We start from the raw sequence: 138,271 nt of genomic DNA, 5'->3' as shown, positions 1-138,271 counted from the left end.
CCCAGACGCAACCCAGACGCAACCCAGACGCAACCCAGACGCAACCCAGACGCAACCCAGACGCAACCCAGACGCAACCCAGACGCAACCCAGACGCAACCCAGACGCAACCCAGACGCAACCCAGACGCAAGCCAGACGCAACCCAGACGCAACCCAGACGCAACCCAGACGCAACCCAGACGCAACCCAGACGCAACCCAGACGCAACCCAGACGCAACCCAGACGCAACCCAGACGCAACCCAGACGCAACCCAGACGCAACCCAGACGCAACCCAGACGCAACCCAGACGCAACCCAGACGCAACCCAGACGCAACCCAGACGCAACCCAGACGCAACCCAGACGCAACCCAGACGCAACCCAGACGCAACCCAGACGCAACCCAGACGCAACCCAGACGCAACCCAGACGCAACCCAGACGCAACCCAGACGCAACCCAGACGCAACCCAGACGCAACCCAGACGCAACCCAGACGCAACCCAGACGCAACCCAGACGCAACCCAGACGCAACCCAGACGCAACCCAGACGCAACCCAGACGCAACCCAGACGCAACCCAGACGCAACCCAGACGCAACCCAGACGCAACCCAGACGCAACCCAGACGCAACCCAGACGCAACCCAGACGCAACCCAGACGCAACCCAGACGCAACCCAGACGCAACCCAGACGCAACCCAGACGCAACCCAGACGCAACCCAGACGCAACCCAGACGCAACCCAGACGCAACCCAGACGCAACCCAGACGCAACCCAGACGCAACCCAGACGCAACCCAGACGCAACCCAGACGCAACCCAGACGCAACCCAGACGCAACCCAGACGCAACCCAGACGCAACCCAGACGCAACCCAGACGCAACCCAGACGCAACCCAGACGCAACCCAGACGCAACCCAGACGCAACCCAGACGCAACCCAGACGCAACCCAGACGCAACCCAGACGCAACCCCGACGCAACCCAGACGCAACCCAGACGCAACCCAGACGCAACCCAGACGCAACCCAGACGCAACCCAGACGCAACCCAGACGCAACCCAGACGCAACCCAGACGCAACCCAGACGCAACCCAGACGCAACCCAGACGCAACCCAGACGCAACCCAGACGCAACCCAGACGCAACCCAGACGCAACCCAGACGCAACCCAGACGCAACCCAGACGCAACCCAGACGCAACCCAGACGCAACCCAGACGCAACCCAGACGCAACCCAGACGCAACCCAGACGCAACCCAGACGCAACCCAGACGCAACCCAGACGCAACCCAGACGCAACCCAGACGCAACCCAGACGCAACCCAGACGCAACCCAGACGCAACCCAGACGCAACCCAGACGCAACCCAGACGCAACCCAGACGCAACCCAGACGCAACCCAGACGCAACCCAGACGCAACCCAGACGCAACCCAGACGCAACCCAGACGCAACCCAGACGCAACCCAGACGCAACCCAGACGCAACCCAGACGCAACCCAGACGCAACCCAGACGCAACCCAGACGCAACCCAGACGCAACCCAGACGCAACCCAGACGCAACCCAGACGCAACCCAGACGCAACCCAGACGCAACCCAGACGCAACCCAGACGCAACCCAGACGCAACCCAGACGCAACCCAGACGCAACCCAGACGCAACCCAGACGCAACCCAGACGCAACCCAGACGCAACCCAGACGCAACCCAGACGCAACCCAGACGCAACCCAGACGCAACCCAGACGCAACCCAGACGCAACCCAGACGCAACCCAGACGCAACCCAGACGCAACCCAGACGCAACCCAGACGCAACCCAGACGCAACCCAGACGCAACCCAGACGCAACCCAGACGCAACCCAGACGCAACCCAGACGCAACCCAGACGCAACCCAGACGCAACCCAGACGCAACCCAGACGCAACCCAGACGCAACCCAGACGCAACCCAGACGCAACCCAGACGCAACCCAGACGCAACCCAGACGCAACCCAGACGCAACCCAGACGCAACCCAGACGCAACCCAGACGCAACCCAGACGCAACCCAGACGCAACCCAGACGCAACCCAGACGCAACCCAGACGCAACCCAGACGCAACCCAGACGCAACCCAGACGCAACCCAGACGCAACCCAGACGCAACCCAGACGCAACCCAGACGCAACCCAGACGCAACCCAGACGCAACCCAGACGCAACCCAGACGCAACCCAGACGCAACCCAGACGCAACCCAGACGCAACCCAGACGCAACCCAGACGCAACCCAGACGCAACCCAGACGCAACCCAGACGCAACCCAGACGCAACCCAGACGCAACCCAGACGCAACCCAGACGCAACCCAGACGCAACCCAGACGCAACCCAGACGCAACCCAGACGCAACCCAGACGCAACCCAGACGCAACCCAGACGCAACCCAGACGCAACCCAGACGCAACCCAGACGCAACCCAGACGCAACCCAGACGCAACCCAGACGCAACCCAGACGCAACCCAGACGCAACCCAGACGCAACCCAGACGCAACCCAGACGCAACCCAGACGCAACCCAGACGCAACCCAGACGCAACCCAGACGCAACCCAGACGCAACCCAGACGCAACCCAGACGCAACCCAGACGCAACCCAGACGCAACCCAGACGCAACCCAGACGCAACCCAGACGCAACCCAGACGCAACCCAGACGCAACCCAGACGCAACCCAGACGCAACCCAGACGCAACCCAGACGCAACCCAGACGCAACCCAGACGCAACCCAGACGCAACCCAGACGCAACCCAGACGCAACCCAGACGCAACCCAGACGCAACCCAGACGCAACCCAGACGCAACCCAGACGCAACCCAGACGCAACCCAGACGCAACCCAGACGCAACCCAGACGCAACCCAGACGCAACCCAGACGCAACCCAGACGCAACCCAGACGCAACCCAGACGCAACCCAGACGCAACCCAGACGCAACCCAGACGCAACCCAGACGCAACCCAGACGCAACCCAGACGCAACCCAGACGCAACCCAGACGCAACCCAGACGCAACCCAGACGCAACCCAGACGCAACCCAGACGCAACCCAGACGCAACCCAGACGCAACCCAGACGCAACCCAGACGCAACCCAGACGCAACCCAGACGCAACCCAGACGCAACCCAGACGCAACCCAGACGCAACCCAGACGCAACCCAGACGCAACCCAGACGCAACCCAGACGCAACCCAGACGCAACCCAGACGCAACCCAGACGCAACCCAGACGCAACCCAGACGCAACCCAGACGCAACCCAGACGCAACCCAGACGCAACCCAGACGCAACCCAGACGCAACCCAGACGCAACCCAGACGCAACCCAGACGCAACCCAGACGCAACCCAGACGCAACCCAGACGCAACCCAGACGCAACCCAGACGCAACCCAGACGCAACCCAGACGCAACCCAGACGCAACCCAGACGCAACCCAGACGCAACCCAGACGCAACCCAGACGCAACCCAGACGCAACCCAGACGCAACCCAGACGCAACCCAGACGCAACCCAGACGCAACCCAGACGCAACCCAGACGCAACCCAGACGCAACCCAGACGCAACCCAGACGCAACCCAGACGCAACCCAGACGCAACCCAGACGCAACCCAGACGCAACCCAGACGCAACCCAGACGCAACCCAGACGCAACCCAGACGCAACCCAGACGCAACCCAGACGCAACCCAGACGCAACCCAGACGCAACCCAGACGCAACCCAGACGCAACCCAGACGCAACCCAGACGCAACCCAGACGCAACCCAGACGCAACCCAGACGCAACCCAGACGCAACCCAGACGCAACCCAGACGCAACCCAGACGCAACCCAGACGCAACCCAGACGCAACCCAGACGCAACCCAGACGCAACCCAGACGCAACCCAGACGCAACCCAGACGCAACCCAGACGCAACCCAGACGCAACCCAGACGCAACCCAGACGCAACCCAGACGCAACCCAGACGCAACCCAGACGCAACCCAGACGCAACCCAGACGCAACCCAGACGCAACCCAGACGCAACCCAGACGCAACCCAGACGCAACCCAGACGCAACCCAGACGCAACCCAGACGCAACCCAGACGCAACCCAGACGCAACCCAGACGCAACCCAGACGCAACCCAGACGCAACCCAGACGCAACCCAGACGCAACCCAGACGCAACCCAGACGCAACCCAGACGCAACCCAGACGCAACCCAGACGCAACCCAGACGCAACCCAGACGCAACCCAGACGCAACCCAGACGCAACCCAGACGCAACCCAGACGCAACCCAGACGCAACCCAGACGCAACCCAGACGCAACCCAGACGCAACCCAGACGCAACCCAGACGCAACCCAGACGCAACCCAGACGCAACCCAGACGCAACCCAGACGCAACCCAGACGCAACCCAGACGCAACCCAGACGCAACCCAGACGCAACCCAGACGCAACCCAGACGCAACCCAGACGCAACCCAGACGCAACCCAGACGCAACCCAGACGCAACCCAGACGCAACCCAGACGCAACCCAGACGCAACCCAGACGCAACCCAGACGCAACCCAGACGCAACCCAGACGCAACCCAGACGCAACCCAGACGCAACCCAGACGCAACCCAGACGCAACCCAGACGCAACCCAGACGCAACCCAGACGCAACCCAGACGCAACCCAGACGCAACCCAGACGCAACCCAGACGCAACCCAGACGCAACCCAGACGCAACCCAGACGCAACCCAGACGCAACCCAGACGCAACCCAGACGCAACCCAGACGCAACCCAGACGCAACCCAGACGCAACCCAGACGCAACCCAGACGCAACCCAGACGCAACCCAGACGCAACCCAGACGCAACCCAGACGCAACCCAGACGCAACCCAGACGCAACCCAGACGCAACCCAGACGCAACCCAGACGCAACCCAGACGCAACCCAGACGCAACCCAGACGCAACCCAGACGCAACCCAGACGCAACCCAGACGCAACCCAGACGCAACCCAGACGCAACCCAGACGCAACCCAGACGCAACCCAGACGCAACCCAGACGCAACCCAGACGCAACCCAGACGCAACCCAGACGCAACCCAGACGCAACCCAGACGCAACCCAGACGCAACCCAGACGCAACCCAGACGCAACCCAGACGCAACCCAGACGCAACCCAGACGCAACCCAGACGCAACCCAGACGCAACCCAGACGCAACCCAGACGCAACCCAGACGCAACCCAGACGCAACCCAGACGCAACCCAGACGCAACCCAGACGCAACCCAGACGCAACCCAGACGCAACCCAGACGCAACCCAGACGCAACCCAGACGCAACCCAGACGCAACCCAGACGCAACCCAGACGCAACCCAGACGCAACCCAGACGCAACCCAGACGCAACCCAGACGCAACCCAGACGCAACCCAGACGCAACCCAGACGCAACCCAGACGCAACCCAGACGCAACCCAGACGCAACCCAGACGCAACCCAGACGCAACCCAGACGCAACCCAGACGCAACCCAGACGCAACCCAGACGCAACCCAGACGCAACCCAGACGCAACCCAGACGCAACCCAGACGCAACCCAGACGCAACCCAGACGCAACCCAGACGCAACCCAGACGCAACCCAGACGCAACCCAGACGCAACCCAGACGCAACCCAGACGCAACCCAGACGCACCCCAGACGCAACCCAGACGCAACCCAGACGCAACCCAGACGCAACCCAGACGCAACCCAGACGCAACCCAGACGCAACCCAGACGCAACCCAGACGCAACCCAGACGCAACCCAGACGCAACCCAGACGCAACCCAGACGCAACCCAGACGCAACCCAGACGCAACCCAGACGCAACCCAGACGCAACCCAGACGCAACCCAGACGCAACCCAGACGCAACCCAGACGCAACCCAGACGCAACCCAGACGCAACCCAGACGCAACCCAGACGCAACCCAGACGCAACCCAGACGCAACCCAGACGCAACCCAGACGCAACCCAGACGCAACCCAGACGCAACCCAGACGCAACCCAGACGCAACCCAGACGCAACCCAGACGCAACCCAGACGCAACCCAGACGCAACCCAGACGCAACCCAGACGCAACCCAGACGCAACCCAGACGCAACCCAGACGCAACCCAGACGCAACCCAGACGCAACCCAGACGCAACCCAGACGCAACCCAGACGCAACCCAGACGCAACCCAGACGCAACCCAGACGCAACCCAGACGCAACCCAGACGCAACCCAGACGCAACCCAGACGCAACCCAGACGCAACCCAGACGCAACCCAGACGCAACCCAGACGCAACCCAGACGCAACCCAGACGCAACCCAGACGCAACCCAGACGCAACCCAGACGCAACCCAGACGCAACCCAGACGCAACCCAGACGCAACCCAGACGCAACCCAGACGCAACCCAGACGCAACCCAGACGCAACCCAGACGCAACCCAGACGCAACCCAGACGCAACCCAGACGCAACCCAGACGCAACCCAGACGCAACCCAGACGCAACCCAGACGCAACCCAGACGCAACCCAGACGCAACCCAGACGCAACCCAGACGCAACCCAGACGCAACCCAGACGCAACCCAGACGCAACCCAGACGCAACCCAGACGCAACCCAGACGCAACCCAGACGCAACCCAGACGCAACCCAGACGCAACCCAGACGCAACCCAGACGCAACCCAGACGCAACCCAGACGCAACCCAGACGCAACCCAGACGCAACCCAGACGCAACCCAGACGCAACCCAGACGCAACCCAGACGCAACCCAGACGCAACCCAGACGCAACCCAGACGCAACCCAGACGCAACCCAGACGCAACCCAGACGCAACCCAGACGCAACCCAGACGCAACCCAGACGCAACCCAGACGCAACCCAGACGCAACCCAGACGCAACCCAGACGCAACCCAGACGCAACCCAGACGCAACCCAGACGCAACCCAGACGCAACCCAGACGCAACCCAGACGCAACCCAGACGCAACCCAGACGCAACCCAGACGCAACCCAGACGCAACCCAGACGCAACCCAGACGCAACCCAGACGCAACCCAGACGCAACCCAGACGCAACCCAGACGCAACCCAGACGCAACCCAGACGCAACCCAGACGCAACCCAGACGCAACCCAGACGCAACCCAGACGCAACCCAGACGCAACCCAGACGCAACCCAGACGCAACCCAGACGCAACCCAGACGCAACCCAGACGCAACCCAGACGCAACCCAGACGCAACCCAGACGCAACCCAGACGCAACCCAGACGCAACCCAGACGCAACCCAGACGCAACCCAGACGCAACCCAGACGCAACCCAGACGCAACCCAGACGCAACCCAGACGCAACCCAGACGCAACCCAGACGCAACCCAGACGCAACCCAGACGCAACCCAGACGCAACCCAGACGCAACCCAGACGCAACCCAGACGCAACCCAGACGCAACCCAGACGCAACCCAGACGCAACCCAGACGCAACCCAGACGCAACCCAGACGCAACCCAGACGCAACCCAGACGCAACCCAGACGCAACCCAGACGCAACCCAGACGCAACCCAGACGCAACCCAGACGCAACCCAGACGCAACCCAGACGCAACCCAGACGCAACCCAGACGCAACCCAGACGCAACCCAGACGCAACCCAGACGCAACCCAGACGCAACCCAGACGCAACCCAGACGCAACCCAGACGCAACCCAGACGCAACCCAGACGCAACCCAGACGCAACCCAGACGCAACCCAGACGCAACCCAGACGCAACCCAGACGCAACCCAGACGCAACCCAGACGCAACCCAGACGCAACCCAGACGCAACCCAGACGCAACCCAGACGCAACCCAGACGCAACCCAGACGCAACCCAGACGCAACCCAGACGCAACCCAGACGCAACCCAGACGCAACCCAGACGCAACCCAGACGCAACCCAGACGCAACCCAGACGCAACCCAGACGCAACCCAGACGCAACCCAGACGCAACCCAGACGCAACCCAGACGCAACCCAGACGCAACCCAGACGCAACCCAGACGCAACCCAGACGCAACCCAGACGCAACCCAGACGCAACCCAGACGCAACCCAGACGCAACCCAGACGCAACCCAGACGCAACCCAGACGCAACCCAGACGCAACCCAGACGCAACCCAGACGCAACCCAGACGCAACCCAGACGCAACCCAGACGCAACCCAGACGCAACCCAGACGCAACCCAGACGCAACCCAGACGCAACCCAGACGCAACCCAGACGCAACCCAGACGCAACCCAGACGCAACCCAGACGCAACCCAGACGCAACCCAGACGCAACCCAGACGCAACCCAGACGCAACCCAGACGCAACCCAGACGCAACCCAGACGCAACCCAGACGCAACCCAGACGCAACCCAGACGCAACCCAGACGCAACCCAGACGCAACCCAGACGCAACCCAGACGCAACCCAGACGCAACCCAGACGCAACCCAGACGCAACCCAGACGCAACCCAGACGCAACCCAGACGCAACCCAGACGCAACCCAGACGCAACCCAGACGCAACCCAGACGCAACCCAGACGCAACCCAGACGCAACCCAGACGCAACCCAGACGCAACCCAGACGCAACCCAGACGCAACCCAGACGCAACCCAGACGCAACCCAGACGCAACCCAGACGCAACCCAGACGCAACCCAGACGCAACCCAGACGCAACCCAGACGCAACCCAGACGCAACCCAGACGCAACCCAGACGCAACCCAGACGCAACCCAGACGCAACCCAGACGCAACCCAGACGCAACCCAGACGCAACCCAGACGCAACCCAGACGCAACCCAGACGCAACCCAGACGCAACCCAGACGCAACCCAGACGCAACCCAGACGCAACCCAGACGCAACCCAGACGCAACCCAGACGCAACCCAGACGCAACCCAGACGCAACCCAGACGCAACCCAGACGCAACCCAGACGCAACCCAGACGCAACCCAGACGCAACCCAGACGCAACCCAGACGCAACCCAGACGCAACCCAGACGCAACCCAGACGCAACCCAGACGCAACCCAGACGCAACCCAGACGCAACCCAGACGCAACCCAGACGCAACCCAGACGCAACCCAGACGCAACCCAGACGCAACCCAGACGCAACCCAGACGCAACCCAGACGCAACCCAGACGCAACCCAGACGCAACCCAGACGCAACCCAGACGCAACCCAGACGCAACCCAGACGCAACCCAGACGCAACCCAGACGCAACCCAGACGCAACCCAGACGCAACCCAGACGCAACCCAGACGCAACCCAGACGCAACCCAGACGCAACCCAGACGCAACCCAGACGCAACCCAGACGCAACCCAGACGCAACCCAGACGCAACCCAGACGCAACCCAGACGCAACCCAGACGCAACCCAGACGCAACCCAGACGCAACCCAGACGCAACCCAGACGCAACCCAGACGCAACCCAGACGCAACCCAGACGCAACCCAGACGCAACCCAGACGCAACCCAGACGCAACCCAGACGCAACCCAGACGCAACCCAGACGCAACCCAGACGCAACCCAGACGCAACCCAGACGCAACCCAGACGCAACCCAGACGCAACCCAGACGCAACCCAGACGCAACCCAGACGCAACCCAGACGCAACCCAGACGCAACCCAGACGCAACCCAGACGCAACCCAGACGCAACCCAGACGCAACCCAGACGCAACCCAGACGCAACCCAGACGCAACCCAGACGCAACCCAGACGCAACCCAGACGCAACCCAGACGCAACCCAGACGCAACCCAGACGCAACCCAGACGCAACCCAGACGCAACCCAGACGCAACCCAGACGCAACCCAGACGCAACCCAGACGCAACCCAGACGCAACCCAGACGCAACCCAGACGCAACCCAGACGCAACCCAGACGCAAACCAGACGCAACCCAGACGCAACCCAGACGCAACCCAGACGCAACCCAGACGCAACCCAGACGCAACCCAGACGCAACCCAGACGCAACCCAGACGCAACCCAGACGCAACCCAGACGCAACCCAGACGCAACCCAGACGCAACCCAGACGCAACCCAGACGCAACCCAGACGCAACCCAGACGCAACCCAGACGCAACCCAGACGCAACCCAGACGCAACCCAGACGCAACCCAGACGCAACCCAGACGCAACCCAGACGCAACCCAGACGCAACCCAGACGCAACCCAGACGCAACCCAGACGCAACCCAGACGCAACCCAGACGCAACCCAGACGCAACCCAGACGCAACCCAGACGCAACCCAGACGCAACCCAGACGCAACCCAGACGCAACCCAGACGCAACCCAGACGCAACCCAGACGCAACCCAGACGCAACCCAGACGCAACCCAGACGCAACCCAGACGCAACCCAGACGCAACCCAGACGCAACCCAGACGCAACCCAGACGCAACCCAGACGCAACCCAGACGCAACCCAGACGCAACCCAGACGCAACCCAGACGCAACCCAGACGCAACCCAGACGCAACCCAGACGCAACCCAGACGCAACCCAGACGCAACCCAGACGCAACCCAGACGCAACCCAGACGCAACCCAGACGCAACCCAGACGCAACCCAGACGCAACCCAGACGCAACCCAGACGCAACCCAGACGCAACCCAGACGCAACCCAGACGCAACCCAGACGCAACCCAGACGCAACCCAGACGCAACCCAGACGCAACCCAGACGCAACCCAGACGCAACCCAGACGCAACCCAGACGCAACCCAGACGCAACCCAGACGCAACCCAGACGCAACCCAGACGCAACCCAGACGCAACCCAGACGCAACCCAGACGCAACCCAGACGCAACCCAGACGCAACCCAGACGCAACCCAGACGCAACCCAGACGCAACCCAGACGCAACCCAGACGCAACCCAGACGCAACCCAGACGCAACCCAGACGCAACCCAGACGCAACCCAGACGCAACCCAGACGCAACCCAGACGCAACCCAGACGCAACCCAGACGCAACCCAGACGCAACCCAGACGCAACCCAGACGCAACCCAGACGCAACCCAGACGCAACCCAGACGCAACCCAGACGCAACCCAGACGCAACCCAGACGCAACCCAGACGCAACCCAGACGCAACCCAGACGCAACCCAGACGCAACCCAGACGCAACCCAGACGCAACCCAGACGCAACCCAGACGCAACCCAGACGCAACCCAGACGCAACCCAGACGCAACCCAGACGCAACCCAGACGCAACCCAGACGCAACCCAGACGCAACCCAGACGCAACCCAGACGCAACCCAGACGCAACCCAGACGCAACCCAGACGCAACCCAGACGCAACCCAGACGCAACCCAGACGCAACCCAGACGCAACCCAGACGCAACCCAGACGCAACCCAGACGCAACCCAGACGCAACCCAGACGCAACCCAGACGCAACCCAGACGCAACCCAGACGCAACCCAGACGCAACCCAGACGCAACCCAGACGCAACCCAGACGCAACCCAGACGCAACCCAGACGCAACCCAGACGCAACCCAGACGCAACCCAGACGCAACCCAGACGCAACCCAGACGCAACCCAGACGCAACCCAGACGCAACCCAGACGCAACCCAGACGCAACCCAGACGCAACCCAGACGCAACCCAGACGCAACCCAGACGCAACCCAGACGCAACCCAGACGCAACCCAGACGCAACCCAGACGCAACCCAGACGCAACCCAGACGCAACCCAGACGCAACCCAGACGCAACCCAGACGCAACCCAGACGCAACCCAGACGCAACCCAGACGCAACCCAGACGCAACCCAGACGCAACCCAGACGCAACCCAGACGCAACCCAGACGCAACCCAGACGCAACCCAGACGCAACCCAGACGCAACCCAGACGCAACCCAGACGCAACCCAGACGCAACCCAGACGCAACCCAGACGCAACCCAGACGCAACCCAGACGCAACCCAGACGCAACCCAGACGCAACCCAGACGCAACCCAGACGCAACCCAGACGCAACCCAGACGCAACCCAGACGCAACCCAGACGCAACCCAGACGCAACCCAGACGCAACCCAGACGCAACCCAGACGCAACCCAGACGCAACCCAGACGCAACCCAGACGCAACCCAGACGCAACCCAGACGCAACCCAGACGCAACCCAGACGCAACCCAGACGCAACCCAGACGCAACCCAGACGCAACCCAGACGCAACCCAGACGCAACCCAGACGCAACCCAGACGCAACCCAGACGCAACCCAGACGCAACCCAGACGCAACCCAGACGCAACCCAGACGCAACCCAGACGCAACCCAGACGCAACCCAGACGCAACCCAGACGCAACCCAGACGCAACCCAGACGCAACCCAGACGCAACCCAGACGCAACCCAGACGCAACCCAGACGCAACCCAGACGCAACCCAGACGCAACCCAGACGCAACCCAGACGCAACCCAGACGCAACCCAGACGCAACCCAGACGCAACCCAGACGCAACCCAGACGCAACCCAGACGCAACCCAGACGCAACCCAGACGCAACCCAGACGCAACCCAGACGCAACCCAGACGCAACCCAGACGCAACCCAGACGCAACCCAGACGCAACCCAGACGCAACCCAGACGCAACCCAGACGCAACCCAGACGCAACCCAGACGCAACCCAGACGCAACCCAGACGCAACCCAGACGCAACCCAGACGCAACCCAGACGCAACCCAGACGCAACCCAGACGCAACCCAGACGCAACCCAGACGCAACCCAGACGCAACCCAGACGCAACCCAGACGCAACCCAGACGCAACCCAGACGCAACCCAGACGCAACCCAGACGCAACCCAGACGCAACCCAGACGCAACCCAGACGCAACCCAGACGCAACCCAGACGCAACCCAGACGCAACCCAGACGCAACCCAGACGCAACCCAGACGCAACCCAGACGCAACCCAGACGCAACCCAGACGCAACCCAGACGCAACCCAGACGCAACCCAGACGCAACCCAGACGCAACCCAGACGCAACCCAGACGCAACCCAGACGCAACCCAGACGCAACCCAGACGCAACCCAGACGCAACCCAGACGCAACCCAGACGCAACCCAGACGCAACCCAGACGCAACCCAGACGCAACCCAGACGCAACCCAGACGCAACCCAGACGCAACCCAGACGCAACCCAGACGCAACCCAGACGCAACCCAGACGCAACCCAGACGCAACCCAGACGCAACCCAGACGCAACCCAGACGCAACCCAGACGCAACCCAGACGCAACCCAGACGCAACCCAGACGCAACCCAGACGCAACCCAGACGCAACCCAGACGCAACCCAGACGCAACCCAGACGCAACCCAGACGCAACCCAGACGCAACCCAGACGCAACCCAGACGCAACCCAGACGCAACCCAGACGCAACCCAGACGCAACCCAGACGCAACCCAGACGCAACCCAGACGCAACCCAGACGCAACCCAGACGCAACCCAGACGCAACCCAGACGCAACCCAGACGCAACCCAGACGCAACCCAGACGCAACCCAGACGCAACCCAGACGCAACCTCGGACACAACCTCGGACACAACCTTCAGACACAACCTCGGACACAACCTTCAGACACAACCTCGGACACAACCTCGGACACAACCTTCAGACACAACCTCGGACACAACCTCGGACACAACCTTCAGACACAACCTCGGACACAACCTCGGACACAACCTTCAGACACAACCTCGGACACAACCTCGGACACAACCTTCAGACACAACCTCGGACACAACCTCGGACACAACCTTCAGACACAACCTCGGACACAACCTCGGACACAACCTCGGACACAACCTTCAGACACAACCTCGGACACAACCTCGGACACAACCTTCAGACACAACCTCGGACACAACCTCGGACACAACCTTCAGACACAACCTTCAGACACAACCTCGGACACAACCTCGGACACAACCTTCAGACACAACCTCGGACACAACCTTCAGACACAACCTCGGACACAACCTCGGACACAACCTTCAGACACAACCTCGGACACAACCTTCAGACACAACCTCGGACACAACCTCGGACACAACCTTCAGACACAACCTCGGACACAACCTCGGACACAACCTTCAGACACAACCTCGGACACAACCTTCAGACACAACCTTCTGACAAAACCTCGGACACAACCTTCGGACTAAACTTTTTCTACAACTTCTACAGAATTTTCTCACAAGTTGTACGTATCATTCACATAAGTCTCGCACAACTTTTACACACATATTGGACTTCTTTCAAGCAACGTTTTCACAAACTCTCATACAGTTCTTACACGTCTCTCTTACAATCTTTCCGCAGCTTATGACGCATAATTTGACATGAAACAGAAGAATGTCTGGTAGAGTACTGATCGCAAATCAGACGTAACGCAACTGGAATGTCGTTGCTACTCAGTCGCTTCTCTTATACAATAAAGATACAGGTTTGACGTAACCTTTTTCTCTTTAGGCGATTATTCGAAGGTGTCGTATAAATGATCAATCACAAGCATTCCTATTCTGATGTCTATTTATAGCTTCTCCTGTGTTGAATATTATATAATAAGATCAGACAAAGATCATGCAAAAAATTAGACAAATAGTATATATTAAAATAAGACAAATATCATACAATAAAAACAGCAAAGAATATACAATAAAGTCAGACAAATATTATACAGTAGAATCAGACTAACACTGATTACTCGGAAATTACGGGGTCCTACTACCTGTTTTAGTAACGGGCCGGTAGATGTACTCTACGCACTCATTTTTACGTACACACGTTCACGGGCATATGGCGGTGCCCCTAGGATTATGCAAATATGTTGTCATTTTTCGATTCTACGTTGTATTAAGAAAAATAAGCTGGGCACTACAGATAAACAGAAAATTATGCGTGCTTGCTAGGAGATATGAAATACCTATTAATTACTTAAGAGAGAGGAACATAAGAAAAATAATTACTCCACGTCACTGGATGGTATCGACACCATGAGTGTGGAATTACGTTGATCCACTGTAAACCAACGTAATACGAACTACAATTTTTGCAAAATTTGTTAGGGTACATAGAGACGAGCTTTATAGAAATGCTGATGGTTACTCCGATTTTTCCGTAATAACGCAAACGACCCATGGTCCATGCTGTTTATCAAATAATCACGTTAATATCTAGGAATGGTAAGTTGACGGAATAAGATACCCTGGTGTTGTTTCTATCATCTGTGACGTCACGTACCTGTGACAGAAGTTACGGCGTTGTTTCTATTATCTGTGACGTCACAGATCTATTAGAGACGTTACGGCGTTGTTTTTCTACCATCTGTGACGTCACGGACCTGTGACAGAAATTACGGTGTTGTTTTTATCATCTGTGACGTCACGGACCTGTGACAGAAGTTACGGCGTTGTTTATATCATCTGTGACGTCACAGATCTATTAGAGACGTTACGGCGTTGTTTTTCTATCATCTGTAACGTCACGGACCGGTGACAGAAATTACGGCCTTGTTCCGACAATCTGTGACGTCACGGACCTGTAACAGAAATTACGGTGTTGTTTCTATTATCTGTGACGTCACGGACCTGTGACAGAAATTACGGTGTTGTTTCTATCATCTGTGACGTCACGAACCTGTGACAGAAATTACGGCGTTGTTTCTATCATCTGTGACGTCACAGATCTATTAGAGACGTTACGGCGTCGTTTTTCTATCATCTGTGACGTCACCGACCTGTGACAGAAATTACGGTGTTGTTTCTATCATCTGTGACGTCACGGACCTGTGACAGAAGTTACGGCGTTGTTTATATCATTTGTGACGTCACAGATCTATTAGAGACGTTACGGCGTTGTTTTTCTATCATCTGTGACGTCACGGACCTGTGACAGAAAATACGGCGTTGTTTCTATCATCTGTAACGTCACGGACCTGTGACAGAAATTACGGCGTTGTTTCTATCATCTGTGACGTCACAGATTTATTAGAGACGTTACGGCGTTGTTTTTCTATCATCTGTGACGTCACGGACCTGTGACAGAAATTGCGGCGTTGTTTCTATCATCTGTGACGTCACAGATCTATTAGAGACGTTACGGCGTTGTTTTTCTATCATCTGTGACGTCACGGATCTGTGACAGAAATTACGGCGTTGTTTCTATCATCTGTGACGTCACGGACCTGTGACAGAAATTACGGCGTTGTTTCTATCATCTGTGACGTCACGGACCTGTGACAGAAATTACGGCGTTGTTTCTATCATCTGTGACGTCACAGATCTATTAGAGACGTTACGGCGTTGTTTTTCTATCATTTGTGACGTCACGGACCTGTGACAGAAATTACGGCGTTGTTTCGACCATCTGTGACGTCACAGGTCTATTAAAGACGTTACGGAGTTGTTTTTCTATCATCTGTGACGTCATGGACCTGTGACAGAAATTACGGCGTTGTTTCGACCATCTGTGACGTCACGGACCTGTGACAGAAATTACGGCGTTGTTTCTATCATCTGTGACGTCACGGACCTGTGACAGAAATTACGGCGTTGTTTCTATCATCTGTGACGTCACGGACCTGTGACAGAAATTACGGCGTTGTTTCTACCATCTGTGACGTCACAGATCTATTAGAGACGTTACGGCGTTGTTTTTCTATCATTTGTGACGTCACGGACCTGTGACAGAAATTACGGCGTTGTTTCGACCATCTGTGACGTCACAGGTCTATTAAAGACGTTACGGAGTTGTTTTTCTATCATCTGTGACGTCATGGACCTGTGACAGAAATTACGGCGTTGTTTCGACCATCTGTGACGTCACGGACCTGTGACAGAAATTACGGCGTTGTTTTGACCATCTGTGACGTCACGGACCTGTGACAGAAATTACGGCGTTGTTTATATCATCTGTGACGTCACAGATCTATTAGAGTCGTTACGGCGTTGTTTTTCTATCATCTGTGACGTCACGGACCTGTTACAGAAGTTACGGCCTTGTTTCGATCATCTGTGACGTCACCGATCTATTAGAGACGTTACGGCGTTGTTTTTCTATCATCTGTGACGTCACGGACCTGTGACAGAAGTTACGGCGTTGTTTCTATCATCTGTGACGTCACGGACCTGTGACAGAAGTTACGGCGTTGTTTCTATCATCTGTGACGTCACCGAACTATTAGAGACGTTACGGCGTTGTTTCTATCATCTGTGACGTCACAGATCTATTAGAGACGTTACGGCGTTGTTTTTCTATCATCTGTGACATCACGGACCTGTGACAGAAATTACGGCGTTGTTTCTATCATCTGTGACGTCACAGATCTATTAGAGACGTTACGGCGTTGTTTTTCTATCATTTGTGACGTCACGGACCTGTGACAGAAATTACGGCGTTGTTTCGACCATCTGTGACGTCACAGGTCTATTAAAGACGTTACGGAGTTGTTTTTCTATCATCTGTGACGTCATGGACCTGTGACAGAAATTACGGCGTTGTTTCGACCATCTGTGACGTCACGGACCTGTGACAGAAATTACGGCGTTGTTTCTATCATCTGTGACGTCACGGACCTGTGACAGAAATTACGGCGTTGTTTCTATCATCTGTGACGTCACGGACCTGTGACAGAAATTACGGCGTTGTTTCTATCATCTGTGACGTCACGGACCTGTGACAGAAATTACGGCGTTGTTTCGACCATCTGTGACGTCACGGACCTGTGACAGAAATTACGGCGTTGTTTCTATCATCTGTGACGTCACGGACCTGTGACAGAAATTACGGCGTTGTTTCGACCATCTGTGACGTCACAGGTCTATTAAAGACGTTACGGAGTTGTTTTTCTATCATCTGTGACGTCATGGACCTGTGACAGAAATTACGGCGTTGTTTCGACCATCTGTGACGTCACGGACCTGTGACAGAAATTACGGCGTTGTTTCTATCATCTGTGACGTCACGGACCTGTGACAGAAATTACGGCGTTGTTTCGACCATCTGTGACGTCACGGACCTGTGACAGAAATTACGGCGTTGTTTCTATCATCTGTGACGTCACGGACCTGTGACAGAAATTACGGCGTTGTTTTGACCATCGGTGACGTCACGGACCTGTGACAGAAATTACGGCGTTGTTTCTATCATCTGTGACGTCACAGACCTATTAAAGACGTTACGGCGTTGTTTTTCTATCATCTGTGACGTCACGGACCTGTGACAGAAATTACGGCGTTGTTTCGATCATCTGTGACGTCACAGATCTATTAGAGACGTTACGGCGTTGTTTTTCTGTCATCTGTGACGTCACGGACCTGTGACAGAAATTACGGCCTTGTTTCGATCATCTGTGACGTCACAGATCTATTAGAGACGTTACGGCGTTGTTTTTCTGTCATCTGTGACGTCACGGACCTGTGACAGAAATTACAGCGTTGTTTCTATCATCTGTGACGTCACCGATCTATTAGAGACGTTACGGAGTTGTTTTTCTATCATCTGTGACGTCACGGAACTGTGACAGAAATTACGGCGTTGTTTCTATCATCTGTGACGTCACGGACCTCTGACAGAAATTACGGCGTTGTTTCGATCATCTGTGACGTCACAGATCTATTAGAGACGTTACGGCGTTGTTTTTCTGTCATCTGTGACGTCACGGACCTGTGACAGAAATTACAGCGTTGTTTCTATCATCTGTGACGTCACCGATCTATTAGAGACGTTACGGAGTTGTTTTTCTATCATCTGTGACGTCACGGAACTGTGACAGAAATTACGGCGTTGTTTCTGTCATCTGTGACGTCACGGACCTCTGACAGAAATTACGGCGTTGTTTCGATCATCTGTGACGTCACAGATCTATTAGAGACGTTACGGCGTTGTTTTTCTGTCATCTGTGACGTCACGGACCTGTGACAGAAATTACAGCGTTGTTTCTATCATCTGTGACGTCACCGATCTATTAGAGACGTCACGGAGTTGTTTTTCTATCATCTGTGACGTCACGGACCTGTGACAGAAATTACGGCGTTGTTTCTATCATCTGTGACGTCACGGACCTGTGACAGAAATTACGGCGTTGTTTCTATCATCTGTGACGTCACTGACCTGTGACAGAAATTACGGCGTTGTTTCTATCATCTGTGACGTCACGGACCTGTGACAGAAATTACGGTGCTGTTTCTATCATCTGTGACGTCGCGAACCTGTGACAGAAGTTACCGCGTTGTTTCTATCATCTGTGACGTCACAGATCTATTAGAGCCGTTACGGCGTTGTTTTTCTGTCATCTGTGACGTCACGGACTTGTGACAGAAATTACGGCGTTGTTTCGACCATCTGTGACGTCACGGACCTGTGACAGAAATTACGGCGTTGTTTCTATCATCTGTGACGTCACGGACCTGTGACAGAAATTACGGTGTTGTTTCTATCATCTGTGACGTCACCGATCTATTAGAGACGTCACGGAGTTGTTTTTCTATCATCTGTGACGTCACGGACCTGTGACAGAACTTACGGCGTTGTTTCTATCATCTGTGACGTCACGGACCTGTGACAGAAATTACGGCGTTGTTTCTATCATCTGTGACGTCACGGACCTGTGACAGAAATTACGGTGTTGTTTCTATCATCTGTGACGTCACCGATCTATTAGAGACGTCACGGAGTTGTTTTTCTATCATCTGTGACGTCACGGACCTGTGACAGAAATTACGGCGTTGTTTCTATCATCTGTGACGTCACGGACCTGTGACAGAAATTACGGCGTTGTTTCTATCATCTGTGACGTCACAGATCCATTAAAGACGTTACGGCGTTGTTTTTCTGTCATCTGTGACGTCACGGACCTGTGACAGAAATTACGGCGTTGTTTCTCTCATCTGCGACGTCACGAACCTGTGACAGAAATTACGGCGTTGTTTTTCTGTCATCTGTGACGTCACGGACCTGTGACAGAAATTACAGCGTTGTTTCTATCATCTGTGACGTCACAGATCTATTAGAGACGTTACGGCGTTGTTTTTCTATCATCTGTGACGTCACGGACCTGTGACAAAAATTACGGCGTTGTTTCTATCATCTGTGAAGTCACAGATCTATTAGAGATGTTACGGCGTTGTTTTTCTATCATCTGTGACGTCACAGATCTATTAGAGACGTTACGGCGTTGTTTTTCTATCATCTGTGACGTCACGGACCTGTGACAAAAATTACGGCGTTGTTTCTATCATCTGTGACGTCACAGATCTATTAGAGACGTTACGGCGTTGTTTTTCTATCATCTGTGACGTCACGGACCTGTGACAGAAATTACGGCGTTGTTTCTATCATCTGTGAAGTCACAGATCTATTAGAGATGTTACGGCGTTGTTTTTCTATCATCTGTGACTTCACGGACCTGTGACAGAAATTGCGGCTTTGTTTCTACCATCTGTGACGTCACGGACCTGTGACAGAAATTACGGCGTTTTTTTCTATCATCTGTGACGTCACGGACCTGTGACAGGAGTTACGGCGTTGTTTTTCTATCATCTGTGACGTCACAGATCTCTGAGATACGTTACAGCATTGTTTCGATCATCTATGACGTCACGGACCTATGTCAGGAGTTACGGCGTTGTTTTTCTATCATCTGTGACGTCACGGACCTGTGACAGAAATTACGGCGTTGTTTCTATCATCTGTGACGTCACAGATCTATTAGAGATGTTACGGCGTTGTTTTTCTATCATCTGTGACGTCACGGACCTGTGACAGAAATTACGGCGTTGTTTCTATCATCTGTGACGTCACGGACCTGTGACAGAAATTACGGCGTTGTTTCTATCATCTGTGACGTCACGGACCTGTGACAGAAATTACGGTGCTGTTTCTATCATCTGTGACGTCACGGACCTGTGACAGAAATTACGGCGTTGTTTCTATCATCTGTGACGTCACGGACCTGTGACAGAAATTACGGCGTTGTTTCTATCATCTGTGACGTCACGGACCTGTGACAGAAATTACGGCGTTGTTTCTATCATCTGTGACGTCACGGACCTGTTACAGAAATTACGGCGTTGTTTCTATCATCTGTGACGTCACAGATCTATTAGAGACGTTACGGCGTTGTTTTTCTATCATCTGTGACGTCACGGACCTGTGACAGAAATTACGGCGTTGTTTCTATCATCTGTGACGTCACCGATCTATTAGAGACGTTACGGCGTTGTTTTTCTATCATCTGTGACGTCACGGACCTGTGACAGAAGTTACGGCGTTGTTTCTATCATCTGTGACGTCACCGATCTATTAGAGACGTTACGGCGTTGTTTTTCTATCATCTGTGACGTCACGGACCTGTGACAGAAGTTACGGCGTTGTTTCTATCATCTGTGACGTCACGGACCTGTGACAGAAGTTACGGCGTTGTTTCTATCATCTGTGACGTCACCGAACTATTAGAGACGTTACGGCGTTGTTTCTATCATCTGTGACGTCACAGATCTATTAGAGACGTTACGGCGTTGTTTTTCTATCATCTGTGACGTCACGGACCTGTGACAGAAGTTACGGCGTTGTTTCTATCATCTGTGACGTCACCGATCTATTAGAGACGTTACGGCGTTGTTTTTCTATCATCTGTGACGTCACGGACCTGTGACAGAAGTTACGGCGTTGTTTCTATCATCTGTGACGTCACGGACCTGTGACAGAAGTTACGGCGTTGTTTCTATCATCTGTGACGTCACCGAACTATTAGAGACGTTACGGCGTTGTTTCTATCATCTGTGACGTCACAGATCTATTAGAGACGTTACGGCGTTGTTTTTCTATCATCTGTGACGTCACGGACCTGTGACAGAAATTACGGCGTTGTTTCTATCATCTGTGACGTCACCGATCTATTAGAGACGTTACGGCGTTGTTTTTCTATCATCTGTGACGTCACGGACCAGTGACAGAAATTACGGCGTTGTTTCTATCATCTGTGACGTCACGGACCTGTGACAGAAATTACGGCGTTGTTTTGACCATCTGTGACGTCACGGACCTGTGACAGAAATTACGGCGTTGTTTATATCATCTGTGACGTCACAGATCTATTAGAGTCGTTACGGCGTTGTTTTTCTATCATCTGTGACGTCACGGACCTGTGACAGAAATTACGGCGTTGTTTCTATCATCTGTGACGTCACGGACCTGTGACAGAAGTTACGGCGTTGTTTCTATCATCTGTGACGTCACCGAACTATTAGAGACGTTACGGCGTTGTTTCTATCATCTGTGACGTCACAGATCTATTAGAGACGTTACGGCGTTGTTTTTCTATCATCTGTGACGTCACGGACCTGTGACAGAAATTACGGCGTTGTTTCTATCATCTGTGACGTCACCGATCTATTAGAGACGTTACGGCGTTGTTTTTCTATCATCTGTGACGTCACGGACCAGTGACAGAAATTACGGCGTTGTTTCTATCATCTGTGACGTCACCGATCTATTAGAGACGTTTCGGCGTTGTTTTTCTATCATCTGTGACGTCACGGACCTGTGACAGAAGTTACGGCGTTGTTTCTATCATCTGTGACGTCACGGACCTGTGACAGAAATTACGGCGTTGTTTTGACCATCTGTGACGTCACGGACCTGTGACAGAAATTACGGCGTTGTTTATATCATCTGTGACGTCACAGATCTATTAGAGTCGTTACGGCGTTGTTTTTCTATCATCTGTGACGTCACGGACCTGTTACAGAAGTTACGGCCTTGTTTCGATCATCTGTGACGTCACGGACCTGTGACAGGAGTTACGGCGTTGTTTTTCTATCATCTGTGACGTCACAGATCTCTGAGAAACGTTACAGCGTTGTTTCGATCATCTATGACGTCACGGACCTGTGACAGACGTTACGGCGTTGTTACGGACGTTACGGCGTTGTTTCCATCATCTGTGACGTCACGGACCTGTGACAGACGTTACGGTGTTCTTATGGACGTCAGGGACTTCAGACGGACATTACGGCGTTGTTACGGTCGTCACGGACGTGTGACAGACGTTCCGGCGTTATTTCGATCATCTGTGATGTCACGGAGCTGTGACAGACGTTACGGCGATGTTACGGACGTTACGGATGTTCGACAGACGTTTCGGATGGTCGAGTGAGGTTACGGCACTCTTACGGACGTAAGACAGACGTTATGGATGTTCGAGTGATGTTACGGCACTTTTACGGACGTTATGTAGTTCCGGCGATATTACGGACGTTATGGAAGTTCGAGTGAGGTTAGAGCACTCTTACGGACGTTACAGCGGTTTACTGAAACTATAGCACCTAGAAGAACGGGACCGGACTCATGGGTGAGCTCTCGTTGCGCCCTCTAGGCGGATCTTTTTTTTGTCCAGATCGGGCCAATCATGTACGAGTGAAGTCTACAAACGATCTATATATAGTTTGGAAATTCTTCAGTCAACGCCATCTATGAGTCAATGGAAAATCTTTCCAATCAACTAGTTGTACGCTAATGGCGTAATGTATAATTGGAATTGAATTATTTCTGGATTTACAAAGAAAAACAGCAAGACTTGCCGCAGCCAAAAGTATATCAACCGCTTTTATAGCTTCGCAAAAGAAAGAATCATCATCCTGGACAATCAAGAACCAATGGATCAGATTTTCTTTCACCAAAACATTTTTGTATGCATTGAAAAAGGTCAGTTTTTATTTCACGTTGCATGACACACATAGCTATAACATTTATTAATTTCTTTTTATTGTAGAAGTAAAAGTTACTTCTATGAAAGAATTACGAAACTTCTTAATTTCTGTTATCGTATTTTGTTGGAGATAGTTCTTGATCGATAAAAAAAGAGGCTATACGCGAAGCGTGTGACGTACAGTATGAAGAAAAGAATTGTGAAGCTGTGACAGATGAATGTCCAAAAAATAATCTTTTATAGGACCAAATCTTTCTGTAATAATTGGAGCATTTAAACCCGCAAAAATTGTCAGTATGTTTCCATCGTATATATTTCCATTTTAAACTATGCATTAACTTTCAAAAACCAGAAATAGCTACGTTACTTATTAGGTATTCCCAGAGGTTTGAAAAAACTTGTTTCCTCAAAAATGAAGAGTCTACGGTACACAGAACTTATATATTATATTATATAGAAATCCTTGGAATCCGCCACTTCTTAGTCTATTAAAAGTCTTTACAATCAATTACTTACCATACATGGCAGTAGTGTAATATAAATTTGAATGGAATTATTTCAGGACTTAGAAAGGTATCATAATCGGATATATGTGTAATCGTCTTTAATATGAATGGGTTTTTGACATAATTGTACTTTGGACGGCTCATGCTTCCTTATCGAGTGCCTCTTTGTCAAGAGCTAACAAAGTTTCATTCCAATTTAATCTCGATATCGTTCTTTGTTTTATTTCAATAATCGATTCGTTTACCCTTTCTCTTTCTCTCTCTCTCTCTCTATATATATATAGTATATAATACATAACAGAAATGAGTAACTAAGGGTTTACAAAAAAAGATTATCATATACGTATTCATATACGCCTCAATGCAATTACGACTTACATCTTGCATCGAAAAATGACAATAGTCGACTATAATTAGTGAATTTCTTAATCAGTGGTATTACATCTTACGTTGATACATTTGTGAAGAGTTTTGTTATCTACGGCCAGTTGAAAGGCATTTTAACTATTAACCGAAGTATTGAAATCTTTTATCAAAAGTCTTAACGTTAACGACAAACGAATAAAAGATTGTATTAGAGTTTAATTGGATATCTTCCATTGTATCTTCCAATATAATAATGTAAAGTTTATTAACGAGAAGTAGAATCATATATCTAATTAAAAATAAACAACTAATAGATTTCGTTCCATTACACAAATGTATATACATACATTTATGCGTACACATTAAAAGTATTGCTAATAAAAAATCAATGGAATTATAGAAAACATTTCATTGTAAATTGATGCCGACAATAACAAATACCCTTCAATAATGTGTAATTTTTTCTTTTTCTATTAAGTATTAATTTCTTTGTTAATCAATTTAAACATTTTTAGTTCATAATGAATTCTATCAATAACAATATCAGATATTTAATTTTGGCTCATTGCAGAAGAAAGGTTGCTCATTACTGTCTACACAATATAATAAACCTCAAGCAATACCCAAGGAAAGACTACTATATACTTTGTGTATGTGTGTGTGGGTGTGTATATTATGTATCTAGTTACGTACATATGTACATATACACATATGTATCTATTTACAAATGTATGTTTGTATGGGATCTTCCAACATTCCACCTTGGTGGTTGCCGAAAGACTGATCTCATACGATATTCGACAGAAAGTAAATAACATAAGCTGGATTTAGATATTTCAGCTTATAGAGAAACATATAAACATTGTAATAAGATTTGCTTTGTATACGTCAGCTAGTAAATGGTATAAACATTCTCTTTTTCTTTCAGTGTAATAATATTATATATATATACATATGTATATATATATATATTAAAATTTTTATAATTTAATTAGTTAATTAATCAAAATCAAAAAATAAAAGAAAGCAACAGGAATACAAAAATACGAGACCTCATCGAAAACTCCGTTTGTTAGGACAGACGTCCTTCCTCATAAACAATGAACTTTCATCTCTCTCTCTCTCTCTCTCTCTTCCTCGCTCTATTTTGCTATTTTTTTCTTAATTTTTCTGTATGCACGTGTACGCGTATGTACGTAATACGTATATGCCTTTCAACAAATGTAATATCGTTTGGTATCGATATATTTTATATATAGAAAGATCGTCGACGATCGAACGTGATGCGTGTACCTGATCGTGACACCCTTATTTCAATATTGTAAATTTAATTTGTCAACGAGGTATAAATTCTATATTCATTTAAATATACATACCTTGATATGTGTATGAATAATGCATATTAATCATAATACGCATTAAATGACACGTTTAAATGAAATCCCACATTAAAATTTACATTGTACTAGATACATATACTACATAAGAACAAGAAAGCAAAATTGAATATACCAAGATACTTTATTCTTCTTCTTCTTCTGCATATTATTGTTGTTGTTATTATTGTTATTATTATCCTTATTGTATTTAGAAATATATCATAATTGAAGATATTGGGAAATAAAGATGAGATTTCTTTCTTATTCTTCTTAACTGTTTTTTTTATCTTTTTCTTTTCTTTTATATGAATAATAAGAAATATAAGGTATCATAATCAGATACATATGTAATCTTCTTTAATTTGAATGGGTTTTTGATATAAGTGTACTTTGGACGCCTAATGCTTCCTTATCGAATGCCTTTTTGTCAAGAGCTAACAAAGTTTCTTTTCAATTTAATCTCAATATCGTTCTTTGTTTTATTCAAATTCTCGATTCGTTTACCCTTTCTTTCTCTCTCTCTCTCTCTCTCTCTCTCTGTATATATATATACATATTATATATAATATATAATATATATGTATATATATATATATATATATATATATATATATATATATATATATATATATATATATCTGTATATATCTCAATCTGTATCAGAAATAAACTCAGGGTTTATAAAAAAACATTATCATATACGTATTCATCTGCGTATCAATGCAAATACGACTTACATCTTGCATCGAAAAATGACAATAGTCGACTATAATTAGTGAATTTCTTAATCAGTGGTATTACATCTTACGTTGATACATTTGTGAAGAGCTTTGTTATCTACGGCCAGTTGAAAGGCACTTTAACTATTAACCGAGGTATTGAAATCTTTTATCAAAAGTCTTAACGTTAACGACAAACGAATAAAAGATTGTATTAGAGTTTAATTCGATATCTTCCATTGTATCTTCCAATATAATAATGTAAAGTTTATTAACGAGAAGTAGAATCATATATCTAATTAAAAATAAACAACTAATAGATTTCGTTCCATTACAAAGATATATATACATACATTTATGCGTACACATTAAAAGTATTGCTAATAAAAAATCAATTGGATTATAGAAAACATTTCATTGTAATTTGATGCCGAAAATAACAAATACCCTTCAATAATGTGTAATTTTTTCTTTTTCTATCAAGTATTAATATCTTTTTAATCAATTTAAACATTTTTAGTTCATAATGTATCAATAACAATATCAGATATTTAATTTTGGCTCATTGCAGAACAAAGGTTGCTCGTTACTGTCCATACAATATAAGAAAATCTCAAGCAATACCCAAGAGAAAGACTACTGTATACTTTGTGTATGTGTGCGTGGGTGTGTATATTATGTATCTAGTTATGTACATATGTATCTATTTACAAACGTATGTATATATGGGATCTTCCAACATTCCACCTTGGTGGTTGCCGAAAGACTGATCTCATACGATATTCGACAGAAAGTAAATAACATAAGGTGGATTTAGATATTTCAGCTTATAGAGAAACATATAAACATTGTAATAAGATTTGCTTTGTATACGTCAGCTAGTAAATGGTATAAACATTCTCTTTTTCTTTCAGTGTAATAATATATATATATATATATATATATATATATATATATATATATATATGTATATATATATATATTAAAATTTTTATAATTTAATTAGTTAATTAATCAAAATCAAAAAATAAAAGAAAGCAACAGGAATACAAAAATACGAGACCTCATCGAAAACTCCGTTTGTTAGGACAGACGTCCTTCCTCGTAAACAATGAACTTTCATCTCTCTCTCTCTCTCTCTCTTCCTCGCTCTATTTTGCTATTTTTTTCTTAATTTTTCTGTATGCACGTGTACGCGTATGTACGTAATACGTATATGCCTTTCAACAAATGTAATATCGTTTGGTATCGATATATTTTATATATAGAAAGATCGTCGACGATAGAACGTGATGCGTGTACCTGATCGTGACACCCTTATTTCAATATTGTAAATTTAATTTGTCAACGAGGTATAAATTCTATATTCATTTAAATACACATACCTTGATATGTGTATGAATAATGCATATTAATCATAATACGCATTAAATGACACGTTTAAATGAAATCCCACATTAAAATTTACATTGTACTAGATACATATACTACATAAGAACAAGAAAGCAAAATTGAATATACCAAGATACTTTATTCTTCTTCTTCTTCTTCTTCTGCATATTATTGTTGTTGTTATTATTGTTATTATTATCCTTATTGTATTTAGAAATCCATCATAATTGAAGATATTGGGAAATAAAGATGAGATTTCTTTCTTATTCTTCTTAACTGTTTTTTTTTTCTTTTTCTTTTCTTTTATATGAATAATAAGAAATATAAGGTATCATAATCAGATACATATGTAATCTTCTTTAATTTGAATGGGTTTTTGATATAATTGTACTTTGGACGCCTAATGCTTCCTTATCGAATGCCTTTTTGTCAAGAGCTAACAAAGTTTCTTTTCAATTTAATCTCGATATCGTTCTTTGTTTTATTCAAATTCTCGATTCGTTTACCCTTTCTTTCTCTCTCTCTCTCTCTCTCTCTCTCTCTCTCTCTGTATATATATATACATATTATATATAATATATAATATATATGTATATATATATATATATATATATATATATATATATATATATCTGTATATATCTCAATCTGTATCAGAAATAAACTCAGGGTTTATAAAAAAACATTATCATATACGTATTCATCTGCGTATCAATGCAAATACGACTTACATCTTGCATCGCAAAATGACAATAGTCGACTATAATTAGTGAATTTCTTAATCAGTGGTATTACATCTTACGTTGATACATTTGTGAAGAGCTTTGTTATCTACGGCCAGTTGAAAGGCACTTTAACTATTAACCGAGGTATTGAAATCTTTTATCAAAAGTCTTAACGTTAACGACAAAAGAATAAAAGATTGTATTAGAGTTTAATTCGATATCTTCCATTGTATCTTCCAATATAATAATGTAAAGTTTATTAACGAGAAGTAGAATCATATATCTAATTAAAAATAAACAACTAATAGATTTCGTTCCATTACAAAGATATATATACATACATTTATGCGTACACATTAAAAGTATTGCTAATAAAAAATCAATAGGATTATAGAAAACATTTCATTGTAATTTGATGCCGAAAATAACAAATACCCTTCAATAATGTGTAATTTTTTCTTTTTCTATCAAGTATTAATATCTTTTTAATCAATTTAAACATTTTTAGTTCATAATGTATCAATAACAATATCAGATATTTAATTTTGGCTCATTGCAGAACAAAGGTTGCTCGTTACTGTCCATACAATATAAGAAAATCTCAAGCAATACCCAAGAGAAAGACTACTGTATACTTTGTGTATGGTTGCGTGGGTGTGTATATTATGTATCTAGTTATGAACATATGTATCTATTTACAAACGTATGTTTATATGGGATCTTCCAACATTCCACCTTGGTGGTTGCCGAAAGACTGATCTCATACGATATTCGACAGAAAGTAAATAACATAAGGTGGATTTAGATATTTCAGCTTATAGAGAAACATATAAACATTGTAATAAGATTTGCTTTGTATACGTCAGCTAGTAAATGGTATAAACATTCTCTTTTTCTTTCAGTGTAATAATATTATATATATATATATTAAAATTTTTATAATTTAATTAGTTAATTAATCAAAATCAAAAAATAAAAGAAAGCAACAGGAATACAAAAATACGAGACCTCATCGAAAACTCCGTTTGTTAGGACAGACGTCCTTCCTCGTAAACAATGAACTTTCATCTCTCTCTCTCTCTCTCTCTTCCTCGCTCTATTTTGCTATTTTTTTCTTAATTTTTCTGTATGCACGTGTACGCGTATGTACGTAATACGTATATGCCTTTCAACAAATGTAATATCGTTTGGTATCGATATATTTTATATATAGAAAGATCGTCGACGATCGAACGTGATGCGTGTACCTGATCGTGACGCCCTTATTTCAATATTGTAAATTTAATTTGTCAACGAGGTATAAATTCTATATTCATTTAAATACACATACCTTGATATGTGTATGAATAATGCATATTAATCATAATACGCATTAAATGACACGTTTAAATGAAATCCCACATTAAAATTTACATTGTACTAGATACATATACTACATAAGAACAAGAAAGCAAAATTGAATATACCAAGATACTTTATTCTTCTTCTTCTTCTTCTTCTGCATATTATTGTTGTTGTTATTATTGTTATTATTATCCTTATTGTATTTAGAAATCCATCATAGTTGAAGATATTGGGAAATAAAGATGAGATTTCTTTCTTATTCTTCTTAACTGTTTTTTTTTTCTTTTTCTTTTCTTTTATATGAATAATAAGAAATATAAGGTATCATAATCAGATACATATGTAATCTTCTTTAATTTGAATGGGTTTTTGATATAATTGTACTTTGGACGCCTAATGCTTCCTTATCGAATGCCTTTTTGTCAAGAGCTAACAAAGTTTCTTTTCAATTTAATCTCGATATCGTTCTTTGTTTTATTCAAATTCTCGATTCGTTTACCCTTTCTTTCTCTCTCTCTCTCTCTCTCTCTCTCTCTCTCTGTATATATATATACATATTATATATAATATATAATATATATGTATATATATATATATATATATATATATATATATATATATCTGTATATATCTCAATCTGTATCAGAAATAAACTCAGGGTTTATAAAAAAACATTATCATATACGTATTCATCTGCGTATCAATGCAAATACGACTTACATCTTGCATCGAAAAATGACAATAGTCGACTATAATTAGTGAATTTCTTAATCAGTGGTATTACATCTTACGTTGATACATTTGTGAAGAGCTTTGTTATCTACGGCCAGTTGAAAGGCACTTTAACTATTAACCGAGGTATTGAAATCTTTTATCAAAAGTCTTAACGTTAACGACAAACGAATAAAAGATTGTATTAGAGTTTAATTCGATATCTTCCATTGTATCTTCCAATATAATAATGTAAAGTTTATTAACGAGAAGTAGAATCATATATCTAATTAAAAATAAACAACTAATAGATTTCGTTCCATTACAAAGATATATATACATACATTTATGCGTACACATTAAAAGTATTGCTAATAAAAAATCAATAGGATTATAGAAAACATTTCATTGTAATTTGATGCCGAAAATAACAAATACCCTTCAATAATGTGTAATTTTTTCTTTTTCTATCAAGTATTAATATCTTTTTAATCAATTTAAACATTTTTAGTTCATAATGTATCAATAACAATATCAGATATTTAATTTTGGCTCATTGCAGAACAAAGGTTGCTCGTTACTGTCCATACAATATAAGAAAATCTCAAGCAATACCCAAGAGAAAGACTACTGTATACTTTGTGTATGTGTGCGTGGGTGTGTATATTATGTATCTAGTTATGTACATATGTATCTATTTACAAACGTATGTTTATATGGGATCTTCCAACATTCCACCTTGGTGGTTGCCGAAAGACTGATCTCATACGATATTCGACAGAAAGTAAATAACATAAGGTTGATTTAGATATTTCAGCTTATAGAGAAACATATAAACATTGTAATAAGATTTGCTTTGTATACGTCAGCTAGTAAATGGTATAAACATTCTCTTTTTCTTTCAGTGTAATAATATTATATATATATATATATATATATATATATATATATATATATGTATATATATATATATTAAAATTTTTATAATTTAATTAGTTAATTAATCAAAATCAAAAAATAAAAGAAAGCAACAGGAATACAAAAATACGAGACCTCATCGAAAACTCCGTTTGTTAGGACAGACGTCCTTCCTCGTAAACAATGAACTTTCATCTCTCTCTCTCTCTCTCTCTTCCTCGCTCTATTTTGCTATTTTTTTCTTAATTTTTCTGTATGCACGTGTACGCGTATGTACGTAATACGTATATGCCTTTCAACAAATGTAATATCGTTTGGTATCGATATATTTTATATATAGAAAGATCGTCGACGATCGAACGTGATGCGTGTACCTGATCGTGACACCCTTATTTCAATATTGTAAATTTAATTTGTCAACGAGGTATAAATTCTATATTCATTTAAATACACATACCTTGATATGTGTATGAATAATGCATATTAATCATAATACGCATTAAATGACACGTTTAAATGAAATCCCACATCAAAATTTACATTGTACTAGATACATATACTACATAAGAACAAGAAAGCAAAATTGAATATACCAAGATACTTTATTCTTCTTCTTCTTCTTCTTCTGCATATTATTGTTGTTGTTATTATTGTTATTATTATCCTTATTGTATTTAGAAATCTATCATAATTGAAGATATTGGGAAATAAAGATGAGATTTCTTTCTTATTCTTCTTAACTGTTTTTTTTTTCTTTTTCTTTTCTTTTATATGAATAATAAGAAATATAAGGTATCATAATCAGATACATATGTAATCTTCTTTAATTTGAATGGGTTTTTGATATAATTGTACTTTGGACGCCTAATGCTTCCTTATCGAATGCCTTTTTGTCAAGAGCTAACAAAGTTTCTTTTCAATTTAATCTCGATATCGTTCTTTGTTTTATTCAAATTCTCGATTCGTTTACCCTTTCTTTCTCTCTCTCTCTCTCTCTCTCTCTCTGTATATATATATACATATTATATATAATATATAATATATATGTATATATATATATATATATATATATATATATATATATATATCTGTATATATCTCAATCTGTATCAGAAATAAACTCAGGGTTTATAAAAAAACATTATCATATACGTATTCATCTGCGTATCAATGCAAATACGACTTACATCTTGCATCGAAAAATGACAATAGTCGACTATAATTAGTGAATTTCTTAATCAGTGGTATTACATCTTACGTTGATACATTTGTGAAGAGCTTTGTTATCTACGTCCAGTTGAAAGGCATTTTAACTATTAACCGAAGTATTGAAATCTTTTATCAAAAGTCTTAACGTTAACGACAAACGAATAAAAGATTGTATTAGAGTTTAATTCGATATCTTCCATTGTATCTTCCAATATAATAATGTAAAGTTTATTAACGAGAAGTAGAATCATATATCTAATTAAAAATAAACAACTAATAGATTTCGTTCCATTACAAAGATATATATACATACATTTATGCGTACACATTAAAAGTATTGCTAATAAAAAATCAATAGGATTATAGAAAACATTTCATTGTAAATTGATGCCGAAAATAACAAATACCCTTCAATAATGTGTAATTTTTTCTTTTTCTATCAAGTATTAATTTCTTTTTAATCAATTTAAACATTTTTAGTTCATAATGTATCAATAACAATATCAGATATTTAATTTTGGCTCATTGCAGAACAAAGGTTGCTCGTTACTGTCCATACAATATAAGAAAATCTCAAGCAATACCCAAGGAAAGACTACTATATACTTTGTGTATGTGTGCGTGGGTGTGTATATTATGTATCTAGTTATGTACATATGTATCTATTTACAAACGTATGTTTATATGGGATCTTCCAACATTCCACCTCGGTGGTTGCCGAAAGACTGATCTCATACGATATTCGACAGAAAGTAAATAACATAAGGTGGATTTAGATATTTCAGCTTATAGAGAAACATATAAACATTGTAATAAGATTTGCTTTGTATACGTCAGCTAGTAAATGGTATAAACATTCTCTTTTTCTTTCAGTGTAATAATATTATATATATATATATATGTATATATATATATTAAAATTTTTATAATTTAATTAGTTAATTAATCAAAATCAAAAAATAAAAGAAAGCAACAGGAATACAAAAATACGAGACCTCATCGAAAACTCCGTTTGTTAGGACAGACGTCCTTCCTCGTAAACAATGAACTTTCATCTCTCTCTCTCTCTCTCTCTCTTCCTCGCTCTATTTTGCTATTTTTTTCTTAATTTTTCTGTATGCACGTGTACGCGTATGTACGTAATACGTATATGCCTTTCAACAAATGTAATATCGTTTGGTATCGATATATTTTATATATAGAAAGATTGTCGACGATCGAACGTGATGCGTGTACCTGATCGTGACACCCTTATTTCAATATTGTAAATTTAATTTGTCAACGAGGTATAAATTCTATATTCATTTAAATACACATACCTTGATATGTGTATGAATAATGCATATTAATCATAATACGCATTAAATGACACGTTTAAATGAAATCCCACATTAAAATTTACATTGTACTAGATACATATACTACATAAGAACAAGAAAGCAAAATTGAATATACCAAGATACTTTATTCTTCTTCTTCTTCTGCATATTATTGTTGTTGTTATTATTGTTATTATTATCCTTATTGTATTTAGAAATATATCATAATTGAAGATATTGGGAAATAAAGATGAGATTTCTTTCTTATTCTTCTTAACTGTTTTTTTTTTCTTTTTCTTTTCTTTTATATGAATAATAAGAAATATAAGGTATCATAATCAGATACATATGTAATCTTCTTTAATTTGAATGGGTTTTTGATATAAGTGTACTTCGGACGCCTAATGCTTCCTTATCGAATGCCTTTTTGTCAAGAGCTAACAAAGTTTCTTTTCAATTTAATCTCAATATCGTTCTTTGTTTTATTCAAATTCTCGATTCGTTTACCCTTTCTTTCTCTCTCTCTCTCTCTCTCTCTCTCTGTATATATATATACATATTATATATAATATATAATATATATGTATATATATATATATATATATATATATATATATATATATATATCTGTATATATCTCAATCTGTATCAGAAATAAACTCAGGGTTTATAAAAAAACATTATCATATACGTATTCATCTGCGTATCAATGCAAATACGACTTACATCTTGCATCGAAAAATGACAATAGTCGACTATAATTAGTGAATTTCTTAATCAGTGGTATTACATCTTACGTTGATACATTTGTGAAGAGCTTTGTTATCTACGGCCAGTTGAAAGGCACTTTAACTATTAACCGAGGTATTGAAATCTTTTATCAAAAGTCTTAACGTTAACGACAAACGAATAAAAGATTGTATTAGAGTTTAATTCGATATCTTCCATTGTATCTTCCAATATAATAATGTAAAGTTTATTAACGAGAAGTAGAATCATATATCTAATTAAAAATAAACAACTAATAGATTTCGTTCCATTACAAAGATATATATACATACATTTATGCGTACACATTAAAAGTATTGCTAATAAAAAATCAATTGGATTATAGAAAACATTTCATTGTAATTTGATGCCGAAAATAACAAATACCCTTCAATAATGTGTAATTTTTTCTTTTTCTATCAAGTATTAATATCTTTTTAATCAATTTAAACATTTTTAGTTCATAATGTATCAATAACAATATCAGATATTTAATTTTGGCTCATTGCAGAACAAAGGTTGCTCGTTACTGTCCATACAATATAAGAAAATCTCAAGCAATACCCAAGAGAAAGACTACTGTATACTTTGTGTATGTGTGCGTGGGTGTGTATATTATGTATCTAGTTATGTACATATGTATCTATTTACAAACGTATGTATATATGGGATCTTCCAACATTCCACCTTGGTGGTTGCCGAAAGACTGATCTCATACGATATTCGACAGAAAGTAAATAACATAAGGTGGATTTAGATATTTCAGCTTATAGAGAAACATATAAACATTGTAATAAGATTTGCTTTGTATACGTCAGCTAGTAAATGGTATAAACATTCTCTTTTTCTTTCAGTGTAATAATATTATATATATATATATATATATATATATATATATATATATGTATATATATATATATTAAAATTTTTATAATTTAATTAGTTAATTAATCAAAATCAAAAAATAAAAGAAAGCAACAGGAATACAAAAATACGAGACCTCATCGAAAACTCCGTTTGTTAGGACAGACGTCCTTCCTCGTAAACAATGAACTTTCATCTCTCTCTCTCTCTCTCTCTTCCTCGCTCTATTTTGCTATTTTTTTCTTAATTTTTCTGTATGCACGTGTACGCGTATGTACGTAATACGTATATGCCTTTCAACAAATGTAATATCGTTTGGTATCGATATATTTTATATATAGAAAGATCGTCGACGATCGAACGTGATGCGTGTACCTGATCGTGACACCCTTATTTCAATATTGTAAATTTAATTTGTCAACGAGGTATAAATTCTATATTCATTTAAATACACATACCTTGATATGTGTATGAATAATGCATATTAATCATAATACGCATTAAATGACACGTTTAAATGAAATCCCACATTAAAATTTACATTGTACTAGATACATATACTACATAAGAACAAGAAAGCAAAATTGAATATACCAAGATACTTTATTCTTCTTCTTCTTCTTCTTCTGCATATTATTGTTGTTGTTATTATTGTTATTATTATCCTTATTGTATTTAGAAATCTATCATAATTGAAGATATTGGGAAATAAAGATGAGATTTCTTTCTTATTCTTCTTAACTGTTTTTTTTTTCTTTTTCTTTTCTTTTATATGAATAATAAGAAATATAAGGTATCATAATCAGATACATATGTAATCTTCTTTAATTTGAATGGGTTTTTGATATAATTGTACTTTGGACGCCTAATGCTTCCTTATCGAATGCCTTTTTGTCAAGAGCTAACAAAGTTTCTTTTCAATTTAATCTCGATATCGTTCTTTGTTTTATTCAAATTCTCGATTCGTTTACCCTTTCTTTCTCTCTCTCTCTCTCTCTCTCTCTCTCTCTCTCTCTGTATATATATATACATATTATATATAATATATAATATATATGTATATATATATATATATATCTGTATATATCTCAATCTGTATCAGAAATAAATTCAGGGTTTATAAAAAAACATTATCATATACGTATTCATCTGCGTATCAATGCAAATACGACTTACATCTTGCATCGAAAAATGACAATAGTCGACTATAATTAGTGAATTTCTTAATCAGTGGTATTACATCTTACGTTGATACATTTGTGAAGAGCTTTGTTATCTACGTCCAGTTGAAAGGCATTTTAACTATTAACCGAAGTATTGAAATCTTTTATCAAAAGTCTTAACGTTAACGACAAACGAATAAAAGATTGTATTAGAGTTTAATTCGATATCTTCCATTGTATCTTCCAATATAATAATGTAAAGTTTATTAACGAGAAGTAGAATCATATATCTAATTAAAAATAAACAACTAATAGATTTCGTTCCATTACAAAGATATATATACATACATTTATGCGTACACATTAAAAGTATTGCTAATAAAAAATCAATAGGATTATAGAAAACATTTCATTGTAAATTGATGCCGAAAATAACAAATACCCTTCAATAATGTGTAATTTTTTCTTTTTCTATCAAGTATTAATTTCTTTTTAATCAATTTAAACATTTTTAGTTCATAATGTATCAATAACAATATCAGATATTTAATTTTGGCTCATTGCAGAACAAAGGTTGCTCGTTACTGTCCATACAATATAAGAAAATCTCAAGCAATACCCAAGAGAAAGACTACTGTATACTTTGTGTATGTGTGCGTGGGTGTGTATATTATGTATCTAGTTATGTACATATGTATCTATTTACAAACGTATGTTTATATGGGATCTTCCAACATTCCACCTTGGTGGTTGCCGAAAGACTGATCTCATACGATATTCGACAGAAAGTAAATAACATAAGGTGGATTTAGATATTTCAGCTTATAGAGAAACATATAAACATTGTAATAAGATTTGCTTTGTATACGTCAGCTAGTAAATGGTATAAACATTCTCTTTTTCTTTCAGTGTAATAATATTATATATATATATATATATGTATATATATATATTAAAATTTTTATAATTTAATTAGTTAATTAATCAAAATCAAAAAATAAAAGAAAGCAACAGGAATACAAAAATACGAGACCTCATCGAAAACTCCGTTTGTTAGGACAGACGTCCTTCCTCGTAAACAATGAACTTTCATCTCTCTCTCTCTCTCTCTCTCTTCCTCGCTCTATTTTGCTATTTTTTTCTTAATTTTTCTGTATGCACGTGTACGCGTATGTACGTAATACGTATATGCCTTTCAACAAATGTAATATCGTTTGGTATCGATATATTTTATATATAGAAAGATTGTCGACGATCGAACGTGATGCGTGTACCTGATCGTGACACCCTTATTTCAATATTGTAAATTTAATTTGTCAACGAGGTATAAATTCTATATTCATTTAAATACACATACCTTGATATGTGTATGAATAATGCATATTAATCATAATACGCATTAAATGACACGTTTAAATGAAATCCCACATTAAAATTTACATTGTACTAGATACATATACTACATAAGAACAAGAAAGCAAAATTGAATATACCAAGATACTTTATTCTTCTTCTTCTTCTGCATATTATTGTTGTTGTTATTATTGTTATTATTATCCTTATTGTATTTAGAAATATATCATAATTGAAGATATTGGGAAATAAAGATGAGATTTCTTTCTTATTCTTCTTAACTGTTTTTTTTTTCTTTTTCTTTTCTTTTATATGAATAATAAGAAATATAAGGTATCATAATCAGATACATATGTAATCTTCTTTAATTTGAATGGGTTTTTGATATAAGTGTACTTCGGACGCCTAATGCTTCCTTATCGAATGCCTTTTTGTCAAGAGCTAACAAAGTTTCTTTTCAATTTAATCTCAATATCGTTCTTTGTTTTATTCAAATTCTCGATTCGTTTACCCTTTCTTTCTCTCTCTCTCTCTCTCTCTCTCTCTGTATATATATATACATATTATATATAATATATAATATATATGTATATATATATATATATATATATATATATATATATATATATATCTGTATATATCTCAATCTGTATCAGAAATAAACTCAGGGTTTATAAAAAAACATTATCATATACGTATTCATCTGCGTATCAATGCAAATACGACTTACATCTTGCATCGAAAAATGACAATAGTCGACTATAATTAGTGAATTTCTTAATCAGTGGTATTACATCTTACGTTGATACATTTGTGAAGAGCTTTGTTATCTACGGCCAGTTGAAAGGCACTTTAACTATTAACCGAGGTATTGAAATCTTTTATCAAAAGTCTTAACGTTAACGACAAACGAATAAAAGATTGTATTAGAGTTTAATTCGATATCTTCCATTGTATCTTCCAATATAATAATGTAAAGTTTATTAACGAGAAGTAGAATCATATATCTAATTAAAAATAAACAACTAATAGATTTCGTTCCATTACAAAGATATATATACATACATTTATGCGTACACATTAAAAGTATTGCTAATAAAAAATCAATTGGATTATAGAAAACATTTCATTGTAATTTGATGCCGAAAATAACAAATACCCTTCAATAATGTGTAATTTTTTCTTTTTCTATCAAGTATTAATATCTTTTTAATCAATTTAAACATTTTTAGTTCATAATGTATCAATAACAATATCAGATATTTAATTTTGGCTCATTGCAGAACAAAGGTTGCTCGTTACTGTCCATACAATATAAGAAAATCTCAAGCAATACCCAAGAGAAAGACTACTGTATACTTTGTGTATGTGTGCGTGGGTGTGTATATTATGTATCTAGTTATGTACATATGTATCTATTTACAAACGTTTGTATATATGGGATCTTCCAACATTCCACCTTGGTGGTTGCCGAAAGACTGATCTCATACGATATTCGACAGAAAGTAAATAACATAAGGTGGATTTAGATATTTCAGCTTATAGAGAAACATATAAACATTGTAATAAGATTTGCTTTGTATACGTCAGCTAGTAAATGGTATAAACATTCTCTTTTTCTTTCAGTGTAATAATATTATATATATATATATTAAAATTTTTATAATTTAATTAGTTAATTAATCAAAATCAAAAAATAAAAGAAAGCAACAGGAATACAAAAATACGAGACCTCATCGAAAACTCCGTTTGTTAGGACAGACGTCCTTCCTCGTAAACAATGAACTTTCATCTCTCTCTCTCTCTCTCTCTTCCTCGCTCTATTTTGCTATTTTTTTCTTAATTTTTCTGTATGCACGTGTACGCGTATGTACGTAATACGTATATGCCTTTCAACAAATGTAATATCGTTTGGTATCGATATATTTTATATATAGAAAGATCGTCGACGATCGAACGTGATGCGTGTACCTGATCGTGACGCCCTTATTTCAATATTGTAAATTTAATTTGTCAACGAGGTATAAATTCTATATTCATTTAAATACACATACCTTGATATGTGTATGAATAATGCATATTAATCATAATACGCATTAAATGACACGTTTAAATGAAATCCCACATTAAAATTTACATTGTACTAAATACATATACTACATAAGAACAAGAAAGCAAAATTGAATATACCAAGATACTTTATTCTTCTTCTTCTTCTTCTTCTGCATATTATTGTTGTTGTTATTATTGTTATTATTATCCTTATTGTATTTAGAAATCTATCATAATTGAAGATATTGGGAAATAAAGATGAGATTTCTTTCTTATTCTTCTTAACTGTTTTTTTTTTTCTTTTTCTTTTCTTTTATATGAATAATAAGAAATATAAGGTATCATAATCAGATACATATGTAATCTTCTTTAATTTGAATGGGTTTTTGATATAATTGTACTTTGGACGCCTAATGCTTCCTTATCGAATGCCTTTTTGTCAAGAGCTAACAAAGTTTCTTTTCAATTTAATCTCGATATCGTTCTTTGTTTTATTCAAATTCTCGATTCGTTTACCCTTTCTTTCTCTCTCTCTCTCTCTCTCTCTTTCTCTCTCTGTATATATATATACATATTATATATAATATATATATATATATATATATATATATATATATATATATATATATATATATATCTGTATATATCTCAATCTGTATCAGAAATAAACTCAGGGTTTATAAAAAAACATTATCATATACGTATTCATCTGCGTATCAATGCAAATACGACTTACATCTTGCATCGAAAAATGACAATAGTCGACTATAATTAGTGAATTTCTTAATCAGTGGTATTACATCTTACGTTGATACATTTGTGAAGAGCTTTGTTATCTACGGCCAGTTGAAAGGCACTTTAACTATTAACCGAGGTATTGAAATCTTTTATCAAAAGTCTTAACGTTAACGACAAACGAATAAAAGATTGTATTAGAGTTTAATTCGATATCTTCCATTGTATCTTCCAATATAATAATGTAAAGTTTATTAACGAGAAGTAGAATCATATATCTAATTAAAAATAAACAACTAATAGATTTCGTTCCATTACAAAGATATATATACATACATTTATGCGTACACATTAAAAGTATTGCTAATAAAAAATCAATAGGATTATAGAAAACATTTCATTGTAATTTGATGCCGAAAATAACAAATACCCTTCAATAATGTGTAATTTTTTCTTTTTCTATCAAGTATTAATATCTTTTTAATCAATTTAAACATTTTTAGTTCATAATGTATCAATAACAATATCAGATATTTAATTTTGGCTCATTGCAGAACAAAGGTTGCTCGTTACTGTCCATACAATATAAGAAAATCTCAAGCAATACCCAAGGAAAGACTACTATATACTTTGTGTATGTGTGCGTGGGTGTGTATATTATGTATCTAGTTATGTACATATGTATCTATTTACAAACGTATGTTTATATGGGATCTTCCAACATTCCACCTTGGTGGTTGCCGAAAGACTGATCTCATACGATATTCGACAGAAAGTAAATAACATAAGGTGGATTTAGATATTTCAGCTTATAGAGAAACATATAAACATTGTAATAAGATTTGCTTTGTATACGTCAGCTAGTAAATGGTATAAACATTCTCTTTTTCTTTCAGTGTAATAATATTATATATATATATATTAAAATTTTTATAATTTAATTAGTTAATTAATCAAAATCAAAAAATAAAAGAAAGCAACAGGAATACAAAAATACGAGACCTCATCGAAAACTCCGTTTGTTAGGACAGACGTCCTTCCTCGTAAACAATGAACTTTCATCTCTCTCTCTCTCTCTCTCTTCCTCGCTCTATTTTGCTATTTTTGTCTTAATTTTTCTGTATGCACGTGTACGCGTATGTACGTAATACGTATATGCCTTTCAACAAATGTAATATCGTTTGGTATCGATATATTTTATATATAGAAAGATCGTCGACGATCGAACGTGATGCGTGTACCTGATCGTGACGCCCTTATTTCAATATTGTAAATTTAATTTGTCAACGAGGTATAAATTCTATATTCATTTAAATACACATACCTTGATATGTGTATGAATAATGCATATTAATCATAATACGCATTAAATGACACGTTTAAATGAAATCCCACATTAAAATTTACATTGTACTAAATACATATACTACATAAGAACAAGAAAGCAAAATTGAATATACCAAGATACTTTATTCTTCTTCTTCTTCTTCTTCTGCATATTATTGTTGTTGTTATTATTGTTATTATTATCCTTATTGTATTTAGAAATCTATCATAATTGAAGATATTGGGAAATAAAGATGAGATTTCTTTCTTATTCTTCTTAACTGTTTTTTTTTTTCTTTTTCTTTTCTTTTATATGAATAATAAGAAATATAAGGTATCATAATCAGATACATATGTAATCTTCTTTAATTTGAATGGGTTTTTGATATAATTGTACTTTGGACGCCTAATGCTTCCTTATCGAATGCCTTTTTGTCAAGAGCTAACAAAGTTTCTTTTCAATTTAATCTCGATATCGTTCTTTGTTTTATTCAAATTCTCGATTCGTTTACCCTTTCTTTCTCTCTCTCTCTCTCTCTCTCTTTCTCTCTCTGTATATATATATACATATTATATATAATATATATATATATATATATATATATATATATATATATATATCTGTATATATCTCAATCTGTATCAGAAATAAACTCAGGGTTTATAAAAAAACATTATCATATACGTATTCATCTGCGTATCAATGCAAATACGACTTACATCTTGCATCGAAAAATGACAATAGTCGACTATAATTAGTGAATTTCTTAATCAGTGGTATTACATCCTACGTTGATACATTTGTGAAGAGCTTTGTTATCTACGGCCAGTTGAAAGGCACTTTAACTATTAACCGAGGTATTGAAATCTTTTATCAAAAGTCTTAACGTTAACGACAAACGAATAAAAGATTGTATTAGAGTTTAATTCGATATCTTCCATTGTATCTTCCAATATAATAATGTAAAGTTTATTAACGAGAAGTAGAATCATATATCTAATTAAAAATAAACAACTAATAGATTTCGTTCCATTACAAAGATATATATACATACATTTATGCGTACACATTAAAAGTATTGCTAATAAAAAATCAATAGGATTATAGAAAACATTTCATTGTAATTTGATGCCGAAAATAACAAATACCCTTCAATAATGTGTAATTTTTTCTTTTTCTATCAAGTATTAATATCTTTTTAATCAATTTAAACATTTTTAGTTCATAATGTATCAATAACAATATCAGATATTTAATTTTGGCTCATTGCAGAACAAAGGTTGCTCGTTACTGTCCATACAATATAAGAAAATCTCAAGCAATACCCAAGAGAAAGACTACTGTATACTTTGTGTATGTGTGCGTGGGTGTGTATATTATGTATCTAGTTATGTACATATGTATCTATTTACAAACGTATGTTTATATGGGATCTTCCAACATTCCACCTTGGTGGTTGCCGAAAGACTGATCTCATACGATATTCGACAGAAAGTAAATAACATAAGGTTGATTTAGATATTTCAGCTTATAGAGAAACATATAAACATTGTAATAAGATTTGCTTTGTATACGTCAGCTAGTAAATGGTATAAACATTCTCTTTTTCTTTCAGTGTAATAATATTATATATATATATATATATATATATATATATATATATGTATATATATATATATTAAAATTTTTATAATTTAATTAGTTAATTAATCAAAATCAAAAAATAAAAGAAAGCAACAGGAATACAAAAATACGAGACCTCATCGAAAACTCCGTTTGTTAGGACAGACGTCCTTCCTCGTAAACAATGAACTTTCATCTCTCTCTCTCTCTCTCTCTTCCTCGCTCTATTTTGCTATTTTTTTCTTAATTTTTCTGTATGCACGTGTACGCGTATGTACGTAATACGTATATGCCTTTCAACAAATGTAATATCGTTTGGTATCGATATATTTTATATATAGAAAGATCGTCGACGATCGAACGTGATGCGTGTACCTGATCGTGACACCCTTATTTCAATATTGTAAATTTAATTTGTCAACGAGGTATAAATTCTATATTCATTTAAATACACATACATTGATATGTGTATGAATAATGCATATTAATCATAATACGCATTAAATGACACGTTTAAATGAAATCCCACATTAAAATTTACATTGTACTAGATACATATACTACATAAGAACAAGAAAGCAAAATTGAATATACCAAGATACTTTATTCTTCTTCTTCTTCTTCTTCTGCATATTATTGTTGTTGTTATTATTGTTATTATTATCCTTATTGTATTTAGAAATCCATCATAATTGAAGATATTGGGAAATAAAGATGAGATTTCTTTCTTATTCTTCTTAACTGTTTTTTTTTTCTTTTTCTTTTCTTTTATATGAATAATAAGAAATATAAGGTATCATAATCAGATACATATGTAATCTTCTTTAATTTGAATGGGTTTTTGATATAATTGTACTTTGGACGCCTAATGCTTCCTTATCGAATGCCTTTTTGTCAAGAGCTAACAAAGTTTCTTTTCAATTTAATCTCGATATCGTTCTTTGTTTTATTCAAATTCTCGATTCGTTTACCCTTTCTTTCTCTCTCTCTCTCTCTCTCTCTTTCTCTCTCTGTATATATATATACATATTATATATAATATATATATATATATATATATATATATATATATATATATATCTGTATATATCTCAATCTGTATCAGAAATAAACTCAGGGTTTATAAAAAAACATTATCATATACGTATTCATCTGCGTATCAATGCAAATACGACTTACATCTTGCATCGAAAAATGACAATAGTCGACTATAATTAGTGAATTTCTTAATCAGTGGTATTACATCTTACGTTGATACATTTGTGAAGAGCTTTGTTATCTACGGCCAGTTGAAAGGCACTTTAACTATTAACCGAGGTATTGAAATCTTTTATCAAAAGTCTTAACGTTAACGACAAACGAATAAAAGATTGTATTAGAGTTTAATTCGATATCTTCCATTGTATCTTCCAATATAATAATGTAAAGTTTATTAACGAGAAGTAGAATCATATATCTAATTAAAAATAAACAACTAATAGATTTCGTTCCATTACAAAGATATATATACATACATTTATGCGTACACATTAAAAGTATTGCTAATAAAAAATCAATAGGATTATAGAAAACATTTCATTGTAATTTGATGCCGAAAATAACAAATACCCTTCAATAATGTGTAATTTTTTCTTTTTCTATCAAGTATTAATATCTTTTTAATCAATTTAAACATTTTTAGTTCATAATGTATCAATAACAATATCAGATATTTAATTTTGGCTCATTGCAGAACAAAGGTTGCTCGTTACTGTCCATACAATATAAGAAAATCTCAAGCAATACCCAAGAGAAAGACTACTGTATACTTTGTGTATGTGTGCGTGGGTGTGTATATTATGTATCTAGTTATGTACATATGTATCTATTTACAAACGTATGTTTATATGGGATCTTCCAACATTCCACCTTGGTGGTTGCCGAAAGACTGATCTCATACGATATTCGACAGAAAGTAAATAACATAAGGTTGATTTAGATATTTCAGCTTATAGAGAAACATATAAACATTGTAATAAGATTTGCTTTGTATACGTCAGCTAGTAAATGGTATAAACATTCTCTTTTTCTTTCAGTGTAATAATATTATATATATATATATATATATATATATATATATATATATATATGTATATATATATATATTAAAATTTTTATAATTTAATTAGTTAATTAATCAAAATCAAAAAATAAAAGAAAGCAACAGGAATACAAAAATACGAGACCTCATCGAAAACTCCGTTTGTTAGGACAGACGTCCTTCCTCGTAAACAATGAACTTTCATCTCTCTCTCTCTCTCTCTCTTCCTCGCTCTATTTTGCTATTTTTTTCTTAATTTTTCTGTATGCACGTGTACGCGTATGTACGTAATACGTATATGCCTTTCAACAAATGTAATATCGTTTGGTATCGATATATTTTATATATAGAAAGATCGTCGACGATCGAACGTGATGCGTGTACCTGATCGTGACACCCTTATTTCAATATTGTAAATTTAATTTGTCAACGAGGTATAAATTCTATATTCATTTAAATACACATACCTTGATATGTGTATGAATAATGCATATTAATCATAATACGCATTAAATGACACGTTTAATTGAAATCCCACATTAAAATTTACATTGTACTAGATACATATACTACATAAGAACAAGAAAGCAAAATTGAATATACCAAGATACTTTATTCTTCTTCTTCTTCTTCTTCTGCATATTATTGTTGTTGTTATTATTGTTATTATTATCCTTATTGTATTTAGAAATCCATCATAATTGAAGATATTGGGAAATAAAGATGAGATTTCTTTCTTATTCTTCTTAACTGTTTTTTTTTTCTTTTTCTTTTCTTTTATATGAATAATAAGAAATATAAGGTATCATAATCAGATACATATGTAATCTTCTTTAATTTGAATGGGTTTTTGATATAATTGTACTTTGGACGCCTAATGCTTCCTTATCGAATGCCTTTTTGTCAAGAGCTAACAAAGTTTCTTTTCAATTTAATCTCGATATCGTTCTTTGTTTTATTCAAATTCTCGATTCGTTTACCCTTTCTTTCTCTCTCTCTCTCTCTCTCTCTCTCTCTCTCTCTGTATATATATATACATATTATATATAATATATAATATATATGTATATATATATATATATATATATATATATATATATATATATATATATATCTGTATATATCTCAATCTGTATCAGAAATAAACTCAGGGTTTATAAAAAAACATTATCATATACGTATTCATCTGCGTATCAATGCAAATACGACTTACATCTTGCATCGAAAAATGACAATAGTCGACTATAATTAGTGAATTTCTTAATCAGTGGTATTACATCTTACGTTGATACATTTGTGAAGAGCTTTGTTATCTACGTCCAGTTGAAAGGCATTTTAACTATTAACCGAAGTATTGAAATCTTTTATCAAAAGTCTTAACGTTAACGACAAACGAATAAAAGATTGTATTAGAGTTTAATTCGATATCTTCCATTGTATCTTCCAATATAATAATGTAAAGTTTATTAACGAGAAGTAGAATCATATATCTAATTAAAAATAAACAACTAATAGATTTCGTTCCATTACAAAGATATATATACATACATTTATGCGTACACATTAAAAGTATTGCTAATAAAAAATCAATAGGATTATAGAAAACATTTCATTGTAAATTGATGCCGAAAATAACAAATACCCTTCAATAATGTGTAATTTTTTCTTTTTCTATCAAGTATTAATTTCTTTTTAATCAATTTAAACATTTTTAGTTCATAATGTATCAATAACAATATCAGATATTTAATTTTGGCTCATTGCAGAACAAAGGTTGCTCGTTACTGTCCATACAATATAAGAAAATCTCAAGCAATACCCAAGAGAAAGACTACTGTATACTTTGTGTATGTGTGCGTGGGTGTGTATATTATGTATCTAGTTATGTACATATGTATCTATTTACAAACGTATGTTTATATGGGATCTTCCAACATTCCACCTTGGTGGTTGCCGAAAGACTGATCTCATACGATATTCGACAGAAAGTAAATAACATAAGGTGGATTTAGATATTTCAGCTTATAGAGAAACATATAAACATTGTAATAAGATTTGCTTTCTATACGTCAGCTAGTAAATGGTATAAACATTCTCTTTTTCTTTCAGTGTAATAATATTATATATATATATATATGTATATATATATATATTAAAATTTTTATAATTTAATTAGTTAATTAATCAAAATCAAAAAATAAAAGAAAGCAACATGAATACAAAAATACGAGACCTCATCGAAAACTCCGTTTGTTAGGACAGACGTCCTTCCTCGTAAACAATGAACTTTCATCTCTCTCTCTCTCTCTCTCTTCCTCGCTCTATTTTGCTATTTTTTTCTTAATTTTTCTGTATGCACGTGTACGCGTATGTACGTAATACGTATATGCCTTTCAACAAATGTAATATCGTTTGGTATCGATATATTTTATATATAGAAAGATCGTCGACGATCGAACGTGATGCGTGTACCTGATCGTGACACCCTTATTTCAATATTGTAAATTTAATTTGTCAACGAGGTATAAATTCTATATTCATTTAAATACACATACCTTGATATGTGTATGAATAATGCATATTAATCATAATACGCATTAAATGACACGTTTAAATGAAATCCCACATTAAAATTTACATTGTACTAGATACATATACTACATAAGAACAAGAAAGCAAAATTGAATATACCAAGATACTTTATTCTTCTTCTTCTTCTTCTTCTGCATATTATTGTTGTTGTTATTATTGTTATTATTATCCTTATTGTATTTAGAAATCCATCATAATTGAAGATATTGGGAAATAAAGATGAGATTTCTTTCTTATTCTTCTTAACTGTTTTTTTTTTCTTTTTCTTTTCTTTTATATGAATAATAAGAAATATAAGGTATCATAATCAGATACATATGTAATCTTCTTTAATTTGAATGGGTTTTTGATATAATTGTACTTTGGACGCCTAATGCTTCCTTATCGAATGCCTTTTTGTCAAGAGCTAACAAAGTTTCTTTTCAATTTAATCTCGATATCGTTCTTTGTTTTATTCAAATTCTCGATTCGTTTACCCTTTCTTTCTCTCTCTCTCTCTCTCTCTCTCTCTCTCTCTGTATATATATATACATATTATATATAATATATAATATATATGTATATATATATATATATATATATATATATATATATATATATATATATATCTGTATATATCTCAATCTGTATCAGAAATAAACTCAGGGTTTATAAAAAAACATTATCATATACGTATTCATCTGCGTATCAATGCAAATACGACTTACATCTTGCATCGAAAAATGACAATAGTCGACTATAATTAGTGAATTTCTTAATCAGTGGTATTACATCTTACGTTGATACATTTGTGAAGAGCTTTGTTATCTACGTCCAGTTGAAAGGCATTTTAACTATTAACCGAAGTATTGAAATCTTTTATCAAAAGTCTTAACGTTAACGACAAACGAATAAAAGATTGTATTAGAGTTTAATTCGATATCTTCCATTGTATCTTCCAATATAATAATGTAAAGTTTATTAACGAGAAGTAGAATCATATATCTAATTAAAAATAAACAACTAATAGATTTCGTTCCATTACAAAGATATATATACATACATTTATGCGTACACATTAAAAGTATTGCTAATAAAAAATCAATAGGATTATAGAAAACATTTCATTGTAAATTGATGCCGAAAATAACAAATACCCTTCAATAATGTGTAATTTTTTCTTTTTCTATCAAGTATTAATTTCTTTTTAATCAATTTAAACATTTTTAGTTCATAATGTATCAATAACAATATCAGATATTTAATTTTGGCTCATTGCAGAACAAAGGTTGCTCGTTACTGTCCATACAATATAAGAAAATCTCAAGCAATACCCAAGAGAAAGACTACTGTATACTTTGTGTATGTGTGCGTGGGTGTGTATATTATGTATCTAGTTATGTACATATGTATCTATTTACAAACGTATGTTTATATGGGATCTTCCAACATTCCACCTTGGTGGTTGCCGAAAGACTGATCTCATACGATATTCGACAGAAAGTAAATAACATAAGGTGGATTTAGATATTTCAGCTTATAGAGAAACATATAAACATTGTAATAAGATTTGCTTTCTATACGTCAGCTAGTAAATGGTATAAACATTCTCTTTTTCTTTCAGTGTAATAATATTATATATATATATATATATGTATATATATATATATTAAAATTTTTATAATTTAATTAGTTAATTAATCAAAATCAAAAAATAAAAGAAAGCAACATGAATACAAAAATACGAGACCTCATCGAAAACTCCGTTTGTTAGGACAGACGTCCTTCCTCGTAAACAATGAACTTTCATCTCTCTCTCTCTCTCTCTCTTCCTCGCTCTATTTTGCTATTTTTTTCTTAATTTTTCTGTATGCACGTGTACGCGTATGTACGTAATACGTATATGCCTTTCAACAAATGTAATATCGTTTGGTATCGATATATTTTATATATAGAAAGATCGTCGACGATCGAACGTGATGCGTGTACCTGATCGTGACACCCTTATTTCAATATTGTAAATTTAATTTGTCAACGAGGTATAAATTCTATATTCATTTAAATACACATACCTTGATATGTGTATGAATAATGCATATTAATCATAATACCCATTAAATGACACGTTTAAATGAAATCCCACATTAAAATTTACATTGTACTAGATACATATACTACATAAGAACAAGAAAGCAAAATTGAATATACCAAGATACTTTATTCTTCTTCTTCTTCTTCTTCTGCATATTATTGTTGTTGTTATTATTGTTATTATTATCCTTATTGTATTTAGAAATCCATCATAATTGAAGATATTGGGAAATAAAGATGAGATTTCTTTCTTATTCTTCTTAACTGTTTTTTTTTTCTTTTTCTTTTCTTTTATATGAATAATAAGAAATATAAGGTATCATAATCAGATACATATGTAATCTTCTTTAATTTGAATGGGTTTTTGATATAATTGTACTTTGGACGCCTAATGCTTCCTTATCGAATGCCTTTTTGTCAAGAGCTAACAAAGTTTCTTTTCAATTTAATCTCGATATCGTTCTTTGTTTTATTCAAATTCTCGATTCGTTTACCCTTTCTTTCTCTCTCTCTCTCTCTCTCTCTCTCTCTCTCTCTCTCTGTATATATATATACATATTATATATAATATATAATATATATGTATATATATATATATATATATATCTGTATATATCTCAATCTGTATCAGAAATAAACTCAGGGTTTATAAAAAAACATTATCATATACGTATTCATCTGCGTATCAATGCAAATACGACTTACATCTTGCATCGAAAAATGACAATAGTTGACTATAATTAGTGAATTTCTTAATCAGTGGTATTACATCTTACGTTGATACATTTGTGAAGAGCTTTGTTATCTACGTCCAGTTGAAAGGCATTTTAACTATTAACCGAAGTATTGAAATCTTTTATCAAAAGTCTTAACGTTAACGACAAACGAATAAAAGATTGTATTAGAGTTTAATTCGATATCTTCCATTGTATCTTCCAATATAATAATGTAAAGTTTATTAACGAGAAGTAGAATCATATATCTAATTAAAAATAAACAACTAATAGATTTCGTTCCATTACAAAGATATATATACATACATTTATGCGTACACATTAAAAGTATTGCTAATAAAAAATCAATAGGATTATAGAAAACATTTCATTGTAAATTGATGCCGAAAATAACAAATACCCTTCAATAATGTGTAATTTTTTCTTTTTCTATCAAGTATTAATATCTTTTTAATCAATTTAAACATTTTTAGTTCATAATGTATCAATAACAATATCAGATATTTAATTTTGGCTCATTGCAGAACAAAGGTTGCTCGTTACTGTCCATACAATATAAGAAAATCTCAAGCAATACCCAAGAGAAAGACTACTGTATACTTTGTGTATGTGTGCGTGGGTGTGTATATTATGTATCTAGTTATGTACATATGTATCTATTTACAAACGTATGTTTATATGGGATCTTCCAACATTCCACCTTGGTGGTTGCCGAAAGACTGATCTCATACGATATTCGACAGAAAGTAAATAACATAAGGTGGATTTAGATATTTCAGCTTATAGAGAAACATATAAACATTGTAATAAGATTTGCTTTGTATACGTCAGCTAGTAAATGGTATAAACATTCTCTTTTTCTTTCAGTGTAATAATATTATATATATATATATATGTATATATATATATTAAAATTTTTATAATTTAATTAGTTAATTAATCAAAATCAAAAAATAAAAGAAAGCAACAGGAATACAAAAATACGAGACCTCATCGAAAACTCCGTTTGTTAGGACAGACGTCCTTCCTCGTAAACAATGAACTTTCATCTCTCTCTCTCTCTCTCTCTTCCTCGCTCTATTTTGCTATTTTTTTCTTAATTTTTCTGTATGCACGTGTACGCGTATGTACGTAATACGTATATGCCTTTCAACAAATGTAATATCGTTTGGTATCGATATATTTTATATATAGAAAGATCGTCGACGATCGAACGTGATAGGTGTACCTGATCGTGACACCCTTATTTCAATATTGTAAATTTAATTTGTCAACGAGGTATAAATTCTATATTCATTTAAATACACATACCTTGATATGTGTATGAATAATGCATATTAATCATAATACGCATTAAATGACACGTTTAAATGAAATCCCACATTAAAATTTACATTGTACTAGATACATATACTACATAAGAACAAGAAAGCAAAATTGAATATACCAAGATACTTTATTCTTCTTCTTCTTCTTCTTCTGCATATTATTGTTGTTGTTATTATTGTTATTATTATCCTTATTGTATTTAGAAATCCATCATAATTGAAGATATTGGGAAATAAAGATGAGATTTCTTTCTTATTCTTCTTAACTGTTTTTTTTTTCTTTTTCTTTTCTTTTATATGAATAATAAGAAATATAAGGTATCATAATCAGATACATATGTAATCTTCTTTAATTTGAATGGGTTTTTGATATAATTGTACTTTGGACGCCTAATGCTTCCTTATCGAATGCCTTTTTGTCAAGAGCTAACAAAGTTTCTTTTCAATTTAATCTCGATATCGTTCTTTGTTTTATTCAAATTCTCGATTCGTTTACCCTTTCTTTCTCTCTCTCTCTCTCTCTCTCTCTCTCTCTCTCTGTATATATATATACATATTATATATAATATATAATATATATGTATATATATATATATATATATATATATATATATATATATATATCTGTATATATCTCAATCTGTATCAGAAATAAACTCAGGGTTTATAAAAAAACATTATCATATACGTATTCATCTGCGTATCAATGCAAATACGACTTACATCTTGCATCGAAAAATGACAATAGTCGACTATAATTAGTGAATTTCTTAATCAGTGGTATTACATCTTACGTTGATACATTTGTGAAGAGCTTTGTTATCTACGGCCAGTTGAAAGGCACTTTAACTATTAACCGAGGTATTGAAATCTTTTATCAAAAGTCTTAACGTTAACGACAAACGAATAAAAGATTGTATTAGAGTTTAATTCGATATCTTCCATTGTATCTTCCAATATAATAATGTAAAGTTTATTAACGAGAAGTAGAATCATATATCTAATTAAAAATAAACAACTAATAGATTTCGTTCCATTACAAAGATATATATACATACATTTATGCGTACACATTAAAAGTATTGCTAATAAAAAATCAATAGGATTATAGAAAACATTTCATTGTAATTTGATGCCGAAAATAACAAATACCCTTCAATAATGTGTAATTTTTTCTTTTTCTATCAAGTATTAATATCTTTTTAATCAATTTAAACATTTTTAGTTCATAATGTATCAATAACAATATCAGATATTTAATTTTGGCTCATTGCAGAACAAAGGTTGCTCGTTACTGTCCATACAATATAAGAAAATCTCAAGCAATACCCAAGAGAAAGACTACTGTATACTTTGTGTATGTGTGCGTGGGTGTGTATATTATGTATCTAGTTATGTACATATGTATCTATTTACAAACGTATGTTTATATGGGATCTTCCAACATTCCACCTTGGTGGTTGCCGAAAGACTGATCTCATACGATATTCGACAGAAAGTAAATAACATAAGGTTGATTTAGATATTTCAGCTTATAGAGAAACATATAAACATTGTAATAAGATTTGCTTTGTATACGTCAGCTAGTAAATGGTATAAACATTCTCTTTTTCTTTCAGTGTAATAATATTATATATATATATATATATATATATATATATATATATATATATATATATATATATATGTATATATATATATATTAAAATTTTTATAATTTAATTAGTTAATTAATCAAAATCAAAAAATAAAAGAAAGCAACAGGAATACAAAAATACGAGACCTCATCGAAAACTCCGTTTGTTAGGACAGACGTCCTTCCTCGTAAACAATGAACTTTCATCTCTCTCTCTCTCTCTCTCTTCCTCGCTCTATTTTGCTATTTTTTTCTTAATTTTTCTGTATGCACGTGTACGCGTATGTACGTAATACGTATATGCCTTTCAACAAATGTAATATCGTTTGGTATCGATATATTTTATATATAGAAAGATCGTCGACGATCGAACGTGATGCGTGTACCTGATCGTGACACCCTTATTTCAATATTGTAAATTTAATTTGTCAACGAGGTATAAATTCTATATTCATTTAAATACACATACCTTGATATGTGTATGAATAATGCATATTAATCATAATACGCATTAAATGACACGTTTAAATGAAATCCCACATTAAAATTTACATTGTACTAGATACATATACTACATAAGAACAAGAAAGCAAAATTGAATATACCAAGATACTTTATTCTTCTTCTTCTTCTTCTTCTGCATATTATTGTTGTTGTTATTATTGTTATTATTATCCTTATTGTATTTAGAAATCCATCATAATTGAAGATATTGGGAAATAAAGATGAGATTTCTTTCTTATTCTTCTTAACTGTTTTTTTTTTCTTTTTCTTTTCTTTTATATGAATAATAAGAAATATAAGGTATCATAATCAGATACATATGTAATCTTCTTTAATTTGAATGGGTTTTTGATATAATTGTACTTTGGACGCCTAATGCTTCCTTATCGAATGCCTTTTTGTCAAGAGCTAACAAAGTTTCTTTTCAATTTAATCTCGATATCGTTCTTTGTTTTATTCAAATTCTCGATTCGTTTACCCTTTCTTTCTCTCTCTCTCTCTCTCTCTCTCTCTCTCTCTCTGTATATATATATACATATTATATATAATATATAATATATATGTATATATATATATATATATATATATATATATATATATATATATATCTGTATATATCTCAATCTGTATCAGAAATAAACTCAGGGTTTATAAAAAAACATTATCATATACGTATTCATCTGCGTATCAATGCAAATACGACTTACATCTTGCATCGAAAAATGACAATAGTCGACTATAATTAGTGAATTTCTTAATCAGTGGTATTACATCTTACGTTGATACATTTGTGAAGAGCTTTGTTATCTACGGCCAGTTGAAAGGCACTTTAACTATTAACCGAGGTATTGAAATCTTTTATCAAAAGTCTTAACGTTAACGACAAACGAATAAAAGATTGTATTAGAGTTTAATTCGATATCTTCCATTGTATCTTCCAATATAATAATGTAAAGTTTATTAACGAGAAGTAGAATCATATATCTAATTAAAAATAAACAACTAATAGATTTCGTTCCATTACAAAGATATATATACATACATTTATGCGTACACATTAAAAGTATTGCTAATAAAAAATCAATAGGATTATAGAAAACATTTCATTGTAATTTGATGCCGAAAATAACAAATACCCTTCAATAATGTGTAATTTTTTCTTTTTCTATCAAGTATTAATATCTTTTTAATCAATTTAAACATTTTTAGTTCATAATGTATCAATAACAATATCAGATATTTAATTTTGGCTCATTGCAGAACAAAGGTTGCTCGTTACTGTCCATACAATATAAGAAAATCTCAAGCAATACCCAAGAGAAAGACTACTGTATACTTTGTGTATGTGTGCGTGGGTGTGTATATTATGTATCTAGTTATGTACATATGTATCTATTTACAAACGTATGTTTATATGGGATCTTCCAACATTCCACCTTGGTGGTTGCCGAAAGACTGATCTCATACGATATTCGACAGAAAGTAAATAACATAAGGTTGATTTAGATATTTCAGCTTATAGAGAAACATATAAACATTGTAATAAGATTTGCTTTGTATACGTCAGCTAGTAAATGGTATAAACATTCTCTTTTTCTTTCAGTGTAATAATATTATATATATATATATATATATATATATATATATATATATATATATATATATATATATATATATATATATTAAAATTTTTATAATTTAATTAGTTAATTAATCAAAATCAAAAAATAAAAGAAAGCAACAGGAATACAAAAATACGAGACCTCATCGAAAACTCCGTTTGTTAGGACAGACGTCCTTCCTCGTAAACAATGAACTTTCATCTCTCTCTCTCTCTCTCTCTTCCTCGCTCTATTTTGCTATTTTTTTCTTAATTTTTCTGTATGCACGTGTACGCGTATGTACGTAATACGTATATGCCTTTCAACAAATGTAATATCGTTTGGTATCGATATATTTTATATATAGAAAGATCGTCGACGATCGAACGTGATGCGTGTACCTGATCGTGACACCCTTATTTCAATATTGTAAATTTAATTTGTCAACGAGGTATAAATTCTATATTCATTTAAATACACATACCTTGATATGTGTATGAATAATGCATATTAATCATAATACGCATTAAATGACACGTTTAAATGAAATCCCACATTAAAATTTACATTGTACTAGATACATATACTACATAAGAACAAGAAAGCAAAATTGAATATACCAAGATACTTTATTCTTCTTCTTCTTCTTCTTCTGCATATTATTGTTGTTGTTATTATTGTTATTATTATCCTTATTGTATTTAGAAATCCATCATAATTGAAGATATTGGGAAATAAAGATGAGATTTCTTTCTTATTCTTCTTAACTGTTTTTTTTTTCTTTTTCTTTTCTTTTATATGAATAATAAGAAATATAAGGTATCATAATCAGATACATATGTAATCTTCTTTAATTTGAATGGGTTTTTGATATAATTGTACTTTGGACGCCTAATGCTTCCTTATCGAATGCCTTTTTGTCAAGAGCTAACAAAGTTTCTTTTCAATTTAATCTCGATATCGTTCTTTGTTTTATTCAAATTCTCGATTCGTTTACCCTTTCTTTCTCTCTCTCTCTCTCTCTCTCTCTCTCTCTCTGTATATATATATACATATTATATATAATATATAATATATATGTATATATATATATATATATATATATATATATATATATATATATATATATATCTGTATATATCTCAATCTGTATCAGAAATAAACTCAGGGTTTATAAAAAAACATTATCATATACGTATTCATCTGCGTATCAATGCAAATACGACTTACATCTTGCATCGAAAAATGACAATAGTCGACTATAATTAGTGAATTTCTTAATCAGTGGTATTACATCTTACGTTGATACATTTGTGAAGAGCTTTGTTATCTACGTCCAGTTGAAAGGCATTTTAACTATTAACCGAAGTATTGAAATCTTTTATCAAAAGTCTTAACGTTAACGACAAACGAATAAAAGATTGTATTAGAGTTTAATTCGATATCTTCCATTGTATCTTCCAATATAATAATGTAAAGTTTATTAACGAGAAGTAGAATCATATATCTAATTAAAAATAAACAACTAATAGATTTCGTTCCATTACAAAGATATATATACATACATTTATGCGTACACATTAAAAGTATTGCTAATAAAAAATCAATAGGATTATAGAAAACATTTCATTGTAAATTGATGCCGAAAATAACAAATACCCTTCAATAATGTGTAATTTTTTCTTTTTCTATCAAGTATTAATTTCTTTTTAATCAATTTAAACATTTTTAGTTCATAATGTATCAATAACAATATCAGATATTTAATTTTGGCTCATTGCAGAACAAAGGTTGCTCGTTACTGTCCATACAATATAAGAAAATCTCAAGCAATACCCAAGAGAAAGACTACTATATACTTTGTGTATGTGTGCGTGGGTGTGTATATTATGTATCTAGTTATGTACATATGTATCTATTTACAAACGTATGTTTATATGGGATCTTCCAACATTCCACCTTGGTGGTTGCCGAAAGACTGATCTCATACGATATTCGACAGAAAGTAAATAACATAAGGTGGATTTAGATATTTCAGCTTATAGAGAAACATATAAACATTGTAATAAGATTTGCTTTCTATACGTCAGCTAGTAAATGGTATAAACATTCTCTTTTTCTTTCAGTGTAATAATATTATATATATATATATATGTATATATATATATATTAAAATTTTTATAATTTAATTAGTTAATTAATCAAAATCAAAAAATAAAAGAAAGCAACAGGAATACAAAAATACGAGACCTCATCGAAAACTCCGTTTGTTAGGACAGACGTCCTTCCTCGTAAACAATGAACTTTCATCTCTCTCTCTCTCTCTCTCTTCCTCGCTCTATTTTGCTATTTTTTTCTTAATTTTTCTGTATGCACGTGTACGCGTATGTACGTAATACGTATATGCCTTTCAACAAATGTAATATCGTTTGGTATCGATATATTTTATATATAGAAAGATCGTCGACGATCGAACGTGATGCGTGTACCTGATCGTGACACCCTTATTTCAATATTGTAAATTTAATTTGTCAACGACGTATAAATTCTATATTCATTTAAATACACATACCTTGATATGTGTATGAATAATGCATATTAATCATAATACGCATTAAATGACACGTTTAAATGAAATCCCACATTAAAATTTACATTGTACTAGATACATATACTACATAAGAACAAGAAAGCAAAATTGAATATACCAAGATACTTTATTCTTCTTCTTCTTCTTCTTCTGCATATTATTGTTGTTGTTATTATTGTTATTATTATCCTTATTGTATTTAGAAATCCATCATAATTGAAGATATTGGGAAATAAAGATGAGATTTCTTTCTTATTCTTCTTAACTGTTTTTTTTTTCTTTTTCTTTTCTTTTATATGAATAATAAGAAATATAAGGTATCATAATCAGATACATATGTAATCTTCTTTAATTTGAATGGGTTTTTGATATAATTGTACTTTGGACGCCTAATGCTTCCTTATCGAATGCCTTTTTGTCAAGAGCTAACAAAGTTTCTTTTCAATTTAATCTCGATATCGTTCTTTGTTTTATTCAAATTCTCGATTCGTTTACCCTTTCTTTCTCTCTCTCTCTCTCTCTCTCTCTCTCTCTCTCTCTCTGTATATATATATACATATTATATATAATATATAATATATATGTATATATATATATATATATATATATATCTGTATATATCTCAATCTGTATCAGAAATAAACTCAGGGTTTATAAAAAAACATTATCATATACGTATTCATCTGCGTATCAATGCAAATACGACTTACATCTTGCATCGAAAAATGACAATAGTTGACTATAATTAGTGAATTTCTTAATCAGTGGTATTACATCTTACGTTGATACATTTGTGAAGAGCTTTGTTATCTACGTCCAGTTGAAAGGCATTTTAACTATTAACCGAAGTATTGAAATCTTTTATCAAAAGTCTTAACGTTAACGACAAACGAATAAAAGATTGTATTAGAGTTTAATTCGATATCTTCCATTGTATCTTCCAATATAATAATGTAAAGTTTATTAACGAGAAGTAGAATCATATATCTAATTAAAAATAAACAACTAATAGATTTCGTTCCATTACAAAGATATATATACATACATTTATGCGTACACATTAAAAGTATTGCTAATAAAAAATCAATAGGATTATAGAAAACATTTCATTGTAAATTGATGCCGAAAATAACAAATACCCTTCAATAATGTGTAATTTTTTCTTTTTCTATCAAGTATTAATATCTTTTTAATCAATTTAAACATTTTTAGTTCATAATGTATCAATAACAATATCAGATATTTAATTTTGGCTCATTGCAGAACAAAGGTTGCTCGTTACTGTCCATACAATATAAGAAAATCTCAAGCAATACCCAAGAGAAAGACTACTGTATACTTTGTGTATGTGTGCGTGGGTGTGTATATTATGTATCTAGTTATGTACATATGTATCTATTTACAAACGTATGTTTATATGGGATCTTCCAACATTCCACCTTGGTGGTTGCCGAAAGACTGATCTCATACGATATTCGACAGAAAGTAAATAACATAAGGTGGATTTAGATATTTCAGCTTATAGAGAAACATATAAACATTGTAATAAGATTTGCTTTGTATACGTCAGCTAGTAAATGGTATAAACATTCTCTTTTTCTTTCAGTGTAATAATATTATATATAAATATATATATATATATATATATATATATATATATTAAAATTTTTATAATTTAATTAGTTAATTAATCAAAATCAAAAAATAAAAGAAAGCAACAGGAATACAAAAATACGAGACCTCATCGAAAACTCCGTTTGTTAGGACAGACGTCCTTCCTCGTAAACAATGAACTTTCATCTCTCTCTCTCTCTCTCTCTTCCTCGCTCTATTTTGCTATTTTTTTCTTAATTTTTCTGTATGCACGTGTACGCGTATGTACGTAATACGTATATGCCTTTCAACAAATGTAATATCGTTTGGTATCGATATATTTTATATATAGAAAGATCGTCGACGATCGAACGTGATGCGTGTACCTGATCGTGACACCCTTATTTCAATATTGTAAATTTAATTTGTCAACGAGGTATAAATTCTATATTCATTTAAATACACATACCTTGATATGTGTATGAATAATGCATATTAATCATAATACGCATTAAATGACACGTTTAAATGAAATCCCACATTAAAATTTACATTGTACTAGATACATATACTACATAAGAACAAGAAAGCAAAATTGAATATACCAAGATACTTTATTCTTCTTCTTCTTCTTCTTCTGCATATTATTGTTGTTGTTATTATTGTTATTATTATCCTTATTGTATTTAGAAATCTATCATAATTGAAGATATTGGGAAATAAAGATGAGATTTCTTTCTTATTCTTCTTAACTGTTTTTTTTTTTCTTTTTCTTTTCTTTTATATGAATAATAAGACATATAAGGTATCATAATCAGATACATATGTAATCTTCTTTAATTTGAATGGGTTTTTGATATAATTGTACTTTGGACGCCTAATGCTTCCTTATCGAATGCCTTTTTGTCAAGAGCTAACAAAGTTTCTTTTCAATTTAATCTCGATATCGTTCTTTGTTTTATTCAAATTCTCGATTCGTTTACCCTTTCTTTCTCTCTCTCTCTCTCTCTCTCTTTCTCTCTCTGTATATATATATACATATTATATATAATATATATATATATATATATATATATATATATATATATATATATATATATATATATATATATATCTGTATATATCTCAATCTGTATCAGAAATAAACTCAGGGTTTATAAAAAAACATTATCATATACGTATTCATCTGCGTATCAATGCAAATACGACTTACATCTTGCATCGAAAAATGACAATAGTCGACTATAATTAGTGAATTTCTTAATCAGTGGTATTACATCTTACGTTGAAACATTTGTGAAGAGCTTTGTTATCTACGGCCAGTTGAAAGGCATTTTAACTATTAACCGAAGTATTGAAATCTTTTATCAAAAGTCTTAACGTTAACGACAAACGAATAAAAGATTGTATTAGAGTTTAATTCGATATCTTCCATTGTATCTTCCAATATAATAATGTAAAGTTTATTAACGAGAAGTAGAATCATATATCTAATTAAAAATAAACAACTAATAGATTTCGTTCCATTACAAAGATATATATACATACATTTATGCGTACCACATTAAAAGTATTGCTAATAAAAAATCAATAGGATTATAGAAAACATTTCATTGTAAATTGATGCCGAAAATAACAAATACCCTTCAATAATGTGTAATTTTTTCTTTTTCTATCAAGTATTAATATCTTTTTAATCAATTTAAACATTTTTAGTTCATAATGTATCAATAACAATATCAGATATTTAATTTTGGCTCATTGCAGAACAAAGGTTGCTCGTTACTGTCCATACAATATAAGAAAATCTCAAGCAATACCCAAGAGAAAGACTACTGTATACTTTGTGTATGTGTGCGTGGGTGTGTATATTATGTATCTAGTTATGTACATATGTATCTATTTACAAACGTATGTTTATATGGGATCTTCCAACATTCCACCTTGGTGGTTGCCGAAAGACTGATCTCATACGATATTCGACAGAAAGTAAATAACATAAGGTGGATTTAGATATTTCAGCTTATAGAGAAACATATAAACATTGTAATAAGATTTGCTTTGTATACGTCAGCTAGTAAATGGTATAAACATTCTCTTTTTCTTTCAGTGTAATAATATTATATATATATATATACATATATATATATATATTAAAATTTTTATAATTTAATTAGTTAATTAATCAAAATCAAAAAATAAAAGAAAGCAACAGGAATACAAAAATACGAGACCTCATCGAAAACTCCGTTTGTTAGGACAGACGTCCTTCCTCGTAAACAATGAACTTTCATCTCTCTCTCTCTCTCTCTCTTCCTCGCTCTATTTTGCTATTTTTTTCTTAATTTTTCTGTATGCACGTGTACGCGTATGTACGTAATACGTATATGCCTTTCAACAAATGTAATATCGTTTGGTATCGATATATTTTATATATAGAAAGATCGTCGACGATCGAACGTGATGCGTGTACCTGATCGTGACACCCTTATTTCAATATTGTAAATTTAATTTGTCAACGAGGTATAAATTCTATATTCATTTAAATACACATACCTTGATATGTGTATGAATAATGCATATTAATCATAATACGCATTAAATGACACGTTTAAATGAAATCCCACATTAAAATTTACATTGTACTAGATACATATACTACATAAGAACAAGAAAGCAAAATTGAATATACCAAGATACTTTATTCTTCTTCTTCTTCTTCTTCTGCATATTATTGTTGTTGTTATTATTGTTATTATTATCCTTATTGTATTTAGAAATCTATCATAATTGAAGATATTGGGAAATAAAGATGAGATTTCTTTCTTATTCTTCTTAACTGTTTTTTTTTTCTTTTTCTTTTCTTTTATATGAATAATAAGAAATATAAGGTATCATAATCAGATACATATGTAATCTTCTTTAATTTGAATGGGTTTTTGATATAATTGTACTTTGGACGCCTAATGCTTCCTTATCGAATGCCTTTTTGTCAAGAGCTAACAAAGTTTCTTTTCAATTTAATCTCGATATCGTTCTTTGTTTTATTCAAATTCTCGATTCGTTTACCCTTTCTTTCTCTCTCTCTCTCTCTCTCTCTCTCTCTCTCTCTCTCTGTATATATATATATACATATTATATATAATATATAATATATATGTATATATATATATATATATCTGTATATATCTCAATCTGTATCAGAAATAAACTCAGGGTTTATAAAAAAACATTATCATATACGTATTCATCTGCGTATCAATGCAAATACGACTTACATCTTGCATCGAAAAATGACAATAGTCGACTATAATTAGTGAATTTCTTAATCAGTGGTATTACATCTTACGTTGATACATTTGTGAAGAGCTTTGTTATCTACGTCCAGTTGAAAGGCATTTTAACTATTAACCGAAGTATTGAAATCTTTTATCAAAAGTCTTAACGTTAACGACAAACGAATAAAAGATTGTATTAGAGTTTAATTCGATATCTTCCATTGTATCTTCCAATATAATAATGTAAAGTTTATTAACGAGAAGTAGAATCATATATCTAATTAAAAATAAACAACTAATAGATTTCGTTCCATTACAAAGATATATATACATACATTTATGCGTACACATTAAAAGTATTGCTAATAAAAAATCAATAGGATTATAGAAAACATTTCATTGTAAATTGATGCCGAAAATAACAAATACCCTTCAATAATGTGTAATTTTTTCTTTTTCTATCAAGTATTAATTTCTTTTTAATCAATTTAATCATTTTTAGTTCATAATGTATCAATAACAATATCAGATATTTAATTTTGGCTCATTGCAGAACAAAGGTTGCTCGTTACTGTCCATACAATATAAGAAAATCTCAAGCAATACCCAAGAGAAAGACTACTGTATACTTTGTGTATGTGTGCGTGGGTGTGTATATTATGTATCTAGTTATGTACATATGTATCTATTTACAAACGTATGTTTATATGGGATCTTCCAACATTCCACCTTGGTGGTTGCCGAAAGACTGATCTCATACGATATTCGACAGAAAGTAAATAACATAAGCTGGATTTAGATATTTCAGCTTATAGAGAAACATATAAACATTGTAATAAGATTTGCTTTGTATACGTCAGCTAGTAAATGGTATAAACATTCTCTTTTTCTTTCAGTGTAATAATATTATATATATATATATATGTATATATATATATTAAAATTTTTATAATTTAATTAGTTAATTAATCAAAATCAAAAAATAAAAGAAAGCAACAGGAATACAAAAATACGAGACCTCATCGAAAACTCCGTTTGTTAGGACAGACGTCCTTCCTCGTAAACAATGAACTTTCATCTCTCTCTCTCTCTCTCTCTCTTCCTCGCTCTATTTTGCTATTTTTTTCTTAATTTTTCTGTATGCACGTGTACGCGTATGTACGTAATACGTATATGCCTTTCAACAAATGTAATATCGTTTGGTATCGATATATTTTATATATAGAAAGATTGTCGACGATCGAACGTGATGCGTGTACCTGATCGTGACACCCTTATTTCAATATTGTAAATTTAATTTGTCAACGAGGTATAAATTCTATATTCATTTAAATACACATACCTTGATATGTGTATGAATAATGCATATTAATCATAATACGCATTAAATGACACGTTTAAATGAAATCCCACATTAAAATTTACATTGTACTAGATACATATACTACATAAGAACAAGAAAGCAAAATTGAATATACCAAGATACTTTATTCTTCTTCTTCTTCTGCATATTATTGTTGTTGTTATTATTGTTATTATTATCCTTATTGTATTTAGAAATATATCATAATTGAAGATATTGGGAAATAAAGATGAGATTTCTTTCTTATTCTTCTTAACTGTTTTTTTTTTCTTTTTCTTTTCTTTTATATGAATAATAAGAAATATAAGGTATCATAATCAGATACATATGTAATCTTCTTTAATTTGAATGGGTTTTTGATATAAGTGTACTTTGGACGCCTAATGCTTCCTTATCGAATGCCTTTTTGTCAAGAGCTAACAAAGTTTCTTTTCAATTTAATCTCAATATCGTTCTTTGTTTTATTCAAATTCTCGATTCGTTTACCCTTTCTTTCTCTCTCTCTCTCTCTCTCTCTCTCTGTATATATATATACATATTATATATAATATATAATATATATGTATATATATATATATATATATATATATATATATATATATATATATATATATGTATATATCTCAATCTGTATCAGAAATAAACTCAGGGTTTATAAAAAAACATTATCATATACGTATTCATCTGCGTATCAATGCAAATACGACTTACATCTTGCATCGAAAAATGACAATAGTCGACTATAATTAGTGAATTTCTTAATCAGTGGTATTACATCTTACGTTGATACATTTGTGAAGAGCTTTGTTATCTACGGCCAGTTGAAAGGCACTTTAACTATTAACCGAGGTATTGAAATCTTTTATCAAAAGTCTTAACGTTAACGACAAACGAATAAAAGATTGTATTAGAGTTTAATTCGATATCTTCCATTGTATCTTCCAATATAATAATGTAAAGTTTATTAACGAGAAGTAGAATCATATATCTAATTAAAAATAAACAACTAATAGATTTCGTTCCATTACAAAGATATATATACATACATTTATGCGTACACATTAAAAGTATTGCTAATAAAAAATCAATTGGATTATAGAAAACATTTCATTGTAATTTGATGCCGAAAATAACAAATACCCTTCAATAATGTGTAATTTTTTCTTTTTCTATCAAGTATTAATATCTTTTTAATCAATTTAAACATTTTTAGTTCATAATGTATCAATAACAATATCAGATATTTAATTTTGGCTCATTGCAGAACAAAGGTTGCTCGTTACTGTCCATACAATATAAGAAAATCTCAAGCAATACCCAAGAGAAAGACTACTGTATACTTTGTGTATGTGTGCGTGGGTGTGTATATTATGTATCTAGTTATGTACATATGTATCTATTTACAAACGTATGTTTATATGGGATCTTCCAACATTCCACCTTGGTGGTTGCCGAAAGACTGATCTCATACGATATTCGACAGAAAGTAAATAACATAAGGTGGATTTAGATATTTCAGCTTATAGAGAAACATATAAACATTGTAATAAGATTTGCTTTCTATACGTCAGCTAGTAAATGGTATAAACATTCTCTTTTTCTTTCAGTGTAATAATATTATATATATATATATATGTATATATATATATATTAAAATTTTTATAATTTAATTAGTTAATTAATCAAAATCAAAAAATAAAAGAAAGCAACAGGAATACAAAAATACGAGACCTCATCGAAAACTCCGTTTGTTAGGACAGACGTCCTTCCTCGTAAACAATGAACTTTCATCTCTCTCTCTCTCTCTCTCTTCCTCGCTCTATTTTGCTATTTTTTTCTTAATTTTTCTGTATGCACGTGTACGCGTATGTACGTAATACGTATATGCCTTTCAACAAATGTAATATCGTTTGGTATCGATATATTTTATATATAGAAAGATCGTCGACGATCGAACGTGATGCGTGTACCTGATCGTGACACCCTTATTTCAATATTGTAAATTTAATTTGTCAACGAGGTATAAATTCTATATTCATTTAAATACACATACCTTGATATGTGTATGAATAATGCATATTAATCATAATACGCATTAAATGACACGTTTAAATGAAATCCCACATTAAAATTTACATTGTACTAGATACATATACTACATAAGAACAAGAAAGCAAAATTGAATATACCAAGATACTTTATTCTTCTTCTTCTTCTTCTTCTGCATATTATTGTTGTTGTTATTATTGTTATTATTATCCTTATTGTATTTAGAAATCCATCATAATTGAAGATATTGGGAAATAAAGATGAGATTTCTTTCTTATTCTTCTTAACTGTTTTTTTTTTCTTTTTCTTTTCTTTTATATGAATAATAAGAAATATAAGGTATCATAATCAGATACATATGTAATCTTCTTTAATTTGAATGGGTTTTTGATATAATTGTACTTTGGACGCCTAATGCTTCCTTATCGAATGCCTTTTTGTCAAGAGCTAACAAAGTTTCTTTTCAATTTAATCTCGATATCGTTCTTTGTTTTATTCAAATTCTCGATTCGTTTACCCTTTCTTTCTCTCTCTCTCTCTCTCTCTCTCTCTCTCTCTCTCTCTGTATATATATATACATATTATATATAATATATAATATATATGTATATATATATATATATATATATATATATATATATATATATATATATCTGTATATATCTCAATCTGTATCAGAAATAAACTCAGGGTTTATAAAAAAACATTATCATATACGTATTCATCTGCGTATCAATGCAAATACGACTTACATCTTGCATCGAAAAATGACAATAGTCGACTATAATTAGTGAATTTCTTAATCAGTGGTATTACATCTTACGTTGATACATTTGTGAAGAGCTTTGTTATCTACGTCCAGTTGAAAGGCATTTTAACTATTAACCGAAGTATTGAAATCTTTTATCAAAAGTCTTAACGTTAACGACAAACGAATAAAAGATTGTATTAGAGTTTAATTCGATATCTTCCATTGTACCTTCCAATATAATAATGTAAACTTTATTAACGAGAAGTAGAATCATATATCTAATTAAAAATAAACAACTAATAGATTTCGTTCCATTACAAAGATATATATACATACATTTATGCGTACACATTAAAAGTATTGCTAATAAAAAATCAATAGGATTATAGAAAACATTTCATTGTAAATTGATGCCGAAAATAACAAATACCCTTCAATAATGTGTAATTTTTTCTTTTTCTATCAAGTATTAATTTCTTTTTAATCAATTTAAACATTTTTAGTTCATAATGTATCAATAACAATATCAGATATTTAATTTTGGCTCATTGCAGAACAAAGGTTGCTCGTTACTGTCCATACAATATAAGAAAATCTCAAGCAATACCCAAGAGAAAGACTACTGTATACTTTGTGTATGTGTGCGTGGGTGTGTATATTATGTATCTAGTTATGTACATATGTATCTATTTACAAACGTATGTTTATATGGGATCTTCCAACATTCCACCTTGGTGGTTGCCGAAAGACTGATCTCATACGATATTCGACAGAAAGTAAATAACATAAGGTGGATTTAGATATTTCAGCTTATAGAGAAACATATAAACATTGTAATAAGATTTGCTTTGTATACGTCAGCTAGTAAATGGTATAAACATTCTCTTTTTCTTTCAGTGTAATAATATTATATATATATATATATTAAAATTTTTATAATTTAATTAGTTAATTAATCAAAATCAAAAAATAAAAGAAAGCAACAGGAATACAAAAATACGAGACCTCATCGAAAACTCCGTTTGTTAGGACAGACGTCCTTCCTCGTAAACAATGAACTTTCATCTCTCTCTCTCTCTCTCTCTTCCTCGCTCTATTTTGCTATTTTTTTCTTAATTTTTCTGTATGCACGTGTACGCGTATGTACGTAATACGTATATGCCTTTCAACAAATGTAATATCGTTTGGTATCGATATATTTTATATATAGAAAGATCGTCGACGATCGAACGTGATGCGTGTACCTGATCGTGACGCCCTTATTTCAATATTGTAAATTTAATTTGTCAACGAGGTATAAATTCTATATTCATTTAAATACACATACCTTGATATGTGTATGAATAATGCATATTAATCATAATACGCATTAAATGACACGTTTAAATGAAATCCCACATTAAAATTTACATTGTACTAAATACATATACTACATAAGAACAAGAAAGCAAAATTGAATATACCAAGATACTTTATTCTTCTTCTTCTTCTTCTTCTGCATATTATTGTTGTTGTTATTATTGTTATTATTATCCTTATTGTATTTAGAAATCTATCATAATTGAAGATATTGGGAAATAAAGATGAGATTTCTTTCTTATTCTTCTTAACTGTTTTTTTTTTTCTTTTTCTTTTCTTTTATATGAATAATAAGAAATATAAGGTATCATAATCAGATACATATGTAATCTTCTTTAATTTGAATGGGTTTTTGATATAATTGTACTTTGGACGCCTAATGCTTCCTTATCGAATGCCTTTTTGTCAAGAGCTAACAAAGTTTCTTTTCAATTTAATCTCGATATCGTTCTTTGTTTTATTCAAATTCTCGATTCGTTTACCCTTTCTTTCTCTCTCTCTCTCTCTCTCTCTTTCTCTCTCTGTATATATATATACATATTATATATAATATATATATATATATATATATATATATATATATATATATATATATATATCTGTATATATCTCAATCTGTATCAGAAATAAACTCAGGGTTTATAAAAAAACATTATCATATACGTATTCATCTGCGTATCAATGCAAATACGACTTACATCTTGCATCGAAAAATGACAATAGTCGACTATAATTAGTGAATTTCTTAATCAGTGGTATTACATCTTACGTTGATACATTTGTGAAGAGCTTTGTTATCTACGGCCAGTTGAAAGGCACTTTAACTATTAACCGAGGTATTGAAATCTTTTATCAAAAGTCTTAACGTTAACGACAAACGAATAAAAGATTGTATTAGAGTTTAATTCGATATCTTCCATTGTATCTTCCAATATAATAATGTAAAGTTTATTAACGAGAAGTAGAATCATATATCTAATTAAAAATAAACAACTAATAGATTTCGTTCCATTACAAAGATATATATACATACATTTATGCGTACACATTAAAAGTATTGCTAATAAAAAATCAATAGGATTATAGAAAACATTTCATTGTAATTTGATGCCGAAAATAACAAATACCCTTCAATAATGTGTAATTTTTTCTTTTTCTATCAAGTATTAATTTCTTTTTAATCAATTTAAACATTTTTAGTTCATAATGTATCAATAACAATATCAGATATTTAATTTTGGCTCATTGCAGAACAAAGGTTGCTCGTTACTGTCCATACAATATAAGAAAATCTCAAGCAATACCCAAGAGAAAGACTACTGTATACTTTGTGTATGTGTGCGTGGGTGTGTATATTATGTATCTAGTTATGTACATATGTATCTATTTACAAACGTATGTTTATATGGGATCTTCCAACATTCCACCTTGGTGGTTGCCGAAAGACTGATCTCATACGATATTCGACAGAAAGTAAATAACATAAGGTGGATTTAGATATTTCAGCTTATAGAGAAACATATAAACATTGTAATAAGATTTGCTTTGTATACGTCAGCTAGTAAATGGTATAAACATTCTCTTTTTCTTTCAGTGTAATAATATTATATATATATATATTAAAATTTTTATAATTTAATTAGTTAATTAATCAAAATCAAAAAATAAAAGAAAGCAACAGGAATACAAAAATACGAGACCTCATCGAAAACTCCGTTTGTTAGGACAGACGTCCTTCCTCGTAAACAATGAACTTTCATCTCTCTCTCTCTCTCTCTCTCTTCCTCGCTCTATTTTGCTATTTTTTTCTTAATTTTTCTGTATGCACGTGTACGCGTATGTACGTAATACGTATATGCCTTTCAACAAATGTAATATCGTTTGGTATCGATATATTTTATATATAGAAAGATCGTCGACGATCGAACGTGATGCGTGTACCTGATCGTGACGCCCTTATTTCAATATTGTAAATTTAATTTGTCAACGAGGTATAAATTCTATATTCATTTAAATACACATACCTTGATATGTGTATGAATAATGCATATTAATCATAATACGCATTAAATGACACGTTTAAATGAAATCCCACATTAAAATTTACATTGTACTAAATACATATACTACATAAGAACAAGAAAGCAAAATTGAATATACCAAGATACTTTATTCTTCTTCTTCTTCTTCTTCTGCATATTATTGTTGTTGTTATTATTGTTATTATTATCCTTATTGTATTTAGAAATCTATCATAATTGAAGATATTGGGAAATAAAGATGAGATTTCTTTCTTATTCTTCTTAACTGTTTTTTTTTTTCTTTTTCTTTTCTTTTATATGAATAATAAGAAATATAAGGTATCATAATCAGATACATATGTAATCTTCTTTAATTTGAATGGGTTTTTGATATAATTGTACTTTGGACGCCTAATGCTTCCTTATCGAATGCCTTTTTGTCAAGAGCTAACAAAGTTTCTTTTCAATTTAATCTCGATATCGTTCTTTGTTTTATTCAAATTCTCGATTCGTTTACCCTTTCTTTCTCTCTCTCTCTCTCTCTCTCTTTCTCTCTCTCTGTATATATATATACATATTATATATAATATATATATATATATATATATATATATATATATATATATATATATATATATCTGTATATATCTCAATCTGTATCAGAAATAAACTCAGGGTTTATAAAAAAACATTATCATATACGTATTCATCTGCGTATCAATGCAAATACGACTTACATCTTGCATCGAAAAATGACAATAGTCGACTATAATAAGTGAATTTCTTAATCAGTGGTATTACATCTTACGTTGAAACATTTGTGAAGAGCTTTGTTATCTACGGCCAGTTGAAAGGCATTTTAACTATTAACCGAAGTATTGAAATCTTTTATCAAAAGTCTTAACGTTAACGACAAACGAATAAAAGATTGTATTAGAGTTTAATTCGATATCTTCCATTGTATCTTCCAATATAATAATGTAAAGTTTATTAACGAGAAGTAGAATCATATATCTAATTAAAAATAAACAACTAATAGATTTCGTTCCATTACAAAGATATATATACATACATTTATGCGTACACATTAAAAGTATTGCTAATAAAAAATCAATAGGATTATAGAAAACATTTCATTGTAATTTGATGCCGAAAATAACAAATACCCTTCAATAATGTGTAATTTTTTCTTTTTCTATCAAGTATTAATTTCTATTTAATCAATTTAAACATTTTTAGTTCATAATGAATTCTATCAATAACAATATCAGATATTTAAGTTTGGCTCATTGCAGAAGAAAGGTTGCTCGTTACTGTCCATACAATATAAGAAAATCTCAAGCAATACCCAAGAGAAAGACTACTGTATACTTTGTGTATGGTTGCGTGGGTGTGTATATTATGTATCTAGTTATGAACATATGTATCTATTTACAAACGTATGTTTATATGGGATCTTCCAACATTCCACCTTGGTGGTTGCCGAAAGACTGATCTCATACGATATTCGACAGAAAGTAAATAACATAAGGTGGATTTAGATATTTCAGCTTATAGAGAAACATATAAACATTGTAATAAGATTTGCTTTGTATACGTCAGCTAGTAAATGGTATAAACATTCTCTTTTTCTTTCAGTGTAATAATATTATATATATATATATATGTATATATATATATATTAAAATTTTTATAATTTAATTAGTTAATTAATCAAAATCAAAAAATAAAAGAAAGCAACAGGAATACAAAAATACGAGACCTCATCGAAAACTCCGTTTGTTAGGACAGACGTCCTTCCTCGTAAACAATGAACTTTCATCTCTCTCTCTCTCTCTCTCTTCCTCGCTCTATTTTGCTATTTTTTTCTTAATTTTTCTGTATGCACGTGTACGCGTATGTACGTAATACGTATATGCCTTTCAACAAATGTAATATCGTTTGGTATCGATATATTTTATATATAGAAAGATCGTCGACGATCGAACGTGATAGGTGTACCTGATCGTGACACCCTTATTTCAATATTGTAAATTTAATTTGTCAACGAGGTATAAATTCTATATTCATTTAAATACACATACCTTGATATGTGTATGAATAATGCATATTAATCATAATACGCATTAAATGACACGTTTAAATGAAATCCCACATTAAAATTTACATTGTACTAGATACATATACTACATAAGAACAAGAAAGCAAAATTGAATATACCAAGATACTTTATTCTTCTTCTTCTTCTTCTTCTGCATATTATTGTTGTTGTTATTATTGTTATTATTATCCTTATTGTATTTAGAAATCCATCATAATTGAAGATATTGGGAAATAAAGATGAGATTTCTTTCTTATTCTTCTTAACTGTTTTTTTTTTCTTTTTCTTTTCTTTTATATGAATAATAAGAAATATAAGGTATCATAATCAGATACATATGTAATCTTCTTTAATTTGAATGGGTTTTTGATATAATTGTACTTTGGACGCCTAATGCTTCCTTATCGAATGCCTTTTTGTCAAGAGCTAACAAAGTTTCTTTTCAATTTAATCTCGATATCGTTCTTTGTTTTATTCAAATTCTCGATTCGTTTACCCTTTCTTTCTCTCTCTCTCTCTCTCTCTCTCTCTCTCTCTCTGTATATATATATACATATTATATATAATATATAATATATATGTATATATATATATATATATATATATATATATATATATATATATCTGTATATATCTCAATCTGTATCAGAAATAAACTCAGGGTTTATAAAAAAACATTATCATATACGTATTCATCTGCGTATCAATGCAAATACGACTTACATCTTGCATCGAAAAATGACAATAGTCGACTATAATTAGTGAATTTCTTAATCAGTGGTATTACATCTTACGTTGAAACATTTGTGAAGAGCTTTGTTATCTACGGCCAGTTGAAAGGCATTTTAACTATTAACCGAAGTATTGAAATCTTTTATCAAAAGTCTTAACGTTAACGACAAACGAATAAAAGATTGTATTAGAGTTTAATTCGATATCTTCCATTGTATCTTCCAATATAATAATGTAAAGTTTATTAACGAGAAGTAGAATCATATATCTAATTAAAAATAAACAACTAATAGATTTCGTTCCATTACAAAGATATATATACATACATTTATGCGTACACATTAAAAGTATTGCTAATAAAAAATCAATAGGATTATAGAAAACATTTCATTGTAAATTGATGCCGAAAATAACAAATACCCTTCAATAATGTGTAATTTTTTCTTTTTCTATCAAGTATTAATATCTTTTTAATCAATTTAAACATTTTTAGTTCATAATGTATCAATAACAATATCAGATATTTAATTTTGGCTCATTGCAGAACAAAGGTTGCTCGTTACTGTCCATACAATATAAGAAAATCTCAAGCAATACCCAAGAGAAAGACTACTGTATACTTTGTGTATGTGTGCGTGGGTGTGTATATTATGTATCTAGTTATGTACATATGTATCTATTTACAAACGTATGTTTATATGGGATCTTCCAACATTCCACCTTGGTGGTTGCCGAAAGACTGATCTCATACGATATTCGACAGAAAGTAAATAACATAAGGTGGATTTAGATATTTCAGCTTATAGAGAAACATATAAACATTGTAATAAGATTTGCTTTGTATACGTCAGCTAGTAAATGGTATAAACATTCTCTTTTTCTTTCAGTGTAATAATATTATATATATATATATATATATATATATATATATATATATATATTAAAATTTTTATAATTTAATTAGTTAATTAATCAAAATCAAAAAATAAAAAAAAGCAACAGGAATACAAAAATACGAGACCTCATCGAAAACTCCGTTTGTTAGGACAGACGTCCTTCCTCGTAAACAATGAACTTTCATCTCTCTCTCTCTCTCTCTCTTCCTCGCTCTATTTTGCTATTTTTTTCTTAATTTTTCTGTATGCACGTGTACGCGTATGTACGTAATACGTATATGCCTTTCAACAAATGTAATATCGTTTGGTATCGATATATTTTATATATAGAAAGATCGTCGACGATCGAACGTGATGCGTGTACCTGATCGTGACACCCTTATTTCAATATTGTAAATTTAATTTGTCAACGAGGTATAAATTCTATATTCATTTAAATACACATACCTTGATATGTGTATGAATAATGCATATTAATCATAATACGCATTAAATGACACGTTTAAATGAAATCCCACATTAAAATTTACATTGTACTAGATACATATACTACATAAGAACAAGAAAGCAAAATTGAATATACCAAGATACTTTATTCTTCTTCTTCTTCTTCTTCTGCATATTATTGTTGTTGTTATTATTGTTATTATTATCCTTATTGTATTTAGAAATCTATCATAATTGAAGATATTGGGAAATAAAGATGAGATTTCTTTCTTATTCTTCTTAACTGTTTTTTTTTTTCTTTTTCTTTTCTTTTATATGAATAATAAGAAATATAAGGTATCATAATCAGATACATATGTAATCTTCTTTAATTTGAATGGGTTTTTGATATAATTGTACTTTGGACGCCTAATGCTTCCTTATCGAATGCCTTTTTGTCAAGAGCTAACAAAGTTTCTTTTCAATTTAATCTCGATATCGTTCTTTGTTTTATTCAAATTCTCGATTCGTTTACCCTTTCTTTCTCTCTCTCTCTCTCTCTCTCTCTCTCTCTCTCTCTCTCTCTCTCTCTCTCTCTGTATATATATATACATATTATATATAATATATATATATATATATATATATATATATATATATATATATATATCTGTATATATCTCAATCTGTATCAGAAATAAACTCAGGGTTTATAAAAAAACATTATCATATACGTATTCATCTGCGTATCAATGCAAATACGACTTACATCTTGCATCGAAAAATGACAATAGTCGACTATAATTAGTGAATTTCTTAATCAGTGGTATTACATCTTACGTTGATACATTTGTGAAGAGCTTTGTTATCTACGGCCAGTTGAAAGGCATTTTAACTATTAACCGAAGTATTGAAATCTTTTATCAAAAGTCTTAACGTTAACGACAAACGAATAAAAGATTGTATTAGAGTTTAATTCGATATCTTCCATTGTATCTTCCAATATAATAATGTAAAGTTTATTAACGAGAAGTAGAATCATATATCTAATTAAAAATAAACAACTAATAGATTTCGTTCCATTACAAAGATATATATACATACATTTATGCGTACACATTAAAAGTATTGCTAATAAAAAATCAATAGGATTATAGAAAACATTTCATTGTAAATTGATGCCGAAAATACCAAATACCCTTCAATAATGTGTAATTTTTTCTTTTTCTATCAAGTATTAATATCTTTTTAATCAATTTAAACATTTTTAGTTCATAATGTATCAATAACAATATCAGATATTTAATTTTGGCTCATTGCAGAACAAAGGTTGCTCGTTACTGTCCATACAATATAAGAAAATCTCAAGCAATACCCAAGAGAAAGAATACTGTATACTTTGTGTATGTGTGCGTGGGTGTGTATATTATGTATCTAGTTATGTACATATGTATCTATTTACAAACGTATGTTTATATGGGATCTTCCAACATTCCACCTTGGTGGTTGCCGAAAGACTGATCTCATACGATATTCGACAGAAAGTAAATAACATAAGGTGGATTTAGATATTTCAGCTTATAGAGAAACATATAAACATTGTAATAAGATTTGCTTTGTATACGTCAGCTAGTAAATGGTATAAACATTCTCTTTTTCTTTCAGTGTAATAATATTATATATATATATATATATGTATATATATATATATTAAAATTTTTATAATTTAATTAGTTAATTAATCAAAATCAAAAAATAAAAGAAAGCAACAGGAATACAAAAATACGAGACCTCATCGAAAACTCCGTTTGTTAGGACAGACGTCCTTCCTCGTAAACAATGAACTTTCATCTCTCTCTTTCTCTCTCTTCCTCGCTCTATTTTGCTATTTTTTTCTTAATTTTTCTGTATGCACGTGTACGCGGATGTACGTAATACGTATATGCCTTATAACAAATGTAATATCGTTTGGTATCGATATATTTTATATATAGAAAGATCGTCGACGATCGAACGTGATGCGTGTACCTGATCGTGACACCCTTATTTCAATATTGTAAATTTAATTTGTCAACGAGGTATAAACTCTATATTCATTTAAATACACATACATTGATATGTGTACGAATAATGCATATTAATCATAATACGAATTAAATGAAACGTTTAATTGAAATCCCACATTAAAATTTACATTGTACTAGATACATATACCACATAAGAACAAGAAAGCAAAATTGAATATACCAAGATACTTTATTCTTCTTCTTCTTCTTCTTCTGAATATTATTGTTGTTGTTATTATTGTTATTATTATCCTTATTGTATTTAGAAATCTATCATAATTGAAGATATTGGGAAATAAAGATGAGATTTCTTTCTTATTCTTCTTAACTGTTTTTTTTTTCTTTTTCTTTTCTTTTATATGAATAATAAGAAATATAAGGTATCATAATCAGATACATATGTAATCTTCTTTAATTTGAATGGGTTTTTGATATAATTGTACTTTGGACGCCTAATGCTTCCTTATCGAATGCCTTTTTGTCAAGAGCTAACAAAGTTTCTTTTCAATTTAATCTCGATATCGTTCTTTGTTTTATTCAAATTCTCGATTCGTTTACCCTTTCTTTCTCTCTCTCTCTCTCTCTCTCTCTCTCTCTCTCTCTCTCTGTATATATATATACATATTATATATAATATATATATATATATATATATATATATATATATATATATATATATATATATATATCTGTATATATCTCAATCTGTATCAGAAATAAACTCAGGGTTTATAAAAAAACATTATCATATACGTATTCATCTGCGTATCAATGCAAATACGACTTACATCTTGCATCGAAAAATGACAATAGTCGACTATAATTAGTGAATTTCTTAATCAGTGGTATTACATCTTACGTTGATACATTTGTGAAGAGCTTTGTTATCTACGGCCAGTTGAAAGGCATTTTAACTATTAACCGAAGTATTGAAATCTTTTATCAAAAGTCTTAACGTTAACGACAAACGAATAAAAGATTGTATTAGAGTTTAATTCGATATCTTCCATTGTATCTTCCAATATAATAATGTATAGTTTATTAACGAGAAGTAGAATCATATATCTAATTAAAAATAAACAACTAATAGATTTCGTTCCATTACAAAGATATATATACATACATTTATGCGTACACATTAAAAGTATTGCTAATAAAAAATCAATAGGATTATAGAAAACATTTCATTGTAAATTGATGCCGAAAATAACAAATACCCTTCAATAATGTGTAATTTTTTCTTTTTCTATCAAGTATTAATTTCTTTTTAATCAATTTAAACATTTTTAGTTCATAATGTATCAATAACTATATCAGATATTTAATTTTGGCTCATTGCAGAACAAAGGTTGCTCGTTACTGTCCATACAATATAAGAAAATCTCAAGCAATACCCAAGAGAAAGACTACTGTGTACTTTGTGTATGTGTGTGTGGGTGTGTATATTATGTATCTAGTTACGTACATATGTACATATACACATATGTATCTATTTACAAATGTATGTTTGTATGGGATCTTCCAACATTCCACCTCGGTGGTTGCCGAAAGACTGATCTCATACGATATTCGACAGAAAGTAAATAACATAAGTTGTATTTAGATATTTCAGCTTATATAGAAACATATAAACATTGTAATAAGATTTGCTTTGTATACGTCAGCTAGTAAATGGTATAAACATTCTCTTTTTCTTTCAGTGTAATAATATTATATATATATATATATGTATATATATATATATATTAAAATTTTTATAATTTAATTAGTTAATTAATCAAAATCAAAAAATAAAAGAAAGCAACAGGAATACAAAAATACGAGACCTCATCGAAAACTCCGTTTGTTAGGACAGACGTCCTTCCTCGTAAACAATGAACTTTCATCTCTCTCTTTCTCTCTCTTCCTCGCTCTATTTTGCTATTTTTTTCTTAATTTTTCTGTATGCACGTGTACGCGTATGTACGTAATACGTATATGCCTTATAACAAATGTAATATCGTTTGGTATCGATATATTTTATATATAGAAAGATCGTCGACGATCGAACGTGATGCGTGTACCTGATCGTGACACCCTTATTTCAATATTGTAAATTTAATTTGTCAACGAGGTATAAACTCTATATTCATTTAAATAAACATACATTGATATGTGTACGAATAATGCATATTAATCATAATACGAATTAAATGACACGTTTAATTGAAATCCCACATTAAAATTTACATTGTACTAGATACATATACCACATAAGAACAAGAAAGCAAAATTGAATATACCAAGATACTTTATTCTTCTTCTTCTTCTTCTTCTGCATATTATTGTTGTTGTTATTATTGTTATTATTATCCTTATTGTATTTAGAAATCTATCATAATTGAAGATATTGGGAAATAAAGATGAGATTTCTTTCTTATTCTTCTTAACTGTTTTTTTTCTTCTTCTTTTCTTTTATATGAATAATAAGAGGTATAAGGTATCATAATCGGAAACCTATGTAATCGTCTTTCATTTGAATGGGTCTTTGATATAATTGTACTTTGGATAGCTGATCTTTCCTAATCCAGTGCCTCTTTGTCAAGATCTAACAAAGTTCCTTTCAATTTAATCTCGATATCGTTCTTTGTTCTATTCAAATTCTCGATTCCTTTACCCTTTTTCTTTCTCTCTCTCTCACACTCTCACTCTCTGTATATACATTAATATATAAATATATATATATATATATATATATATATATATATATATTATTTTATACGAATATATCTGAATCTGTATCAGAAATGAGTAACTCAGGGTTTATAAAAAAACATTATCATATACGTATTTATCCCCGTATCAATGCAAATACGACTTACATCTTGCATTGAAAAATGACAATAGCCGACTATAATTATTGAATTTCTTAATCAGTGGTATTACATCTTACGTTGATACAATTGTGAAGAGCTTTGTTATCTACGGCCAGTTGAAAGGCATTTTAACTATTAACCGAAGTATTGAAATCTTTTATCACAAGTCGTAACGTTAACGACAAACGAATAAAAGATTATATTAGAGTTTATTTCCAATTTTCCAGCTCGGTGGTTGCCGAAAGACTGCTCTCATACGATATTCGATAGAAAGTAAATAACATAAGTTGTATTTAGATATTTCAGCTTATATAGAAACATATAATCATTGTAATAAGATTTGCTTTGTATACGTCAGCTAGTAAATGGTATAAACATTCTCTTTTTCTTTCAGTGTAATAATATTATATATATATATACATATATATATATATATATATATATATTTAAATTTTTATAATTTAATTAGTTAATAAATCAAAATCAAAAAATAAAAGAAAGCAACAGGAATAGAAAAATACGAGACCTCATCGAAAACTCCGTTTGATAGGACAGACGTCCTTCCTCGTAAACAATGAACTTTCATCTCTCTCTCTCTCTCTTCCTCGCTCTATTTTGCTATTTTTTTCTCAATTTTTCTGTATGCACGTGTACGCGTATGTACGTAATACGTATATGCCTTTTAACAAATGTAATATCGTTTGGTATCGATATATTTTATATATTGAAAGATCGTCGACGATCGAACGTGATGCGTGTACCTGATCGTGACACCCTTATTTCAATATTGTAAATTTAATTTGTCAACGAGGTATAAATTCTATATTCATTTAAATACACATACATTGATATGTGTATGAATAATGCATATTAATCATAATACGCATTAAATGACACGTTTAAATCAAATCCCACATCAAAATTTACATTGTACTAGCTACATATACCACATAAGAACAAGAAAGCAAAATTGAATATACCAAGATACTTTGTTCTTCTTCTTCTTCTTCATATTATTGTTGTTATTATTATTGTTATTATTATTCTTATTGTCTTTATAAATCAATCATAATTGAAGATATTGGGAAATAAACATGAAATTTCTTTCTTAATCTTCTTAACTGTTTTTTTTCTTCTTCTTTTCTTTTATATGAATAATAAGAAGTATAAGGTATCATAATAGGATACCTATGTAATCGTCTTTCATTTGAATAGGTCTTTGATATAATTGTACTTTGGACGGCTAATGCTTCCTTATCGAATGCCTTTTTGTCAAGAGCTAACAAAGTTTCTTTTCAATTTAATCTCGATATCGTTCTTTGTTTCATTCAAATTCTCGATTCGTTTACCCTTTCTTTCTTTCTCTCTCTCTCTCTCTCTCTCTCTCTCTCTCTCTCTCTCTCTCTGTATATATATATACATATTATATATAATATATAATACATATATATATCTGTATATATCTGAATCTGTATCAGAAATGAGTAACTCAGGATTTATAAAAAAACATTATCATATACGTATTCATGTACGTATCAATGCAATTACAACTTACATTTTGCATCGAAAAATGACAATAGTCGACTCTAATTAGTGAATTTCTTAATCAGTGGTATTACATCTTACGTTGATACATTTGTGAAGAGCTTTGTTATCTACGGCCAGTTGAAACGCATTTTAACTATTAACCGAAGTATCGAAATCATTTATCAAAACTCGTAACTTTAACGACAAACGAATAAAAGATTGTATTAGAGTTTATTTCGATATCTTCCAATGTATCTTCCAATATAATAATGTAAAGTTTATTAACGAGAAGTAGAATCATATATCTAATTAAAAATAAACAACTAATAGATTTCGTTCCATTACAAAAATATATATACATACATTTATGCGTACACATTAAAAGTATTGCTAATAAAAAATCAATGGAATTATAGAAAACATTTCATTGTAAATTGATGCCGAAAATAACAAATACCCTTCAATAATGTGTAATTTTTTCTTTTTCTATCAAGCATTAATTCCTTTTTTAATCAATATAAGCATTTTTAGTTCATAATGAATTCTATAAATAACAATATCAGATATTTAATTTTGGCTCATTGCAGAACAAAGGTTGCTCGTTACTGTCTATACAATATAATAAAATCTCAAGCAATACCCAAGAGAAAGACTACTATATAGTTTGTGTATGAGTGTGTGGGTGTGTATATTGTGTCTAGTTATGTACATATGTACATATATACATATCTATCTATTTACAAACGTATGTTTAAACGGGATCTTTCAAGTTTCCAACTCTGTGGTTGCCGAAAGACTGATCTCATACGATATTCGACAGAAAGTAAATAACATAAGTTGTATTTAGATATTTCAGCTTATATAGAAACATATAAACATTGTAATAAGATTTGCTTTGTATACGTCAGCTAGTAAATGGTATAAACATTCTCTTTTTCTTTCAGTGTGATAATATTATATATATATATATATGTATATATATATATATATATATATATATGTGTATATATATATATATATATATATATATATATATATTAAAATTTTAATAATTTAATTAGTTAAATAATCAAAATCAAAACATAAAAGAAAGCAACAGGAATAGAAAAATACGAGACCTCATCGAAAACTCCGTTTGTTAGGACAGACGTCCTTCCTCGTAAACAATGAACTTTCATCTATCTCTCTCTCTCTTCCTCGCTCTATTTTGCTATTTTTTTCTTAATTTTTCTGTATGCACGTGTACGCGTACGTACGTAATACGTATATGCATTTTAACGAATGTAATATCGTTTGGTATCGATATATTTTATATATAGAAAGATCGTCGAGGATCGAATGTGATACGTGTACCTGATCGTGACACCCTCATTTCAATATTGTAAATTTAATTTGTCAACGAGGTATAAATTCGACATTCATTTAAATATATATACATTCATATGTGTATGAATAATGCATATTAATCATAATACGCATTAAATGACGTTTAATTGAAATCCCACATTAAAATTTACATTGTACTAGCTACATATACCACATAAGAACAAGAAAGCAAAATTGAATATACCAAGATACTTTGTTCTTCTTCTTCTTTTTCATATTATTGTTGTTATTATTATTGTTATTATTATTCTTATTGTCTTTATAAATCAATCATAATTGAAGATATTGGGAAATAAACATGAAATTTCTTTCTTAATCTTCTTAACTGTTTTTTTTCTTCTTCTTTTCTTTTATATGAATAATAAGAAGTATAAGGTATCATAATAGGATACCTATGTAATCGTCTTTCCTTTGAAGAGGTCTTTGATATAATTGTACTTTGGATGGCTGATGTTTCCCTTATAGAGTGCCTTTTTGTCAAGAAGCTAACAAAGTTTCCTTTCAATTTAATCTCGATATCGTTCTATGTTTTATTCAAAATTCTCGATTCGTTTACCCTTCCTCTTTCTCTCTCTCTCTCTCTCTCTCTCTCTGTATTTATATATACATAATATATAATATATAATATATATATATATATCTGTATATATATCAATCTGTATCAGAAATGAGTAACTCAGGGTTTATAAAAAAACATTATCATATACGTATTCATGTACGTATCAATGCAATTACAACTTACATTTTGCATCGAAGAATGACAATAGTCGACTATAATTAGTGAATTTCTTAATCACTGGTATTACATCTTACGTTGATACATTTGTGAAGAGCTTTGTTATCTACGGCCAGTTGAAACGCATTTTAACTATTAACCGAAGTATCGAAATCATTTATCAAAACTCGTAACTTTAACGACAAACGAATAAAAGATTGTATTAGAGTTTATTTCGATATCTTCCAATGTATCTTCCAATATAATAATGTAAAGTTTATTAACGAGAAGTAGAATCATATATCTAATTAAAAATAAACAACTAATAGATTTCGTTCCATTACAAAAATATATATACATACATTTATGCGTACACATTAAAAGTATTGCTAATACAAAATCAATGGAATTATAGAAAACATTTCATTGTAAATTGATGCCGAAAATAACAAATACCCTTCAATAATGTGTAATTTTTTCTTTTTCTATCAAGCATTAATTCCTTTTTTAATCAATATAAGCATTTTTAGTTCATAATGAATTCTATCAATAACAATATCAGATACTTAATTTTGGCTCATTGCAGAACAAAGGTTGCTCGTTACTGTCTATACAATATAATAAAATCTGAAGTAATACCCAAGAGAAAGACTACTATATACTTTGTGTATGTGTGTGTGGTGTGTATATTATGTATCTAGTTACGTACATATGTACATATATACATATGTATCTATTTACAAACGTATGTTTATATGGGATCTTCCAACATTCCACCTCGGTGGTTGGGGAAAGACTGATATCATACGATATTCGACCAAAAGTAAATAAGATAAGGTGTATTTAGATACATCAGATTATAAAGAAACATATAAACATTGTAATAAGATTTGCTTTGTATACGCTCGCTAGTAAATGCTATAAACATTCTCTTTTTCTTTCAGGGTAATAATATTATATATATATATATATATATATATATATATATATATTAAAATTTTTATAATTTAATTAGTTAAATAATCAAAATCAAAAAATAAAAGAAAGCAACAGGAATAGAAAAATACGAGACCTCATCCAAAACTCCGTTTGTTAGGACAGACGTCCTTCCTCGTAAACAATGAACTTTCATCACTCTCTCTCTCTCTTCCTCGCTCTATTTTGCTATTTTTTTCTCAATTTTTCTGTATGCACGTGTACGCGTATGTACGTAATACGTATATGCCTTTTAACAAATGTAATATCGTTTGGTATCGATATATTTTATATATTGAAAGATCGTCGACGATCGAACGTGATGCGTGTACATGATCGTGACACCCTTATTTCAATATTGTAAATTTAATTTGTCAACGAGGTATAAATTCTATATTCATTTAAATACACATACATTGATATGTGTATGAATAATGCATATTAATCATAATACGCATTAAATGACACGTTTAAATAAAATCCCACATTAAAATTTACATTGTACTAGCTACATATACCACATAAGAACAAGAAAGCAAAATTGAATATACCAAGATACTTTGTTCTTCTTCTTCTTCTTCATATTATTGTTGTTATTATTATTGTTATTATTATTCTTATTGTCTTTATAAATCAATCATAATTGAAGATATTGGGAAATAAACATGAAATTTCTTTCTTAATCTTCTTAACTGTTTTTTTTCTTCTTCTTTTCTTTTATATGAATAATAAGAAGTATAAGGTATCATAATAGGATACCTATGTAATCGTCTTTCATTTGAATAGGTCTTTGATATAATTGTACTTTGGACGGCTAATGCTTCCTTATCGAATGCCTTTTTGTCAAGAGCTAACAAAGTTTCTTTTCAATTTAATCTCGATATCGTTCTTTGTTTCATTCAAATTCTCGATTCGTTTACCCTTTCTTTCTCTCTCTCTCTCTCTCTCCCTCTCTCTCTCTCTCTCTCTCTCTCTCTGTATATATATATACATATTATATATAATATATAATACATATATATATCTGTATATATCTGAATCTGTATCAGGAATGAGTAACTCAGGGTTTATAAAAAAACATTATCATATACGTATTCATGTACGTATCAATGCAATTACAACTTACATTTTGCATCGAAAAATGACAATAGTCGACTCTAATTAGTGAATTTCTTAATCACTGATATTACATCTTACGTTGATACATTAGTGAAGAGCTTTGTTATCTACGGCCAGCTGAAAGGCATTTTAACTATTAACCGAAGTACTGAAATCTTTTATCAAAAGTCTTAACGTTAACGAAAAACGAATAAAACATTGTATTAGAGTTTAATTCGATATCTTCCATTGTATCTTCCAATATAATAATGTAAAGTTTATTAAGCAGAAGTAGGATCATATATCTAATTAAAAATAAACAACTAATAGATTTCGTTCCATTACAAAAATATATATACATACACTTATGCGTACACATTAAAGGTATTGCTAATAGAAAATCAATGGAATTATAGAAAACATTTCATTGTAAATTGATGCCGAAAATAACAAATACCCTTCAATAATGTAAAATTTTTTCTTTTTCTATCAAGTTTTAATTTCTTTTCTAATCAATTTAAACATTTTTAGTTCATAATGAATTGTATCAATAACAATATCAGACATGTAATTTTGGCTCCTTGCAGCACAAAGGTTGCTCGTTACTGTCTATACAATATAATAAAATCTCAAGTAATATCCAAGAGAAAGACTACTATATACTTTGTGTATGTGTGTCTGGGTGCGTATATTATGTATCTAGTTGTGTACATATGTACATATATACATATCTATCTATTTACAAACGTATGTTTAAACGGGATCTTTCAAGTTTCCAACTCTGTGGTTGCGGAAAGACTGATATCATAAGATATTCGACCAAAAGTAAATAAGAAAAGGTGTATTTAGATACATCAGCTGATAAAGAAACATATAAACATTGTAATACGATTTGCTTTGTATACGCCCGCTAGTAAATGCTATAAACATTCTCTTTTTCTTTCAGGGTAATAATATTATATATATATATATATATATATATATATATATATATATATATTAAAATTTTTATAATTTAATTAGTTAAATAATCAAAATCAAAAAATAAAAGAAAGCAACAGGAATAGAAAAATACGAGACCTCATCGAAAACTCCGTTTGTTAGGACAGATGTCCTTCCTCGTAAACAATGAACTTTCATCTCTCTCTCTCTCTCTTCCTCGCTCTATTTTGCTATTTTTTTCTCAATTTTTCTGTATGCACGTGTACGCGTATGTACGTAATACGTATATGCCTTTTAGCAAATGTAATATCGTTTGGTATCGATATATTTTATATATTGAAAGATCGTCGACGATCGAACGTGATGCGTGTACCTGATCGTGACACCCTTATTTCAATATTGTAAATTTAATTTGTCAACGAGGTATAAATTCTATATTCATTTAAATACACATACATTGATATGTGTATGAATAATGCATATTAATCATAATACGCATTAAATGACACGTTTAAATAAAATCCCACATTAAAATTTACATTGTACTAGCTACATATACCACATAAGAACAAGAAAGCAAAATTGAATATACCAAGATACTTTGTTCTTCTTCTTCTTCTTCTTCATATTATTGTTGTTATTATTATTGTTATTATTATTCTTATTGTCTTTATAAATCAATCATAATTGAAGATATTGGGAAATAAACATGAAATTTCTTTCTTAATCTTCTTAACTGTTTTTTTTCTTCTTCTTTTCTTTTATATGAATAATAAGAAGTATAAGGTATCATAATAGGATACCTATGTAATCGCCTTTCATTTGAATAGGTCTTTGATATAATTGTACTTTGGACGGCTAATGCTTCCTTATCGAATGCCTTTTTGTCAAGAGCTAACAAAGTTTCTTTTCAATTTAATCTCGATATCGTTCTTTGTTTCATTCAAATTCTCGATTCGTTTACTCTTTCTTTCTCTCTCTCTCTCTCTCTCTCTCTCTCTCTGTATATATATATACATATTATATATAATATATAATACATATATATATATCTGTATATATCTGAATCTGTATCAGAAATGAGTAACTCAGGGTTTATAAAAAAACATTATCATATACGTATTCATGTACGTATCAATGCAATTACAACTTACATTTTGCATCGAAAAACGACAATAGTCGACTCTAATTGGTGAATTTCTTAATCACTGGTATTACATCTTACGTTGATACATTTGTGAAGAGCTTTGTTATCTACGGCCAGTTGAAACGCATTTTAACTATTAACCGAAGTATCGAAATCATTTATCAAAACTCGTAACTTTAACGACAAACGAATAAAAGATTGTATTAGAGTTTATTTCAATATCTTCCAATGTATCTTCCAATATAATAATGTAAAGTTTATTAACGAGAAGTAGAATCATATATCTAATTAAAAATAAACAACTAATAGATTTCGTTCCATTACAAAAATATATATACATACATTTATGCGTACACATTAAAAGTATTGCTAATAAAAAATCAATGGAATTATAGAAAACATTTCATTGTAAATTGATGCCGAAAATAACAAATACCCTTCAATAATGTGTAATTTTTTCTTTTTCTATCAAGTTTTAATTTCTTTTCTAATCAATTTAAACATTTTTAGTTCATAATGAATTGTATCAATAACAATATCAGACATGTAATTTTGGCTCCTTGCAGCACAAAGGTTGCTCGTTACTGTCTATACAATATAATAAAATCTCAAGTAATACCCAAGAGAAAGACTACTATATACTTTGTGTACGTGTGTGTGGGTGTGTATATTATGTATCTAGTTATGTACATATGTACATATATACATATCTATCTATTTACAAACGTATGTTTAAACGGGATCTTTCAAGTTTCCAACTCTGTGGTTGTGGAAAGACTGATATCATACGATATTCGACCAAAAGTAAATAAGATAAGGTGTATTTAGATACATCAGCTGATAAAGAAACATATAAACATTGTAATAAGATTTGCTTTGTATACGCCCGCTAGTAAATGCTATAAACATTCTCTTTTTCTTTCAGGGTAATAATATTATATATATATATATATATATATATATATATATATATATATATTGTATATATATATATATATATTAAAATATTTATAATTTAATTAGTTAAATAATCAAAATCAAAAAATAAAAGAAATCAACAGGAATAGAAAAATACGAGACCTCATCGAAAACTCCGTTTGTTAGGACAGATGTCCTTCCTCGTAAAGAATGAACATTCATCTCTCTCTCTCTCTCTTCCTCGCTCTATTTTGCTATTTTTTTCTTAATTTTTCTGTATGCACGTGTACGCGTATGTACGCAATACGTATATGCCTTTTAACAAATGTGATATCGTTTGGTATCGATATATTTTATATATAGAAAAATCGTCGACGATCGAATGTGATACGTGTACCTGATCGTGACACCCTTATTTCAATATTGTAAATTTAATTTGTCAACGAGGTATAAATTCGATATTCATTTAAATATATATACATTCATATGTGTATGAATAATGCATATTAATCATAATACGCATTAAATGACGTTTAATTGAAATCCCACATTAAAATTTACATTGTACTAGCTACATATACCACATAAGAACAAGAAAGCAAAATTGAATATACCAAGATACTTTGTTCTTCTTCTTCTTTTTCATATTATTGTTGTTATTATTATTGTTATTATTATTCTTATTGTCTTTATAAATCAATCATAATTGAAGATATTGGGAAATAAACATGAAATTTCTTTCTTAATCTTCTTAACTGTTTTTTTTCTTCTTCTTTTCTTTTATATGAATAATAAGAAGTATAAGGTATCATAATAGGATACCTATGTAATCGTCTTTCCTTTGAATAGGTCTTTGATATAATTGTACTTTGGATGGCTGATGTTTCCCTTATAGAGTGCCTTTTTGTCAAGAAGCTAACAAAGTTTCCTTTCAATTTAATCTCGATATCGTTCTATGTTTTATTCAAAATTCTCGATTCGTTTACCCTTCCTCTTTCTCTCTCTCTCTCTCTCTCTCTCTGTATTTATATATACATAATATATAATATATAATATATATATATATATCTGTATATATCTGAATCTGTATCAGAAATGAGTAACTCAGGGTTTATAAAAAAACATTATCATATACGTATTCATGTACGTATCAATGCAATTACAACTTACATTTTGCATCGAAAAATGACAATAGTCGACTCTAATTAGTGAATTTCTTAATCACTGATATTACATCTTACGTTGATACATTTGTGAAGAGCTTTGTTATCTATGGCCAGTTGAAACGCATTTTAACTATTAACCGAAGTACTGAAATCTTTTATCAAAAGTCTTAACGTTAACGACAAACGAATAAAAGATTGTATTAGTGTTTAATTCAATATCTTCCATTGTATCTTCCAATATAATAATGTAAAGTTTATTAACGAGAAGTAGAATCATATATCTAATTAAAAATAAACAACTAATAGATTTCGTTCCATTACAAAAATATATATACATACACTTATGCGTACACATTAAAAGTATTGCTAATAGAAAATCAATGGAATTATAGAAAACATTTCATTGTAAATTGATGCCGAAAATAACAAATACCCTTCAATAATGTAAAATTTTTTCTTTTTCTATCAAGTTTTAATTTCTTTTCTAATCAATTTAAACATTTTTAGTTCATAATGAATTGTATCAATAACAATATCAGACATGTAATTTTGGCTCCTTGCAGCACAAAGGTTGCTCGTTACTGTCTATACAATATAATAAAATCTCAAGTAATACCCAAGAGAAAGACTACTATATACTTTGTGTATGTGTGTGTGGGTGTGTATATTATGTATCTAGTTATGTACATATGTACATATATACATATGTATCTATTTACAAACGTATGTTTATATGGGATCTTCCAACATTCCACCTCCGTGGTTGCGGAAAGACTGATATCATACGATATTCGACCAAAAGTAAATAAGATAAGGTGTATTTAGATACTTCAGCTTATATAGAAACATATAAACATTGTAATAAGATTTGCTTTGTATACGTCCGCTAGTAAATGCTATAAACATTCTCTTTTTCTTTCAGGGTAATAATATTATATATATATATATATATATATATATATATTTAAATTTTTATAATTTAATTAGTTAATTAATCAAAATCAAAAAAAGAAAAGAAAGCAACAGGAATAGAAAAATACGAGACCTCATCGTAAACTTCGTTCGTTAGGACAGACGTCCTTCCTCGAAAACAATGAACTTTCATCTATCTCTCTCTCTCTGTCTCTTCCTTGCTCTATTTTGCTATTTTTTTCTTAATTTTTCTGTATGCACGTGTACGCGTACGTACGTAATACGTATATGCATTTTAACGAATGTAATATCGTTTGGTATCGATATATTTTATATATAGAAAGATCGTCGACGATCGAACGTGATGCGTGTACCTGATCGTGACACCCTTATTTCAATATTGTAAATTTAATTTGTCAACGAGGTATAAATTCGATATTCATTTAAATATACATACATTCATGTGTGTATGAATAATGCATATTAATCATAATACGCATTAAATGACACGTTTAATTGAAATCCCACATTAAAATTTACATTGTACTAGATACATATACCATATAAGAACAAGTAAGCAAAATTGAAGTTACCAAGATACTTTGTTCTTCTTCTTCTTTTTCATATTATTGTTGTTATTATTATTGTTATTATTATCCTTATTGTATTTAGAAATCAATCATAATTGAAGATATTAGGAAATAAAGAGGAGATTTCTTTCTTATTCTTCTTAACTGTGTTTTTTTCTTTTTCTTTTCTTTTATATGAATAATAAGAAATATAAGGTATCATAATCGGATACATATGTAATCTTCTTTAATTTGAATGGGTTTTTGATATAATTGTACTTTGGACGGCTAATGCTTCCTTATCGAGTGCCTTTTTGTTAAGAGGTAACAAAGTTTCTTTTCAATTTAATCCCGATATCGTTCTTTGTTTTATTCAAATTCTCGATTCCTTTACCCTTTTTCTTTCTCTCTCTCTCTCTCTGTATATATATTTATATATATATAATATATAATATGTAATATATATATATATATATATATATATATATATATATATATATCTGTATATATCTGAATCTGTATCAGAAATGAGTAACTCAGGGTTTATAAAAAAACATTATCATATACGTATTCATGTACGTATCAATGCAATTACAGCTTACATTTTGCATCGAAAAATGACAATAGTCGACTCTAATTAGTGAATTTCTTAATCACTGGTATTACATCTTACGTTGATACATTTGTGAAGAGCTTTGTTATCTACGGCCAGTTGAAAGGCATTTTAACTATTAACCGAAGTATTGAAATCTTTTATCAAATTCTTAACGTTAACGACAAACGAATAGAAGATTGTATTATAGTTTAATTCAGTATCTTCCATTGTATCTTCCAATATAATAATGTAAAGTTTATTAACGAGAAGTAGAATCATATATCTAATTAAAAATAAACAACTAATAGATTTCGTTCCATTACAAAAATATATATACATACATTTATGCGTACACATTAAAAGTATTGCTAATAAAAAATCAATGGAATTATAGAAAACATTTCTTTGTAAATTGATGCCGAAAATAACAAATACCCTTCAATAATGTGTAATTTTTTCTTTTTCTATCAAGCATTAATTCCTTTTTTAATCAATATAAGCATTTTTAGTTCATAATGAATTCTATCAATAACAATATCAGATATTTAATTTTGGCTCATTGCAGAACAAAGGTTGCTCGTTACTGTCTATACAATATAATAAAATCTCAAGCAATACCCAAGAGAAAGACTACTATATACTTTGTGTATGAGTGTGAGGGTTTGTATATTGTGTCTAGTTATGTACATATGTACATATATACATATCTATCTATTTACAAACGTATGTTCATACGGGATCTTTCAAGTTTCCAACTCAGTGGTTGCCGAAAGACTGATCTCATACGATATTCGACCAAAATTAAATAAGATAAGGTGTATTTAGATACTTCAGCTTATATAGAAACATATAAACATTGTAATAAGATTTGCTTTGTATACGTCCGCTAGTAAATGCTATAAACATTCTCTTTTTCTTTCAGGGTAATAATATTATATATATATATATATATATATATATATATTTAAATTTTTATAATTTAATTAGTTAAACAATCAAAATCAAAAAATAAAAGAAAGCAACAGGAATAGAAAAATACGAGACCTCATCGAAAACTCCGTTTGTTAGGACAGATGTCCTTCCTCGTAAACAATGAACTTTCATCTCTCTCTCTCACTCTTCCTCGCTCTATTTTGCTATTTTTTTCTCAATTTTTCTGTATGCACGTGTACGCGTATGTACGTAATACGTATATGCCTTTTAACAAATGTAATATCGTTTGGTATCGATATATTTTATATATTGAAAGATCGTCGACGATCGAACGTGATGCCTGTACCTGATCGTGACACCCTTATTTCAATATTGTAAATTTAATTTGTCAACGAGGTATAAATTCTATATTCATTTAAATACACATACATTGATATGTGTATGAATAATGCATATTAATCATAATACGCATTAAATGACACGTTTAAATAAAATCCCACATTAAAATTTACATTGTACTAGCTACATATACCACATAAGAACAAGAAAGCAAAATTGAATATACCAAGATACTTTGTTCTTCTTCTTCATATTATTGTTGTTATTATTATTGTTATTATTATTCTTATTGTCTTTATAAATCAATCATAATTGGAGATATTGGGAAATAAACATGAAATTTCTTTCTTAATCTTCTTAACTGTTTTTTTTCTTCTTCTTTTCTTTTATATGAATAATAAGAAGTATAAGGTATCATAATAGGATACCTATGTAATCGTCTTTCATTTGAATAGGTCTTTGATATAATTGTACTTTGGACGGCTAATGCTTCCTTATCGAATGCCTTTTTGTCAAGAGGTAACAAAGTTTCTTTTCAATTTAATCTCGATATCGTTCTTTGTTTCATTCAATTCTCGATTCGTTTACCCTTCCTCTTTCTCTCTCTCTCTCTCTCTCTCTGTATTTATATATACATAATATATAATATATAATATATATATATATCTGTATATATCTCAATCTGTATCAGAAATGAGTAACTCAGGGTTTATAAAAAAACATTATCATATACGTATTCATGTACGTATCAATGCAATTACAACTTACATTTTGCATCGAAGAATGACAATAGTCGACTATAATTAGTGAATTTCTTAATCACTGGTATTACATCTTACGTTGATACATTTGTGAAGAGCTTTGTTATCTACGGCCAGTTGAAACGCATTTTAACTATTAACCGAAGTATCGAAATCATTTATCAAAACTCGTAACTTTAACGACAAACGAATAAAAGATTGTATTAGAGTTTATTTCAATATCTTCCAATGTATCTTCCAATATAATAATGTAAAGTTCATTAACGAGAAGTAGAATCATATATCTAATTAAAAATAAACAACTAATAGATTTCGTTCCATTACAAAAATATATATACATACATTTATGCGTACACATTAAAAGTATTGCTAATAAAAAATCAATGGAATTATAGAAAACATTTCATTGTAAATTGATGCCGAAAATAACAAATACCCTTCAATAATGTGTAATTTTTTCTTTTTCTATCAAGCATTAATTCCTTTTTTAATCAATATAAGCATTTTTAGTTCATAATGAATTCTATCAATAACAATATCAGATATTTAATTTTGGCTCATTGCAGAACAAAGGTTGCTCGTTACTGTCTATACAATATAATAAAATCTCAAGCAATACCAAAGAGAAAGACTACTATATACTTTGTGTATGAGTGTGAGGGTGTGTATATTGTGTCTAGTTATGTACATATGTACATATATACATATCTATCTATTTACAAACGTATGTTCATACGGGATCTTTCAAGTTTCCAACTCAGTGGTTGCCGAAAGACTGATCTCATACGATATTCGACCAAAATTAAATAAGATAAGGTGTATTTAGATACTTCAGCTTATATAGAAACATATAAACATTGTAATAAGATTTGCTTTGTATACGTCCGCTAGTAAATGCTATAAACATTCTCTTTTTCTTTCAGGGTAATAATATTATATATATATATATATATATATATATATATATTTAAATTTTTATAATTTAATTAGTTAATTAATCAAAATCAAAAAAAGAAAAGAAAGCAACAGGAATAGAAAAATACGAGACCTCATCGTAAACTTCGTTCGTTAGGACAGACGTCCTTCCTCGAAAACAATGAACTTTCATCTATCTCTCTCTCTCTGTCTCTTCCTCGCTCTATTTTGCTATTTTTTTCTTAATTTTTCTGTATGCACGTGTACGCGTACGTACGTAATACGTATATGCATTTTAACGAATGTAATATCGTTTGGTATCGATATATTTTATATATAGAAAGATCGTCGAGGATCGAACGTGATACGTGTACCTGATCGTGACACCCTTATTTCAATATTGTAAATTTAATTTGTCAACGAGGTATAAATTCGATATTCATTTAAATATATATACATTCATATGTGTATGAATAATGCATATTAATCATAATACGCATTAAATGACGTTTAATTGAAATCCCACATTAAAATTTACATTGTACTAGCTACATATACCACATAAGAACAAGAAAGCAAAATTGAATATACCAAGATACTTTGTTCTTCTTCTTCTTTTTCATATTATTGTTGTTATTATTATTGTTATTATTATTCTTATTGTGTTTATAAATCAATCATAATTGAAGATATTGGGAAATAAACATGAAATTTCTTTCTTAATCTTCTTAACTGTTTTTTTTCTTCTTCTTTTCTTTTATATGAATAATAAGAAGTATAAGGTATCATAATAGGATACCTATGTAATCGTCTTTCATTTGAATAGGTCTTTGATATAATTGTACTTTGGACGGCTAATGCTTCCTTATCGAATGCCTTTTTGTCAAGAGCTAACAAAGTTTCTTTTCAATTTAATCTCGATATCGTTCTTTGTTTCATTCAAATTCTCGATTCGTTTACCCTTTCTTTCTCTCTCTCTCTCTCTCTCCCTCTCTCTCTCTCTCTCTCTCTCTCTCTCTGTATATATATATACATATTATATATAATATATAATACATATATATATCTGTATATATCTGAATCTGTATCAGGAATGAGTAACTCAGGGTTTATAAAAAAACATTATCATATACGTATTCATGTACGTATCAATGCAATTACAACTTACATTTTGCATCGAAAAACGACAATAGTCGACTCTAATTGGTGAATTTCTTAATCACTGGTATTACATCTTACTTTGATACATTTGTGAAGAGCTTTGTTATCTACGGCCAGTTGAAACGCATTTTAACTATTAACCGAAGTATCGAAATCATTTATCAAAACTCGTAACTTTAACGACAAACGAATAAAAGATTGTATTAGAGTTTATTTCAATATCTTCCAATGTATCTTCCAATATAATAATGTAAAGTTTATTAACGAGAAGTAGAATCATATATCTAATTAAAAATAAACAACTAATAGATTTCGTTCCATTACAAAAATATATATACATACATTTATGCGTACACATTAAAAGTATTGCTAATAAAAAATCAATGGAATTATAGAAAACATTTCATTGTAAATTGATGCCGAAAATAACAAATACCCTTCAATAATGTGTAATTTTTTCTTTTTCTATCAAGTTTTAATTTCTTTTCTAATCAATTTAAACATTTTTAGTTCATAATGAATTGTATCAATAACAATATCAGACATGTAATTTTGGCTCCTTGCAGCACAAAGGTTGCTCGTTACTGTCTATACAATATAATAAAATCTCAAGTAATACCCAAGAGAAAGACTACTATATACTTTGTGTACGTGTGTGTGGGTGTGTATATTATGTATCTAGTTATGTACATATGTACATATATACATATCTATCTATTTACAAACGTATGTTTAAACGGGATCTTTCAAGTTTCCAACTCTGTGGTTGCGGAAAGACTGATATCATACGATATTCGACCAAAAGTAAATAAGATAAGGTGTATTTAGATACATCAGCTGATAAAGAAACATATAAACATTGTAATAAGATTTGCTTTGTATACGCCCGCTAGTAAATGCTATAAACATTCTCTTTTTCTTTCAGGGTAATAATATTATATATATATATATATATATATATATATATATATATATATATATTGTATATATATATATATATATTAAAATATTTATAATTTAATTAGTTAAATAATCAAAATCAAAAAATAAAAGAAATCAACAGGAATAGAAAAATACGAGACCTCATCGAAAACTCCGTTTGTTAGGACAGATGTCCTTCCTCGTAAAGAATGAACATTCATCTCTCTCTCTCTCTCTTCCTCGCTCTATTTTGCTATTTTTTTCTTAATTTTTCTGTATGCACGTGTACGCGTATGTACGCAATACGTATATGCCTTTTAACAAATGTGATATCGTTTGGTATCGATATATTTTATATATAGAAAAATCGTCGACGATCGAATGTGATACGTGTACCTGATCGTGACACCCTTATTTCAATATTGTAAATTTAATTTGTCAACGAGGTATAAATTCGATATTCATTTAAATATATATACATTCATATGTGTATGAATAATGCATATTAATCATAATACGCATTAAATGACGTTTAATTGAAATCCCACATTAAAATTTACATTGTACTAGCTACATATACCACATAAGAACAAGAAAGCAAAATTGAATATACCAAGATACTTTGTTCTTCTTCTTCTTTTTCATATTATTGTTGTTATTATTATTGTTATTATTATTCTTATTGTCTTTATAAATCAATCATAATTGAAGATATTGGGAAATAAACATGAAATTTCTTTCTTAATCTTCTTAACTGTTTTTTTTCTTCTTCTTTTCTTTTATATGAATAATAAGAAGTATAAGGTATCATAATAGGATACCTATGTAATCGTCTTTCCTTTGAATAGGTCTTTGATATAATTGTACTTTGGATGGCTGATGTTTCCCTTATAGAGTGCCTTTTTGTCAAGAAGCTAACAAAGTTTCCTTTCAATTTAATCTCGATATCGTTCTATGTTTTATTCAAAATTCTCGATTCGTTTACCCTTCCTCTTTCTCTCTCTCTCTCTCTCTCTCTCTGTATTTATATATACATAATATATAATATAATATATATATATATATATCTGTATATATCTGAATCTGTATCAGAAATGAGTAACTCAGGGTTTATAAAAAAACATTATCATATACGTATTCATGTACGTATCAATGCAATTACAACTTACATTTTGCATCGAAAAATGACAATAGTCGACTCTAATTAGTGAATTTCTTAATCACTGATATTACATCTTACGTTGATACATTTGTGAAGAGCTTTGTTATCTATGGCCAGTTGAAACGCATTTTAACTATTAACCGAAGTACTGAAATCTTTTATCAAAAGTCTTAACGTTAACGACAAACGAATAAAAGATTGTATTAGTGTTTAATTCAATATCTTCCATTGTATCTTCCAATATAATAATGTAAAGTTTATTAACGAGAAGTAGAATCATATATCTAATTAAAAATAAACAACTAATAGATTTCGTTCCATTACAAAAATATATATACATACACTTATGCGTACACATTAAAAGTATTGCTAATAGAAAATCAATGGAATTATAGAAAACATTTCATTGTAAATTGATGCCGAAAATAACAAATACCCTTCAATAATGTAAAATTTTTTCTTTTTCTATCAAGTTTTAATTTCTTTTCTAATCAATTTAAACATTTTTAGTTCATAATGAATTGTATCAATAACAATATCAGACATGTAATTTTGGCTCCTTGCAGCACAAAGGTTGCTCGTTACTGTCTATACAATATAATAAAATCTCAAGTAATACCCAAGAGAAAGACTACTATATACTTTGTGTATGTGTGTGTGGGTGTGTATATTATGTATCTAGTTATGTACATATGTACATATATACATATGTATCTATTTACAAACGTATGTTTATATGGGATCTTCCAACATTCCACCTCCGTGGTTGCGGAAAGACTGATATCATACGATATTCGACCAAAAGTAAATAAGATAAGGTGTATTTAGATACTTCAGCTTATATAGAAACATATAAACATTGTAATAAGATTTGCTTTGTATACGTCCGCTAGTAAATGCTATAAACATTCTCTTTTTCTTTCAGGGTAATAATATTATATATATATATATATATATATATATATATATATTTAAATTTTTATAATTTAATTAGTTAATTAATCAAAATCAAAAAAAGAAAAGAAAGCAACAGGAATAGAAAAATACGAGACCTCATCGTAAACTTCGTTCGTTAGGACAGACGTCCTTCCTCGAAAACAATGAACTTTCATCTATCTCTCTCTCTCTGTCTCTTCCTTGCTCTATTTTGCTATTTTTTTCTTAATTTTTCTGTATGCACGTGTACGCGTACGTACGTAATACGTATATGCATTTTAACGAATGTAATATCGTTTGGTATCGATATATTTTATATATAGAAAGATCGTCGACGATCGAACGTGATGCGTGTACCTGATCGTGACACCCTTATTTCAATATTGTAAATTTAATTTGTCAACGAGGTATAAATTCGATATTCATTTAAATATACATACATTCATGTGTGTATGAATAATGCATATTAATCATAATACGCATTAAATGACACGTTTAATTGAAATCCCACATTAAAATTTACATTGTACTAGATACATATACCATATAAGAACAAGTAAGCAAAATTGAAGTTACCAAGATACTTTGTTCTTCTTCTTCTTTTTCATATTATTGTTGTTATTATTATTGTTATTATTATCCTTATTGTATTTAGAAATCAATCATAATTGAAGATATTAGGAAATAAAGAGGAGATTTCTTTCTTATTCTTCTTAACTGTGTTTTTTTCTTTTTCTTTTCTTTTATATGAATAATAAGAAATATAAGGTATCATAATCGGATACATATGTAATCTTCTTTAATTTGAATGGGTTTTTGATATAATTGTACTTTGGACGGCTAATGCTTCCTTATCGAGTGCCTTTTTGTTAAGAGGTAACAAAGTTTCTTTTCAATTTAATCCCGATATCGTTCTTTGTTTTATTCAAATTCTCGATTCCTTTACCCTTTTTCTTTCTCTCTCTCTCTCTCTGTATATATATTTATATATATATAATATATAATATGTAATATATATATATATATATATATATATATATATATATATATCTGTATATATCTGAATCTGTATCAGAAATGAGTAACTCAGGGTTTATAAAAAAACATTATCATATACGTATTCATGTACGTATCAATGCAATTACAGCTTACATTTTGCATCGAAAAATGACAATAGTCGACTCTAATTAGTGAATTTCTTAATCACTGGTATTACATCTTACGTTGATACATTTGTGAAGAGCTTTGTTATCTACGGCCAGTTGAAAGGCATTTTAACTATTAACCGAAGTATTGAAATCTTTTATCAAATTCTTAACGTTAACGACAAACGAATAGAAGATTGTATTATAGTTTAATTCAGTATCTTCCATTGTATCTTCCAATATAATAATGTAAAGTTTATTAACGAGAAGTAGAATCATATATCTAATTAAAAATAAACAACTAATAGATTTCGTTCCATTACAAAAATATATATACATACATTTATGCGTACACATTAAAAGTATTGCTAATAAAAAATCAATGGAATTATAGAAAACATTTCTTTGTAAATTGATGCCGAAAATAACAAATACCCTTCAATAATGTGTAATTTTTTCTTTTTCTATCAAGCATTAATTCCTTTTTTAATCAATATAAGCATTTTTAGTTCATAATGAATTCTATCAATAACAATATCAGATATTTAATTTTGGCTCATTGCAGAACAAAGGTTGCTCGTTACTGTCTATACAATATAATAAAGTCTCAAGCAATACCCAAGAGAAAGACTACTATATACTTTGTGTATGAGTGTGTGGGTGTGTATATTGTGTCTAGTTATGTACATATGTACATATGTACATATATACATATCTATCTGTTTACAAACGTATGTTTATATAGGATCTTTGAAGTTTCCAACTCGGTGGTTGTGGAAAGACTGATCTCATACGATATTCGACAAAAAGTAAATAACATAAGGTGTATTTAGATACTTCAGCTTATATAGAAACATATAAACATTGTAATAAGATTTGCTTTGTATAAGTCCGCTAGTAAATGCTATAAACATTCTCTTTTTCTTTCAGGGTAATAATATTATATATATATTTAAATTTTTTTAATTTAATTAGTTAATTAATTATTTTAATAATGATTGATTTTATAACGAATATTTTTAAGGTAATCTTGGCATTGTTTGTACATGTATATTATGTACTAATATGTATACATATATTTATGTTAATGAATAGGTAATATAGAATATTTATATTTAAATAAATATGTATCTTTTTTTAGTTTTAAGTATTATAAAATCATTAGAAAATATTGTCATTAATTATGTTAAAATATCCCTTATCTATACCGTATTGGCTAATAAGTAATATCGGTAAAGTATCTTCCTTTCTTTATATTTAAATAAATAATATCGTGTATTTTCATCGATTGGAAAATTTGTAACTATGTCTACAACTTAATGATAAAACATTTAGATATATCTTGAAGAACAATACTTCACAAAAATAGCGAAAACAGATAATTCAATTGTGATTGATCGTACAAGAAGAATTATTATCAATTGTATCAAAATTTGACTAAATGAAGTTTCGAACATTTCTACTCGTTGTTAATTTTGAAAATCTTTATGGAAAATTCGCATGATTCATACGATTCAACTTTATAATAACGATAGTTATCATCCATAAAATTTAGCTAAGTTTAATACTGCACAAGCCGATTTATATTGATCGTATAACACAGAGGAAAATTATACCGTTGCAATTACCACAAATTGAAATTCCAAGGAAATGCATTCCTATAGCGGGTTACTGAAACTATAGCACCAAGAAGAACGGGTCCGGGGTCATTGGTGAGCTCTCGTTGCGCCCTCTACGCGCATATTTTTCGTCCAGATCGGACCAATCGTTCGACAGACGTTACGGATGTCGAGTGAGGTTATGGCACTCTTACGGACGTTACGGCGTGTTACGGTCGTTACTGCACCCTTATGGACCTTATGGCTTGTTACGGTTGTTACGGCACCCTTATGGACCTTACGGCTTGTTACGGTCGTTACGGCGATGTTACGGACGTTACGGACGTTGCGGCGTGTTACGGTCGTTACGGTACCCTTATGGACCTTACGGCTTGTTACGGTCGTTACGGCGATGTTACGGACGTTACGGACGTTCGACGGACGTTCGACAGACGTTACGGATGTTCGAATAAGGTTACGGCACTCTTACGGACGTTACAGCGGGTTACGGTCATTACTGCATCCTTACAGACGTTACGGCGTGTTACGGTCGTTACGGCACCCTTATGGACGTTACGGATGGTCGAGTGAGGTTACGACACTCTTACGGACGTTACAGCGGGTTACTGAAACTATAGCACCTAGAAGAACGCGACTGGGGTCATTAGTGAGCTCTCGTTGCGCCCTCTACACGCATATTTTTTTCGTCCAGATCGGACCAATAAAAATAACGAGTGCAGTCTACACACGATTTATATAATTTGGAAATCCTTTAGTACACATAATTTCCATCGATTTCTCCAATTCTCATTCGTATATCGATTATTCTCCCTGCTTTCACCCTCTCCACCTCTCCCTCAATAAACACATGTACACACACGTACATATATGGATATTATATATATATGTTTGTATGTATGTACACTCAATATATCTATATAGTATGAAGTATATGTATTTGAGAAATAACGATACTATTATATAGTATATACATTTATATTATATATAATTATGATATATAATTATAATTATATAATATATATAATTATAACTATATAAGAATATACAGAATGTATTATTACTAGTACTATTACTAGTATTATTATATATATAATAATCCTTTACAAAGATATACGTATAAACAAATCTTACGAATTCTCAAATTCCATTAAATTAAAAAAAAAAAAGAAAGAAAGAAAGAAAAAGAGAAAACAGGAATGAAAGAAAACAAAACAATAAAAGATAAAAATACATTTAATTCTCATTCAATTGAAAATATTCATCGATATCGATATTCGATACTTATCAATAGTTAATAATGCCTTTAATCTCGTGTTCTAATTGTAGAAATAATTAATTATGATCATCACTGAGGATAATTAACTAATCCGTTATACTAAGTTATCGATAGACAAACTCGCATGTTCATTACGATCGCTGAAAGGAAATTCGAAGTGGCTTTAACCTTAAAGACAATAGCTTTTGTAAGCTTATCTCGACCGTCCTTCGTGTATATTCGAAATAATTTCGGAATATACATATTGCAAAGAGGTATAACGATCCCGTTGAGAATTGGCACGATATAGCTCGCTCTCTGTCTTTCTCGTTCTCTATATCGTTCAACTAATAGGAATTATAAGCGAAATGATTTAAAGCTCGTCGCGATAAAGATAAAACTCCCGATAAAGATTAAACATTCGACAAACTAAAACTTTAATGATTCTCTTTAAAAAAATAAAATTATAAAAATTTCCTTTTTTCTTGTTTTCTTTTACTGTGATTATTTTTTGAAAGATAATTCTTTATTTACACGTACATATTTATCCTTTTGCATTTTATTCTTTATATTATTTTTTATTTATCTTTTCGTATTTTTTTTAATACTGTTCATCTAAAACTTGTATCTTAATATTTTTTTTACTTGAGAAAGCATGTCACGCAATTTATTCTAATAAAAACATAGAAATTCGAAAGTGTTCATAAATTTGGCTTGATTTATTGTTAAATTTTTACAACGACGATGAATCAACAAATTAATTAATCATTAATTCTTAATAATACAATAAAGAAAAAAAAGAAATGATAAAATAAATCGCACATTAATTTCAATGCAACGTTTTGTAGATTAAAAATTTATGAGAGTTATTTCTTTTTTTTTCTCTCGATGGAAAATTTATTAAAAAATTCTCTATTGTTACATGGAACCAACATATCTTTATTACATACATGTATTGTGTATATATGTGTCTATGTCTGAGAATGGCGTTAAATTAAAAGAGAGGGTTGTAAATGGTTTCGGTCGGTGCTCCATCCTGTTATACTTCCTCTATGATGTCAAACCAGAGACAGAAGAGCTCTCACTCTGTGAACCTCGTTTTCCGGGTCAAACGAGGTTAAAGTTATAATAACAATATACGTAGTTCTTGTTCCAATAGTTTTCTCCTCGATCTAACAAATTCGAGTTGAAAAAATTTGTCATAGTCCACGATGATTTCAAACGTTTTAATGATGGTACAATATAGTCTAAGAAATTAAAGATCAATGTGAAATAGAATTATAATTGTTCATAGCGAGTGGGAATAATAAAGTTTATTCTCTCTTTTATAAAACATTTTTTCTGTGTTATCTCAATAAATAAAATATGTGTATAACAATTCACGTTATACGATTTTAAGTATTGTTTAAAAGAAAAGTAGTAATATTAATAATGATACGAATTTACTTTGTTTCTTATTGTATGTATATATATTATTGTGTGTATATATATATATATATATATATATATATATATATATATATATATATATATATATAGAAAACGATCTTCGATTCGTGGCAATATATATATATTTCATTAAATAAAATCTTTACAAAAGTAATTACAATAGTAACGATACAAATTAAATTCGTTTCTCATTGTGTGTGTGTATTTATGTGTGTATGTATATATGTATATGAGAATGATTTTCAATTCGTGTCAATGTATATCTATTTTTTAATAAAATTGAAGTTTAGTAAATAAAATTGTTAAAAAAGTAGAAACAATAGTAACGATGCAAATTAATATCATTTATCCCAATATATACATGTGTGCGTATGTGTGTGTGTGTATACCTATATACTATATAAGTCTTTGTATATATGTAAATAAATCGTAGAGTGCTTGTTCATTCTGGATCTTCTCTTTTATCAACGTAACGCAAAAGTCGCAGTGAAAAGCCAATTTGAATATATATATATATATATATATATATATATATATATATAGATGATATATGTATATATATATATACTCACGTACATATATATGCGTTTATATATGTATAGATCAGAAATGGAGAATCGTGCCCGACGATTTCGTAGAATCATTTCTCGACGTCGACAACCATAAATCTTCGATTAAATGCATCGTTACTCGTTGTTCCGTCATCTTTGGCGATGATTCAAAAGAGAACTCAGTAGTCGTCGCTTAAAATCAGCAATTAATTATTAATAACATGAGAGTTATTCGTTCATGATTGTTTTATTCTTTTGAGAAAAAGAAAAAGATAAATAAAATATTTTTAAAAAAAGAAAAGAAAAAACAAGAAAGAAAAAGAGAAAATATTAGATTCATTTTGCTTGAAAATACATATTTCCTATCTTCTTTTCTCTCTCTTTTTCTCTCTTTCTCTCTCTCTCTCTCTCTTTCTCTCTCTTTTTCTCTTTCTTTATTTGCAATGGGAAGTTCAGTTTACACGACAAGGGGAAGCAAAACGCATCGCTGTTTTTTATGAACCGGATATACCATGCTACGAACATACTCGAGTATCTAGAGAACAGCATGTTGTCGCTATACTGTTGACAGCTCTCGATAAAACTTTTCACGTGATTGCCGGTGAATACATCAATAGAATGTAATGAGTAAAAAGAGAAACACAGAAAACATCAAATTCCAAACGCAAACATTAAATGCATATGCAAATATATATATATATATATATATATATATATATGTATATGTATGAGAGGAGATCCTGGCTATCGGCCTTTTAATTAAATGCCCTGTCATGAGTACCGTTCGATTCCATATTCGTTGAAAACGAACACCCATGTAGGATCCAATGAATGCCGAATTTAACGTTCGAAAATATTCCTCTCGATTGTCATCAAATTTTTATTCTAACGTCGTTTGTGATATAATTTTTGATAAATTTTGTGATCATCGATAATCCAACTAATCGATCGTTATCTAACTCGATAGTGTTCAACTGTACGTTCAAATATTTTTCATAATCTTGTTAAAGGATCAAGATATTGGCAACATATGTGCATTTATAATCACTAAACAACTATATTTTCGTATCTTCGTGATTTATGGATCAATGTCGTTATAAATATTTGTTAACAAGTTTAATGAACAGATTTTAAAGTCGAATTTATTATTTGGTTTAATTCATCATTTTTTATCTTCTTTCTTCGATACTGTTGTATTCTTTTTTTGATTAAATAATAAATGTATTATAGACATATATATATACATATATGTATATACAATACTATATTATACTATATCACAAGCTAGATATACATTACAATGTAAGATTTGGAAGTGTTTGATGAAGGAAAGTCCGGTTCTCTGGTTCTTCCACCATCCGATTGTAGTTGAACTTATGTTCTAAATCTTCGAACTCGTCGGCTGGTGACAATATTAATATTAAACATTACTAATTTTTAACTTTAAATTGTATAGACAAATAAGAGTTACACGAAAACGCAGTAATAAAGTTAATGGTAGAGGTCAGTAGAAAGGCAACAATTTCAGATACGTAAAATTGTAATTTACAAAAATCGGTGAAACGTAGTTGTCATTCCATTTTACGTATCACTTTCATATTTAGATCGAGGTAAAAATGTTTCTTCGTTTTCTATCGGCCCCATAACTTTAGCAATGTCAAACAATCCATTTGTCGATCGTACCGCGCGTTCGAAAGTTGAATTTTCATAGAGTTTTCATAGAGTTTTCATATCTTTAGAAAGGTCATGATTTGTATGTGTTTATATGTTTAAAAGTTATTATGCCTTATAGATAAGGTAGAATAAAGTAGACATATTTTGAAATTTTATTACAAGGTGGATAATAATGCCGCTCCAGCTATTAAAAATATTTGTAATATTTATCGACCGATGCGTTAACAATGGACGTCGTACATAGCTACATCAAACGTTTTCTATATGGAAGGTATGATGTAAGTGGTGCGACTGATGTCGACAAGGAACTAACCATCGATCACAAAACAGTTTTATATCGTTTGAAGAAGGTTGGATATAAAAACGATCCAATGTTTGTGTTTCGCGTGATTAAATCGTGAAGCATTTAATGGATCGTATCTCTGTCAGCGAATCATTACCAACACCTGACGAAACCAAAGCATCCTTGAAACCGCCAATTATGTTCAATAATGTACGGAAAGTATCATGATCGATGGAACCAGAATCGATCGTTGCCACCCGTTCCAACTATTGATCATAATCTCTACTCTATACAATCGGACAATGATTCGCTTTTGCATTGAAATACGAAGAAACCTTTTCCCCTAACTTAACATCTCGATTAGTAATGTCATTGATTAATATCAATCTTTTACGGAAATTGACTCGAATTATTGCGATAATGTAGCCAGTAAAGTATATCGTTTAACGAGTGAATGACATTACTGATATGATTATTATATTATCTAAAAATTGAGTTATACGCAATTAACTATTAGCAATTAAAGAATACAATAATAAATATATTTCAATATTCGATATAATAAATTTTACACAAAATTTTAGTCGAACTTTTAATAAATTTGCCTGGAATGTATATTTATGTGTCTTAATACTGAATGGAGAATTAACCTGAGGTATCAGGTTAATTCGTACTTTTAATCAAGATTTTTAAGTTAACGAAATTAATTTGAAATCCTGTGACACACTAAAAATATTCAAATGTTATGAATTGAAGGAATGGGAAATGTCAACTATAATTTCAGTTTACACTTGTAACACCATCACATAGATTTACGGACATCACACGCAGATATCACTGAGAATGAATACAAACCAGGTCGGTAGAATTTCCTGATACGTATTCGTTCGTTTGTTTTTTTCAAACGATATGTCATCTCCGCGTGGCGTAGCCTTATCTTCCTTTCTTCAGAAATCAAACGCAAAAGATTTTTTCTTTTGTTACGCGGAAAATCATTTCGAGTTAGCTTAACCATTGATAAAGCGCGAATTACCTCGTATCCTACGTGTCCTACGAATCGTCTGATACATCACAAACTCGACTTATGACGTTTTAAGTTGGTCGGAGGATTTACTGAACGACTAAACTCTAATATCTACAAATTCGTATAGTCTCGAAATGATCGAAGGGATTAAACAAGATTTTAAAATATCGTCCTTTCCGCAAGAAGCTTTCTATTCCTTTTCTCTCCATATTTGCAAAATTGTTTTTATACAAAAGCACTGCTTTCTTTACGCATAAGTTCAAAGACGCAAACAATCAGATAACGACACCTACAAGCATTTATGGAATTAATCGTCGCTTGTATCAGTACTTTACGGTTTCACGTTAAATATTGATATCAAAAGAATTCATGATATTGTATCGTTTACGATTCAAACGAAATATGTGATATTTCTAGAGCAGGAGGTAGGTAATTAAAAAATCAAAAGACGTTCATTCATTTCACAAAGAAGAAAATAAACCTGATCGTGCGTATCACACGATATCACACGACAAAAGCAAAGTTCTATTTCTATTTTAATTAAAGTTTCTAATTATTAGATGAATATTTTTCAACATTTTTAATCGGTAATTTAAATAAATTAATGGTCATCATTAATAATGAATTATCAATACGTGGTATAAGTGGTAGGTATTAAACCGATTGATACAAAAACTATAAGAATTTTAATTGAAACAATTGTGGGCGTAATAATTTATTATTATTCTAAAAAGGTAGATGAGAATTTACAATAAATCCTGACGCAACACTGACACGACATTTTACTATTTATTATATATTAACCATTTATACCACGTACTGATATTTAACTACAAATACTAATGAAAACATTTATTGAATACTATTAATTTTGATTGTCTCTATACTCTGCTGTATCTCTTTCGCTCTTCCTTTTTCTTCTATGAACTGGAAGAACGAAAACGTAATGAAATAAGTGAAGTTAACGATCCATCTCACTTATTCTCATACTATTTCCGTATACTTTCTCGTATTCGTTTTCTTCTTTCATTTTATTTTTGTTTCACTTCGACCCTTACTCACATGCTGAAGGAGTTTGGTTTAAAACATTTTTTAAATTACGTGTAAGTACTCACATATAAGTGGATACGTCAGAAACAAAATTAGCACCTTTAGTTTCGACATTATAAAGTTTGGCTACATTGGATGGTCATACATATGTACATGTAGTTGTATATGTTTGTATGTATTAATATTAATGAATAACTATAACGGACCTGTACCCATAACGTCTATAATACAGATGTAAATATTTAGCAAAAAGTTTAAATTAACCCTTTGCATTCGGCGCTCACTCGGACGTTCGGAGTTTCGAATGATTTACTCATATTTAATTTAGACGAATTTGCAAACGTTGTAGAACATATACTTGTGCAAAAAAATCAGTATTTTGTTCCTTATAATATTCTCGATAATACGATAAGTTTTGAAGGAATTTGTTTATATCATTTACATTGATATCGTTATTTATAAAAATTCCTCGTTTTCTGATCGTTCTGGGGGAACATCCGAGTGCGAAGGGTTAAAGAAAAATTAAAAAATAAATTAAAATAAAAAGAAAAGAAAGAAAAGTTAGAATTGAAAAAGAAGAAAAAGAAATTACTACCAAAAAGAAAAAAACGAAAAAGATTACAAAATAAATTAGAATCAAAAGAAAGATTAAAATCTAAAAGAGGAAAAGAAAATTAAAAAAAAATTAAAATCAGAACAAAGGAAAACAGAAAAGGAATTAAAAGAAAGAGATTAAAGGGAGAAAAAAGACAAAGAAGGAAAAAACAAATAAACATGCATTGGGAAATTGTAACGATCCATTTCATATTTATTCCGAGTGAGTGATATCTGTCTGTAACGGGCGTAAATCTACGCGATGTCGGTGTTATAACTGCAAACTGAAATGTTAGTCGATATTTGCTATTCCTTCAATTATCTACGACATTTGAATATTTTCAATCTGCCACAGAATTTGATCTTAATTTCATTGACTCAAAAATCTTGATTAAAAGCTCGAATTAACCTGATACCTCAGGTTAATTCTCTAATCAGTTTTGCTACACAGAATATCGATAAATCGTTTATTGAAATATATTTATTATTATTATAACATTTAATTAGATATAATTAATTACGTGTATGATAATCTATATGTAATATAATGATCCTATCAGTAATGTCATTCATTCACATTGTTAAGCAAGATAAATACCTTTGACTATATTACTGAAATAATTCGAATTAATTTCCATAAAGGAATGATATCAACCAATGACATTACTAATCAAGATATTAAGTTAGAGGAAAACGTTTCTTCGTATTTCAATGCAAAAGCAAATCATTTTCCGATTGTTTAGAGAAGAGATTATGATCAATAGTTTGAACGGCGCGACAACGGTTGATTCTCCTTCCATGGATCATGATCCTTTTCATAGATTATCGCACATAATGGCCCGTTTCAAGAGTGCATCGGTTTCGTTAGGTCCTAATAACGATTCGCAGACAGAAATCCATTAAACGCTTCACTATTTGATCATATGGAACATGAACATTGGATATCTTTATATATCCAGCATTCTTCAAATGATGTAGAACTGTTTTGTGACCGATGGTTGGTTCCTAGTCTATGTCTTGCACCACTACATCATATCTTCCGTATTGGAAACGTTTGATGTAACCATGTGCGATGTCCATTTATAACGCATCGATTCTAAATTTTTTCAAAAGTTGGATTGGCATTATTCTTTTCCTCGTAATAAAATTTCAAAATACATCTTCTTTGTTCTATCTCACTTATAAGGCGTGATAACTTTTAAACAAATACACGAATTCGAAAAAACCTCTCGAAAAATATTCCACAAAAACTCAACTTTCAAACGCGCGGCGTTTGATAACCGCTTGATAAAGCGCTTGATAAAAATTGATTGTTGGACATTACTAAAGTTATGAACCCGGAATAATGTCATCAGCCAATATAGGAATACGAAGAAACATTTTTCCCGAATTAACTCGACCTAAATAAGGTAGGGACATATAAAATGGAATGACAATTAGGTTTCACCCATTTTTTTAAATTACAATTATGCGTATCTGACATCGTTGCTTTTCCACCGACTACTCTACTCTTACGGTTATTACTGTGTCTACGCGGGACTATTCCTCGTGCATACAATTCAAGGTTATCATCTATTTCATTTTGTCATTATATATGCTCACTAGCGGAGTTATTATGCGTAGAAGAAAAGAAGCTATATGCGAAACGCGTGATGTGCCAGAGGAATAAAAAAAAAGGAGAATCTGAAATAATTAATATCTAGAAAGTAGAGTTGCTTTTATAGCTTTTATATATCTTTCTCTAATAGTTGGAACATTTCTAATAATTGTTCCCCTGGTTCTTTATTCAATATTATATCAATATTATCATTCGTACCTTTCTGAGAAGCATCGATATCACTACAGGAGTTGATGCATCTTTGGCAAGTCTTGCCGTTTCTTTTTGTAAATCCTGAAATAATTCAATTGCGAATATACATTACACCATTGCCATACAAGTGGTTGATTGTGTTCGTCACTTTTGAAAAAGCAAGTTTGTCAAACCTCCGGCAACACCAAACAAGTAACATAGGTATATTAGATTTCCAAAATTTAATGCATAGTTTAAAATACAAATAAATTCGAAAGAAACATATCGATAATTTTTGCAAGCTTAAGTGCTCCAATTGTTACAGAAAAACTTGGTCCTACAAAAGACGATCAACTTTCTTGACATTCATCTGTCGCAGCCTCACAATTTCTTTACACTTCCGGTACGCCACGCGCTTCGCGTATAAACTCTTTTTCTTTTCGATCAAGAACTGTCTGTAATAAAATATAATAACAGAAATTAGGAAGCTTTGTAATTCTCTCACAGAAGTAACTTTTACTTCTATAATAAAAAGAAATTGATAAAGGTTATAGAATATAAAGCATACGATGTGAAATAAAAACTAACTTTCTTTAATACATAGGAAAGTGTTTGGTGAAAGAAAATCTGGCCCATTGGTCCTTCATTGACCAAAATGACCAGTCTTTCTCTTGTGAGAGGCATCTACACAAGCGATTGATGCACCTTTGGCTGTGGCAAGTCTTGTCGTATCTCTTCGTAAATCCTGAAATAATTCAATTGCAAATATATATTACGCCATTGCCGTACAAGCGGTTGATCTTAAACATTTTCAATAGACTTACGGACGGTGTTTCCAGAAGGATTATAGATTGACATGTAAATCCTGCATAGGGTAGACTAGTCGTTTTTGAAGAACCAAGTTTGTCAAACCGTCGGCAACATCTAATATGTAACGTAGGTATATTTGATTTACAAAAGTTAATGAATAGTTTAAAATGGAAATAAATTCGAAGGAAAAATACCGATAATTTTTGGAGGCTTAGATACTCTAATTGTTACAGAAAGACTTGATCCTACAAAAGACGCTCTACTTTCTAGATATTCATCTGTCACAGCATCATCATTTTTTTATTCTTTCGGTGCGTATATACGCTTCGCCTATAGCTTCTTTTTCTTCCTTGTTTAATAACTGTCTGTAACAAAATATAATAACAGATATCAGGAAGACTTTCTTATTCTTCAGAATTATCCCAAATTCTCAGTAGCAATTTTTCCTTTTATAATAAGAAGAAATTAATAGAGGTTATAAATATGTGAAGTAATGTGTAATAATATAAAAATTAACTAACCTTCTTTAATAGATTTGTAAGTGTTGCTTGTTAAAAGAAAGTCCGGTTCTTTGGTTTTTGCACCGTGCGATTCCCCGGAGTTACACTTATCTTCCATATCTTTCAACTTGTCGGCAGATGACAATATTAACATTAAATCGCACTAGTTTCTAATCTTAAATTATATACATAAATAATAGTCGCGAGAAAAAACAATAATAAAATTAACAGTAGAAATCAGTACAAAAGCAACCATCCCAGTTATGTAAGATTATAACTGACAATAATTGTTGAAACCTAGTTCTTCTACCCTTTTGCGTCACATTCCTTATTCAAATGTTTCCTAGCATTCTACCGGCTAATGAATAATGACATCCGATATAATTTTGTTAATGTTAAACAATTAATTTGGCAATAGTGCCGCGCGATTATCGAAAGGCGAGCTTCCATCAAGTATTTCGAGCAAGGTCGAATCGAAGAACGAAGAAGATACATTTGAATATTTTATTACAAGAGAGATAATGATGCCACTCCGGCTCTTAAAGAAATTTCTGACATTTATTGACCAATCCGTTATCAATGGACGTTGCACAAAGCTGTATCAAACGTTTCCAATATAGATGGTATCATGTAAGTGATGCAAATGATGCTGTCAAGGAACCAACTGTACACAAAACAGACATAAATCATTGAAGAAAAATAAAAATCCAATGTTTGTGTGCCGCATGATTAATTAATGAAACATTTAATGGATCATATTTTTATTTGCAAATCGTTACTAAAACGGAACGGAACGGAACTGAAGCATTCTTGAAAGGATCCATGAAGCACAATTCTGGGTGAAATTGATCATGACCTATGGAAGGGGAGATTCAACCGTTGCCGTCCGTTCAAACTATTAATTATGATCTATACTCTAAACAATCGTAAATCGTAACCGCTTTTGCATTAAAATGCAAAATAGGAAAATAAAAAGAAACTTTTTTCCCTGACTTAATATCTTAATCAGTAATGTCGATAATTAATATCACTCTTTTATGAAAATTAACTCTATTTATTACAATGATGTAATTAAATGTATCACGTTTAACGAATGATTAACATTACTAATTTGATTGTTATATCATATAAAAATTATCTTACACCTAATCAACTATATCTGATTAAACAATATAATAGTAATAAGTATATTTCGATATATGATTTAATAAATTTTACTCGAATTTTTAGTCGAATTTCTAACAAATTTACTCGATTCTATATTTTTGTGCCTCGTACTGCTTAGAGAATTAACCTGAAATATTTCGTTAATTCGCATTCTCAATCAAGTTTTTTAATCAAGCTAATGAAATTAAAATCAAATCGTACAGCCGATTAAAAATATTCAAATATTGTGAATAATTAAAGAAATAACAAATATTCGGTTAAAAGTTGGGTTTACATTTGCGACATCGTTATTACAACGACTCACAGAAATTAGATACAGATATCACTCGATATAAATATGAAATATATCCGTACAATTTCCCAATACGCATTTGTTTGTAATATTTTTCTTTTTTGTCTTCTTCATTTTTTTTTCCTTGAATTCTTTTCTCCATTTTAATCCTTTTTTCTGATTTTCCTTTTTTGATTATTCTAATTCTTTTTCCACCTTTTTTCCTTTTTTTGAATTTTAATCTTTTTTTCGATTCTAATTTCTTTTTTAATTTTTTGCGTTTTCTCCTTTTTGGTATTAATTTCTTTTTTTTTTCTTTTTCAATTATAATTTTTCTTCCTTTTCTTTTTATTTTAATTTATTTTTTAATCTTTCTTTATCCCTTCGCACCCAGACGTCCCCACAGAGCTCCCCATCAGAAAAACAGAAATTCTTACAAGTAACACAAGATATCAATGAAACTGACGTAATCGAATTCCTTCAAAACTTATCGTACTACCGAGAATATTATAAGGAACAAAATATTGATTTTTTTGCAAAAGAATATTTCTTCAATGTTTGCAAATTCGTCTAAATCAAATATAAATAAATCAATTGAAGCTCTGAACGTTCGAGAGGACATCGAAAGCAAGGGGTTAATTTTAACTTTTTCTAAATATCTACATGTATACAGATGAATACAAAGGCAAATTATAGTTATACATCAATATTAATACGTACACACACACATGTATATATGTATTTTTATGATTATACACACATATACACACTTATATACTTATACATATATATACATCTATTAACCCTAAATACATCCTACATATAGAGAGGTTTTCCGTTTAAACATTCGTAATAATTAAAACATATCAACACATGTTCTGTATGTGTATCTCTACATGTGTGTGTGTGTGTGTGTGTATAGGGTTAATTAATCTGATTCACACATTCACGAGTATAAAGATAAATAGAAAAAGAAGATGAAAATACAAATGTAAATTCACTTATATAGATACATTCGCGTCGTTAAACGATCAAACGTAATGATTTGGACGTAATTTTAGATATAATTGAATATTTACTTTTGCTTAATCCTGGTCCCGTCTGAAAAGAATAAAGAAAATTGAATTGATGTACGTACGTATAAGAGAAAATATTATATAAATTTATCTCTGGGTTGATTAAACAAAAATAAAATGTAATGATTTTACGACAGGATAGCGAACATAATTCTATCTCTTTCTATTGATAATTGTAATTAAGCAAGTTATCGTTTAATAATAATTTTGCAGAATGGTATTCAAGATAAATTTTAGCATATAATATTATATCACGATTGATCGAATGAAATTTATTTTTGTAACTATTCTGATTAATTGCAAAATGAGTCGGTTTTCTGATTTTGTGCAACATGATATAACGGGAATATGGGATGGATTTGCGGAAAACCAATATTTACAGTCATTGCTTCCACAGCAATGAAATTATAATATTGTAATATTATAATATGATGAAAAATTTATAGCAGAATTTTAAATTTCATCGCTATTATTATTACTCGTTATTGTTAAAGGAAAGAAATGAAAATTACTTACGGCATTGCTAGGAATCCATGCTCGTTCTTGCTTATATTACATATGTGTTTAAACAATGTGAGCATTCCGGTCATCTCGTTACGTCCTGGACATTAAACGAAATATTAAGTTCTTACTTAATTTCATTTCTTTCCTTGAAAATTGGTTTCATTAAAAATAAAACATCATTATTCTTTACCATGTGGATCAATCAAGCACGCTCACGGTAGTCAAGGAAAGATACTTTCAGTGCTCTTCAGACATTTTTATTTCGTGTTAATTCCGTATTTTAGTTTTATGAAAACTTTTAATAGTTTCTCCCATCGCCGCGATCTTGTGAGACACTGTTAACACAGTCGTTTAGGAAGAAAAATTATAAATAAGTACGTATTTACATGTACAGATGAATATCATTTGTTATTATTATTTCGATCGATCTGGTTCATAAATTTTTCTAAGAATAAATAATAAATAATAAGCTTCATATAGATCGTATTTCGACATGAGGCGCGTCATTTAAAGGATAATATTAATGATGATAATATTAATAGGACATATTTAAATGGTCGAACACTTTTAAATTACTCTTTTCGAATAATTGGTAATTATTCCAATTACACGATCTAAACGTTGACAGAGCATGCTTAAAAAAACTCTATTAAAAGATTTTGATAACTTTAGTGTTTTATCTTTATTAAAAATACTTCAAAGTCTTTCAAAATGTTCGATAAATCTTTCGATATAAAGTCAAAGTCTTTCCAAATGTTCTAATTATTTATGGAAAAATTTGGACCAACATTCAGAATTTTATTTTAACTTTACATAGAAAAAATGTCAGAATCTCCTTGAAACTTTTTCAATATTGCACGAACTTTTTCGTATCGTGCAAACGTTACGAAATATCCGTTTAATAATTGAAACCACAACAACTGAAATGTTTAATCAAAGATCCATACGATTCGTTGAGAACGTTAAGGGACCTTTCTATTTTTCTTCTATTTTTCATTTTTCTGTTCTCTTCGTCAATGAATTAAATCATGTATCTCTGTTCCAATTGATTAACTAATCGGCAGAGGAACGATTGAACTAGTGTCAAACCAGCAAATTAGCTAGTATCGTGGATTTCTCAAAGGATATTTTCATCGGGGATTACGAAACAGGATAGAGCTACGCAACAGTTGGCCATATATACGATTATTATAATACGACATATAAATGTATAACAGAAATATCCTAATTCAGATAACTCTAATTATATTTTCCTCTCTCTTTAATATTATGCGATAATACGTCAAAGACAAATTACAGATAAAATAAAATATAATATAATAAATGTAAAAGAATAGATAAAATATAGTATAAAGTAATAATAAAGAACTATGCAATTTTCTTTAGTACATTATAAATTGCTATATCGTAGTATCGTAGTATTGGACACAAAGTATAAAATAGTGTATAATGTAGCGTCTCCAATATAACTCATATATACATATATAAAATTATAGAATTTTCTATAGCGAGGCGTACAAAAAATTTTTAAATCTATGAAAATAAATCCTTGAGTTATGTATTAAATGTTAATATTAAATTCAATTATAATTTATTATACCAAGGCCATGAAGTGTAGAACGTCGGCGATTCTTAACGTCACTTTCTAATTTTTTGGCATTTCTCAGCTACTTCCGTTTGCACGCTCGTCTTCCTTTTTAAATCGTCTTTCATCTTTTGGAATTTGTTAGCACTGGTCACATTAGTGTCTCCAAACGGAATAACTTTCGCTGGTCCAACTCTCATCGAAAAGCTTCTACCCCGACTCCCAGACACAATGCAGGCGCAACCCAGTTGAGAGCATGCGTTATTCATTTCCCCCTATTATTTTTCATAGTCCGACGAGAATATCATTTTCTGTAATCTCACCAGTATTGCTAACAAGTTTAGATCAATACAGCTATTACGGGAAATTTTTTTTTGTTTTCAACTTCGTTTTCTCTTTTTAAATATCACTTCTTTTGATTTTCCCTATCTGTCGTTTTCCATATACATATCCTATTCATCATCTTATTATTTAAGAATCGAATTTCGTTTATTTTCCTTTCCGGGAGGGAATTTTTTTTTTCTTTTTTTTTTTTAAATTTATTTAGTTTACGTGAAGAGAACATCGACATTGCATAGAAAATAAAATTTAAAAGATTGTATTTAGAAGGAATGGTTATTTATTTCATTGAAAATTTGTCTCTCTATGCCATTTATAACTTTTGTTTTTAGCGATGTTAATCGGTTAATCGAATATCTACCATTATCTTAAGGAATAATTAGAAGTAAATATTGGGTAAAGTATTATTTAAGTGCTTTTCGAAGAATTTATTCATTTGGATAATACAATCCGAAATGTTATATTGCTAGAAATATAATAAATGCCATAATAATGCTATGCACATTTATACGTAATAAGAAATAGACGATTAGAGAAATGTAATATTTTTCTAGTAAATTACTTGTTACTTTTGAATTAGTACAGTATGAATTATTAATTAACCGAAAGTATGATTCGATCATTTTTTTTAAATTCTTCAATAGAGAGTAAATTTTTAGGAAAATGTAGTCGTTTATATGATTGAAATAAATTAGCGATGTGATACATAGTTCTGTAAAAAAAAAACAAACAGATAATTAAATAATTAGATAAAACCAATCGTATTATCTAGATATCTGTTATTGTTTAATACAAGGAAAACGAGTGAAAAAATAATTTTTTTATTTTCAAAACATGCAAAATACACAGACGCACGCATATATCTGCGCACGCAGTCTCGCCCACTTGACCAGAACGCATGCATACGCGTACAAATGCATGCACAGAGGGAATAGGATTATAGGCAAAACGAATAATAACTAATGAAGGTATGTGACGATACATAGGAGACTATGGATAACGAAGACGCAATTTCATTGAATTCCTATTCAAATTTATTGACAATGGAATTCGCAGTATGAGTTTATTAATCTATATTCTTATATTTTTAGGAAACGTTGAATATTATGATTATATTAAACATTAATAGTATAAATATTTATAATATTATTAAATGTTATGAATATTTTATTAGTATATGTTGTGAATATTATAACAAACAATTTGGAGCATTGAATTTATAATTTCTTCTACGTCGACTTATATTGAATAATTACTTATATCAAATTGATGCAACTACGATTAAGACAGGAAGTGGAGGAAACATGGAATGGACATTTTTCGTATAATTTCAAAATATTCCCGAAGAACGTTATTGTCTTGAGAAACGGTACACCTTGTTCGATGAAAAATTCCTCTTTGATTCGTGTAACTGCCATTATAAATTTTTTCTCTTTTATCTTCCTCCTTAATTTCAATCACATAACGAACACGATGTGGATTTTACGAATCACTTAAAAACGAAGATGATGTTTGAAAAAGAAATATCTTGCCTTTAAATCCTGTATGTTGATTTATAGTATTAAACCAAGAATAATAAAAAAGTTCAACAAGCCGCTGATAATCTTCGATAGTATAGTACCGCCGACCGTTGCCATGTAATTTAATTTATGCTTTTCACGCATGAGATACATAGAATTACCCGAAACTTTTATAATAACTTTTGTGCATTGAAAAATCAATAAAACCACCCTTAATTCCCAGTACTTTACCGAATTTTTTGATATATAAAAATTTAAGAATTTTTTTATTAAGTATCCTAAATCGCACTGAATTGAGCTGATCCTGCCCAAAACTTTTATAGTAGATTCTGTGTACCGTAAAATGAATGGAACCATTCTTTAATCTCGATATTATGCTGAATTTAATTGAAATAGTACAATTAAAAATTTTTTGTTAGGCACTTTTAATCTCCTCTGATTGAGCCGACCGCTTGCGAAACTTTTATAATAAATTTTATGCAACGTAAAATTAATAAAGCCTCCCTTAAATCCCGACAGTTCGCCGAATTTTATTGTATATTAAAATTTAAAGAATTTTGCATTAACATCAAAAATCGCCCCTAATTGTGCCCGCCCTGTACGAAAATATTATAATAGATTCTGTGCGCTGTAAAAAAGTAAAACCACCCTTAAACTCCAGTACTTCATTAAATTTTTTTGTATATTAGAATTTAAAAAATACTTTATTAAATTCGGCAAAATACCATGTTTTAAGGGTGGTTTTATTAAATTTACTGCGCACAAAATCTATTATAAAAGCTTCGGACATGGCCGGCAAAATTAGTGGTAATTTAGAATACTTAATAAAAAAATTTTTTAATTTTAATATTTGTATTAAATTCGGCAATGTATGGAGATTTAAGGATGATTTTGTTAATTTTACCGTTCATAGAAAGTATTATAAAATTTTCGGACATGGCTGGTTCAATTAAGAGCGAATTAGGATGCTTAGCAGAATAGTTCTTTAAATTTAATTACTGAAGTAAATATAGCAAAGCACATGTGTGTCAGGATGGTTTTGTTAATTTTACGATGTACAGAATGTATTATAAAATTTTGGACAGGTCTGTATCAATTAAGGGCAACTTAGGGTGCTTTATAAAAAATTCTATAAATTTTTATATTGTAAAAGATTCGAAAAATACTTAGGTTTAGTAGTAGCTTCATTAATTTTACAGTACACCGAATCTATTATAAAAGTTCTGGACTGTCCCGGCTCATTTAAAGGTGATTTAGGGTGCTGAATAGAAAATTATTTAATTTTGTTTATTTCAATAAATTCGGCGAAATACCAGGTATAAGGGATGGCATTATTAGTTCTACGGTACACAGAACTTGTTATATAACTTTCGGAAAAGGCTGACTCAATTAGTATCGATTTAAAATGCCTAATAAAAAAATTTTTGAATTTTATTATTTCAATTAATTCCGGCATAGTAACGAGTTTAATGGTAGCCTTATTAATTTTACGGTGTGCAGAACCTATTATCTAAGTTTCAGACAAGGCCGACTGAATTAGGTGCGACGTAGGGTTCTTTATAAACAAATTCATTATATTTTAACATCTCAAAAAGTTCGACAAAGTACCGGGGTTGAAGGGTAGCTTAATTTATTTTACGGTGCACAGAAGCTATGGTAAATGTTTCGGACAGGGCCATATCAATTAAGGGAGACTTAGAATGCTTCATGAAAATTTTGTAAATGTTATTATTTCGAAAAATTTGGCAAAGTAACGGGGTTTCTGAGTGGTCTCATTAATTTTACGGTGCACAGGATGTATTACAAAAATTTCGGACAGGACCGGTTCAATTAAGGGTGAATCGAAGTTTTGATTAGTTCCAATTAGCAGTGAATTAGGGTGCTTAATATTAAATTCCTTAATTTATAATATTTGAATTATAATCGGCAAAGTAGCGGAGTTTCAGTATTATTTTAATAAATTTATGCTGCTCAAAATCTGTAATAGGAGTTTCGAAAAGGTACAGCATAATTAGAGGTGAATCAAGTTGCTTAAAATAAAATTTTTTAATTTTCCATATTTCAATTAAATTCAGAAAAGTACCAGACTTTTACGGTTGTTTTACTGGTTTTACGAAGTACAAAAAAAAATATTAATTTTGGACGGGGCCGACTCAAGTAGGGAACAATTAGTGTGCTTAAAAAGATTTTACAATTTTTAATATTTCAATTGAAATCGAAGAATTGCATGGTTATCGAAATGTTTTATTAATTTACGATGGATATATCATTCCATATATATTATAAAAGTTTCTGACAGGTCCGGCTTAATTAGGGTGAATTAGGGGTGAATTAGGGTGCTTAATAGAAAATTATTTATATATATTAATATTTCAAATTATATAATATTAATAATATAAATAATATAAATAATAATATTAATATTTCAAAAAATTCGGCAAAGTACCGGTGTTTAAGGGTGGTTTTATCAATTTTACAGTGCACAGAATCGGTAATAAAAGCTTCAGACAGATCAAATATCAATTAGGAGCCATTTAAGATGTTTAATAGGAAATAATTTCAGTTTTAATATTTCATTTAAAATCGGCAAAATACTGGAGTTTCATTCCAGTATTAATAATAACTTGAAATATAAAACATATTACTAAATTATAAAAGAATACAACTATTTAACATATTTAACAATAAAATTTAATAAAATTAAGCAAAATTGAACAAACAAATTAATAATTAAATTTTAATATTTAATAATAATATTTTCTAGTGTGGTATTTGACAAAATATCTAATTTTATATATTAGAATTTTACAAAATCTGTAAATAAAAACAGTATTTTTAGATTTCCTTTTCTATATATCTAGTCTACATTGCTTTTGTAGCTATTTTGAGACCAGAAATTTTTATTATTTCCAAATAATGTGTGTTGATGCCTCTTAACAAACATTGCAGAGGAGCGTTTTTAGTTATTAAATTTGAAATAATTTACGAATATATTATCGGTAATCAGTTACAGATTTTGGCATGTCATTACATTACTGGTATTCAGTTAAATATTTTGAGATAGCCTAGGATTATGATATTAACACTCTCGAATTCGATGTTATCAGTCTCTTCCTTTTCCTTAAGTAATTTAGAAATCTCTAGTTGTATCATCATAAAATCTAAAATGTTGCACATTTTCAAAAATAAGTTTGAATAATAGAAATTGTACTCTATATTATTGCTCTAAAATCCTGGTTCATGAAAAAATGTTTTATATACACTGATAATAATATCATGAAAATTTTAACGATCGTTATTGTTATTAAAATTGATCTATCTAAGCTTCAATGTTTTGACTCAATCAAGTATATTCTAAACATTATTATGGAATAATATAAATTACTTTTCCAAGATTTTCAAGTTTTCTAATTATAAGTACTTTTAAACTTTACTTTTCATTTCTATTAAACATGAACACAAAACTAATCTCACTATAAAATAATGTTTCTTTGAAAATATATCATGCAAAAGTATAAAGCCTTTTCAAAAATTCGAAAGAGCGCCGTCTTTGATTAAACGTTCATCTTTAAAATAAGATCTTGTTCATCAAAATCAGTCAGTAACTACGCCTATTACCATTGTAATATGTACATAGTAAATGCTTCTTTCGACATCTTTCGCGAAAAAGAAGTTTTGTACAATGCCTGTTTCAACCCTCGAAATTTGTGGCAAAAAAGGAGCTTGTATACCCACTATTAATTTATATATACACACTTGAATGGTGTTTGTTTTATTTTCGTGACGATTGTTTGCTTGTTGTGTAGTGGAAGCTGATGATGCTTAGATTTTCTAAACTATTATATTTCAAACGCAATGAAATGCGTTTCACGATGCTCGCACGGAAAAGCTACAGTAATTCACTCGTGCATTTTAATGAGCTTTGGATAAAATAAGAATATACGAGTCCAATCGTTCATGTCAATAGATCTGTTTCTAAGATACTGTTAAATTTTAGAAAAATTTGTAGTTCCTTCCAGATTTTATATAAAAATGCAAACTTCTTAGAAGTGTGTATTATAAGATGTGGCAGTGTGGCAGGCATATTAGTTTTGTAATTCCGTTATACAGACTTTTATACTATTGTATGTTGTCAAATAAAAATTATTTATATTTTTATAAAAAAAAAGTTTCATAATACAGGGATCGCAAGCTCAATGACCTCTTGTGTTTTTTATTATACTTATATAACATAATCAACTAATTTATTCTTTTTCTTTCCTTATCTAATAATTTAATAAGATATACAATTCAATCTCTTACATTTATTTTCTTCGCTGATGGTGATGTGAATTTCGTGATGTTTTGTAATAAATAAGATACAGTAGCGATACGATTTGGTTTGATGACAAATAGTTATAAAGTATACACATTTATTGATTATTTCTTCAAAAATAAAAATTAGTGATCATACACTTATATATTACATATTATTTTGATAAAGATTAAAACATGAGTTCCATCCACATTACGCATTTTTTCTTCCAGCGCTATTTTATAGCTTCATATTATTTTTATTATTCACTGATTTTACATTATATTATTACTATTACTATTGCTATTACTATTACTACAATAATAATATATAATATAATAATATAGTAATAAGAACAATGATAAAAAGAAAAAGTAGAAAAATATGCCTATATGCATCATATACATATATGATGATAATTTATGATAACGGAAAAAGAACAATGTGTTCACTTCACGGGACTCTCAATAAATCCTGTTTTTGATTATCTCGACACATAACCACTCGTTGATAGATACGTGTAATATTAACGACCTATAGTAAGTACAAAATGTTTGTTTTGTTTTCGTCCGTTATTGATTTACTTTGTCTTTTTATCTTGTAAACGTATTTGTTCTTAACACATTTGTTTTTATAGCGTTTCTTACTCACAATCAGTCGAAGCATCACGATCTGTAGGCTTAATAATTTTGTCTGGTGAGTGATTTAAAAATGCCAGCAAGAGAAAGCAATATGAAAATAAGAAAAAGTAAGACCAATCCATTGGCCTTGAAAAATTACTGTAGGAAGAAGGGAGAATGAATTTCAGTATTTCAAGAAAAAAAAAAAAAATAGAAATTAAATTCCAGTTCACCGAACACACCAAGTGGAAATTCACAGAATATATTTTTGAATCTCTATAGATAAGCGCAAATATTTTTAATTTCTTCCCATCTCCTCTATAAATAGAACGTATCAAATATAAATACAGATAAAAATTCTTTTTAATTATCAAGGCGTCGAGTATTATATATTTTATATTCTACAAACATTTAAATGGTGTGGATCTGCAAGTAGATCTTCCTTTTTCTTGTGCAATCATGGATATGTATTAATTTTAAAATCCCACAATGATTTTATCAGCATTATAAAATTAAAATGTAGTGTATGATAACTGTAGTATATTTATAAATATCCTAGGTCAATATCGAAGATATTAAATTATAGAAATATGTGTTGAATATTTCTTACAATTACACTTAGTCGTCATCTAACGCGAAATAAATCACGGAAATAAAAATAATACATGATTCGACATACACCAATTAGTAATGTTTCATTATGAAAAAAAAAGCAGTACGAGAAGTCGCGAATCTTTTAAAGATACCCAAGAATATCGTATAGGATATTATTAGAGATATCGAGACGAAGACAGAATCGAATTAAAATCTTAAACAAGTCGTCCAAAAATTTTTAACACGTTTGCTACCGTTTTCACAGCGGAGAAGAAATTTCGTTTACAGCCCAGTATTATTTTTGTAAAATTCTTCAAAATATGATACAAGTTTCTATTTATTTCTGCAAAGATAACAATACAACTTATGAGTATATATTATTATACATACATATATGTATATTATATTATATACATACTTTATAATATATTATTATACATACATATATGTACGTGTGTACATGAGCAATATACATATATAATCGAGAGAAAGGAGGTAGAGAAAATAAAGAGAAGAGAGAAAATGAAGGAGAGAATTTGTTTCGAAATATTTCGATTTATTTTCACGAATGAGTTTTGAATGTATTATTTATTTCTAACACTTTTATTAAAATGTACAGGACTTTTATAAATTTTATCCTAGGAATAATAATTGAATTTATATTAGTATTAGCTTACAATGATAAGTTATTAAAGCTGTGTCTAAATATACATCTTCTAATTAAATATTCGGTTGCTTATACCACAACTTGCTAATCGGTTATGTTTCAACGATATTTTTAGTATAAAAATTGTACAAAATAATAATGGAAAATTGTAGGGACTGCAATAGCAAATCTTACTTTTCTTGATATTGTTTTAAAACAGTACGTCAGAAAATTTCATTTTTGCCTAATATTCTATCTGTTAACTTTGAAACCAACGAAAACAAATGAACTGATCAATAATATTTGAAGTAATAATTATCATGTATATAAAGATGAATTAATATAAATTTTCTCTATTCGAAGTTTAGACTACTTATTCTGTTTGTTAATAGAAACAAAAATTATTAATAACAATAATTAATTATTGTCTACGATCTTTACTTTGCACTGTTTATCCAGTTATTTCTATTATTAAGAAGTTTTTAATTTTGCTTATATTTTACTTATAATAATTATTGAAAGTAATTAATTGGAAATTTTTACATAGTTATACCATAGGTGACTGCCATGATCCCGTTAACAAAACAATAGGGCCAAAATAGACAGAAAGTTACCAACTATCAAAGATCCGAAGTCGAATAAATTTTATTAGAAGATAATTCTGACAAATCTCTGACAAAATTATTCTGTCGCTGGTCTCTGATATTTTTCTGTTAAAGAACTTTTTTACAATATTAGTTGCATTAAAGAAATTTGAAAATTCTATTCCATTCACAATAAATTCATATATTATTACAATTATACATATATATATATATATATGTTCTATTTTTATCAATTTGTGTGTGTCTGTATGTATGTATTACTTATAGAGGTTATAAATTATTAACATTATATAATTTTTATTCCTTTAATCCGATGATATTTAACTGATTGTAATGGAACAGAGAAAAACAAACAAAAGTCATTTCTCCACAATAGAAGATTTCTTATCTTAACAAAAAATTTTCTTTTCTTTGACGAAATATTTGTCACGAATCCCAGATAAAACAATCGAATTTATTATTTTTTATTTAATGGAAAATTTCAGTCATTTAAAGCTTAATTTTCTTTTTTAAATAAAAAAAACCTACACTTTTTATGATATATTAGGAAACAATATGAATTAAATATTTCCGCAATTCACCAACGAAATTACAAACCTTTTTTGTATCCTTATGTGTTCCTCCGAATTCATAAATTCATTTCTTTCATATATATGTACATTGAGGCTTTCATCTAATGCTTGCTAATTGCCTACCTCGCTCCAACCTCACTACTTACTTTCCTTGTTCAAGACTAACTCGTTCGCCCTTACTCTTTCGACATATTTTCCGGTATGCTACTATACGTAATTAATTCTTCATAACACAAGATGAAACTTTATCATCAACCATATAGCTTATTCATAACTATAAATTCTGTTGAAATATCAAATTCCCATTCGTGATAATCGTTCGATTAATCTATTCGTTTCTATCAGTTAATATCCAAGGATAATTTGAACATCAATACATCGATTAATATCACTAGCAATTAGACCGATAACAAATCAATACTATCGATATCAGTTTACAAATCATGATGTCGTATCGAATACTAATTCTAAGTCGTAAGTATTATGTTATGAAAATATTCACGTGTATGCGCGCGTGTGTGTGTATATCGAAAGAGTGCTAAGATTAGTATCTATAATACAGAAACGTAATACTAGTAATATAAATGACATGAGCGGTATGTAAGCGAGAGTATATGACCGATAGAGATGCACATGAGGAGATTACATGATGTCTAGGACTTCGTTTGAAAAGTCCTAAAAGATATATCTGGATACAAGAAAGCGATAATAAGGGAACGAAAGAAAGAAGCGGTAACTAATATGAGAGACTAGGTATCAATGCAGAGAGAGCAGAGAATACAAGAGATCAGAGCAGAGAGTAGAAAACAATAAAGAGTACAAGAGAGTAAAATAGAATAGTTGAATATTATCGAGTATTGACATTGTCGAGCAAATGTACAAACGAGAGAAAGTTTGTATATCTCAGGAAATAATAGAAAAACTGTTAATATTTTTATTTTCTTTGCTGTATCACGAATATTTATACGGCTATCGATACATCTGTGGAAGTATTAATACCCGTTCCGTACTTCTATGAAAATATAAAGACGATTTGTCTTTCAGTCTTTCATCTTTCAGATTTTCGTTCGTTAATCCAAAAAATCGCTATTCGTTTGTTACTGTGTCAATATTAAACATCATCTCCTTTTTATTAAATTATATTATTATTTATTTAATAAAAAATTTATTTAATAAAAAACAATATTAAACATAAGTATCAAACGAGTGTCAATACTTTCATTAGGTATCATCAAACGGAAATTGATTCAATATTATTAGGTATCATCAAACAGAAATTGATTCAATATTATTAGGTATCATCAAATGGATATTGATCCGATATAAACGCTTTTCAACTTGATATCGATTCATTGAAGTATGTCAGTTTCGAAAATTGATATCAAGTACCTACAATTTTAATATATATCGACTCTTCCCATTGAGTGCTTTGATATTGAATTGCTTGGATATCATCAATAATATCAGTATCGATCCGATCATTAGCTATTTTATACATAAAGAATAATGAAAGTTTGTAGAAATCGATCTTCCTTTTCGATAACCGATTGAAATCCAATTTTCAATTAACCATTTAACATATAATACTTTGTAAGTAGACCTAATATTTGTTTGACGACACGAGTCCTCTTTATTGACAATTTTATACGCAAACGAGTATTAAATGGACCTGTACTGTTATATTTACTAATCAAATTCTTATCTCATAAAAAGATAAAGATGAAAGAAACAAGTTACTGTTGCTGAAATGTTTTCAAGATAAGATGATTACGCGCCGTGCCATGTTTCAAGTATAATAATCAATGAATTTTTTATTTCTTTTGAATAGTATTTAATATAAATAAACAACATATTTTTAACAATGTGTTTCCTAATATAAAAAAAAATAAATATTAAAAAAATAAATATTATTTCTAAACATAAAATGTTTCCCATAGAATAAATAAAATAAATATGTATTATAAAAATAATATCCTTAAAAAGGTATAATTTAATAAAAAGGAGATGATATATATATATCATTTTGTTAATTGTGACAAAATATTAACTATTAAAAATTCATGTCTTCTACATTAAAATGTCTGTGTCAAGCCAATAATAATCATAAACTGGTAATATTACAGTTATTATTGTAAAGAATTTATTATAACTAATTTTTTAATAATATTGTATTTCTTTTAATCATGTACTAATAATAACAAATTTATTTAATAAAAAAAAATAGATAAGAATGCTTCTTTATAATGACGTTCAACTTCTTGTTAACCCCCAAAACAGCTCGTTGATTTATTCTTCTTCGAAACCAAACTATTTGACTCCGTAGCTTTTTCTAAAACTCCTTATTCCTTCATGTCAGCAATTAAGTGCTGTTTCTCTTACTGTTAATGAATTTGAAACCTCTTAGGTGTTTATTTAATAGCAAAAAATCATCTGTGTCTATCTAACATTACGTCTCCCTATATCAAAAGAAGATTTGATAAAAATATCTTAATGATCCTTTCTAAAGAATTTTGTTCTATTTGTTTCGTCTCTTTCTCTGGAATTTTTTCTATATTCCTTTAAAACAAACCTTTCAAATAATAAAGTACTTCCCATTCTTTTCCTTTTTCTAAATTCTTCTTTTTGCTTCATAATAGCTGGTTTTCCTGCTATACGTATTTTTTCCTCCCCACCCATTAATTTTACATCTATTATACAATTATTCTTCTTAATAAAATTCGAATCTAATATAATATTCTCTGCTATGTTCGCTAAATGTACATTCTGACTTAAATAAAGTTCCCAATACGAATCTATATTAATTTTTGCCATATACCATTTTCAGCCCCCCTATTATCATCGTAAATTCGATTTTATCGAATTAAAATGCTCTATATCTATTGTCCTGAAGTGAGGCTGACGGATCTGTGAGGAATTTTCGTTTTCTGAAAAGGAAAATAATTTCCTTGTTTTCTGTCCTTCGACGAAACTAGGTTATCCCTCTCGTCCTTACCTCGGTGTCACTTTTGAGCTTCAAATAATTCTTTTTCTTCTTTTAGTATTGCAGATACTAGTTCTTAAAATGTCCTCTTTTTCTGTAACGCCAACATTGCTCTATCCTTGTGTTACAGAATTTCTTTCTCGTCTCGTCCTGCTTTCCTAAAATTTTTTCGAAAATTTGTAGGGACGTTTCATCTTTCTTTCATTTCTAAAAACAGAATCATTGACTGATTTGAATCTCACAGGCTTCAACAATACTTCATCAAAAGAACGGCACTTAAATTAACAGAAAAGAAATTCAGCAGAATCGTCACTTCAATACGAAAATTTGATATTTACATTTATATTTTACAATGATATAAATACGTATATGTATTATTTTTCTAAGTAATATTATTGTCAATTTATTGTTACAACACATTTTTTTAGATAGTAAGAGCAATATGGCAAGATAAACGAAAGATGCAGAAATACAGTATCATATTATTATAATATTATTATAATGAATTGTTTTAAGCAGATGCAAACAAAAAAAAATGCATTTAGTTATTCGAGTATCTGAGGAGAAGCTATGTCTAACTAGAAGACATACGAAGAATCTATATTGATTTTGTACCAGCTGTTCTGTAAAAATTGATAATTACACTGATGTCTTACAATCAGTTTAGTTCTTCAATTTTTGTTGTGGATGTACTACAAAATAATGAATACAAAACGTACTGGCATAGAAGCGTTACTACCGATAAAACAACATTACACAATAAACTGGAGATCACACTAATCCACAAACACAAGAAAATAACACAACTAATTGAAATAGCCATAACAAATACAATAAACATATAAAAGAAAACAGGAAGATAGTAAATATAGGAAGAAAATAGAAAAATACATTGAAGCAGCTAAAAAAATCAGAAAATTATGATATAAACAAAATAGTAGTAATTCTGATCATATTATCAACCAAAGGAGCCATAATACACAACATATGCATACTGTCATTATATACAAACATATATATACAGTTACGGCATTTAAGAAAGTCTATTACTCGTATCATATAATAGATCAGATTTATAATTCCGTAATATCTTTATCGAACAATATTGATTCAAATATTTTATTAATTCCAATAGCAATTTTAAATTACCGAAAATATTGAAATACTACTGTATTTAATCCTTTTCTAATGTACGCTGCATTTCAACTCCATTCATATTATCTATGTCAATAATAATGTATTCGTTAGTTTTTTATATTTAAATAATTAAATAATTAAATTCTCATGAAAACGCTCCTGAAATATAATATATTCCGACTTGCTTTTTTCAACTTAATAGTAGTTGTCTAATTTTCTTTTCGATTTTTTTCAATAATTTTGATTACTTATTATCTTCTATTTTTTTCCAATTCCGAATTCTTTTTCTTCTCACACTTCGTCCAGTGCTAGATTTATGCGGGGACAAATGACATCTACATTCTTACAAAGATCGATTGTATTTTTCATTCCTCCCAACTATTGCTTTTAGCTTTACCTTTATTTACAACAAAAGCAATATTTGCAGTATCGTCGGTAGGAAGAATCTAATACTCCGAGAAAGCCAAGTAATGTTATTAATCCTCCTCACTTCGATATAGTCAATTTCCTCTTTTTCTTAACTTCTTAGGAAAGGATGAGTCACGAGTAATATCACAATCTCTAAGTGAATTTATCCTATTCAAACTTATGGAACCATATTCTATAAAGGGAAGAACCATAACAACTGACAATTTTTTTAGAAGCTTACCGTTTGTATCAAAATTACTAGCAAAAAGAATAACACTAGTTAGTACTATATGCGGAAAAAATAAATTATTTTATAAATAAAAAAATTTGTAAAACAAAGAAAGATACTATGGCTCGTTTTTCGTCATTACTTTCTAGATGAAATGGGATTGTTCTCACAATTCTCACAATTCGAGATTCTAAGCATTGTGTGTCGGGTCATGAAAAGGAGCAATGAAAAATCATAGAGTACATCAACTCCTTTATAACATTCAGCAAACCAATGTTCATGCAATTGACTATGTTGGTTTATCTACTAAATCAATTATTAAGATTCGGAAGGAAGGTTCCAAATTTGTATAAGAAGAAAAAAATATAAAGGAAAATGGAAAAGATATTTCACTTTTTTGAAGATGAAAAAGTAAAAATAAGGAATATTATGTATGACTACATTAAATAAAAAATTTTATCAAGTACGTCTCAATTACGAGTACCTATTCGGGAAAAAATACATTTTCCGTGAGAACTACACAGTCTCCAGAAATTCTTGAAAAACTGTTCAAGCAGTGGAGGAATAATAACAGTATCTGTAAAATTTTAATAAACAGGCCAAATATTTGTGTTTCCGTAGCGAGGGAAATATATAAAAACGATTGATTATTGCAGATCTCAGAATAGAAATATGAAATATATTGACGAAGAATACGCTAGTTAATAAACAATGCTCTATTTAGTTTCGATAAATATAGACGAACGAAGAAAATGTTTGATGTTTTAAAAAATACGTATAAGTATCTTTCATTGTTATATAGTAGTCCACGATGAAGGAGAACATGGATTTATGGATGGAGCTAAATTAATTTTTAAAACAAATACTATAATTGGCGACTAATATAGCCAAATGAATACGTAGAAATTTGGAAAATAGATATAAGAAAATTTAATTCCAAAGATCCCAGTTAATTCTGTGATAGAATTCTAGTGATAGATAATATACCGTCGTATCACCTGACTGAAGTTAATAAAGCAATATACTGCAAAGAAAGACATGATTAAAAGACTCTTAAAAAATAAAGTCCCTCATTTATAAAATACGAAAAAATATCAATTATTTGCCCTGATAAATCGAAATAAAAATAATGAAAAGATATTTATAGCCAATGTAGCAGTTCATAAAACTGCATGGTCATAACGTTTTAAGAGTACCTCCGTGTATGTGTAAGCTAAACCCCATCGAACTAGTATAGACAAAAATGGAACGAAATCCTTCTACTTTAACACGTAATGAATTGACTGATAGATTAGCTGATCCAAATAAATTTATCATAACAGATAGCTGCAAGGAATACTGTCAGCACACATCAAAGGTTCAGAAACCCTACTGAGATAAAGGCAGTTTAATGGAGAATGTATTAGAAATGTTATCATTACAAAATAATGATAGCAAGAATGACAATAAAAGTGATTCAAGTGACAAAGATACTATTTCTGAAAATTCTGAGGGAAAAGCAATTTACCTCGGAATTTATTTAAATTCTGACTAAAAAATTAATAAACCTTAAAATTTATTTCGACATCGAATTTATATTGAGAATAAAGAGAACTTAGTATTGAAGAATATTTTTTCATTATGTTAATAGCTAGAAATCCGGAACTATATTCATGATTTGACATTGAATTCATCGTTTGCTCTGTCTCATTTGTTCCTAATAGATCTTATTTATTATCTACTAATCTAGTCATTATCGTCACTTGATATAATTAGTATGTCTGCCTGTTTCAACAAGACAGAGCAGAAAATATGTGTGAGAAAAGACCTCTCCTTTCCTTCTGATCAATTAGATTCATATTCCTTTCGCAGAACTTTCTATCTCTACACAATAACAATCTAAATTTGTGAGAACGTAACAGACATTCCAAGTAAAGATCAATGATAGACATTAAAGAAACACGATAAACTTCGGAGAAAGATAACTGAACTCGACGCAGAGTTCTGTAATGAAATTATTTTTATTGTCGAACATCGATGTGTTGTTAAATAAATGAAAATACGATGTTGCACGTTATAATTCGTAAAAATCAATATTATCAAAATAAAAATTACAAATCTGGTTTGTTATGAATTTTATGAATGTGGGAGATCAGATTTCCGGTGCCTTATAGACTCTATGCCAGTTAAAACTGTGTTTTTCGGCTGGCGATTATTTGTTTGCGGTATTTATTAATCCTTTTCGTACGGTACTCATGGTCGCGATAAATTAGAATGGTTCACCGATAAATTAAACAGCGAATAATGTTACCTAGATAAAAAATAGTCGATCTTTTGCGAATTTTTGCAATATTTTAATAATCATTTATTATATATCGTTTACTATATCTTTTGTTATACTTCTTGTTCCTTTTATAATACATCCTATATTATTTCCTTATTGTAATAGTCGAGGCGTCGAACTCACAATAGTTTTGTCTCACGAATGATTTAAAAATGCCAGCAAAAAAAGGAAATCTGACAAGAAAAAACAGGCGCAATTCATTGGTCTATACCATCCGGTGACACTACGTTGATGCCACACGAAAATTTTCACACAGATGCTGGTAAGACCACGTTGGAATCTGCGAAGCTATCACATAAATGCCTATAACATACTGGTGGTGTTCTACACAAGGCAACAATTAATTACAGTTTGCAATACGATCATATTAACACATTTTCTTGTTTCTAACTTTTTAATAAAACAAGAAATTCTACTCTCTGATAATGGCAAACGAAGAAGTAAACTGGATAATAATTTATCCGATGTTCCTATTAAATTTTGGGATACATATTCAGATAAGGAACAAAGCCAGAACATCTTCATGGTTCCAAAACCCTAACTGATCCGACTTCGCACCATAAAATGTGTTACCAAGTGACATAGAAGAATCGGATGAAGATAACGATATAAAGTGATAAGATTTTGATTTACTGAAAAACAATAAGAAATTCGAAGACTCTACAGAACCTAATGTATTCTCCAAAGAGGTACAAAACGTGGAAGACTTCGCAGATTTATTTATTGAATCGGAATTGATTGAACTTATTAGCATGGAAACATACACACAGAATTCTAATAAGAGTAAGCAATATAAAAAAGTTTTTTATTTTTTTTTATTTTTATATTATTTTTCAAAGTTACTACACGCGAACTTAAAAAGGTAGGTTGCCTTAGCGATTCTTATGGGATTGATAAAAAATCCGAGGATGAACAATTTATTCGTCAACGAATTCGTTACTGGAAACTTCAATATTTCGTGAAATTATGACTCATAATAGAATTACAGAAATATTATCAGTTTTACATTTTTCCGATAACAACAGTATGCCCAACAATACTGATTGGCTCTTTAAGGTGCACTCCATAATAGATTATTTCTCAAAAAAGTTTTGCGAAACCTTTAATCTTAGGCAAAACATTTTCATCGACAAAAGTATGATACAATATCATGAATAAATGAGTTTCGTAGTTTATATAGTCCTTCGCAAATTACTAAATATGGTATCCTCATCTGAACGTTATGTGATTCCATCGTGGAATATATTTCATGCTTCAAAATATACTCGGATATTAGACAGACCTTAAAGAGTACGCTGAAATATGGAATTACTGACATATTTTTTTACATTGGTATCATTTGTACATGAAAAATTATTACAACAGCGTTGAACTCGCGGAGAATTTACTTATGAAAAAAATCGGAAACTGCGAGAATATGTCTCAAAATTAGGATTTCCGACTAAATTAAAGAATTTTTAACTGAATATTTTCCAAACTCGATTACAACAAGTACATGAAAGGAGTGGATCAAACTTTTCAATTTCTTAAGTATTCCTAATTATTATAGAAAAAATATGAAATGGTAAAGAAAAAGGCTTTATACCTTTCCAGAGTGTTCTATTCAATTTGTTCGAGATATATCAACACTTTAGTGTAAGAACCAAAAATCTACGTTTTAGTGATTTCTTATTGAAAATATCTGAAATTTCGTTAAAGGATAATTTACCCAATACTGAGAAAAACTTGTAAATCTCTGCAACAACACATCGTGCTTCACATCGTAATTGGACTGACAAACTTTCCGGGCAGCTAAAGCAATACTAATTGACACAAATTACTCAAACTTATAAACACAAAAGAACATGCAGCGCGTATTATGTAAATAAAATAAGCAAGGGAAATCTACTATGTAAATCATGTAGAGTTTCTTTACATTTCTGAGATTGTTTTGCCGCTTATCATTTAAGAAAAAAGTATTGAATATTCGCACAAATAATAAACATATATATATATATATATATATATATATATATATATATATAATAAGAATGAATCACATTTATTTACATTCTCTAAATTTCGCAAAAATGGAAGGACAGGATTAAAAATTTAGAAATTAGAAAAATAAGACGTCTTACGATCTTTCGAAAAATACCGGTGACAAGCAGGAAAATCTACACGAAACTTATGTATGTCAAAAAAAGGAATGTTAGTTACACGTATGAACTATTCAAAGTTAAAAAATTATTATAAAAAGAAGAGAAAAGATATATTTCAAGAAAATATAAATACAAGTCTACCTAGCAAATCGTACATCTACAGTGTAATTTCACAGAATCCATTTTTGGAATCTGCACAGGTAATAAGTGTGAATATTTTTAATTCCTTTCCATGTCTTCTGCAAATTGAACGTAATTACAAATAATGATAAAAATTCATTTCAATTGTCAGGCTTTCGAATAGTGAATATTGCATATAGTTATAAATACCATTCGTTCTATAAAAGTGCATGTTCCTTTTTCTTGTATAGTTGTAGACATGTATCGAGTTTCAGAATGCTACAATAGTTTTGTTAACATCATAAAATTAAAACGTAGTATATGAGATTTGATATGAATATTAAGACTGAAGATACATTGGGAAAAAGTTCAAATATTAACGCCTGCATGATATCCGAAATAATATTTACATATATACCATGCTTCTCAAATATTACATGGGTATATACTATGCTATTGTATCTGAAAGTATCTGAAACTTTCCGGTATATGGCGTACAGGTTAATCAGAAGTTGCTAAGGTAATTATTCGTCTAAAAGAAGAAATCGATTATAACAATATTCCTTGCATCGTCAATCTGGAGAAATTGTAGAAAAATATTCACAACACGTCGTACTGTTTTCGGCCTCCATGTGAAATGTAAAGATTGCGGATATCATTGTGTAGTAAAGCAAAAACTTCTAAGACTAATCACCCACGGTGGATATTAACCGATATTTTTTATGAAATACAATTGGCAATGCATTGTATTGCAGTTAACGCATTCGGTTTAATATAACACGTCAATAATGATGTGGCAGAATTATAGAATTTTTATATTGTCAAATTTATAGGTAGCAAAAGAGTCAACTTTTCCCCATGCGGTTCATAAACAATGTAAAGATGCGGTTCAAACTCGATGTAAAGGTGCTCTCATTAATAAGAATTCCGGTAGTGTGTTGCATCGTGAAATAAATAATAAATTATCAAGTAAAGATATGAGCAACTTTATTTTATAATATATACGTAAAAAAAAACCAAGTTCGCTTTTCTCAAAGAGGAAGAAATCGTCAACATCCCGCAAAGAAATTTTATACTGAAAATATCGACGGTGATTATGCAGCAAACGCGTCTTGCCCTCAGACATATGATGTTTGTAATGAGAACTTAATCTATGCTAGAAATTACTTTGTAAAATTTTTGAAAAGAAAAGACCCCTTCAAAACCGAACGCGAAATTAACGAACAAGTAATTTCATTCCATCGAATACGAGCTCGATATTGAAGGTAGTGGTCTGATTATTGATAAAAATCATCGTTGAAGTCAAATGCCCAACTTCAGTGAAGGGTTAAAAATCAATGAAAGGAACTTAAAAAAATTACATTCATGCATACGATCATGCATATAGATAAAATGAAATGCCGAACATAAAAGAC

The 138,271-nt window shown here is 32.5% G+C and overlaps 7 long non-coding RNA genes across 12 annotated transcripts; 3 read left to right on the top strand and 4 right to left on the bottom strand.

The window, feature by feature from the left end:
- Positions 1-16,928: 16,928 nt before the first annotated feature.
- On the bottom strand, positions 16,929-80,160 carry LOC127065948 (uncharacterized). Its single transcript, XR_007782216.1, has 8 exons — positions 79,583-80,160; positions 76,005-77,481; positions 71,749-71,831; positions 58,784-61,393; positions 22,242-25,439; positions 21,944-22,141; positions 20,603-21,794; positions 16,929-17,225 (listed from the first exon to the last, which is right to left on the bottom strand). It is a non-coding gene; the product is annotated as an uncharacterized LOC127065948 (long non-coding RNA).
- LOC127065950 (uncharacterized) lies at positions 24,679-42,219 on the top strand. 4 transcript variants are annotated; one of them, XR_007782222.1, is made up of 3 exons: positions 24,679-24,828; positions 31,096-31,746; positions 42,119-42,219. It is a non-coding gene; the product is annotated as an uncharacterized LOC127065950 (long non-coding RNA). The 4 variants fall into 4 exon arrangements; XR_007782220.1 differs by lacking the exon at positions 42,119-42,219 and adding an exon at positions 40,062-40,204; XR_007782221.1 differs by lacking the exon at positions 42,119-42,219 and adding an exon at positions 35,910-36,010.
- A 2,566-nt stretch (positions 80,161-82,726) lies between the features above and the next one.
- Positions 82,727-97,920, top strand: LOC127065951 (uncharacterized). 2 transcript variants are annotated; one of them, XR_007782224.1, is made up of 3 exons: positions 82,727-82,815; positions 86,990-87,199; positions 97,537-97,920. It is a non-coding gene; the product is annotated as an uncharacterized LOC127065951 (long non-coding RNA). The 2 variants fall into 2 exon arrangements; XR_007782223.1 differs by lacking the exon at positions 82,727-82,815 and adding an exon at positions 84,827-84,915.
- LOC127065949 (uncharacterized) lies at positions 84,223-98,897 on the bottom strand. 2 transcript variants are annotated; one of them, XR_007782218.1, is made up of 3 exons: positions 98,275-98,897; positions 89,775-94,127; positions 84,223-85,604 (listed from the first exon to the last, which is right to left on the bottom strand). It is a non-coding gene; the product is annotated as an uncharacterized LOC127065949 (long non-coding RNA). The 2 variants fall into 2 exon arrangements; XR_007782217.1 differs by lacking the exon at positions 98,275-98,897 and adding an exon at positions 96,171-96,316.
- Positions 89,121-94,342, top strand: LOC127065952 (uncharacterized). The gene is made up of 3 exons (XR_007782225.1): positions 89,121-89,267; positions 91,349-92,114; positions 94,184-94,342. It is a non-coding gene; the product is annotated as an uncharacterized LOC127065952 (long non-coding RNA).
- Positions 98,898-106,930: 8,033 nt separating the features above from the next.
- On the bottom strand, positions 106,931-113,884 carry LOC127065523 (uncharacterized). Its single transcript, XR_007782114.1, has 6 exons — positions 113,747-113,884; positions 113,420-113,590; positions 113,240-113,339; positions 113,004-113,160; positions 112,443-112,870; positions 106,931-107,403 (listed from the first exon to the last, which is right to left on the bottom strand). It is a non-coding gene; the product is annotated as an uncharacterized LOC127065523 (long non-coding RNA).
- Positions 113,885-116,085: 2,201 nt separating this feature from the next.
- On the bottom strand, positions 116,086-117,227 carry LOC127065525 (uncharacterized). Its single transcript, XR_007782115.1, has 3 exons — positions 116,934-117,227; positions 116,756-116,840; positions 116,086-116,264 (listed from the first exon to the last, which is right to left on the bottom strand). It is a non-coding gene; the product is annotated as an uncharacterized LOC127065525 (long non-coding RNA).
- Between the last annotated feature and the right edge of the window lie 21,044 nt (positions 117,228-138,271).

This window comes from Vespula vulgaris, chromosome 8 (assembly GCF_905475345.1).
Source record: "Vespula vulgaris chromosome 8, iyVesVulg1.1, whole genome shotgun sequence".
NCBI lineage: Eukaryota > Metazoa > Arthropoda > Insecta > Hymenoptera > Vespidae > Vespula > Vespula vulgaris.
Note: the sequence above shows the minus strand (reverse complement) of the source record. Positions and strands in the feature narration are given on the sequence as shown.